Source organism: Crotalus tigris, unplaced genomic scaffold, assembly GCF_016545835.1.
Source record: "Crotalus tigris isolate CLP2741 ecotype Arizona unplaced genomic scaffold, ASM1654583v1 scf7180000017744.3724543626:3957646, whole genome shotgun sequence".
NCBI lineage: Eukaryota > Metazoa > Chordata > Lepidosauria > Squamata > Viperidae > Crotalus > Crotalus tigris.
In genome coordinates, this window is record NW_024096611.1 from 1,854,733 (window position 1) to 1,976,628 (window position 121,896).

A 121,896-nucleotide genomic window follows, 5' to 3' on the forward strand; every position below is an offset into this window, starting at 1 on the left:
CACAGCTCTCTGGAAAGCAGCAAAAGGAATCATTTTTTTTCCTAAATAGTTATATGTCACAACATTTTTGAGACTTTACTTTTATTCTAGGCAATTTTCCCTAAAGGTAATTGCTTTCATCTAACATTTCTTCAACAATCTTATTCACTTTTACAAAAAAAAAAAAGCTTTCCAAGAATTATTTTTCAAGATCCAATACAAAATATATTTTTATTGTAGCTCTTCTCCAAACAAGCTGAAATAAACAGTGTAACACCTGGGGTTCTAAATCAAAATAGTGTGTTGAGGTTTCTGTGTTGTTGTTGTTGTTGTGTGTAATGTATGTGGATGTGTGTTTGTAGCATAGCCAGGTGAGTATTGAAGGAATGAAGTGGGAAGTAGAACAGCTGCATATTTCCCTGTGCCTCGAGCACAGCCACCATGTCCAGGCAAGTACTGAGCAACCTTAATTAACTCTAATTAATAAAAACATAAAAAGTTGCTCTAACCTGAATCCTGGTCATCTAGTTTTACCGTGACTCCTCTCATTATCTATAACTCTTTTAAACAGCAATGAGCCTTAGCAATAGCACAGGAACCCTCAAGGGGCTGGGGAATAGGCTGTAATATCTGGCTATCATCTAACTAACCAGGACCATTTCAACCCCAATAGCAGTGCTATGAGAGCCAATTTGGTGTAGTAATGGCACCAGGCTAGAAACCGGAAGACTGTAAGTTCTACTCCTGCTTAAACATAAAGGCAGCTGGGTGACCTTAGGCTAGTCACTTGCTCTCAGCCCTAGGAAAGAGGCACAGAAACATAGAACGATAGAATCATATGACCGGAGGGATCTCAGAAGTCTTCTAGTCCAATCCCCTGCTCAAGGCAGGAATCTTATACCATTCCAGTCAAATGGTCGTCCAGTCTACTTTTGAAAACCTCCAGTGATGGAGCACCCACAACCCTAGGACGCAAGGTATTCCATTGATTAATTGTTCTTACTGTCAGAAAATTTCTCTTCTAGGTTGGATCTCTCTTTAATAAGCTTCCACACATTACTTTGCATCCTGCTTTCTGGTGCTTTGGAAAATAAGTTAGTCCCCTCTTTTCTGTGACAGTCCCTCAAACACTAGAAGATAGTTATCATGTCCCCACTAATCCTTCTCTTTGATAGGCTAGACATGTCTAGTTCCCTCAACTCTTCATTATACAATTTAGCCTCCAGATCGTTTATCATCTTTGTTGCTCTTTTCTGCATGCTTTCCAGGATCTCAATATTTTTTTTTGTATTGTGGTGACCAGAATTAGATACAATATTCCAGGCATAGTCTCACCAGTGCATAGTAAAACGATACTATCACTTCCCATTTTCTTTTTTTTTTTAAACAAGTTTTATTAGTTTTTTTTCATTTTACAAACAAGTGCTTAAGAATCAGTGTGGTGGCAGGGCAATCAATTGTCCACAAACAAAGTCATACTCATAAAATTCAGATTAAATCATTTAAAAAAACCCTCTCTTTTCCCTCTAGTAATAAATTATATTCAAGTTAATATATTTCAATACAACTAAGCCAATCATAACAATCCTCAATAACCTTTCATCTAAATAGATCCATAAATCCAAATCCTGTGTTGAGCTTTACTATTTCACTTGCTATATTCCATATTTCTAATCTAAATGCATAATTAACACTTCGGGTGTCTCTCCATTACCTTTTTCCTTAACATATTCAATAAACATTTATTAGTATCATTTCTTCTTTTTTCTTATTCTTCTTCCATTATAAAATGGCTATCATTTCTAATAAAAAAAATATTAGTTCAAAAAAGAAAAGAAAAAAAGAAAAGAACAAAAAACAAAAAACAAAGACAAAACAAAAAAGAAGAAAAAAGAAAAATACCTTTCTATTTCTATTATACTTTATAATCTATCAATCAATCCCTCAATATCTGTATCAAATTCCTTTAACCTCCTCCCAAAATTACTATGTCCGAAACACATTAATACATAGACAAACATCTTGTTATTAAATTCAAACCTTTGATTAATTTTTATTCAATATAACATCTTATTTAACTGTCTTAAGCCATAAATCAGTCCATATCTAATAAGCCTTTTAAACCCGTTACATAAAGCCTTAAGTCACACTCTTAAATCTTATTCTAGCTTTCTTTTAGTGCCAGACCGGTTTCCATAACAACGCCTCTATGTCCATAAACAAGTCACTTTTTATGCCTTGTAGTATCCTTTGGATCAAACAGAAAGGTTCCCTTTTCTGTTTTAGAGACCTAGCTCCTTTGTAAGTAATCCCTTGTTGTTTTAAAGAGTCAAGTCTCTACGTTTGAAACTGTTGAATAGAAGGATCAGTTATGTCCATCTTTGTAGATAATAGTTGCTTATCCAAGCTACCATAGTTCTCAGTTCGTTGAGCTTGTCAGTCCATTTCTGTTGGTTTTAAAGTTGTAAGTGGTCTAGTTACAGTCCTTTTTAGTTTCTCGGAGATCTCATCAGCATGTGTATGAAGTAAAGTAGAATCTTCTTTACCCTTAGTTAATCCCGCTTCTGTTGTTTTTTTGGTCTGTAGGATGCTCAGATGAAGTCTGGGAGTCAATTTGTAAATTCAAGTAGGATTTCTGTTTTTTATTTCCATAGTAAACTCTTTTATTTGCAAACATATTTCATCAGTAGCTTCATAAAGTTTTTCCAGTATGAGTTTATAGTCAAGTTGAACATAGGGTTTCTCCATTTCAAAAATAATTAGAAACAGTCTGTAACATTTAGTAGAGGCTGTGTTCAAGGAACATTTAATCAGTATCCACCCCCACCAGTACAGCTGTTAAATTTCTTTGTATTTTTCTTTTCATGGTAATCTGAAGGTCAAAGTCAGTCTCACCATCAGAAAAAAGAGACAGTCGCAATTTTAACTTTTTCCACAAGGTGTCCTCAGTAAAATATAAAATCTTCTCCCAGAGACCAGAAATATCATAAACAAGATCAGAAAACATAGAAAAAAGGAGAATTCTTCAAATGTAGGCTAAGTCCAATAGTAAATTCAATATTAAAAAAATTTCCAAGACCCTAAAGTGAATAAAAAAACAAAAATAGAAAAAAAGTCACTTTAAATTAATTCAATCCAATTAAGCTTCTTTTTCCCACACTCACAAACGCCGCTTTCTTAGAGCAGGGAAATAATTTCAAAAGTGCTTTTTACAAGCACAAAAGAAAAAGGAGAACCAAGAGAGGGAAGGAAAAAAGTCTCACCCAGCTCAGCCATGGTGGTTCCTATGCTTAGATGTTCTTCTGACTTCTGGTTACAGCGGCAAGGTGAACGGCCATTTTACTGACCGGTCTTTCCACCGTCGGCCCAAAGGAGCAATCTCAGGCCATGGAAAAAGCTGCCACTCTCCCACGGATGACGAGGACCTTCTCAGAGGTAGCCACCCCTCCAAGGTGACTTTTCGACCCGATTAAGGGTCTACCGGCAGCAGAGAATCAGCTGGCGAAGAGAACAGTCTGTGGGCACTGCGATCCGGAAACAGAAGTCCTTCCCATTTTCTTGATGCTATTCCTCTGTTGGGTTGGGCAAACCACTTCTGAAAAATCTTGCCAAGAAAATTGCAGGGACTTGTCCAGGCAGTCTCTGAGAATTGGACACAATTAAATGGAAGGGGTGAGGGCGCAAACAGTGTTATGGATAAGACATTTTCTTAAGGGAACCACAGTCTTAACCATTCAGAGCCAAAATATATTGATATCTGCTATCTAGACAGAGATGAGCAAATGAGTGACCCCCATATGTTTGGGCTATAATTCCTTTAGTCTTTTATCATTAACATTTCAATCTGAGATTTATGGAAATACTTACCTTGCCTTCCTGAGTATTTCCATAAGGGATACTCTTTTATCTCTTTTATAGTTTGGACAATTTGTACTCAGAAGACTTTGAAGAATGTCTGTTCTTCAGGACTTCCTTTTATCAGTGGTGTCAAATCTTTTGAAAGTTTTAGGGTTTATCTGGACCAGTATCATCTTTAAGGACAGAAGTAAATGATAAACCATACAAAGGTAAAAATTAAAAAAAAATGCAAAAAAAAGTCCTTAAGGAGAAAAAATGCATCATATTCAGATTTAAAATGTCAGCATATTTAGAAAGTGTAAACATGTATTTCATTTCATGTTATGATTACCTCCAGTTCAAACTCAGTGCAGGCTAACATAGTAATCATCAAGGACTAATCCCATTCTTTTTATGTTTAAAAATGTGTTCTTTCATGCCACAGATCTAGGCACAGTTCCCAGGATATTTTTCTTCCTGGTACAGGCTTTTCAGCCATTCATTCATACAAAGGCCTCAAGTATGATGTATGGGGAAACTATTTCCTTTTTGCAAAACTTTGGACTTCTTCAATTGTCACTTTGATTACTCTATGAGTGATTTACACTTTTCAAAAAACAATGAGAGAACACATTGTAATGTTCTTGTATGACTTGTTCCAATGGGTTATACTGTAAGAATTTTTGTCCATAGATCTTGTTATCTCATTAAGAACCTGCTAAACCTAAGTTTTCTTATTTCAGTGAAAAGCCACTGAATCTAACATGGAATCTATTATGGTAATCAGCTCCAGAATAAAAATTGAAAAATTGTGTTAGATGTCTTCTTAGTTTAACAGCTGAATATTTAAAGAGAAAAGAAATAGGTAACTTTGATGCTTTATGGTACAATGAGATTTTTAAAATAGCTGAGAAATCTGTTTTTTGGTTAAACTTGTTTTCTCAAAATAGTTTACTTTGGATCAACTGAATTCTGCTGTGATTGTTTCTTAATTTTTAAATCAAACTTGATTTAGTTGCCTGGCCTAACTCTTGGCAGTTAATTCAACTTAAACATTAACTGTTTGTAATATTAAATGTTCATATTTACTAAAATATTATTATTATCTCTGAATTTCCATAGGGGCTTTTGAGAACTCAGTAGAGGTTTGTAGGCTGGCAATTCACTTTTACAATAAACTGAAGGAAAGGTAAAATAGATTATTTTTTTGAATCTTGAAATAATAAACTTGAAAGTTTTGCCTTTGTGAAAGAGTGAAAGGTTACCTTAAAGTAGCTGAATGTTTTTAATTTTAAAATAAAGTTAACACAAATTGTTTTTCTTGTATACTGGACATCTTAGATAATATTGAATAAAGGTTGGTTGTAATTACCTAACGGCTGGGAGTACAATTTTAAAATTATAACAACTATGGATTGGGTTTATCCTATTATCACTATATTTTCAGCTGAAATAAAAAGAATTGTTAACATGATTTTAGAACAAACATTACCAGATTATTTCTGCTTGTCTATAACTCTTTTATTTGGGATCTCTCAAGACATTTCAATGAAATATACAACATTGGAAAGACAATCTTTATCTGATTTGGAGCAATATCTTCATCTGTCAACATCTTAATATTTATTTATTTTAACAAAGGGGTAAGGAAGAAAGTTTTTGAGCCATTTTGTTCTATTTCTGAATAGGGCAGATTGGAGCCCATTGGAGAAGATGGTCTTCCAAAAACCTCATATCAGCATAAGAACATTAGCAGTGCCTGCTAGATTGGACCCCCGGCTCATGCAATTCAGTAGTCTGTTCTCACCGTGGTCAATCAATCGCACAAGAAAATCTACTACTTCCATCAGAGGGCCTTCAGAGGCAGTCACATGACTTTCATGAATGGGTCCCGCCATTTTTGAAGACAGTCAAGTTGGTAGCTAGCACCACAAGAAATATATGTCCGTATAGGTTAGAATCAGCACTTTGAATTATTCTTCAAAATATATAGGGAGCCAATGTAGGGCCTCAAACCAATGTAAAGTGTTCATGTCAGCATCTACCCAGCAACACCCAGGCCACTACATGCTGGATCAAGTATGGCTCTTGGGTGATCTTTAGAGGCAGCTGTATGTAGACAGAATCTTTAGAGGAAGCTGTATGTAGACAGAATCTTTAGAGGCAGTTACATGCTACATGCTACATGCTACTAACTACAAATGATAATCTAACAAGAATAAGACTCATTAAAACATGTTGGATGAGGTTATATTCCAACATGATTTTAAAAATTGCAGGTATATGCTAGAAAATAAGGAACTACACCAATCTAGTATATCTTCCTGAGAATAAGTCCCATTTAACAAGATCTGAGTAGCTGTGTACCGGATTGTATTCTAAAACATACACCTATCTACTTATGCAATTCTGCCCTCTAGTGCTTTATTTAATGTATACAAAAAGCAGGGGTTTTTTTTCAGGAAGGTGGTTGAGTTTGGTCGATATTGGCATTTGAAACAATCTTTTAAAACTATGCACACCAATCTCAATCTTGCCAATTTACTGAAGCTTGTTTTCTTTTTATAAAATCTTAAACACATTAAATGTCAACATGCATATTATATGTCACCCAACTAAGTACCCAATCAAACTTGGTTTATCTCAAACATCCATACAGGCTCAGTTAGTTAGTGCTTCAATTGGAAGCCATCAGGGGACCTCAGGGCTGAAGACTAGAGTGGAAAGTAGGAAAATCATAATAGAAGTCAATGGTAACTGGCTTATGCATGTAGACCAGGGGTGTCAAACTGCCTGCCCACGGGCCGGACGCGTCATCGGGAAACCATGCCCACCCCATTGCCGGCAATGGCAAAAAAGCTCCGATACATTGCACGACTTCACATGACGTCGCGAGTTTGACATGTCTCATGTAGACAACTCTACGAACTTGTCCCGAAATAATTGGAACTCAAGTTCAATTCGGACCTGTTCCTTGTTGTTATTGATAAGTTGTTCTTGACTCTTCATGACCCCATGGGCCACAGCACACTAGGCCCTCCTATAGTTCTCCCGGACCCATGTCCACCATGTCACTAGCACTTTCTAACCATCTCATCCTCTGCTGTCCCCTTCCCCTTTTGTCTTCTATCTTTCCCAACACCAGGGTCTTTTTCAATGAGGACCGGTTCCTACTTTATTACAAAAACCAAATGAACATAATTTGTTTTATAATTTTCCCTATTTTTCCAGAATCCTCGACCGAAGATAGACCTTTCTGATTTCAAGCAGTTTGCAACAGGTTGCTCTTGAAAACAGAGGGAAAGAAGATAATCAAACATTTTCATGCAGAGCAACAGCACTTCTCTTCAATCAAATTGTCACTGGAGCTTTACTTTCTATTCACTGTGTTGGAACCCATGATTAACGGGTTCATAACTTATTCAATCAGCTGGTTCATATGATATACTGAATTATAAACTAATTATAGACATTGGATTGTACAATATAGGCAAAATGTGAGTTGCAGTTCGTTGTGGAAGCACGTGAACTTACATGGAAAGTTTGGTTACTGTGTGACAAGTAGAAAAAAGATCTTGGTCTTGTAATGTCAGATAATCTGAGATTTTCAAGCAGTTTTCAAGCAGCCCTTTTCTTTCTTCCTGAACACAGACAACATGTTCACATACAGTTTATCATCCACTCAGTTTATTCTGAATAGATAATACATGGATCCAAGGGCATGGGGAGCAAATATGGTCCTAGGATCCCTGGAGATCCTCCAAGACACTCTCAGGGATTTCAAAAGCAAAACTATTTGCCAGCCTATGTTGAAAAATAAGCAATAAGCTACCACCCACCATGCTCATGAGTTCATTGAAGCCTGGCACGCCACAAGCAATTCCATCAAGAGATACATTGACCTCTAAGCAGCCTACAAACCCCTCAGAATCCAAATCAACCGCACAGCCAACCAGAGACAGCACCGACCCTCAACCAACCCATGCAAGCCCCCCTCCCCCACCAGCAGTTCACCTCCCAATGACCCTGACCTGAGGTAACCTCCCCATCACAAGGCCCATCACAAGACTCACCCACCACAGACCCTCACTTGACACACCCACACCTGAAGCCCTTATAAACAGAAGAACACTGACACTGACACCCTCTGAAGATGTTACCTAGCCTGGTAACGAAACATTCAGAAACCAACCCACAAGCTCGGAGAACGAATCTGCACCCTCAATAAGCAATATTAAAATCCCATCAAACAAATATGAGAAGTTGCAGAGCCAGTGAATGCATCAGTTTTGAATTCTAATATGGTAAGTATCTATAAATATAATCCGTACAAACAAAAGCTATTTTGAGATCCTCCATAGTTTTTAAATATGGGAAGAGATCCTGAGAGAAAATATTTTGAGGATTTTAAGGATTTTGAGGATTTTAAATTCAGTTATTTCCAGTTTTGTACATCAGATGGCAGTAAATGACTGTTTTATAGGATAAAGATTAACCTTGGCTACTATCATTAACTTCCCCAGTAACTGTTAATCATTCTGAATCTTAAGCAATTATCAACTTAATACACCTGATAAGATGGCAATACTTAGATATAGTGAGCTCTATTCTGCATTTATCCAAATAAATGATAATGCAAATAAAAAATTAAAAAACCTGTGTAGATTGCATTGCAGTTCTTGGCCAGGTAGGATGAGTGGTTAGTAATACAAGCGAAGAGAACTTAGAATAGAGCTGGAAGGGACCTTGGAGGTCTTCTAGTCCATCCCCCTGCTCAAGCAGGAGATATCATCTCAGACAAGTGACCGTCCAGTCTCTTCTTAAAAACCTCGAGTGATGGAGCGCCCACGAGTTCTGAAGGCAAGCTGTTCCACTGGTTAATTGTCCTCACTGTTAGGAACTTTCTCCTTAATTCCAGGTTGCTACTCTCTTTGATCGGTTTCCAACCATTGTTTCTTCTCCTGCTCTCTGGTGCTTTGGAGAATAACGTGACCCTCTTCTTTGTGGCAGCCCCTCAAATACTGGAATACTGCTATCATGTCACCCGTTTCTTCTTTTCTTTAGACTAGCCAAACCCAAGCCTTGCAGCCGTTCTTCATATGTTTTAGTCTCCAGGTCTTTGATCATCTTAATTGCTCTTCTCTGAACTTTTTCCAAATTCTCAACATCTTTTTTGTAGTATGGTGACCAAAATTGGTTGCAACTTTGTATTTTTCCCCCAAAGTGGGTATATTTATATATTGTCTTCCTTATCTATGTTTCTTCTTCTAGAAAACACATCTTTTGAAGAAGATGGGGAGATCCTGGAGTCACACTTTGCATCTAGGTATTCTCATTTGTCCAGAATGGCATGGGGTCTTCTGCTTAAGCACAGGGTTGGACTAAAAGACCTCCAAGGTCCTTTCCAACTCTGTTTTCTGTTATTATTATTCTACAACCCTCCCTTTCTATCAACCACATGTATCAACAATTTCATACAGACCTTGCAAAGTATCATGCAACTATATCAGCAAGTATCTCCCTTTCTCACTTCCTCTGAAGTCCCACTATCTCTAGGGTTCCAGATTCAATTTTCTTGCTGAAACATTCCAATCTCTAATGCAAAACTTTATTGAGCACACCATATCGGCATAGATGAATAGAAAACCAGCTCTGGCTTAACTTGGTGCCAAATCAGTATAATAAAAGTATAGAAACTCTCTCCCCCCCCCCCAACAGTGCAGGTCACATTGCCCAATTAAGCTTCAATTACTTATGAGTAAAAGTCTTTAGTTCTCATAAACAATATCTTGCATGACCTTGATTCCCAGACTTCACAGGTCATACCTGCAAATGCACATTCCATTGATCCTTCATCCCGTGTGTCTGTAGGCGAGCCAAGAAACTGAAATGGCTGAAGCATCATGAGGTTTCTTTGAAGCTTGATAGCAGCATTGCAGGCAAACTCTGCCCAGAGCCTGGAATTCATTCTTGACAGGGATTAAGGTTGACTCAGCCTCCCATCCTTCCAAGGGTGGTAAAATGAGGACTCAGAGTGTTGAAGGCAATATACAAATAATGCTGACATTGTAAACTGACCAGAAAGTGCTGTAAAGCACTATGGGGTGGTATATAAGACTAGATGCTATTACTATTGCTATCCTAGTAATCTTAAAGGTGATGTGATTCTGCTTAGAACAGGACTCTACCTCAATTGGTTCTCATCAAAATTCAGTTACGTAGGGCAAGTGGAAAGATTGATCCTAGTTCCCTTCAATGGCTCTGTAAATATGTACAATTTCTAATTGAAACTTCTAAAATAAAATTTATTTTAAGTCAAACTTAGTTCCTGATGAACTTCCTATTTGTCTATAGGTCACTGAACAATTGTAGAGGATGAAATTCATTATTTTCTAACAATGATCAGAAGAAAAATGTACAGGTGATTCAGCTAAAATATGAACACCAGAGCTATATAATTTTGCATCTTAGATGATTCTGAGCGTCGCTCTTTGCAATATTTCCAACTCTCAGGGCTCCAGGGAAGGACTCAAATACCTGTACCGCTAATTCCCTTAGGTGCTCATTTACTCTAACCTGCAATGAATAAATTCTGCAGGCGAAAGAGCTAACGTTTGTTGGCAAAGAGGCCACTGCACTCTAAAATCTTATAATTTTTCCCCCTTTCTGGTCAATAAGAATTTTTTAAAAGCCAGACCCTATACCTCAGTCTGGCTGAGGAATTTTGGGAGTTGAAGTCCACACATCATAAAAGGGCCACGTTTGAAGACCCTGGCTATACCTGTGTACTGCCCAGTCCTACTGTGAGGGAGATGGGCAATTTATAAATTTGATAAATCCATTAAAACTATACATAATATGAAGGATGTCAGAAACATCTTCCTATATCAGCCCAAATGCCTTTCTAGTTCAGCTTTTTATTGCTACAGCAGTGAAGCAATTATCTGTGGAAAGCTCATAAACACGATATCAGCCATTGTACCTGTTGCCCAGCAACTGATTAGAAAAGACAAATTGCTTTTAAAATTGCAAGTGCTGGCATTAAAAGCCAGTGATAGCCTTACCTGTCACTAATTTGGTTCACCCCCCTTGTAAAGCCGAACAAATGTGGCCCTCGCATCCTATGATGCTAAGTTCTTTGCCCTGTGTTGTGTGGCAGATCTTCGGCACTTGTGTTTCTGTAATGTGGCCCATAAAAGACTTACATGGGTAGAGTAAGAACATCATGTGTGAATAAGGCTGACATCTGAGGATGGGATCTTTATTTCTGGGTTTCTAAAACTCATGTGGATGTGCCAAATGGTTTAAGCAATTTATTTTGTTTGCCTCTGAAACCTGACAGGAAGTCTTGCCTTTAGAAGTTTGCCACTGAATTTCAACTATATGGCCTTGAGATACAGGGCCCACACACAGCTACACCTGCACACTATGAAGTCCTTCTTCTTCTCTGTCCTGAATCTTCCATCAAAGGATTTAGAATTCTGAAAAAGGAATGGAAGTTTTTCTCTATCCACTTTTTCCATCTCTGCATTTGGAAGGACTTCTAGCATGTCCTCTATTACTTCCTTTTTTGAAATAAATTCTTACTTTAAAAAAAAAAAGTACCAAAACATATTATTTTTCCAAAGAGGGAAACTGCTTTAACTTTTTGAACAGTATTTTTATCACTCCTAGTTATACAATATATGTTTAAAGTTAAAGCAACTCGATTTCTGCTATAAAAGGTTGTTGACCATGATAGTGAGGGAAAATTGCTTGTTTTCAAACAAGTGTCTCTTTTTTCATGCACAAGGTACACATCACTACTAATTCATTCACTAAGGATGTCACCTAAAATTATTGTTATGGTTCCTGTTCTGCTTTATTACTTAACTCAGTCCATATTGGTTATGATCCTTCCTTAAGACTTGAGGAAGACATTTTTGCTATATTGTAGTCTACAGCTTCTCTACATAAGTGATGCTTCTAGGAATAAAAAGTTTGCTTTACATTAACATTAAGATTTGTGGCCAACTGTGGACATGGGAAAAGGAATCGAAAAGTTAATGAAGTTCTTTTTCTACATATATCTAGGGATGAAATAGTTTTAAAAGATCCCTTGGTTCAACTTGTGGCCTCAAAAGAATGGACTGGTTTTACATTCTGATTTACATAGGTAAATCAAGAATGGGGCCTCTCTGGCCCATTAATTTGATCTACTGCAGAGGTCCCCATCCTCGGGCCACAGACTGGTACCAGTTCATGGCCTATTAGGAACTGGGCTGCACAGATGGAGGTGAGTGGCAGGTGAGCAACCAAAATCCAAACCATCCCTGCCCTGTCCTCATAAAAAAGTTCTATCACAAAAGCGATCTCTGGTCTATAGGATGAAAGAGGGTTGAGTTAACCTTCTCTGAAGCCTTTCTCCTGATTACCACTAGAAGGAGTCAAATTTGCCATGACTGCTGCAGTTCTACTATCATTTGCCTTAAGTAAATTATAGATGTAAGGAACTGTCACATCCCCTGCAATGCAAGATTTTGTAAATATGCATGTAAGTATATGTAGAAACGCATATTTTTTGCTCTCTTGGTTATAAGGATTATCAGGAAATTCACATTTCTATTCTATTCTGTTCTGTTACGTTCCATTCCTACTGTACTCTACTCAATTCTATTTAATCTTATTCACAAACGTGAAGTTAGGTGACATACCTGTAGCAAACAATCACAGCATAGGAAAGGATCATTCTCCTCAAATTCACTTCCCACCATAAGTATTTGACCTAGAACAGTGATGGTGAACCTTTTAGAGACTGAGTGCCCAAACTGCAACCCCAAACCCACTTATGCATCGCCCGGTGCTGGGTGGGTGTGGCCCATTGGGTGGTGAGGCCCATTGGCTGGGCGTGGCTGCAGTGGTAATGGCAGACTGGGTGGGACTAAAAAGTTCAATCAATCAATCAATTCCAACTTTGCAAGATCTTTTTTTTTCCTGCAAGAAGTTGAAATTGACTGATTGAACCTTTTTTTTTTTTTTTTTGCACGCGGCGGCAGAGGCCTAAAGCAAAAAGGTTTTATAAAACCCAGCTGAAGGCCTAGGACTGGGGCAACAGCGCGCGTGCCCACAGAAAGGACTCTGAGTGCCACCTCTGGCACCCGTGTCATAAGCTCGCCACCACTGATCTAGAACATCCAGAACTCGAAGTCAATATAGATGGGAATCTATTTATCTCTTTTTGAGATTTATAATCTTCATCTCCTTTGGGAGTAGAAGGTGAAATATATTTCCTCCTATGTTTTTCTCATATCAACAACTGTGACAGGTACGATAGGCTCAGACAGTGTCTGGCCTTAAGTTATCTGACCCAGGGAACCCTCCCTGGTGTAGAATGTCCTAGAGTCCACCTCCTTCACTTCTGCTGTATACCTACAGCTCCAAAATGTGCAGATGACACAGGTAAAATGAACAGTTTATTAACATTATTTAATAAATAGATATGATAGCTTAATGAATTGGAGAAAAAAGTAGAGAGGAAAATGACATTTTGGTACAACCTAATAGGTTTGTATTATGCTAAAAAAAGGAAAATAATCAGTATGCTGGTTGAACAGATTTAATATAGTAAGTTTTATGTTTTGGAGTTCGCGGCATTGAAGCAAGAGACATGTTATAATCAAGTACTTTTTTATTCATTCCTCAACTCAACTCAACTCAACTCAACCAAGCAGGCGCGCAGGCCTTTTATAGTCTCCCAAACCCAGGCAGTCCAGCCAATAGGGAAGAACCTTTTTTCGCACCTTGCGCATGCACACAAGTCCGGCACCAGCCAGTCTGGTCCCGGGCAGCTTTTCGGTTGTCCAGGACCGTTTGCAACATTTCTGAGCCTGCTATAATGCTTCAGCAGGCCCAGGGCACAACACCCCTCCCCCCTGGATGAAACATGCCACAGAAAGCGCAGTAGCCCAATACAGGTGTCTTGGACAGGATATGTGTTAAACAGAAGTTTCTTTTAGGCAGAGTACTTTATACTAAATCATAATAATAATAAATAAACTTTTAACAAAATAATTACAACCACCACTTTGTGGAACATAATTCTTTGACTAGTAAGGTGGCCTTTGGACTGATAGTAACCTTACATAACCTTTAAGGTATTTAGGTGGGCCTTTGGCCCTTTGTGACCATCGCAGGGTCAGGGAGGGTGCCTGGCCGGACAGCTCGCCTGCCAGTCTAGGCAGACCAGGACTTCTATTTAATGGTGCCTGGCCTACCTGCCCGTCTGGTGGGCTCGATAGACCAGGACTTTGATGCCTTAGAATTCCAGGTGACCCACTCCACTGCTGACTGGCTGGATCCTCTGAATCCAAGCCAGGTTTCCTCGGAGGGGTGGAAATCCCCAAGCCCAATGGTGGAGTGGAATTCTCCAAGTCCACAATGGACTCCTCTTGGAAACATTGTCCCTTGAGCCCACGACCAGCATCGGAAGTGGCCTGCATTGCAGAAGTGCCCCAGTAGTCCCAGTCCCCCAGGTATGTGGCCAAGGTGCCAGAGTCAGGAGCTGCCTCCATGGCAAACCCCCTCTCTTGTGGCTCCGTTTGGAGCCCTTGCTGTATTGTGTGGATACCCCCGGTGAGACTCCCTGTCTGGAGCAATAACTGATGTGCAGAATGACCCCCTTTCTGGAGACTCCCTGTTTGGAGCAATAGCTAAATTCTGAGAATGCCCCCATTCAGTCACTGGACCCTGTGCATTAGCATGTGAGAACTCACTGGAGCTGGGAGACTGAGGCCCAGAATGCAATTGATGGCCCTCCTCCCCCCTGAGAGCAGAGCCAGGAGCAGAAACGTTGTTGGACAACCGCCAGCGCAGTTGGTCAATATGACACCGAAGGACACGTCCATCGCCCAAGGCCACTTCGTATGAGCGTGGCCCTGAGACATTGCATACAACAGCACTGACCCAGAGATGTCCAGGACCATAGTTCCTTGCCCAGACCGGATCGCCCACCTGAAGTCTCTGGGACCCATGGCTGTGATACCTGTGAAGCCACCCTGTCTGGGTGCAGTCTGTCTAACTTCGTGATGAGGCATCGACTCCATTGGAGTTCAGCTGGGCTCTTTCCAGTGGCAGTGCATGATGTGGTGTGGTGTGCAAGAAGAAAATCTGCTAACCTGTGATGCCAGCTACCGTGCGTGATTCTTTTGAGTGCATCTTTGGTGGTGCATACCATCCATTCAGCTTGCCCATTGGTGGAAGGGTAGAAAGGAGCTGACATTGCATGCCGGATCAAGTTGGCCTGTAGGAAAGCCTGGAACTCAAGAGAAGTAAATTGGGGGCCATTGTCAGAGACGAGGACATCAGGAAGGCCATGGGTAGCAAAGATTCCTCTCAGCACCTGGATGGTCCTAGCAGTAGTAGTGGAGGAGACAGGTACAACCTCTAGCCACTTGGAATGGCTATCCACCAGGATAAGGAAGAATTGCCCCTGAAAGGACCCAGCATAATCTAAATGTACCCTTGACCAAGGGGTTTGTGTCTCCTCCCACCTGTGTACAGGGGCCTGAGGCATTTCAGGCCATGACTGTTGGCACACCTGGCACCCATGCACCTGGGCCTCGATTGTTTTATCAAGCCCAGGCCAACAAAGATGGCTGCGTGCAAGCGCTTTCATGCGCACAATGCCCGGATGTCCCTCATGCAGAGAGAACAAGACTCTAGACCTCAGTGAGGCTGGGATAACTACTCTACTACCCCATAACAGGCACCCATTAAATGTAGACAGTTCATGCCTCCTTTGCCAGAAGCTTTGAAACGCAGCATCTGGACATGTGTCTGGCCATCCTGACAACACCAATGTCAGCACGTGTGTAAGCATGTGATCAGTGGCAATTTCTGCAACCACGTCCCTAGCATTGAGGGGAGATTCAGGCATTTCCTGAACAGAGAGAATATTAACAGCAGGTGCAAGATCTACCTCTATTTGTGTGAAAGGTAGCCTACTAAGGCCATCTGCATGGCCCATTTCTTTCCCAGGTTTGTGAATGATCGTGTAGTCATATGCAGATAGAAAAATAGACCACCTCAGCATACGTGGGGATATGATGTGTGGGGTTTGTTTGGTCGTTGTTGCCCAGGACCGTTTGCAACATTTGTGGGCCTGCTGAAATGCTTCAGCAGGCCCAGGATACAACAGTAAGGATGACTAAGAGTAACTATGGAAATGAAAAGATTTCATTTCATTTGTCTGGTGTATGTAAAGCCTAGTAAGTAAGCTTTATTGGTATCCTCTCAGAACAAGAGGAGCATAATTATTTTTTTACATATCAAAGCAGCCTCTCTCAGGGTATAAAGGACAAAGAAAAGAGTCCTTAGAGTTCTTGTGGTGGTTCCTCTTGCAAACAATTTTTAAAAAGCCTGATTTCCATTGTTAGAAATCCAAATCGACTAATATCAATTAACTCCTATTTCTATCAGGGGAAGGAAGGGTAGGGAGGGAGGGAGGGAGGGAGGGAGGGAAGGAAGGAAGGAAGGAAGGAAGGAAGGAAGGAAGGAAGGAAGGAAGGAAGGAAGGAAGGAAGGAAGGAAGGAAGGAAGGGTCATTTAAATCTGATTTGTCTTCAGAAGTGCTTTCAATGATTTGTAAATTATTCCTTGCCATTATTTCTCTTTGCTGGGTTGCCATCTGCTATTAACAGATGGTGTAACTTACAGTAGCAGAATGGCTACAAAATAAAGACACAAAGAAGCAAAACAGTAAAAATTAAGAGGGAACATGAAGGTTTTGGGAAAATAGTTATCTGATTAGTTTTCACAAGAGAAAAACAGAATCTGCACAGAATAATTTAGCTGCTGAACATTTCATACAAAATATTGACAACATCAGTGGAAAAGAAGGCAAATGCAAGGAAAATGTCTTCACTGTGTCTGTGCATTTAAAAGCAACAGCACTTTTGCGGACCCGTTGGTTTTTTAAAAAACATAGCACCTTGACTCCACAAGTATTTGAAATATATGTTCTTTCCACTATCAGCAATTATGATAGGCAGAAATCATGACTATGTGTTTAAAATGGAAAATGTTATTGTATTATAAAGTATTGCTGTTTTGAACAGGTGAGGGAGGGACAAGAAAAAATGTACTACTTGACTGCACATCAAATCTGACTTTGATCAGATATTTATGATAAAATCTTGGGTAAAGCTAAATTTAACCCAGTTGCTGAGAGGATACTTGCATTATCAGATGGCAAAATATGTTAAACTAATCTTTGTGATTAGTTTTGTCCTTAATGCTATTGATTTAGTCCCTGCTTTGGAACAAGTCTGCAAAGTTTTAAAAGCATGGCAATATTAACTGTATTTTATACAATTGGATATTTGATTATCCAATTATCACAAAAAAGTACACATCATTGAGATGTTCCTGTGAAAGTTTTACTGTGTATTAAGTTGCTGGATAGTATGCACTTTTTATGGTTCCCAATGTTTATTTGAGGTTAAAAAAAAATACTTAGAGGGAAGATAAGTAAGCACTGTGATTCATGGAGGAAGCCTCTAATGAAAGAATCTAGATGACATCAGTGTGGAGAGGTTAGAGTAGTAAAGCTGGAAAAATCAGTGGGATGTCATCAAGCAATAAAAACTAAAATGTCAATTCATAAGGCCAAAGTGGACTAAAAAATCTGAAGACGGGTGGAGTACAGCCAGGAAAACTAGAAATGAACTTAGACAACAATCATCACTGGAGTGAAACCAAAAGGCATCTTGGTTCAAGAATAAAGGAACTGTGAGTAGATATCAGAACTCAGAAGAAATTGACATTACAATGTTGGATTTAGAGAGGCTTATACCAATGTAACTATAAGAATGTTCTCACGTCTATTTTCCAAACCAAAACATCTTTAAATGCGATTTGGTGAGGGTATTGCAAATCTTCTATCCAAGATTCCCAGCTGTGCTTATGAGCAAAGAAAGTATGGTTGGCTGGAGCAACCTAGATCCTATTAACATTGGTATAATCAGAGTTCTAAACAACGTGAAGAAATTGTTCGGAAATATGTAACTGGTCAAAATACAGTGCATTTTTCCATGTGTCCAGGAGCAGTGATGGAAAGCTTCTCACCCCATTCTTCACTGATAAGACACAGAAGATCATCCAGACAGTCAGTGTTTCTTCAGTCCAAAACATAATAGTACGACAGTATAATTAGTTTTATCCTGACAATCAAGCTCTAATTTGCTTTAGTAACAGGGTCAACGTGGTATTGTTCTTCCAGCTTGATGTGGGACACATTAAAGAAAGCAACAGTTAGATTTTATGTGGGTGGGGATGATATATGACGGGTCTAGAACCAAGGAAAAATATTATTTTTGACAGATAGGTTGACCTTTGGGCTTATTGGGTAGGCTATATAACTTGACCATAGTACAGATAGTTCAGATATTGAATATTTTAATATTTCTCAAGGACTGGTAGGTTGCAAAACATTCTTTATGAAATGTTGCCTCAAGTTTTTTCCTTCTACCATTCTAAGGTAGTGAAGAGTTGGTGGTTTGCTTGAAGACCTTGGACAACTTAGTGGTACTTTTTTAAGTCCTTTCTTATCTGGGAACTGCAGGTTGTCACCTTACCAAAGTCAACTTTACACAAAGATCTTGTGCAGCTCTTATCTTTTCCTCCCAAATGGATTTTCTGTGCTAAGAAAAAGAATAAGAACATCATGTGATGATAGGGGAGAGGACAGAAAAGCATCTGAACTTCATCTCCTTCCTTAAAATTCCTTGAATGAAGCAGGTACAGTCAAACAATACTGTAAAAGCTTATTTGGAATTCAACAAAATGCTTTGTTATGCTCCAACCCAGTATCGTTGATGGAAGTTTTAATAATGTTAATTATGGGAGTTACTTTGACTAGTCAGGGATGAGTTGTTTCATACATATACTGTGTACACTATACTGTGAATGATTCATTTAACGGGTTGTGTTTTTCCCATAACAAAGGCTGATAGAAATTACAGATAAAAAGGATTTGGCCCTTGCTTCTATGTTTATGACACAGAAATCTGATAATTTAAACATTCAGCTCCATTTGCATCGACTTCTTTATATGAACACTGTAGTCTTCTCTGTCTAGAGAAGATGGAGCTGTTGGCATCTGATAATATAAGCTTCCTAGCTGCCTATTTACACAATAGTTTATCAGACTGCTTAGCATCACAACTATCCTGCCATTTACAGCTGCTTTGTATAAACATAATCCATGTTGAAAAAAAGAAGAAAGGCAAACTGAGACCCAACTGAGCTAAATGGCAGATATTGGCAGATAGCGACAGGATTGGTTATTTTGGACATGTGTTCCATTTGGCCTACCAGCAAACCCACTCTCTATGGATGGGATGGGAGATACTGGTTTATCACTGGTGCTGAATGAAGCTTGTTTCCTGTCTGAATGGTGTGGGTTGGACATGGTGGAGACAAGGAAGAAATACCATCTTCTCCTTTGTCTAGGCAAGAAAATGCATTGGGCTAGTCTTACAACAGGTTCAGCACAAATCTCTCTGTGGGCAATATACAATATTTATTTATTTATGTTTAAAACATTTTTATTGCTGCCCATCTTGAATCAAACCGTGAGAAGCTCACAACCCAAAAATAAACAGTAGAACCAATTGGCCCTACATTTGATTAGTGCAGAACCAATACTTTTTCCAAAAAAGTAAAAGAACTTTAAAATCTTTCTTTCTTTCTTTCTTTCTTTCTTTCTTTCTTTCTTTCTTTCTTTCTTTCTTTCTTTCTTTCTTTTTCCTTCCTTTCTTTTCTTTTTTTCTTTTCTTTTCTTTTCTTTTCTTTCCTTATATACAGTACATACACAGACCATATTTACAAATAATAGAATTATTTGTAATGGAGTGTTTTGAAAATAATTGCAACTGAAAAATCCAATAGATAACATAATTAAAAGATCTGATTTATTTAAACAGATCCAGGAAACCTCAGACCAATCAGTTTAACATCAATACCTGGGAAGATCCTGGAAAAGATAATCAAAAAACAGATCTGCGAACAACTAGAAGCAAACAAAGTTATAACTGGTAGCCAGCACAGGTTTGTTAAAAACAAATCATGACAACAAAACCAATCTTATTTCATTCTTTGATAAAGTGACCAAATTAGTAGACCAGCGAAACTCTGTGGACATAGTATACTTAAATTTCAGTAAGGCATTTGACAAAGTAGACCACGATCTACTGCTTGGTAAGCTAGAAAAGGTGGAATAGACAACATCACCACCAGATGGATTTGCAGCTGGCTGACAAACCCTACTCAAAGAGTAGTTCTCAATGGTACTACATCCACATGGAGAGAAGTAAGCAGTGGGGTACCACAAGGCTCCGTCTTAGGCCCAATATTCTTCAATATCTTCATCAATGACTTAGATGAGGGAATAGAAGGCGAACTCATCAAATCTGCAGGTGACACTAAACTGGCAGGAATAGCCAACACCCCAGAAGACAAGCTCAGGATTCAAAAAGATCTTGACAAACTTGAACAATGGGCCCCATCCAACAAAATAAGTTTTAATGTGGAGAAAAGCAAAGTTTTACATTTAGACAGGAAAAATCAAAGATATAAATACAGATTAGGTGAGATCTGGCTCAAAAACAGTAACTGTGAGAGGGACCTTGGAATCCTAGTGGATGATCACTTGACTATGAGCCAGCAATGTGCAGCAATAGCCAAAAAAGCTAATACAATCCTGGGTTGTATAAACAGAGGCATAGAATCAAGATCATGCAAAGTATTAGTACTGCTTTATAAAAACCTAGTGAGACCACACCTGCAATACTTCAACCAATTTTGGTCACCAAAAAGATGTTGAGAGTCTGGAAAAAATTCAGAGAAGAGCAACGAAGATGATCAAAGGCCTGGAGACTAAAGCATATGAAGAATAACTGCAGGACTTGGGTTTGGCTAGTCTAAAGAAAAGAAGAAACAGGGGTGACATGATAGCATTTGAGGGGCTGCCACAAAGAAGAGGGGGTCACGTTATTCTCCAAAGCGCCAGAGGGCAGGACAAGAAACAATGGCTGGAAACCGATCAAAGAGAGAAGCAACCTAGAATTAAGGAGAAAGTTCCTAACAGTGAGGACAATTAACCAGTGGAACAGCTTGCCTTCAGAAATCATGGGTGCTCCATTACTGGATATTTTTTTTTTATAAACAATTTTTATTATTTTTCCATTTTACACCAACAGAAGCTTAAGAACCAGCATGGAGATATGGTGGTCAATTAGAAAAAGAAAACAATAACATTATATTTATATAATTCATACAATATTTCTTAAAACTTCCCTCTCTATGTAGAAATTATAATTAATTAAATTCAAATAAATTCATTCATTAATATATCTAAATATAAATTTCCTTAATCAATAAAAACGTTCAACCGCTCAATATCAATATAATAATCAAATTAATACAATCCTGTAGTCAATTCATTCTTTAATATGTCACTATATATAAATTAAATGCTTAAATCGAAACCAATGCTCTCTATCTATTTAAATTATTGGAATCTCATTAGTACATTTCTAAAACAGATTTTCATTAAGTATATTGCCAGATATAAATTCCATTAGTCAATAATATTTTACAAAAGCTCCTTATCTATCCCAAAGATCCTGTTTTAAACTTCATTAATTTTTCCAAATATTTGAATTTAAGCTAACCTAATTATTTAACTATTTCAGGGCCCCCAAATTTCTCTTATTTAAACATATTTGCTCCAAAACTAAATTCCTACATTTCTCAACTATATTTCTATTCTTTTTCAATAATTCTCCAATTATTAATTCCATCCTATTCCAAAACAAAAACCACAAATAGGAAAGGAAAAAAAGAAAAACATACACACAAAAAAGAACACATATTCTTGCTATACTTCAATATTAAATTCTAAATCATTTCATAATAGCCTCCCATTTAACACAAACCAAATCCAAGACAATCCAAATCACTATAAAACCTTTACCATCCATAATTATCATCTCAAATTTAATATTTATATCTTATTCTGGGTTTCCTTCTATTCCAAATAGGTTTCCATAGTCGAGTCTCTAGTTCCGCAAATAGCTCTCCCATTATCTCCTGCCACACTGTGCATAGGAGCAAGAGGTCTCCCATTATCCATTTTCTTAGGTTGGTACAAGAGTTATAGTCATTCTGAAAAGCTCATGCCAAAACGTCATTTCCCATCTTTTTCAAGGTTGCATAAACTTTAATTGAAATCCTTTTTTTGATATAGTCCTCTTTAGTCAAGTTTTCCTCTTCTTCCAATAGTTTTTCCTCTCTCAGAAAGTCAAATGGTATCTACAAATCAGCTTGACCTTCCGAAGTAAGCTCCTCCATTTCCATATTATAGGTCATCTGACCATTTATATCAAGGCTTATTCCTGGTATCGATTGCAAATCCAACTGTACATTTGCTTCTTCTGTCTCAGTAAGCTGAGAGCAAGTCTTTTGAATACAAACTACAGTTTCACTTAAAGCTTGTGCTTGACTTTGCCGATGTAAAGAAATCTCCTTTTTACAAGCAATTATCATCTCTGTGTTTTCTAAGTTTTTATCCAAAATATATGTATAAATAGAGTCTGAATGGGTTTCCTCCATTTTTATCATATTTGAAGACATTCCTTTTTGGGGGGAGACTATATTTAAACACAGTCACTCAATATCCATCTCCTCCCAAGTTTCTTAGTCTATTTCCTTTATGCAAATTCCAAGAGAAAAGAAAAAAAATAGCAAGAGCGATACATAGTTTCAGCAGAAGATAACGACGAGTAATCAAAGTTAAACAAATAATCAGTCTTTTCGGAAAACATAAAAAATAAGCAAAGATAATACTCTCCAGATGCATAGCCTCTTAAGTCTCTTTAAAAGAAATTTTTTGGGGGCTCCAAAGTATTCAAAAATAGAATCAGCCATTAAAACAAAAATAGGTTTCATCCTTTTCTTAAGCTTCTCCTCCCCCCATTTAAAACGCAGCTTCAACAAAAAGGGGAATAATTCCAGAAAAAAAAAACTTTTCACAGGAAAAAAAAAGAAAGAAAATAGAGGTAAAAAAAATCTCAACGAATCTTCCACAGTGGGTCTGCTTGCTTAGATGATCTTATGGCTTACGGTTGGTGCAACTAAATGATCGGCCATTTTACTGGCCGATCTTTACCTTATCGGCCCAAAGGAGATAATCAGTGCGCCACTCCTCTGCAACTATCTGAGAAGCCTCCTCAACAGTAGACACTCCTCCCATTACTGGATTTTTTAAGAAGAGACTGGACAGTCACTTGTCTAGATGCTCTTCTCTGAACTTTTTCCAAGGTCTCAACATCTTTTTTGTAGTATGGTGATCAAAATTGGTTGCAGTATTCCAGGTTCTCCTGCCAGAGCAAGGGGATGGACTAGAAGACCTCCAAGGTCCCTTCCAGCTCTATTCTATTCTGTTCTATTCTGTTCTATTCTATGTGGATTTGATTTAAATCACTAGTAAAAAGGCTTGATTTAAATCATAATTTTTAAAGAGCAACTGTCATCTCTGTCCCGCAGTGGCTCCTCTTCTGACCCACTATTGACTCACTGACAGTCCCATTCACTTTAATGGGACGGCTGGTGATGTGATAGTGACACAACAAGATGAAGGACATAGCAGGCAGTAGGTGAGTAGATGCCCACTAACAGGCGCTGCCATGATGGATCCGAAATGATAGGTGCTCTTTAAATGTAAGGACTCATTCTTATTGGTAGTTAGAATCTTTTAATATTATTATTTGCAAACAAAAGGCAGGTTTCCTATTTAGAATAATAAGCTGTCAGGTTAGTAAAACAGTAATATCAGAACCGATTTTAGGTTAATAGGCTAATCACACATAGTTGGAAAACTACTCAAATTCTTTTATTTAATTAAAATACTTAGAGCCCAGTACAGATGTATTTCTCTTCAAACAATCATACAGTTTGCAGTGTACATAGATTTGCAAAACAATGGGATAAAGGAATATTCCTAAACTTTATTTTATGATTTATCTCATGGTTACTGTGAAATTGTGTGGATGCATCAATGCAGTGCATGTTATCTCAGCTTGCAGAGCTTAGATTCATTGAATGTGTTTACCAAAAATGTAAATATTGCAGAATATACAGCCTCATGCTACATAACTAAGCTCCATTTCATGCTAAATAAACTAAATTATTAATGTATCTTAAATAGAAAACTATATTTGATAGATTTTTACTCCAAAAGCATTTTATTAAAATAAATTTGATAAAAATCAAAAAAATCCGATTTGAATAAAAAAATCTGATTTAAATAAAAAAATATTTTTTATTTTTTTTTTAAATTTGATTATTATCCTCCTATTCTATTCTGTTCTGTTCTGTTCTGTTCATATTAAATATAAAATGAACATTGTGTCACTCTAATGGGAAATGCTTTTTTTTAATAATTTTTTTTATTTTCCATTTATCCAGCATAGCTATACAACAAAATTCACTTTACAAAATAAAATAAATTCATAATCATAACCATAACCATAACCATAGGTGCCGCTTGCTCATCCCCTCCAAGCTGCATCCACCCTCTCTAATACCTTCCCTACTTCTCTCCTCCCCTCACTACTCTCTTCCCCTCCCCTTCTCCTCTTACCATCCTACTTCCTCCCTTCACCTTCCTCCCCTCTCATCGCTCTCAAATGCAGGAATACAGCATAGGGGAAATGCCCAAGCAGCACCTCTCCATAAATTACCGTATCTATATTATCCTATTCTACCTATTTACCCACCCACTCACCCACAAGACACGTTTATTATGCACAAATCTTCAGATGAAGCATGATTTCTACATGAAATCACATTGTAGAACTTGGAATTGTTATTTAAATTTTACCAAAGCACTTGACTCACAAAAGGGTCAAGGACAGGTTTTTAGGTTAACAATCTCTCTTTTACCACATTAAAACAATATGATTATTTATTTTACTCCTACTTATGCTCCTATTCAGGAAATTACACCCACAGGAAGAAATCAGCAGGAATCTGAAAAGTCAAACAGCAAATTCCTAATATTATGCTTGCAGTGATAGCTTATTGTTCTTCCTATATCAAGTATGAAATTGTAAATGCTAGGTTGTAAATGCTAAGTTTTATAATGATATTTAGAAAGTTGGGTATTTGGAGCTGGTTGTGTTCTCCTTCCTTCAACCATAAACTGTTGCCATCTGTACTATAGTAGTAAAAAATGGGGAAAAGTCACCATAAGCTGTAGCTCTATGGTGTAGCTGTAGCTCTTGTCATTCAAAATAATGTTATGAAATAATAATGAAATAATGTTTTCTCATCCATCTCAATAGTGATTTCAACTTTTAAGTCTTAGTTCTTATAAAGTTAAAATAGTAGCACCTACTAGCAAGAATATAATAGCAGCTGATGTGAGAAAAAAATATAGAGAGCATGTGTGCATGCGTGCGTGCACGCACACACGCAAAATTAGGAGAAGTAACCTTGAGGCCAATAGGTACAGTACAGAATGCATATGAACAGCCGAAATATATGGCTCAAGAAATATTTTAAAAAAATAAAGCAGCAGCTAGAATCCTGAACAGAGAACATTTCACACAATATGTTCTTCTTCCAGCCCCTTTTCTAAAACTTAAACTTTAAATGAAATTTAATTTTAAAAAGTACAAAATAAACTGTAAAAGAAGCTTGAAATAATTCATTTCCTGAGCTTGCCATATGATACCTAAGGAGGCTGTCCAGGTTTTCCAGGATGAGTGACTCTGCTGCTCACATGGGTGAGATCAAATTGCAAAGGATTGTTCAACACTTTTTGGAAACTCCCTTCTTAACTACAGTCTGATTCACCAATAAGGATGAATAATCCCCCCTGGAATGCTTTCCCAAGTTCTTCCTATACATCTTCATGTAAGGCAGATAAACACAGGGTGCTTCTTTGTTTTGCACTGGCCATTAATTAAACATGCACCCTTGGGTGGAATGGGACTAGATTCCCTGGTATGCTACTTAGAACAACCAGGATACAATCCAGACATTTTGAATCCCATTGCCTTCAATAACAGCATAACCACTGCTTTCTTTGAGTAACTTATATTGCATCCATATACCTAGAGCAGCGGCTCTCATCCTTTTCTATATCCCGCACCCCTAGAACACTTCTAATCTTTTCTCACACCCCTTACAAAAGTTCAAAATAACTGCAACGAATTATGCATATATACTATAATTTTGCAAACCCAAATTTTCGCACCCCCTAAAATATCGTCTCACACACACCCCGTTTGGGAACCCCTGATCTAGAGGTTTAATTCTGTTTTGAATGGGTTGTCTCCCAGAATAATATCAAGAAAAAGAAGAAAAGTAAAGAAACAGCACCCATAGTCAAGATAGCACTATTTGTATGGTGACTGGCTGTAAATATTCTAAGCAAACACTTTAAATTTTGTCTAAAAAAGAAAACCTCTGTCTATAATTAATCTGCAAGTTTATTTATTTATTTTATAGTATTCCTATAACACAGGTCAAAACAACTTTCACTTCTGATTCATAGCGTTCAATTTCCACAATTTTGTAGTAATCATCTCTATTTTCTAAAACTTTAACCCTAACAATTAAGAGACAACTAACTTCTGGAATGAAAAGAGAGACTTACATTACCTATTTTGTGTTCTTTTTAGCCACAGGGCGATGTTTATTCCACTTGTTTCTGGACTGTGTTCACATTTTTCCCTCAAGCTATTTCATGATTGCAGTATAGGATTTCTGGAGGAGTCTGTTGACAGAATATGTATGTATGCCATTTCCTAGCTGTAATTTAGACAACTGAGAATGCAGGGACTGGATCCCCTCAAGAATATTCTAGTGATTTTTTTTCCTCTAAGTTTCTTTGTATTTCCAAAACACAAAGTGGAGAATGTTCTGAATACAGTATTCCCTGGCAGTGAAGAATATGGGGCAATTTCCTGTGTGTCAAATACACTGAATATCAAGATATTTCTGGGTATAGCATATAGATCATAGGTGGCTTGATCACCTACCCCAGTGGTCCCTAACCTTTGTGGCTTGGTGACCCGGGGTGGGAGGAGAGGGGAATTAGGCAGCACGCACACACAAGTGTGTGGGCCTGCAAGCACATGCATGCACACACAGCTCGACTTACGCAAGTGGAGCTGTACGTGCATGTGCAGACACGCTGGCTTGTCACTCACGCAAGTCGAGTTGTGTATGTGTGCACCAGCCCACTGCTCATGCAACCCAGTTGCAAATAGGCCATGGACTGGTAGCAGGCCATGGACTGGGGGTTGGGGACTCCTGACCTACCCTATATATCCATTTTCCCCCATTACAAAGCATATGTGAACAGATGTGAACAGAACTGTCAACTTGGTCTTGGGACAATTGAATTATATAGATCACTGAATGACCTAATTCACACATTACATTAAGCCCTGGTTTAATTAGCAAACTGTTTGTTGACTAAGCATTATTTGACTGGGTTCATGCATCACATGACTTTTCCCAATGTTTTTTCCTCACTCTAACCTATTACCCTGGATCTCTTCCCCCCAAGCCCTAAACAGTCAGGTCCTCTTTAGTCTTTTAAGATCAGCCAAGGTCATCCAGGTGATGTCACCTACTAACCTTGATAGGCCCTTAATTAAAGATGTTTAACATCATTATGCATGGAAATACAGAACCAGAACATTTTATATAAGCAATAGTGCTAAGTAATGATGCTGCAGCAACATACAGGGATATCTAACAAGTGAACCATCAGTTTTCTCAGATACTGCTGGTAAATAGAGAGAGCAATCCTAAAATTGTATAAATGTCAACATCAGGAAAAAAATAAGGCAGCCATTAGCAATAACGATTTCAAAGGGAAAAAAAATAGACATCACACATGCATTCTTTTGCAGATATATCATCCACGCCTGTTTTATAGTCAACGTGTTGCTTTGTCAGCCATGTCTTTTGATGCCTTCACTACTTGATGGTATGGTTGGATAGCATGATGTCATTTTTAGGCATTGCAGTACTTATTCTAAGGCATTTTGTGGGGGTTGATGTTGCCATGGCAACTCAAGTTGCAACTGGAAGTGTGAGGGGGTGGATACAGTTACTACTGTAGCAGTGACACTGACTTTAGGAAAATCTTACAGCGTTTTGTTATGATGAAGAACCAGATACGCTGCCACAGAACCCTTGAAGATGAAGAGCTTCTAGAATTACCAATTCATAGGCATCATGCAGCTATGCTATCTCCCTAGCCTCTTTTTTGCTTTAATAAGAAAAAGCTCACCTATCATATAATCCTATGAAATCACAGATGATTGTAGAAGAAAACTCGTCTTAAAAGCCACACTAAAAAAAATAAATTGCAGGACACTACTAGACTCATAGACTTGTGACGCAAAAAATCATGAAGACGGCAGAAGAGAAGCATGGAACAGATTCACGTATGCTAAAATGTTCTTCTTCTCCAAGTACAAATTTGCTGCCGGACAAGATTATATAGTTATAAAGGCACAATCTGCAATAAAAAGGATGGGTAGACTGGTTGAATGAGAAGACTGTCAAAATTAAAGGACTAGAGAGAAGAACATATGGGGAGAGCCCCTTCTGTTAACTTTTAAAGAGAGAAGCAAAAAAACCCCAAAACATCTGAATTAGGACTGAATATGCTCAGTGGGGAGGAAAAAGAAAGGCCACAGCTGACTGCATCATTGAACAGGAACACTGCACTATGTATTTTATTGCAAGTCCCAAATGTGTAAATGTAATACCTCTGTTATTTTGTTATGCTTTAGAAAAGTTCTTTTGACATCCAGTATGGTACTCATTGCTGGAGTAACTTAAAATAGCAAAGAAGAATAGAAATATAGAGTAGCAGAGAGTGTTTTGAGATAGAGAAGCTTTAGGGCAAAAATAAATAAAATAAAATAGAAACTATACAACATATTTTCATCAATTTCAAAGTGATACAAGTAACAACAGTGGAACTTACCTGGTTTATGGTTACATTCTTCACAATAGCATCTTGTTTTAATTCTTGTTTCCTTAAAATCCTAAATTATAAACATTCCTTTACTTTGACAAAATCACATAATTTTGCAAAAAGTTCATTAACTAACAAAGAAGCACTGAATTGGGGATTCTACTTCACATTTGTGCAAAGGGCAAACAGTTATATGGAATAGGCAGATTACTTCATATATGTGAGACTGGACTTTTCCTACTTGCTCCTCTCTTTTGTATGGAACAATAATAAGGTTTTTTTTCTCCTACAGTCTTCAGGTCTCAACATTATTAGAAATCCCATGGCCGACATTCTTTTGAAATTCAAAGGGGACCGCAAAACTTTAAAATTCTGTGTAAAATAAAATTAAGAGAATATTGTATGAATATTCATTTTAGTAAGATTAATTACTATAATTTTAAGATACTTTATGTTATTCATTTAAACTTAAGAGAGATGATTGTATTGTTATCTCTACACTATAAGAAAGCCAAAGATCATCTTATAAATCTTATAAATTTGTTTGATATCATTTTCGACATTTTCAATTTGTTTTGTTATTCCCTTTCCCTTTTATGTTAGTTTGTATTTTAATCTTTGATGTTGAAATTTAATAAATGTATTACAAAAACAATAAAATTCTAGGCATGAACACAACTTGGAGATCACGGAATATTTCAGGTTCAGCTTTTATCTGATGGCTTCTGGTTATTATCTGAAAGATTAATTCCTTTAGCCTCTCTCTTTTATTAAATCTTAACAGGGACATTCAAATTACTTGACAATGCATATGACTTGTCATGTACTTTTAATGTTCCCTGTAAGGTATTAGATCAAATGCATCTTCTCATTTGACATATGGCAACTAGGAAACAGCAGTCCACTGTTGTCTACTGAGTATTTCTGCATGGAGGTAACTAGGCAGCATGGCTTTGACTGGTTATAAATTTATGGGACTGTCATCTGAACACATATGGCAAAAATTTAATATTGAAGAGGAATTGGGGGGTATATTGTCAGGAAAAAATAATTTATAAAGTTCATTATCAGAGTCAACCAACAGGACTTCAATTTAAGAGAGACTGTTTTGCTTGGTAAATTGTAGTTAAACAGCAAAATGAGGATAATTCCATACAAGAAATGAGGCAACTGAGCATAATTTTATCAAAAATGGAATAAACAAAACTTTTCCCAGTTCACTTTTTTTTTCACACTAAAGCATTTTTTTGTCTCTGTTATTAGAAAGCTGGGCTAGGCACTGTCTCCCCCCCCCCTTTTTTTTTTTTTTGTTTTTTGTTTTTTGTTTTGAGACTGGTGGGGCAAGTTATTTGCCAGGAACAGTTGAATGGCAATCAGGCTAATGGAAACTTCTCTGCATTGGAGATCAGCAATGAAGAAAGCCACTTTTATTAAGTGCCAGTTTTCCCAGATACAATTTTTCCTGTATATATTTCTTATAGTAGGCCTAGGATTTATCAACACAGAAATGGGGTATACTGGAAACATTGTTACAGAGCACATACTTGGACGCTTCACATAAAAGATTATAAAAACTGGGTTTTGTAAGGATCCCTTAATTCAGAGATAGACTTTTGATCTGTAGGACTATTTTTTTTTTTAACCAGTGCACTGAGATTAACCAGAGGTTGATGCAAAATATATTAAAGAATGGGTAGTATTCCAAGAAGTTTTTGTTTCAGCAATATGATTTGGGAGGGTAACTTTCTTTTGGTTTTATAATTAAAAATCAGTTGAGTCAGAAACCATTCGCTGGTCTACTGGTATTCAGAAAAGCTCTAAATACCACTGATTTTCCCCTACCATTATCTACGCCAAAGCTTTGAAAAAGCTAGCCTCTTTCAAGTTACAGTCTATTCCTGGAGTCTAAAATGTGCAATTTTTGGTAGCAATGCCACTGCTTGCTTTTCGAGATCAGCGGGGCAAATAGGCGCTGCTAACCGCATTTAACAACGGAGGTGCTAGGATCTGTCACAAGTAAATGCCGCTTGGGGACAGAAAGCGGCTGCCCTGCGAGGCAATGCCCAAAAAGCGGGGGAAAAAAACGATGAGAGGGAAGCATAGGATTATCGGTCCGAATTCGGCAAGGAGCAAATACACGCAGAAGCAGACGTGGGTGACCCAACACCGGTCGGCACAGCCGGAGGGGGAATCGCCGGGCGAAGCGGGATCCCGGTCGGCTCTCAAAATCTTTATATCCGGCTCCCGCCCGTTCCAAGCAGCCACTTACAACAACTGCTGGCAGGGCGGGAGCGAGAGCGAGAGCTAGTGCGAGTGTGAGTGCGCACGCGCACCCGCGCGGCAGTCCTCTCTTGCTCTTCCCCTTCTCTCGCAAGTTACAATCGTTAGCGGACGGGCACAACAAGAGTGTATTCCTCGTTCTGACTCGTTTACTCTTCAGCCGCACGGTTCGGATTGGTTGGCCGGATCGAAGGCGGAACATAAGCGTCGTCTTTGGAGAAGTATTGGGCAGCAGGCTCAAACTCTGTTCGACGATTGGCCAAGAGGCGGGCAGGGGCTTGATGCGGGGGGAGAAGCCATTGGCTGGAAAGTAGGTTAGTGGTGCGACGTTCAGCGGCAAGCCAGGCGGAAAGTAGGTCAGGTATAGGGGTTGCTTGTGCCGGCCGTCGTTTTTCTTTGGCTACGCTGGCGAGCCGCTTTGAGCGGAGGCCAGGGACTGAGATTCCCCCCCGTCCTTCTAAGCACGGTGAGGACTCGGAGGTGGCGGAGGGCTGCTACCTGCAGTCGGTCTGGCAGGGAAGGATCGGGGCGGCGGCGTTGAAGGAGAGGCGAGGTGGTGGAGGAGATTCCCCTTGGATGCCCGCGCGCGACGAAGGGGATTCCTCTTCTGGAACGTCCCCCCGGCAGGTTGGGGAGGGAGGGAGACTTCTGCCGTGGTGGTTCCCGCGCCGGCTGCATTCCGCTTCGGTCTTCTGCCTGGACAGGTGGGCGGAGGAAGCGAGCGAGCGAGCGCTGGTTTGTAATAGGCACATTGTTTATGGGTTTAGCGGGTGGGTGCCAGCCTACGAACGGGAGAATCGAGGAGGGCATGAGAAAGGGCTTCAAGTTTCAGGGTAAGGCTTCATGTGCGGCGAGCCTTTTTGGGGGGAGGGGGCTGGAGGGCTCCCACTGCCTCCACCTCCCCTTCTTGGGACTGACGGGGGGGAGAGGCATTTCCTCCTTGGGGGTCTCCGGCGGCATTAACGGGGCGCCCACTCAGGAAAGGTTTGGGGAGAGTGGAAGGAAGATCAATCAATACTTCGGATTGAAGGAATTGTCCCTTTTTCCTCTGAGTTATATCGCGGGGCATTTGGTCAGGAGAGATATGGAAGTGAAATTAGATGCTCTTCCTCTCGATTGGAGAGCAGGAAACAGCGTTTATTTACATAGGGTTGTCCTTAAAAAACCTGGAGCCTTGCAGTGGCAAGTTCCGTGCCGTGGGTTTTTTTTTTTTTTTTAATGGGATTTCTTTCAAACAAAAAAATCCGGTCTCCGATGTACCTGGGATGGAACTTGACATCGGGACTTGTCACTCTCCCCCGCCTCCACCCTCCCCTCCCCCTGTTTACTTACTTGCCCCCTTTCCCTCTTTTCTTTATTTGTGGAAACGCGCTTGTTGAAAACTCGGCTTCTAGGAAAGCTGTAATGACCTTTTCGCATTAATGTTTCGGTCTGGAAATTACGGCAAATGTTATGGAGTTAATAATTCTTACGCATGTTAGAGGCAAAACACGCGGAGAGTCGAGGAAAGAGAAAAGATTGAACGGGCCCTGTTTCCCTAGGAAGGAAACCTGTTTACAATATTGAGAGTGAAGTCCTGCTGATTTTCATCTGGACATAACTTTCTGGTAATTGGACATATGAGTCACTTTTCTGGATTCTGATGCTTTGTTTTTTCCTGTGAAAAGAAATGTCAGCTACGTGTTAATGGAGTCTTTTCTGGTTTAGATTTATGAGTAAATCTCATAATGTTCTAATTGATAATATGTTCTGAAGAAGATATTTTAACAGTTTAATGAAGAATGCGTGTATGTTTTACATGTGGTTCTTGCTTTTAGCGCATGCCTATCACAATCACATTTTTAAAAAAACTTGACACAACTTATCACGCAATATTCCATCCCTTCTTTAATGCAGATCTTGAAGCAAATTATATATATTTCATGGTATCACTGAGCATAAAGTTACCTCATTTTAGCCTCATGCTGAAATAAAGACTGAATGAACTTGGTTTAAAAACTAAAGCCCCAAACATGCTGTTAAAATATTTTTTAAAAAAACTTGAGGGCATTAAAAATGGAAAAAAAGAAAATTATTGCATTACTATTTAAGAAATTTCTATCATAACATTAGCCTAACAAATGTATTTTTATGTATTTGGAGGAATTCCGACTGTGCTTAATGAAGATTACTTCCTTATTTAAGCATTGCACTTGAAATATATTGACAGGATGAGCTTTTAAAGGTTAAGATAACATAATAATTTGAAGTCTAATCTTGATGTCTAAATAGTCTGAACTTTGGAGTGTTTGGTGCTCTCTGAGTGTAGTTGCTTGCAGGTGTTTCATACTCAACTAACATCATTAGTAGTTTGGACTTGTTTTTTCCCAGTGTTCTGAAGGACCTGTATCATTTTTTAAAGTGATAATACAGAAACATCCATTTCCTCTTTGTTTGCCATGTATGAAATACTCTTTTTTCTCACATTCTAAGACTGTTCTTGCATTTCTCTCTCTCTCTCTCTCTCTCTCTCTCTCTCTCTCTCTCTCTCCTCCCTCCCTATCTCCACTTTTATGTTAGAGCTCTTTTAGATGAATTTTCTTCCACATACATGAATACTCAAGGCAACTGTAAATAATGTCTTCATTGTGGAGTCTCAGAGGTGCTTTCTAAGCATGCTTGTTTGCTTGCCAACCAGGTAACATCACTGCTAGTGAGTGTTCATATGTTCCCTGTTTATATACAAAAGCTTGTCCTTCCCTGCCGGTAATCATCAATAGATACATAAAGATAAATCACTTTTACACACCATTCAATAATAAGCTAAGAAGGAAATGAAAAGACCAAAACACATCCTCTCCGGCTATCAGCCCCTACCTTAAATAAGTGGGGATTAACACTGGACAAACATCAACCAGGAAACAGTACACTAATCAAGAAATGCCAGGGAGAAAACCATACCCCCATGAATACTGGCAGGCAAGCTATTGCATATAAATAGGGAGCAAACCCCACACTCGCTAGCATTGTGGGACTAGAATATACTTCCAACCAAAGAAGTTCTTTTGATTATTAATATACCATACCCAATAACTTCACTTCTAGGGGCAAAATGTATAATAATATGAGTTTTGGAAACAGACTTCACAAAATACGTCCTTGTCTATCTTGCTCCCCAAGTTGTTCAGACAAAGAATTTTAGCAGGAGCCTCAAATGCAGTTACACCTTAACATGTAGTTAGGAATTCAATTTTATTTATAAGCAAGGTCTTTTCTAAGCAGAAAAATCATATTATTGACAGATATGATATCATGGGTCCATATAATGCAAGGAGCTTGGTGGGATTTCTTTTTAGTGGAACTAATCATGCTGCAATTCAGTTGTTATTGATAGGTTGGTTTATACCATATCAGGAAATCTTTGACCCATTGGGCCATTGTTTCAGAAATATTTCCTTGGCAGATTCTTCAATTATTTCAACAATGGCAGAGGTTCTAATATATTGCCTTCACTAGAGAAGTTCTTTAATTTTTACCATGGAACTATTTAGAGACTGCATCTGCCTTAAAAATAGACCATATTGAACTACATAGCACAGTCAATATTAGAGGCTGACCAGAGGAAATGTTTTATAAAATTTGGCCAATTTCATTTCTGTAAGAGTCATGGGTCCCCGATTTTGGATATGTTCTACAAGTTAGCCCATTTGAGGTATCTTGGTTCAAAACTTGTCCCATGATGTACCATTTTGCTCAGTTAAAGATTAAACACAGCTTTAATATGTAGCATAGTACTAGATGCTAGCTATTAGAGAAGAATGCTATTATTGTAGCTCTTTACACAATTAATTTCCCAGTGAATTTAACTGAAATTTAGTTTTGAATAAAAATGTACACGACTCTGTTGCAGATAATGACCCACAAAATATAGTTTTTAAAATGCCAGGCACATGACAAGCAATTAGTGGGTGGCTGTTTTTTAAAGAGAAACACCCACTCCCCCCAACATATATTTCAAAAGTATTGTAGCTGTACAGCCAAGTGCATTGGTTTCATTACTGTTCTCACTGACAATATCCAGTAAGCACCCAAGCTATGCTTCCACTTCTCACATAATAGGATCCTGAATATGCTTGTTCAGATTAAAAACATTTCATAAAATATTTTAATCTGAATGCTAAGAAAATACAATATTTCTGCAATTAAAACTCTGCTTTAAGACATTTCATCTAGATACTGAATCTCATATGATAATTTTTTTATGCATAGGCTTCTGGTATAAACTCATCATTAGAAATGTACCTGTACTAAAATTAGTGTTAATTACCGTACTTGCAAGGAAGTGTGTTCAAGACTATGTTCAAATAAAAGAAGATAACCTTGATATTATGACTAACATATTATTTATTGTAGTTGTATTACTTCCAAACAACAATTTTAATTAATCTGAGAACCTGTTCAAATTCTGGGTTTATAAGTTAGAATGAAATACAGCAAATAAATATAATGTAATTACTTAAATTATCAAACTTTTAGTATAGCTAAAATTTTATATTGCTTCATAAAATATTCATGATTTGGAATAGGGGTGATTGTTCAAACTATGCACTGAAGTAATCTAGGTTTAAGATTGTTTTGGTCAACTTTTTGTCAATTGTGTGAGAAAGATGGAAGTATGTTGAGCCCAAACTATGACACCTAAGGATTTTTTTAATGAAATACAAAGGGAGTTAGAATACAACTACTGTAATATGTTTCATTAGATATTCTCAAAACTGTTTTTGAGCAGTAACTGCAAGTCCAGAAGGACTCCCAAGTTGCCCACTAGTCAAGAAAGGGGAAGTACAGCCCCATCCAAGTCTACCAATAGTAACATTCCAAACCCTGGGAGTCCAACAGCAACGTAGTCATGTTAGGATAGAGCTGAGGTCTCCTCCATCCAGATCCAAATATCCCCCAGACACTCAGTCAGTACATTGACAAGTTCACCTGTGCAGCTCAGGGTTGTAGTGTAGATCTAAGTATCATCAGTATTCTGATAATACAGAACTTCACATTAGTGCAGGGGTCTCCAACCCCCGGTCTGTGGACCGGTACCGGGCCGCAACATGCCAGCAACTGGTCCACACAAACAAGCAAAGCCCCATCCATGGGATGTAGGCAGCACACAAAACCACGCACCCTCTGGCCCATGGAAAAATCTCTCTCCATGGAACCGGTCCCTGGTACCCAAAAGGTTGGGGACCTCTGCACTAGTGGATGATCTCATCCAGTGGTTTTATGTAGACGTTGAACAGAAGAGGGAAGAAACTTGAAGCGTTCCACATAAGAGGCCACAGGCGTGATCTCTTCACCCCCCACCAACTACTGAGGAAGAATGTGAACCAGTGGAACACAGTGCCTGCCATTTCTAAGCTGTACAGCCAGGTCAGAAGGATACTATGGTCAACAGTATTGAAAGCTTCTGCAAGATCAAGAAGCACTAGGAAGGATGCATCATCCTCATGCTGCTCTGCCAAAAGTCATCAAGTGTGAACACAGCTGTCTTTACTGGATCCTGGCCTAAAATCAGACTGAAATGGTCCAGATAATCTGTTTCCTGCAAGAACCTCTGTAGCCGTCATCCAGCCAGCTTTTCTACTACCTTCCTCAAGAAGGGAAGATTGGAAACTGGCCAATAATTCTCCAACACGGAAGGATCCAGTGATGACCTCTTGAAGAGGGGGTGTATCACTGTTTCCTTCAGGTGTGAGAGGAACATCCCCTCTCTCAAAGAAGTTGAAACCACCATTGTTAGTCATCTCCCAGACCGCTTTAATAACCCAGGAGAGCCAGTGTCTAACAAACAGGTGGCTGAACAAACAGAAAAAAACATATCCACTTTCTTGGTATAACAGAATCAAATTTAGTCCAAATTACATCACAAAATTGTCCCTTGAACTTGCCTAGACAGAATCTAACTCTGAGAGATTTTGTCTGCCAAGTTGCAGGAATATTCCTCAGGGTGGCTTTGCAGATGATTCTATGCATTCCCCACCCCCTGAACAGTTTATCCTAAACAAGGCCATTGGACAGCTATCGGGAGATGCAACAGGATGGAAGAATATCAACTTTTCACTACCCTTATCACCGTGATGTAGGCTCCCACTTCTGTTTGGTCGGATATACTGTTTGACATTCTCAAACAGTACTTCAGGCATCACTTCTAGCATTTCATCTCCTGGAACTCCTCAGAAAATCATGGAGGACCTTTGGATTGATGCACAGAAAGAGGCTGCATAGGAGCAGTCTGATCCAGGGTGTCAGTCACATGCTTATGCCAGGCTGAACCCAAAGTCTGATAAAACCCTAAGCTCCCTCTGGGACCCAAAATGGCCCATCAGTTGCCTGGGGTGGACCAATCTATTAGGTCCTTTCAGGTAACAGAAATGGCAGATTATATATAGTAGTGACTAAGACTACATTTTTTGGTGCCTACTTAAGTACAAATCAATTCTATTTTTGAATACAAATACATCAGATTGCTGAGTGTGATGGGAAGTTTGTCTGTAAATAAATCTCTTTATTTAAATGTAGTTATATATTTTGAAAGTATTTCATCTATTCTGCTAACAACCAGTAGGTTATGGGCTATTATATGAAGAAAATAGCAAAAATGTACTGCATTAGTGACCTTATCCTATTACACAATACTCTATAGAAAACAGTATAAAGTAGCCCCTGGCATAGTTCAGAGTTCTGCTTGGAACTAAAGAGAATACAATATATAAATGGACATATTTGAAAAGATAAAAAAATACTTTCTCCACATTTACAAATGAGAGGAAAAGCTAATAACCTACTGAAGTAAATGGGGGGGGGAAATCAGTAATTTCTCACACCCCCGAATCTGAATATCTGAATATTCTTAGTATGATTAAGCTGTCACTGATGCACATCTCTTTTTTATGTACAGAATTCCAAAAACTAGTTGTTATTTCTCATTGTCAGGAATTCCAGCTGTGCTTCCTTCTTCAGTACTTATCTCTTAAAATATCATTTTAAGTGACTGTCTACAGTGACTGTCATTATATCTTGATTCATTGTAATAGAGAACCTTTAACTGCAGGAGCATTCATGTTGATCATGTATTAATTTGATTTACATAAATGTGTCAACAAAGCTTTTGCCATTACGTTTTTTTTTCCAGTTTACTATTATGACACTCCATGCCATTTCAAAAAGGTGAAATAATATGCAAAGAATAATTTCTGGTTTATTTATATTACACACTTGGAGAAAAAGATTTGCTGAATGAGCAGTTGTATTTTATTGCTTTTATGACTTGACTATAGCCAAGGGGCGGGATTTTTGTTTTTTTTGTTTGTATTGAAACAACAAGCCACTTCCAGTTATCTTTTTTCACATGCAACCTTAATACGTTTTAGGTGCTGTACGTAAACATTATAACCTTTTCAACCTCATGCTATTTGAGAAGCTTGGTATTAAGAATTTCAACAGCCCTAAGATGTTTCCAAGTCAGCTGTACAAGCTGGAACAACTTGTGATATTGGTTTGATGCTATGTTGTAGTGTTCTAGTTGATTTCTAGTGGGAACTATGCCATTATGCTTATCCTGAAGCAAACAATATTATCAATGAATGGCATTAACAATTATAAAGTTCTTGTAATTTCAGTCTCAATTCAGTGAAGCTTATTCATAGACAAAACTTAAATACAATATACATCATACAATTCAGACTATCTACTTGGAAGAAAATCTTCAGATTTCAACCGGAGCTGACCTCAAGTGGATCTTAATGACTTTTTTTGAAGATTACTACAAGTCATCTTATTCCCACTGAGGATAATAGGAACAATGTTTATCCTGGCTTGCAATATAGTAATAAGAAATTTAGTTCCAATTACTTAAAAGGCATCATGTGATAAGGCTGCAGTGGAAGGCTTGCGAAATTCTGGCATTGGAAAATGATAATTATTTAGCTTAAAATGCAGCTTTGAGCTCTTTGAAGGAAAGATCAAACAAAGCACCATATCTAATGTGGCAGAAAAAATAAAGGACTTGCATAAATTTCTCTTCCATGTGTTTTTGGTTCAGGGATTATATTTTTCACAAATTCTCCAGGAATTACTTATTTAATATAAATAAAAACTTCTTTAAAGACAAACATTCAGTGATATTCATTTGATTTATTTTGCTGCAACACTTATATCCTGCCTTAGAGGAAAGTAGATGTGTGGAGTTTGCCCTATTATATTTTTACAACAATATCGTGCACTAGTAAGGATTGAAAGAGGAAGACTGCCTCAAGGTTTTATTTGTGCCCCAAAATAAAATTAGGAATGTGCTTCAATATAATAGTAATGGATAAAAGAGATTTGTATGTATGTATGAATCCTACTGGATTTAGAAAGATGATTTGGGAAACTTTATTAAATGGGCCTAATATATTCTAAATTAAATTCTTTATTATTTATTAAAACATTTAAAACTTACAGCATTTTTTCATATATTGAAGTGTAGTTTGTGTGCTGGAATGCTAAAATAGGTTTGAAATAGTAGAAATAATGATTCATTGGTGGGTTTTTTTGGAAGGACAAGCAGTTGCTATGAGGCACATATGAATTATTATTGCCATTTATTACAGATTATTTGCTATTTTATTGACTACTTGATAAGTATAATCTGTATGCAATTAATGTTGCTTTGCCTCTTAAAAATACCATTCTTGTTATTATCTTCTTATTAGAAAGGAGCAACAAATAAGGCAAATAAAAGAGCAGTTTAAACTGAGCTGAATTCATAGGCTTTGGAACATTTGGGGCAAAATAGTAGATCTATTTTAAAAACGAATCTGGGTAAGAGCCAAGTGGAGATTTTGCTGTTTTTATAAAGAAGCATGTAAATAGGGCAGTTAAAAACAAACAGAAAAAAGGTTCCATTGAGGACCACAGGCTGAGTACGGCCGGTCAGCCAGCTGTGGATCCATCTGGTGGTGATGCTGTCTAACCTGCATTTTCCTATCTTCTCAAGTAGTAGGTTGTAGTATACTTTGTCAAATGCCTTACTGGAGTCTAAGTAAATTATATCCACAGCATTCCTCTGGTCCACTAATTTTGTCACTTGGTCAAAGAATGCAATAAGATTTGTCTGGCATGATCTGTTTTTGACAAACCAGTGTTGGCTTTTAGTAATGACTTTGTTTGCCTGTAGGTGTTCGCTGATTTGTTGTTTGATTATCTTTTCCAGAATCTTCCCAAGTATTGAGGTCAGGCTGATAGGTCTGTAATTTCCTGGGTCCTTCCCCCCCCCCTTTTTTTGAAGATGGGAACTACATCAGCTCTTTTCCAGTCCTCTGGTAGTTCCCCAGTGCTCCAGGATCTTTGAAAAATATAGTTCAGTGGTTCTGAGATCACATCTGCCAGTTCCTTAAGAACCTTGGGGTGTAATCCATCTGGTCCTGGTGATTTGAACTCATCTAGGCTGGACAGGTGTTCACTTACCATTTTCCTGCCTATCTTAACTTGTATTTCTATTTTGTTTTTTATGGCACTATTTTTGATAGGTTGGTCTGTTTTTTCCCTTTGTGTAAAGACAGATGCGAAAAATGAGTTAAATAGTTCTGCTTTCTCCCTGTTGCTTGTCAACTTGCCACTTTCACCTACTAATGGACCAATCGTTTCCTTCACTTTTTTCTTGTTCTTTACATGTTGAAAGAAGCTTTTTTTGTTATTTTTGACGTTGGTTGCAAGCCTCAGTTCATTTTGAACCTTAGCTTTCCTCGCTTTGTCTTTGTGTCCTTTAACCACACCGACATGCATTTAGACTTGTTGATATCTTTCCCAAAGTATGTTATATCATTTTAATATACCAGTGTTTAATGTGCCAGTATTTTGTTTCCAATTAAATGTGACAAGGAGTCAGAATATTCTGAAGGCTTTCAGTTAGAATTAAGTCTATTAGTTGAAGAGTATTGGCCATTGGAGGAATACCCTTGATGAAAATATCTTAGAATATAAAGGACTTAATCTGTCATTCCCAGTTTATTCAGAGAACAATTATTTCCTAGTGAACACACTACTATAATTCAATAATATTTGAAAATATAAAATTGGAATAATGCTGAACCATTGTATTTCCCCACAAGGAAGATGGAGTTTTCCCCAGTTTTGTAAATTGGGAGAAGGGCTATTTTCCTACTTCTGCTGGAAAATGCTGTTGAAAATCGGAGAATGGGTGAAAGATGCAAATAAACAGCTGAAATTGAGATAGAAGAAGAGAGAGAAGCTGCTGTGGTTCTTTCTCTCAAAAGGAAAAGGAGAAGAAAATAAGCTTAACACATTGTCTGAACTGAATTAGAAGTGTTAAACATATTTACCTCAGAGTAAGAGTCCCTAAAATTTAGTAAGACTTAACTAAATCAAATTTACTACAGATTAAGCATACAAAAGTTTCTTGTGTTGCAGTCTAGCACAGAAGTCTCCAACAACTTGTTTCCTTGTTGAAAACAGAAACAGCTTGGTGCTACAAAATTTCTCCCTCAGTTCTTATCAAGTATTTGGAGAAAATTAAAAAACCAGAATATATACTGTGGTCCAGTCCATGGACTTGTTATTGAGCATGTCTGTCTATCATTCAGTCATCTATCCATCTTCTGTCTATCCATTTATTATTTGGGAGTTGGGGGATTCCAGAATTGGTTTCAGTGGAGAATGGTAGTTTTAGATGACAAAGAAGTAAAACTAGAGAGTACACAGGATTTTTGTATGTATTTTTAATCTCTAATCTTCCTTTGGAGAGAAGATTGTCTTAAATTCAAAACTGTCTTCTTTTGGAATTAATAGAGCATGTAATCATCCTTGGCCACTAAATAAGCAGTATTTTCTGCTTCAAATATTTCTATTCTTCCAAATTCGGACTGAATGTAGGAGTTTGTGTTCTTCCCTTCTCAACTGAGTTTCTGAGTATGGACTCGACTGAGTCCATAAATCTGTACTGCTGCACAAAGAAATAAAGATAACCAGAATGAAGCACAACATGAAGAGTCAGAAATATCAGTAAAATATTTTAAGTAAAAAAAAAAACTAATGACAATTCTTACATGTTAAAATATAATTAATAAAATTCAAAATATTCTAAATAATGTATGCCAAAAGATAGAAAAGTAATGAAATGTCTACAGTGGAGGATTATAAAGTTAACTAAATCTGCAGAAATGGAGAAGCTGACCAGTTTGGTCAGGGGAAAAAAAGATAAAGGCTTTTTTGAAAATCTGGAAACCCTATATGGGGATTTTGTTTAAAGAAAAAAAAGACTGAATTGATGGGTTTTGGATTTGGGGATTAAAAAGGGCCAAAGAGGATGAGGAAAGAATAAGATGATAATTATCCAATAGAAGGGTGGCTGGCATAAGTATATGTTTTTATTTCTCTTTTCATTCCTTTTATCTTTCTTATTTTATTTGGATACTTCAATAATTTTACCTTCTCAAAAATTTTTAAATACATATGTGTTGGATTTATGTAGGAAATGTTAAAGTAAAGTTGACATTTACTAATTTTCTTCCAAATGTTTTGCTTGCATCCATCAGTCTACCATCTATGGCTGGAAGTTTACATATATAAATCATAATATAATTTTTCTTCAAAGTTTCTATATGATATGGAAATTTTTTCAAAGAATGTGGAAATTACATGATAGTTTCTCACCGTATACATGCTTGCTTCAATGATTTCTATCAGGGTTTTACTCTCACTGTGGAAGAACGTATTTCTTTCCATCCTGCTTAGTGTCTTTCTTTTGAATTGAATTGTTTTAAAAACAGCTATATTGGGGGGGGGAATCAAGTTTCAAAAACAGGTTTGAAGTAAAAATAATAGCAGTCTGTTTGTATAGTACTTCCCTAAACAATAGTAGTGGAATAGCTGTTATTCATGCTGGCCATGTGCTATATACAGAAGCTAGGAATGGGCCTAAGTGACAAAAATGGCATCTTGTTATTACAATGCAAATATTCTGCCTTTTTTGTATCTGCTTCATAATGTTGTACACATATCCAGGAGGGATGAAGCTTACATTGCAAGGGTTGCTGCTGCTCTCCTCATTTACTCAACAAACTTTGATTGTGTGAAGATTTCTGGCTACACATTTCAATGGTAAATTGGAAATTAGTAGGAGAGATTATCTTTCAATCCTATTTGCTGTTTCCTATTCAGGTAGTCCTCAAGTAATAACCATTGCCATGGTGCTGAGTGAGTGGTACCTACGATGAGTCCTTGAATTCTATCCATCATACCTCCCTCACAGTCATGTGATTGCAGTCGGGGTGCTTCGCAACTGGCACCTACATGATGGTTGCAACATCCTGCAATCATGTGATCGTCATCTGCAACATTCCCAGCCAGCTTCCCACAAGCAAAGTCAATGAAAAAGCCAGAAGAAAAGTTGCAAATTGTTCCTTCTGCTTTTTTCTCCCCAAGGAGCCCTCCTTGAAATTGCGAGGATCTAGTAGTGATCTTTGTAGTGTGTCCTCACACAGTAGCATCTCCTCCCTAGCCTGTATACACTTGCATTGCACTGTAACACACTCAGGTGCTGCCCAGGACTTAATCTTCCAGCTGTTTCCCCATTGATTTTGCTTATGAGAAGATACAGGAAGTTGCAAGTCACAGTCAGTGAAGTCTTTGGTTAATGATCCATAATTTTCACTTAAAGTTGATGGCAACAGGGACTGCCAGGATTGCTGTCACTAAGCGAAACGGTAATGTGACTTCATGCTTGATGACCATATCACTTAGCAACAGAAATTTTAATCCCAATTACTGTGGTTATGCAAGAACTACCTTTAGGATATGATATATGATAGTCCATCGTCATGTATCTGGTTTCTGAACCTTTGCTCTGACCCAGAAATTTTTTTCTTAAAAATTTTCAACTCAGGCAACACTTTCAAGCATATTGAAAACAAAAATCCATATTGTATACAGTTTGTGCAGCTTTTCATCTTCGTGTCGGTGCGTACAGTGAAACCTCTTGCATATATTTCATTGCTGCTGAATTCCTTGTCTGAAAGGCTGTCCTGCAGACATTGCTGGTACAGTATTTAACAAATACTGTTTTTGGGGTTAGTGGGCTTGAGAATTTGGTCTTGTTGGATGCCGATAATGAATGTTCTCGTAGGCAGGAGGAGATGTCTATACATTGCCTGTTGAAATGCTACTACTTAGAAGGGGTCTTGGCAGGCTTTTCATGGTTGTGGTTCTGACCTTGATTTGCTCAATGGGATGTTTATTTTATTTATTTAAAACGCTTATATAGCTGCCCATTTTGAACTGAACCCTGGGCGGCTCCAGTTTTGATGCTTGTGGTGCTTATGATCTGATTTGCTGCATGGTTCTGTGAAAAGAGGCAGTCTCTAAAGAGAAGCTCCAAATCAAGCCACTGGTTGCTTTCTGTGTGGGGAAGGGAGGAGGAAGAAGACAGCTTATATAGATAAATAAAGGGCCAAGACAGCATAAAGTGTCTTGGCCCTTTATTTATCTATTTCTCTCTCAAAAAAATGTAACATTTAAGATGAAGCACTGAAGAGAGAATAGCAGTGTTCTTGTGTGAGAATGTCCTTGGAAGTATCTTGGCAACAAGGTTTGTCACAACATGAAGAAAGTTAAAGGGTGTTTTTGCAGTCTGTTACAGCAGGCAAATGTTGTCTCATTTTCAGAGTATTTTTATAGTGCTTCAATAAACAAGAGGAATAAATCTATTCACAGCATCTCATCTCATTACTGTACAATAAAGCGGACAGCTATTGCCTCCTCATTTAAAATAAATCAGAGCAGAGATTATAAACAATTTATCAAATTACAAATCATGGAAAGAATACTTCTTAAGATTACCTGAAACTGGATTTTGAAAAATGTATGGTTTTCACTTTGAGTGACAATAAAATAATTAAATATTGGTATAGTTTTTCCCTGCAGTAATGACTAGGAATTCTGGGAGTTGTAGGGAAAAAGATTCACATCTCTGATCATTTACGGTGTGGCCTTGGCCAAAGCTCAATGCACTCAATGTATGTCATGGATCGCTTTAGAACAATGGTGGAAAGAAGGAACTTTGGAACTGTGAGAAGGAAATAGGAATAAATTGTTCTTCCTGTTCATTCTTTGAAAATAATTAATTAAAAGATCATCTGTGTTAGGCTTACTTAAGTAGATTGGAGCCCTTTTTTTCTCTCTTGGAACAAAAGATTTGGATCCAATTTAGTATATATAATTACTATATTGGTATATCAAATAAACAAGTGGTAAAGCTTAAGTAAGAATGTCAGGCTTACAGGCTCAATTTGTATTTCTTGGCAGCAATCATACTTATTTTAAAATCCAATATGATAAAATCTAACGAAGGGTTAGAATTAGCTGGTGTTAAAATGTAGTATAAGTAGTGGAGAACAGTGTTAGCAACAAGGCTAGATCATATTTTAATGGAATGTTGTTTAAATTTTGTATCAGTATGTAAATATGGAACGCAGTTAGTTAGCATTGCAAGGTTTTTTGCAATATTCGTATGAAGTTATTGAGCTGCCAGGGTGTGTATGCCTGTAAAATATGCATTATGAAAGGCACGGAATGCTAATCTCTTTAAAACTGATGCCCAAGGTTACCTCTAAAAATAATTCACGTAAGTGTTTTTGGCGTTTAGAAGACCTCCCAGGTAGTAATGGGAAACATTTAATTTGGAAATTTTAGTAATCCCGCCTTTATCTTTTTAAAACCATTCTCAGCAAAATTGGAGGAAGAAAAACAGGGATTTCCTAGCAAAGATTTTATATCTTCTGTTTATCGTTTATTTTTGTTGTGGAGTCACATTTCATTTGGGTGGCCTTATAAATCCATTAAATATAGAAGTATATAAATATCTCGTGTTTGTACAGATCTAAGATAACAAAAATAAATTGATCTGACGCTCTGTGCAATTTTGTTTTGCATTAAAATGAATTGCAGGCAGCATGTATGTATGTATATCAAATATATTGATTTATTATTGTGAGGTATCAAGATACACTATGCATATCAAATACGCTAAACACACTAGAGTATGAGGAAAAAAACAAGCTCTTGAAACCACCCTTTAGGACAGTGTTTCTCAACCTTATGCTGGCTGTGGAATTCTGGGAGTTGAAGTCCACATGCCTTAAAATTGTCGAGGTTGAGAAACACTGCTTTAGGAAAAAGTCATGGATCTGTTGCTTCTCAGTAAGAGTCTGAGCATATCTCTGTTTGCTTGAATATATGCATCTACTTTATGAAACACTTGGGTATCTTGGATTATTTTTGATGGTCCATGGTCAAGAAGAAGGGAATTCCTTTTGCAGCCTGTCCAGAAGAGCAGTCTTTTCTTTGGTGCAGATTAAGGTTGGGAAGCAATAGAAAAGAAAACCTCTTTGTATTAATGGAAGACCTCAGCTCTGTTTATTACACCTTTAATTCCATGCAGTGAGTTATTTCATCTAATGCCAATACCAGCAGAAAAATCTTACAAATACCAGCCTAAAGTTGAGAAAGGTTCTCTTATGCCCAGGCTCTCCTCTGTAATGCAGAACAAAATCTCCTCCATGAATAGGTTTTGTAAGCATGATCCTTCTATTTCTTTTCTTTCTTTTTCTGGCTGTGGAAAGTGCCCAGCTAGAGATTAGTAGTGAGTTGATTTTATTGGCATAGTTTCAAGTCAGCAAAAGAAACCAATATGTAAGCAACTCTTAATTTAACATTGTTCTGTGAAACTGGTATAAAGTGAGAGTTTTAACTGAAGTCTTGTTGTACTTTTGGCCATATGGCTTGCTTTATTTTATGGAGAAATTCCAGTTTGTTTGTTTGTTTAAAGGTCAAAGACTATATCCAGTGATTTGGTGGTAGTAAATTGACAGCATGATATTTGTTTTCTTAGCACAGAGGCACCTTGAAAGTGTTGACGAGCTAGACTTGAGGAAATGAAAGGACAGTTAAGGTAACTGGGTTGCTTTGCCTTTGGCAACAGTAGAACAGCACATCTTTGCAGAGTGTTTCTAGGATTAAAGAGATCAAGCTTACAGGTAAGCAAAGCCACAAACTTAACCACTGCTCTGTCTTTTCTTTCACAAAAAGAGAATGTCTCTTTTTCAGATGTTAGCCGAAACTAATTAAAATTAATTGTATTGCCCCACTTTTTCTCCCTTTAAATTTATTTAGAACTTTAAAAGTTATTTTTTTCCTGTGTTGCTTTCTCTTAGAGTCCAGTGTTGTTGTTTTGTCTTCTTTTATTTCTTAATTAGAGACATCAGATAATTACTCAGTGCATTCCAAGAGCTTCAGGCATCCTTATTAGGAATATGAGCTTGTTATGCTACTTCAACTGTGGTAAATTCATAAGTGTTTCATACCATAATCCTGTTACCCTGGCTTCAGTTTATCAACTGATATTTTTGTTTATATTTATATTTAAGTCAGATTTGACTCTTGGCAACTCCATAGACAAATCCACACTGCTTTCTTAGCAACATTTTTCATATTTTTTTTCTAGGATTCTTCCTAGGGTTAGAGAAAGGGACTGGTCCAATGTCATCCAGCTGGCTTCCATGACTAAAGCAGGATTAGAACACACAATCACCTGGTTTCTAGTCCGGCACCTTTAACCTTGACACTATCCTGGATCACATAATATGATAGAAATAACATCAACAAAAAAATCTTGTGACAGCTAAAATATTGCATAGAAAGAATAACACAGTTCTTACCAGGTTCACCTGTTTGTTTGTTTATTTTTTACAAAGTACATCAGTGTTCAGCATTTGTCCCAAGGGCCTGAGAATTTAACTTAAATGATATATATGCAGTGCTTTTTTTCTAAAAAAAACAAAAGGTGCCGGAACTCACACATGTCACACAACCTGCCTTGCCTACACTACAAGGTTCCATCCCAAAAAGATGCCGGAACTCCGTTCTGGGCATTCTGTGAGAAAAAAAGCCCTGTATATATGTGTTTCCCAAGGTCAGTTATGAACTATGAATGGCGCTTGGGTCAGCCAACTATCTATTGGGATTACAATGTTAAAAATGACAGATCTATCATTAGCAGCTATAATCAAATGTCCATAGTTAGAGCCTTTGGGACATAAATAATCTGTTGTTTGTGAGCTCCCCAAGAGCATATAAGGAAGCATGATGTAGAATGGGACTTCTTCTTAACTGTTCCTTCTAGCGCAGAATTTACCCATTTTTTCCTTTGTTACTCCAAACTGCTTATCAAAAAGTCCTTTTTACCCAATGTAATTAAAACACTTTAAATCAATTTAAATGTTCCTGTTGTGATTGGGTAATGGGTGTATGTGTAGTAATCAAAAGAAAAACCACTTTTACCCAATTTTGTGTAATTTACTCAGGTTTGGGAAGCTTTGTTCTAGCAGGTGAAGAACATTACTTTCCTGTTTGATGCACAGTAATGCTAAGAGGTGAAATAACAAATCAATGGAGCATTAGAATACGAAAGACTAGGTAACTATACAAACAACTGTCTTTTTTGTGATGTAATCCTTCAGTGTTTCCCTCTTAATAATTCTAGGCAATCCAATGGCTGACCAAAGGATGGACATTACCTCCACGATCAGTGATTTTATGTCACCTGGTCCCACTGATTTGATCTCAAGTTCTCTTAACTCTTCAGGAATGGATTGTAACAGGAAAAGGAAAGGAAGTTCTACTGATTACCAGTAAGTGTTTCCAACCCATATCACGCTTCAGCTGTGCCTTGGCTTCGTAATGCACTTCTGTTTTGGCATTTGCACATTTTTCGCAAAATCTATTAGGTCTTCTTCAACCTGTATAAAGTGCCAAAATATCCAAAATATACCAAAGTAAATATGTTTGCTTTGCAAACCTTGTATAAGAAGTCCCAATCTCAAATGTCTGTATTAAAGAACAAAAAAAATATCTGAGACTTTATGTCCGATTCTTGGAGATTGTCTAGACAAGTCCCTGCACTTTTCTGGGCAAGAAGTGGCTTGGAACTGCCTACTTCTTAGATCTGAGAGAAAGTGACTGGCTCAAGATCATCTAGCTGGTTTTGTGCCTAAGATGGGATTAGAACTTTCCTGGTTTCTAGTCTGATGCCTCAACCACTATATCAAACTTCAATGTTGAAAATAGTTAAAAATAAAATTAAAGATATTGTCACTATTCCAGTTTTACAATTTTCACAGTTGGAACAAATGTAGCAAAAGTAAAGTATTTTCATAATGTGTGTGTGTGTGTGTGTGTATACATACATACATACATACAGTATGCCGATAGATATTTTTATTAATAGTATAATGTACAATTTATCTCTTTTCAGACTCGATGGGTTTTCTTTTGAGTAAGTATAATATTGTGTGATGGTGGCGAAATCTTATTATAGAATTGACTATTTAAAAGTACCTCAAATAAGAACAGTGTGAAATAGATTCAGTAGCATTAAATTTTATAATCCTGATACAATACTTTTAAAAAGCAAATACTTGGGAGCATGTACAACAGATAGGGAAAGTTTCAGTTTAAACAAATGTTGGTTGCAGTTGAATGGTTAGCTTTATGCTCCTAATAGTTTCTAAATCATTACCTAGTTTAGAAAATGCTGGACCTGCAATTTGGGGATCACACACATCCCTGTAAGTTGTAATGTAACCTCCAGTGTTTCATTCACATTTGTTTTATAAATCTCTAAGAAATCTCTAGAAAATAAGTTTTTCTCTTTTTCTTATGTTCTGAATAGTTTTCTAAAGATTTAGGATTAAAAAAAGAGGTTAATAAATTATTGTGGATAGGCACCGTTGACAGCAGAACATTTTTCTATGTATTTCATTTCTGTTCTAGATTTCCTTTCAACAGTTTAATCCACATTCTGTTTTCCACAGACATGTAATTTTTAAAAAAAAAACAACAACAAAATTATTGCTTTCTTTACCCCCCCCCCCATTTTCTAACACTTGGGCTAGACCGGGAGTATGCAGACTTTTCCAGATTGAATACCCTAGTTAGTCTTTAAAGCCATATTCCAAATCGTACTTTGAACTGTTGTAGAGGAAATATAATTTAATAAGGAAGGAATTTCAAAGAAACAGGTTTATAAAAACCATTTTTATGTTGTTGGAATCTTGGGGGTTGGTGAGTATCAATGAATTGAAAGGAATAAACAATTCAGCATTTCAAAACAATTTTTATATTTCAGTAATATATTAAAATGATTATTATAATAAATAATAAAATATACGTCAACACCCATCAACACCCTACTCAACTAATAAAAAGACACACACACACCCCAGAACTTTATAAATAATATCCATAAAATAGCCTAAAGCACACATTCTGGTAAGAGAGAAGTTCTCTGAGGATGGGCACCAGCACAAGTCCAGAAGCTCAAAAGACTAAGTCTCTAGTCCCGGTGATCGACCCATACTGGATCCTGCAAAAATATAATGCAGAGGTTTATATAACTAAATCTTTACCCACAGTTGTTATTTGTGCTGCTTAACATCCAGTGTGTGAATATTGACAAGAAAGAAAGATAAACATCTATAGAACCTATTATTCAAACAAAAAAAAAATCATATTGTATATTTCCCAGGGACTAGAAAATTTAATAGCTAATCTTACAAGAATTTTGAAAATTGTTTTCTTCCTGCAATATACAGTACAATATGCACCACATAATAGGTTTCATGTTCTGATAAAGTATGAAATCACGATAGGCATGCCAAAGCTACAGATAAGAGGGAAAATGTCCGCTTCTTGGTTTTCCCTTCTTTTTACTGAGGGAGTAGGGACAGCAAAACCTATCCAAATCTTTCTCATTTTCTTACTGAGTTTTCCCATTTTTAGCCATGCCTTTGATATAAAGGCTTACTGAGTTTTGGACTGTCTGTTTCATCATTTGGACCGGACCAAGATGGTTACTTTGAATTTTTTTTCTTAAAGATGAACTATCAATGGAAAACTTAAATGTTTTACAAATTAGAGAGTAGAATGTACTACACATATAGAACGTATACTATTCATTCTTAATTGAATGAGTGCTATATATTTGTTTAGGCATTAATTCTATTGAGCTAAATGAATCTGCTGCTGCAAATAGTGATGGATGTATGCCTCATTGTTATATTTTTTGAGGGGAAACATAAACCCCCTTGTTTTGATTCATATATACCATCCTTAACAACAATCCAGCACTGATTATTGTTGATGGCAGAAGAAGCATGAAGTATTGCATTGAATTGCATTGCTGCAAAACAAAAGATACTACCCAGATGGAGCCAAAACTAGAGATAACCTTGCTGTTTTTTGGTGGCAACCATCAATATTAATATTTATTTGATTTTCATTGATCTCTTCTGCTAAACATGGTTTTCCATTCTTTTAGTTAATAAAAACAATGCATCAGAGTATTAAACAGTATGGGCAGGTTTAGCTGTTTGGGGAATAAAAGGCTGTCCGTGGCATCTCAACAGTTTATTTCCCAATACAATTTATATATTTACTATATCATAACATTTGATTCCAATGATACGAATGTTTGTGTTTTACCAACATGGTATAAAAAGTTACAGTTTTTACCTCATTTAGTGTCATGTTGATTTTTCTTTTGTTTTGATTTTATAGCGAAGGCATGGATACAGATAAGGATGATCAACATGGAAGGTATTTATTGGTTCATCATTGACAAATTGATTGGATTTTGAAAAAGCTTTTTTTTCCCAAAAAAACTTTTCCAAAAGTATAACGTTTTGATTATTCTGGAGATAAAAGGATGGTTTTGCTCCATGTGGATTATAGTTAGGATCTCTGGGAATCTAGGAATGTTCAAAGGACCAGATTAATAGTACTGGAGTGTCAAATCCCAATAGAATACCCAATGAGAAAGAAATGGTAATGTTGATGAGAGAATATACATAGCGATCCTTTTGAAATTGAAATAACATCAGTGACATTGCATCTAGAGCCACGCATTCAGTGAGGCTTTGAGTATCACTTTCTTTTGATGCCGCCTTTCTCCTGCTGCATTATAAATAGAGAGCTGCTATCAAATCTAACTTCTGTCACTTTGCTTTCCACTAGGTTGGAATATACAGACCAACAAGGCAGAATAAAAAATGCAAGGTATGGTAATAAGAATTTTTATAGTTATCAGTTGCGATAAATGCAGATCTTTTAGATGTATTCCTAAATGGAGTTTCATGCTTGTTTTTTTAATTACAGAGATTTTATATTGATCAGTATTAATTTATATTTTTAGACAATATAAGAATATAGTATTATATTTGAAAAAATATTCTACTTGTATTTACTTATTGGGCACAACAGTCTTCAGTCATCAGCTCTTAAAATAGCTCACATTGGCAATCTGTTTTGCAGATACCTCCCTTAACTGTGTCCAATCATTAGATAGCAGTTTTAAAAGAATTTTTATAATCTGGGAAAAAAAAAGAATTGAATTAACCATGGAAAATAAGTCATAGTTTAAAGTGTGATTTATAAAAATAATGGTGATCACAATTTGCCATGGATTCATTAATGTTCATCTTGCAGTATATAATATCTGCTCCTGATTTGTTGAGAATGCTGTGGGAATCCAGAGTTATTCAAGGTTTATTTTTCACTATGCAATTTGTTTCAGACTTGATCAAACATTTGAGCTCAATGCAATTTATTTATTATTTAAATGCATTAGCTGCTCATCTCCAATGGGCAGCCCATAAATTCAACATTTATGTATAAAAAAACTTCCAAACATTCATAATCATGTCCTACAAATACTATAGATAAGAACTGAATTATAACATTGGGTGCTGAGTATGTCATGATTTTTATTTCATGATTGCTTAGAGAGGCTCACAGTCAGATTGAAAAACGGCGTCGTGATAAGATGAACAGCTTTATTGATGAATTGGCTTCTTTAGTGCCAACATGCAATGCTATGTCCAGAAAGCTAGATAAACTTACTGTTCTGAGAATGGCGGTTCAGCACATGAAGACTTTACGAGGTAAGTTTGGAACAAATGTGTAGATAGAATGATTCCATATATGAGTTTTGGGTACCGAGAAATTTTTGAGTCCTTTTGAATAATCAAATCACTTTGGATGAGTATTTCAGGAACACTTGGAAGCCTGTATACAGTCAAGAGGGCCAGCATTAGCTTTCCCTCTTGTAAAAATCTACTGGGAGAATGGTGGCTTGCCTGAAGATAGCTAAAGAGTGTGTGACTGAGAAAATATTCTTAGCTGCTATTTTCTTTGCGTTTCAGATTAGCTAGTAATAGTTTCCTGTTGGTGAAAGGTACAAAATAAATATGACAGTTGATCATGGTATTATTGAATACACCGATTTCAAACTAAAAATATTAAAATGTAGCTTGGTGATTTATGAAAAACATCAAATTTATTTTAGAGTTTCAAGCAGAGGATACTGAAAATAGCTTTAAGATACTGAGTATAGCTGCATACATGGGAGCTTAACACATGTTCCACATAATATGACAAGATTGTTTACTTAAAATATTTTTCTTTTGCCTTAAGGTGCTACAAATCCATACACTGAAGCAAACTACAAACCTGCTTTTCTCTCAGATGATGAATTAAAGCATCTAATTCTTAGGGTATGTATAAGCTTCAGCTACATGAATGTGTCATAAAGGGTGATGAAAGAGAAGATTTTCTTTTACAGGACACACTGACTGCAGTTTCTTTCAAAGTTACAGGTGGATGCTCTAAACAAAAACCTTGGTCCCCTTTTTATTGGTTGCCTTGTCAGGGCAAATTATTTAGAGTTGATTTTCAAAGAATTTGGGGCGAGCAAAGAATGGATGCAAAAAACACCCCTTAATAGCACTGATGATGTTACCTAGTTTGGGTAATGAAATGTCTGTAAGAAAACAAGCAAGCTCAGAGAGCACCAAGGATCTCTCATTTTAACCTGAGCTACAAATATTCTCCTTTACTGGATGTTAATACAACTTTTCTCCTCTATTCATTAATAAGCCATCTAACAATTTTGATGAGTAGTAGAATAGACACTGCACTTGCCCCAGTTCCAAAACACCTCTTTGGAACCTTTTTCAAAATGTTTGTCAACATTCTCCCTCTGAGTTGGTTTATTGGCTTCAAAGTTAGAATCTCACTTTACTGGAAAATCCATGGTGCTCTTGTTTTAACATATTAATGTTAATACAGTTCAGGTTTTTTTCATCATAAAAAGAGGTTTTTATTATAGCTGTGCAGAGCATCTGAAGAGGTTTTTGTAGAGTGCACAATAGCCATCCTCAAAGGTTAAGGCAGACAAACACACACAGATCATTTTTGAATCCTTGAATTGGCCTAACACTAATAATACATTGATTGTATTTTATAGGTAGTCCTTGACCAGTTGCTTAGTGACTGTTCAAAGTTACAATAGACTTCTCCAAGACTACTAACAAGCTGGATTCAAAGTTCTGATAGCCAGGCTCCCAACCAAGAGTCAAGTGATCACATTTTGGCCATTTGGCAACTATCTCACATTTTTAGCTGTTTGTAGCATCTGATAGTCATGTGACCGTGATTTACATTATTTTTTTTACTGGAAATGGCATTTACCTCCAATTTACAGCAAAAAACAGCCATTGTGCATAATAGATTTGCATAATGACTGCGATGATTCATTCAACAACTTCAACAAAAAAGGTCATAAAATCAGGCTGTCACTATGTTGATTCATTTAACGACCAGCATAACTTACAATCATAATTCCAGGCTCAATTACAGTCATGAATCCAGGATTACTTGTATTTTTGTTTTCATATGACCGGCATTGCTGTCTTTGCTTTCTAAAGCGGTAAGCACCTTTCAGTTTGTAATGGAAGCTTGGTCAGATCTTCCTAATAAGATATTCTTGAGATGATCTCTTGAACTATCGTAATCTTCAGCCAGTCATCCCAGCGACTTTGTTGACTGGTATTGATGGGCCACTGAAATACAGCAAATATGGAAAAGGCTAGATTGGAAAAAGTTCAGTAAATCCCTCAGCAGATCCACAGAGTGCAGACTTTAGAAGTTCATTTGAAGTCACAGTTGCATTGTTGTGCTTTTGTTCTGTGATCCTGGCATATAATGTTTTCCAGAACATGCAGAATGACAGTTTACATTTTAAAATTAAAATGACCCATTTTTTAAAAAAATACTTTTTCCCTCTCTGTAAGCAGATCCTGTCAGCAGTCATAAAATTAAAATCAGGCAATTTGCCTTCTGTGTTTCTTTGCCTTTCCAAACATACTACTCCTGGCAGCTTTTAATAATCTGCAAAGATTTACAACAGAAAGAGGAGGAAGAATGAATTGCCTAATCTTCCTCTTATAAAGATAATAACAAAAATATTTCCCCATAGGAACCTTTAAAAAGACAGAAAAACTATTTTTGCTGTTTTATTTTTAAATCAATATAGTTTAAGGTCACTGGATTATATATTTTTAATTAGATATTTAGTTGTGACATGTGATACTGATTTTTTTGTTTATAGCACTGCTGAGACAGTAAAAAAGTATGCAGATCTGCTTTAGCATTTTATTATGTGTTAATCTTGTTATCTTCAGAGAAAACACAGGGTAATTCAGTTGCACTTAAAGTTATAATTTCAAAAATATGTAAATAAGATATAACAATTGTTTTATATACTATTAGGCAGCAGATGGCTTTCTGTTCGTTGTGGGATGTGACAGAGGGAAGATACTCTTTGTTTCAGAATCTGTCTTCAAAATCCTCAATTATAGTCAGGTATTTTTTTGCCTATTGTATGATTTGAAAGAAAAAAATAGAAGATGAAACAGAAATAAAATATTTATAAATTTGGAGAAATTTTGAAAGTTATAGTTTAGCAACATCTGGAATATTACTCTAAATGTAATGGTGCATACATTTAAATATGTGCGTAAAGAATCATGACCATCTCCATTTTATGGTTGAAAAGACTTTTAGCAAACTTAAGATTGGGTTGTTCTTTGAGGCCCTGAACTAGGATATGAGATGATTCCCTTTGGTTGGTTATTAGTTGGTTGGCTTTTGGGGTTTGTTTGGTTTTGTTTCGTGTTTGGTCAGCTGTCTTTTTCTTGATATATTTTGTTTTCTTTTCATCACTATGGCCCTCAAAATTAAAAGAATTTAAAATCGGATGAATAAATCAGCTTATTCTTGGTATGAAATATATTAAGCAATCATATTTTATTTTCCCACTACTTTGAATATCAAGAAACTTAGTGAACCAATACTTTTCTTTGCTGAAAGCATCGTAGCAGATTATAATGACTTTACTAGTTGTATGTATTTTCTCTTGATAGAATGATCTGATTGGCCAGAGCCTGTTTGATTACCTGCATCCTAAAGATATTGCCAAAGTTAAGGAACAACTCTCTTCTTCAGATACTGCCCCACGGGAAAGGCTCATAGATGCAAAAAGTGAGTACTTGGGCAATTTATCCAACTTTTATTTTTATTTTATTTTGGGATAGTACAGAATAAAATGCTTTACAACAGTAAATAGCTATTTTTTAAAAAGTTGAGATTTTTTTTCTAATTACAAAAGATTGTACATGGTCATGTACATCAATATTATATTATACTAGTTATAGCTTTGGAATGAATATTAGTTATCGGATGTGCAGTTCATCTGGCTGCAACCTCTATCACCCCATTGATCACCAGGATTGACTTGGCTGATTGGACTGTCCCCCTCCTCTCTCACTGCTCCATGTGTGTCCCTCCCACTGTGCCCTTTGGTGAAAGATCCCAGCAATTCAGATAAGAGGAGTTGTCCCACTTTTTCAGTCAAGGCTATTTGAGACCTGTGCTGCCCTGCTAGAACCTTCAGACAAATTTAAGTCCATGTGTAGCAGAACCTAGAATAATAGTTAGTTACGATTCTTCTTACAACTTTTGTAAACTATAGTCCTATACTAATTCTGAAGTTTTCTGTTATTAATATTTATTTATAACTAATTGATTAATTTTTAATGAATTACTTAAATTAATAAAGGTGGGATAAAATTAAATTATATAATTATTAATATTTTAAACTTTATTTTTCTCATAGTTTGTATAGTTTTCTTTTCCTGTATGAGGGAGATTGTATGTATGATATGAAAAGAGTCTGAAAGAGAGAGATGGTCTTTGGTTATACAACTGTTTTGATCTAACTAGAGTTGTGAATTTCTTCATATATTTGACCTCTGTGTATGATTTGTCATCTTCCTTTTTTTTCTTATTCATCTCTCTTATTTCTCTCAAAAAGCAACATATTCCTATGGAAGGGATAAACCACTTCTGCCAGGGCTCCAGCAAGGGGGAAATTACGTAGCTTACTTCTAGATCATTTTCATATCACTCTTATTAATTTTTTTCTTTTTTGGAATAACAACCATGTGTCTCTTCAGTATGCTATTTTAGGAAAATAAGACATACTCTTTCCTTGTATGTCCCATGTTCACCAATCACATATGTGAGCAACAAATATGACTCTAGTTTTATTTATCAATTTGCCTGCAACTTCAGTCTCCTAAATTATTCTAGGTGACTTAAACACTGACGTTAAAAACAGAAATTAAAAACAATAGAGTCAACAAACTGAGAACTAGAATACATTCCACACAGTGGGGACAGGTAGCAAATTCCCAAGGATAAAAAAAGAAAGAAAAGAAACAACAAAAAATGCACTAGGAAGTGGATCGTTTTATTGAACCTCAGGACTCTGCTGAAAGAGATTTCAAGTTCAAAAGTTTGATCACGTGGGAACAGGTGGATTTGAGAAACACTGTTCCATAGGGAAGCACTGCTGCAGTCAAGGAGCATTTTATTGGTCCTACAAGATGACAGTACTCTAGCTTTACTCATAATTTAATGTATTAAAACTGATAGCCATTCAAATATTTCAAGGAAGTTTTAAAGATGTGTTTATTCAATCTTAGCATATCCACTAACTTTCATTTTTCTCAGCAGATGACGTTTCCATAATATTGATAATTTTTATTGCCATTTCAATGCATTATTCATATGAAAGTATATCGCATAGAATTGTGCCCAGTGTTCAGGTAATTTGCAAACTGGGCTCTTAATACAGCCAAAAAAAATCTGTTAAATCTTTTTGGTAATCACATGATACTGCTGATTGAAGAGATAAAGTCCAATCTTGAATCCTTTAAAAATATTTTGCTAATAATCTAGATACCGTAAGTTTCCATTGTATGCTGGTACTCTTTATTCGTACATTAATTTTCTCTTTAATGAAATAAATATAACAACGACAACAACAATAATAATGTTGGAAGTGACCTTGGAGGTCTTCTAGTCTAACCCCCTGCTCAGTCAGGAAACCCTATACCATTTCAGGCTGTCCAGTCTCTTCTTAAGAACTTCCAGTGTTGGAGCATTCAACAGCTTCTGGAGGCAGGTTGTTCCGTTGATTAATTGTTCTCACTGTCAGGAAGTTTCTCCTTAGTTCTAGGTTGCTTCTCTGTTTGGTTAGTTTCCATCCGTTGCTTCTTGTCCTGCCTTCAGGCGCTTTGGAGAATAGCTTGACTCCCTCTTCTTTGTGGCAGCCCCTGAGATATTGGAACACTGCTATCATGTCACCCCTCGTCCTTCTCCTCGTTAAACTAGACATACACAATTCCAGCAACCATTCTTTATATGAATTCCATTTTTGAATTTGAGATCTACTTTTTTCTTTTCTCCTTAGTCTTTCCAATGATCTCCTGTGCAACTTGGAGAATGAACCTCTTCATCCAGTCACTGCATTTATTAGTAGTATGTTGAAGATCACTAGGGCTAGGACAAGGGCCTACAGGTTGTTGGGATTTTTTTTTCTTTCCCATTAAAATGTAACACATAATTCAGAATAAACATAACCGGAGTTTGTAGACTTGAAAAAGAAAGCTCGGATCAGACATACTCAACAGTTTGGAATTAATGCTTTTTCTCTTCATGCAGCTGGACTTCCAGTCAAAACAGATATAACACCTGGGCCATCACGACTGTGTTCTGGAGCAAGACGATCATTTTTTTGTAGGATGAAATGCAACAGACCCTCAGTGAAAGTAGAAGACAAAGACTTTCCTTCCACCTGTTCTAAAAAGAAAGGTATTATAAAGATCTAAATGGCATTAGGTGATACAACATTTGTATACAAAGTAGGATAAAAAGTTACTTTTTACAGTCTCAGGCAATAAATCCAGCAAAATCTAAATTATTTGGTGTTATATAGATAATGGCAATTAACTGTTGTGATTTATGCAAGCCTGCATGTTGAATGAAGGAAAGCAGTTTTCCTTAGTGTCCTAGGAAAACATCTTTCAAATGGTATTTATTTAAGACTAAAATACCAACTTAATAAAATTTTAAAAGCAGAACATAACTATAACTATAATGTTTATTTGAATGGCAGGATAAGTTTTCCTTGCTGATATGGTTTAAAAACACCTTAGGTTTATGAATAGAACTTAAAATTATCTCAGTTTAAATAAATTCACACACTGAATTCAAGAACAGTTATAACATATAGCTTGTTTTTTTTTTAAGTAGAATGTCAATTAAAACACAAAATGCAAAGCAGATGAAATAAAAATAGGATTCAATTTAAAATATATGGAATACAAAACCCATAACTACATCTTCATTATAGAGTATGATGAAGAGAGTTGTCTTCAACAGTCATCTAAAAATATTGCTGTTGGTAGCTCACAAATCATGTAGAGAACACATTCCAAAGTGAAGGCAGTATGCTGAGAATCCCTGATAACAAATAATCAGAATATGACACTCTGTGATTCTGGACACAGTCAAGAAGTCCTCCCCATTCAATTTTAGCAATTGATTTGCTAGGGCAATTGTCAACTATCATGGTTTATTCCTGGCTTCAGAACAATGTAGCATGTCTGTGGCCACCGAATCAAATGTAAGGGCAGTGCTGATTAAAGTTTATTTTGTTTGTATTTTTCTTTCTGGTGCTTTCGAGTTAGTGTTAACTTTTGGGGACTGCCTGAACTAATTCCTGCAATTTTCTTAGCAAGATTTTTTGGAAGTGTTTTACCATTGCTCTCTTCCTAGAGACCCCATCTCTGTCTCCAGTTACTGGTTTATAACACGCAGTTTCTCTTGATTCCAAGCTGTGAATGTATTTGTTTGCATATTTATTTAACCTTATTTTGTTTTGTAGCAGATCGCAAAAGCTTTTGTACTATCCACAGCACAGGATATTTAAAAAGCTGGCCACCAACAAAAATGGGATTAGATGAAGACAATGAGCCTGATAATGAAGGCTGTAACTTAAGTTGTCTTGTTGCAATCGGACGTTTACATCCTCATGTAGTTCCTCAACCATTAAATGGAGAAATCAGGGTTAAACCCACAGAATATGTTTCGCGACATGCAATTGATGGCAAATTTGTATTTGTAGATCAGAGGTAAGAACAGCATTTAATTCTTCCTTTGAGGACAATAATTCTTATTCTTTTGAGATGACCATAGGTGGCTTGTTTGAAGCAACAATAATGTTTGTATGATGGTGAACAAATTGCAAGATACTTCTGCACTTTGATATAAGTGAACAGATTTGTTTACTCTTTGTAACATAAAATGCAAACTTGGAAAAAAATGCTTAAAAATATTGACAATTGGCTAAATAATGACCATGGTAATGTCTGAATGGAAATACTGGCACAATCCACAATCTTTCTTTGCTGTGCTAAAGTGAACTTTGAACTACTTTCCCCTGCCCAACTCCCAATATAGTACAAGAAGCCAAAGTGAGGCTACCATTTCACAGTGCAGCATCAGCTGACACTGGCCTTATTACCGGAGTCATGAGAGGTCTCTGTCTAAGAGATACAAGTATATAGTCCTCAATTAGATTGTAAAAATGCACTTAACAGATTTTAAAAACAGTTCCTTTGATATCTGTTGCTCTATAATTTTCCTGCCTGAGCAGGGGGTTGGACTAGAACACCACCAAAGTCCCTTCCAACTCTTGTTATTCTATATTCTATTCTAATTATGTAGGTGGGAGTAAAAGTTTCTATTAATGAGTTTATTTTACTTTTCCAAAGGGGAAAGTAATTAATCAGAATGCAAGGGGATGGTGAATTTCTTGCATCAGCTATAATTAATTTTCAGCAGTTGTATTAAGCCGAACAACAGCTGTATTAAGCCAGTGCCAGATGTATTCCTTAGAGCATTGGAACTGGTATTTTGTAAACAAAAAAAAATGTTTTTAAATAAAAAATACCGTATGCCAGTATATGCAATCTAACTCTAGATTGGCAGAAACTGAGATTATTTTGAAGAAAGGTATATGTACAGTATATGTACTGGGAGGGAAGATAATTTAAAACTTCACCCTTATTTCAAAGGTCTCCAATAATTAATTACAATAGATTGTTACCAGTCAGGCTGAAATTGTGAGTTCTTTCTCTGAGAACTTCACTTTTCAGTGCAGCCATGGGGAAAAAAGTAGAGAGTTAGATGTTTTGGATTGTCCCAACCAAAATCCAGAAATGCAAAACACAACTGATTTGTATTTATAACTGTTGCATTTCTCATGAAGAAGCTTTTAATGAGAATTTTTTAATTAAACCAACGAAATTCCAGTGTTAAGCCAATCCACAATAAATAAAAGTTTTATTGAGGTAAAGAGAACAAAATAAACATTCTCATACCCAAGGAGTTCCAGTTAAAATCAATGTAGTCAGCCTGGCTAAACCAGTTACAGTACTTGGATCTTGGCATATATTCAGCATTCCCTGCTCAGAGAAAGCTTAAAGATTATTGGCATTTTCTGCTTAGCTATTGCTACACAGACCTTTCTCCCCTAATATCTTTTGAACTTTATTCAACGTTATAGAAGCGGAAGCTACCCTTAGCTTGCTCTAATCAAGCAAAATGCTCTTAGGTCAAATCAGCAACATAGAAAATCTCCCTAATGATTCCTTGTTGAATCATGAAGTTGCAGATTAGTTCTACCAGATAATAATAAAATGGTTATGCGTGGGAAAATGAAAAAAATAATTTTACATAGGCAGGTTGTTCAAGATGGGATCTGCTCTGGGCAATGCTTTTATCATGCTAGCATTATCATAGCTACAGTTGTATAATGGGATATGGCTGTTTTATGTATTTGCTATGGATTTGGTTTATTGTCATAATATAATAAAGATACACCTTAGGATAAATTTCTGATAAATACTAGCTGATGTTTAAAACTCTTTTAAATGTTGCCATAAAATTCTATTTAAAAATGGAACGTATGCTGCTTTCACCCTGAAATGACATAAGCATTGAATATCTGTTCATTTTGGAGCCCTTCTTCTCATAATTCATGTATTCTTCTATAAGAATTCCTTGTACTACGTTGCATTTTTAAATTTATGTATACTGCAGAATTGGTGGGTGAACTCTAGGTTATTAATATTTTGAAATATATAAATCTTATGTGGTAAGAATTTCTCAAAAAAAAAACACCTCCTAATATATCTACATTTACCATGGTGTTCATATGTTTCTATTTGGTGGTGGTATTCTATACCACCAAATAAGAATCTAATATTGTGCAAGTTTATTGAAAGACAAATGTTTATTTTAAATTTATATAATTGTATAAGTAATCTCTTTTTTTTAGGATGACAGCAAGGTTAAAATACTTGGTAACATTGATTGGAATGATCTGAAATATAATTGCTAAAAATTGATATCTAAAGTTTTAGTTACCAAATATTGTTGCCAAAAGAATATTTGCTTATAAAAATGTCCAATATAATGGTAACAAAGAAGACATTGTTACTAATAGCAAAATATAACAGGCAAATTAAAGATGGGGAAACACATTTCATACACACATGTATTTTATACACACAAAAACACACTTTCACATTATGTTGCAGGGATTGTCTTAAGAATTTTAAATAAATTTTGTCAATAACCAAACCCCAATCTACAGTTACATATTTCAATATATTTTAAGTTTTGTACATATTCCATAACATCTGTGTTAGGGAACGTTATCTGTTTGTGTATGTATTTGTATAACTCAGTTTTTAACTGTTTTTTGTGTTCTCTGAAATGCTTCTCATTTTGAGCTATAAACACCATCATTTATATTTATTGCATGTGCTATTAATTATAGAGAAGAATTTGAGTTCTTTATAATTGAACTCCCAATTGGAGTTTTCCTTTCAAAAACAGTGAGACGTTAGATGTATTTGGATGTTTATATTCTGGTTGTAGTCTGATTTTCTTCAGGCATAGCTGTCATAATAATTTATGACTTTATGACAGGATATTACATAACAAATTGAGTATATTAAAGAATGGTTGATTTCCTTATGGACTATAGCATAACAATAGTAGCCTAATTTATGAACATTGTCCAACGGACATTAATTTTTGAAGAAGTCATATCCCAATTTCTGTAGTTTAGAGTCTCTTAAAGATACAAGAAAACAGCAATTTTTTTCTTTCTACTTTTTATACTAATTCCTGCATAATTAATTAGAAACAGTGAAGCATTTCTCTGTTTTAGGGCGACTGCAATTTTGGCATATTTACCACAGGAGCTTCTAGGTACATCATGTTATGAATATTTTCATCAAGATGACATAGGACATCTTGCAGAATGTCATCGACAAGGTAAAATGTTATCTGTAAAGTAGTCAAATGGTTCAGATTTTTTTTCCCCCCCAACTAGAAAAATGAGCTAGGAACCTTGGAAAAAATTAACATGACCATTGTACTTGTACTCCACACAAGGCAATTGTACAAACCTGATTCTTTTTGTCCTTTTTTCAGTTTTACAGTCAAGAGAGAAAATTAGTACTAACTGTTACAAGTTTAAAGTCAAAGATGGATCTTTTATTACACTGAGGAGTTGTTGGTTCAGTTTCATGAACCCTTGGACCAAAGAAGTAGAATATATTGTCTCAACGAACACAGTGGTTTCGTAAGTATTTTTCTTTTCTGGGTGAAAAAAAATATAGTTTACTCTGCCTTCTATGTATTAAGTGTTAGTTTGCTAGATTTGATAAGAATCTACAACAATTTATATGTTGCACAGTAATGAAGCTGACAATAAAAAATAAGTATTTTGCTATGCTAAATAACTAGTAACATAAAATGATGCATTTATGTTTCTTCTGAATCCCCAGTGCTAATATGCTTGATGGTGGAAATACGTCTTTTCCACAACTAGCAGCTTCACCTCACAGCATGGACAGTGTACTCCAAGCAGGGGAAGGTAATTAGAAGACTGTAACAAACTTCTCTGGATTTGTTTTATTGAACTTAGTGCAATTCGTAATGCTTAGTATGTATTTCAAACCTGCAACTGTGTGTTCCTTCTGTATCACACTCAAGAAGCTGAAGAAGTGTCAAGGAGGGGAAAATTTAAAGAGCTAAGAAATGTCAAGAACGTTGAGCAATGGGAGTGACAGCCCAAAGTGATCCCTAATCCAAAAATAAATATAGCACATTATGTGGAATATAAAGCGAAATATCAGGGTGGTGGATGTTTTCCACCAAAAGCCCCATGCTGTCCTTTTTCTTTGGCACATGATGAAATTAAATGCATGGTGGATAGAACCATTATTTTGGATCTATATGATGTATTTATACTCTAGTTGCATTATTTTTTTATAAATAATTCAAGGTGATGAACATACACAAGACTCCTTCCTCCTCCTATTTTCCCCGCACCAACAGCCTTGTGAGGTTGGCACGTCTGAGAGAGAATAACTGGCCCAAAGTCACCAGCTGGTTTTCATGCCTAAGGCAGGATGAGAACTTACAGTCTCCTGGTTTTTAGGGTGGTGCCTTAACCCCTAGACCAGGGGTAGGTAACCTTGGCTCTTTTTTGACTCGCGGACTTCAACTCCCAGAATTCCACGAGTCATAAAAGAGCCAAGGTTGCCTACCCCTGCACTAGACCAAACTTAACTACAAACTTTTGACAGAAGGAAAAACATACATGCTGTCCTTGCCTACATATAAACAGAGATAGAGATTAGCAAGATTTTCTCTCTCTGGATTTCGCATAAATGAAAAAAGAACTTGAAATGTCTCCCTAGCCCAGAATCACTTGTGAATATGCAAAAACCTATTGTAGGAGATTTTTCTCTCTCTAACTGTAACCTTCAACAGTATACTAACAGTAGATAGTGGAAATAGTTCTCTCTACTTCCCTTTCTATGCTAAGATCCTTAAATGGATCAATAATTATTGTTCCTTTAATAATCAAGAAAGCTTCAGTGTAAGAAGCTAGCTAGGAACCCAGAGATGTTTTAAGCATCTGTCCAAGTGGCTGCCTTTGTGTTGTCAAATAGTACTAATATTGTTAGTAGCTCATAAATGTATGTTCCTGTGTTATTGGTTAAGTCTAATACATAGTGATTCAGCTGATTTCCAATAAATGTTTCTCAATCTGACCCAAGATCTGTAGCCTCCCAGGAAGGACTGTCTAAAGTTAGCAGCTTGTTGATATAACAAAAAAAAAGACACTTGAAATTCAAAGCACATTTTTACTAGTAATTATTGATTATCTGCTATTTCAGGCAACTGAGTTATAGTATTCCAAAACCTAGTCTTGGCCATTTTGCACTTACTTATATAAAATGGCTGGGTATGTTTAGATATATACGTTCAGGTTGTATGATGATTTGGAATCAAATGAAGTAGCCTCTGCAACATCATATTGAAAGAGGAACAGAGGTTTCTCCCAAATAAAACCCAGCCATTTGGAGTTGCTGAAGTAATCAAGGAGTATGTTTACCTACTATGTTAGATATATGAGAAGATAGCCAAGAAAATTATGTTTTGAAGGAGATTTTGCAACTGTGGTCAATAAGCTTGCATTTCTCAGTTGTATCTATCTTAACAATAGAGATACTGAAAATTCTTCATCTTCAGTGATTTCCTCCTGTAAGAGGCTTGCAATACCCTATAAACCCATTGTGAAATGCAGTAAGCTTGGCTAGAAAAGCCCATTAAATGACTTTGTATCCCAGGGCAGTCTTTTAAATCCCATGCAGTACGGTTACTTTTTTTACAGGCACTTAACCTCGCATAAGTACACCAGGGGCTACCTACAAAAAGTAGTGGGTAGGATCAACTTAAAAAAAAAAATAAGATTTCAGTTTTTTGCCATTTAAGGAAAATTGAATATCGTTAACATAAGAATTGTAGCAGGAAATAGAAATTACTTCTTTCCAACAGGGAGAAGGACTTTTATCCCTGGAAAAACATCATCTGAGTTTTAAAAGAGATTTGTCTTATGATGATGAAAAAGGTTACACATAAAAATGCATTCAACAGCTTTCAAGAATCAGGATTAATAGAATCAGGCTTTCCATAGGAATGCATGCCAATGACCATGAAATATATTAAAATCACAGTTTAGGCATAAAATACACAGTGCCTTACTTTTCATGTGATGTTAGAACAACTTTACTGCATTGAAATTAATGTTTAGTGAAATAAGATGAGATTGAAAGCAAAGGAAACAAAAAAAGTATAATAGAATTATAACAATTGAAAGGGTATTTGAACTGTACAGGTAATCCTCAACTTACAATTTGTTTAGTGGCCATTTGAAGTTACAGTAGCATTGAAAAGAGTGATTTATGATTGTTTTTCACATTTACGACCATTGCTGCATTCCTGTGATGGTCATGTGATTAAAATTCAAATGCTTGGCAACTGGCATGTATTTATGATGGTTGCAGTGTCCTGGGGTCACGTGATCATCTTTTGCGACCTGATAAATAAAGTCAAAGTGGAAGCCAGATTCACTTAACAGCTGTAGCAGGAAAGTTCGTAAAATGGGGCAAAAGTATGGCCATAAGTCAAGGACTACCTATATTCAGAATAAACGTGTAGATTGCAGGCATATATTAGCTTGTGGTGTCCTTTTTCTTTCACTTTTTATTTAATTGCATTTTCCTTTTTTTTTTTTTTTTTTTTTAAAAATCTTTTTAAGGTGGTCCAAAAAGGGCCCTTCCCACAGTTCCTGGTATTCCAGGTGGAACAAGAGCCGGTGCTGGTAAAATTGGAAGGATGATTGCTGAAGAAATAATGGAGATTCATAGGTAAAGAAAAGCTCATATTTTAAAATTATTAAGTTTCTCAGTTTGTTAGGGAAAGAGTTATTTCATTCCTATTTTTAACATCGTCCTTTCACAGAAACATGGGGTATATATCCAATAAATTGATTTCTAAATAGGCTGGTCATTTGATTGCTTTCAAGGCACAACAAGCATAACTGTTTGTATATGTTTCTTTGTACAGTGAAGTATTTTAGGATGGTTTATCTACAATAAATAAGCAGTAATTGTGAAAGAAGTTTAATAAATCCAATTTTGCAGTTTCCAAGATTATGATGAACAATAGTCAACATATAGCCTTCTAAATCAGAGGTCACCAAACTTTGTCAGTTGGCCGACTGGAGGAAAAGAGAGGAAGAAGCATTTTACATACATGCATGCACGTGCGCACGCAAGGAACCGCAAGCACACACAGAGTGGGCCTAGCGCCTGCGTGATACTCTCTACCCGTGCCCTGTTCTTGCATGGCGCACCTTGTTTCTGTGCCCCGTGGCATGGTGGTGTCTATTTTTGCACCTTGCAGCGCTGCGGTGGCCTGTTTTTCCACTCCACGGTGCGGCGGCACCCATTTTTGTGCCCCTAGCCATGGAGGCAGTGTCCCATTTTCACACCCCAAGGCGCTGCGTCATCGTCACTTTTTTGCACCCTGAAGCATGGCAGTGGCCCATTTTCGTGCCCCAAGGCGCAGTGGTGGCCTCTTTTTGCACCCTGTAGCTAAGGCACTAGCGCAAGTGAGGGGGTGGCCAACAGGTCACAGCCCACTACCAGGCCGAGGCTAACAGGTTGGGGACCCCTGTTCTAAATCATAGTAATCACACAAAGGCAAAATAGACTGAACTTGTGGAAATGTAGTTTGTTTGCCATATCCAGGCATGTACAGTACATAGCAAATTAGAGCCATGTTTCTTAGGAGATAAAAATCAAAAACTTAATCCTAAAACCTGATAAGAATGCTGTGACTATCCCACCATGAACACAATGTGAGGGAGAACCACGTAGTCTAGAAGCTGAGTTTATGATTTACTGGAATATTTTCTAAATATAATGTACTAAAGAGAATTCTGGACTACTGCAACGCGCTCTACATGGGGCTACCCTTGAAAAGTATTCGGAGACTACAATTGGTCCAGAATGCAGCTGCGCGAGTGATAGTGGGTGCTCCTCGGTACACCCATGTTACACCTATCCACCGTGAGCTGCACTGGTTGCCTATTGGTCTCCGGGTCCAATTCAAGGTGTTGGTTATTACCTTTAAAGCCCTATATGGCTCAGGGCCAAGCTATTTGCGAGACCGCCTACTACCTCATAGTTCCCTTCGTCCGGTTAGATCCCACAGGCTGGGCCTTCTTCAGGTCCCGTCGGCCAAGCAGTGCCATTTGGCGGGGCCGCGGAGGAGGGCTTTCTCTGTGATGGCGCCCACGTCTTGGAACCAGCTCCCCCCAGAGATTAGGACCACTTCCACCCTGTTGGTTTTCCGTAAGCTGCTTAAGACCTGGCTTTTCCGGCAGGCCTGGGGTTTATAAAATCTGACCCCTGGATGACTGTTATTGTACTGTTTATTTTGTCATGTTATATGGTGTTTTTATTGTTAACCGCCCGGAGTCCTGCGGGAGTGGGGCGGCTTATAAATTTTAAAAATAAATAAATAAATAAATAAATTCCTTAATTGTGTGCACATAGATAGGGTTTCAGATTATAATTTTGGGGTTGCGATAATAATGTCATCCTAAAAAATGACTTTATTTTTTTGTGCCTTTTGTAATTTGGCTGTCGTTGGTGTAACAGGATACGAGGCTCTTCCCCTTCAAGCTGTGGCTCCAGCCCCTTGAACATGACCAGCACACCTCCCCCTGACACTTCATCACCAGGAGGCAAAAAGGTGAGATGGGAGAATTTTAAATAGTTTTTTTTTTAAAAGCTATATCTTCAGACTTTACCAGATAAATTAATCCAAACCATTATAACAAATCTGTAAAATGAATGTATTGCAGTGTTTGCAATCTGTTGAAATAGATGATAGACTGGCATAGTAATATAATGATTCTAAGGGGGGTTTTTAAAAAGTTGTTTAACAAACTTTTAAATGCAAACACAAATATGAACATATTTTGCCCTACGAATGTATAAATCCATCTATTAAGTTTAAACGTTGAAAGCTTCAGAATTCAAGCTTTAGCAAAAATTTTATTTTCATCATTCAAACGAAACAAAACTGCTTTCATAATACAAAAATTACCTGTACTAATAAATACTTATCATAGAAATAATGTTTCCCTTATTGACCAATACTTCAATAATAGGTAACAAATTCGAGAACCATTAAACTGATTTATAATGACAAATACCCATGTATAAATTTGAAGAGCTTATTAAATATACTTGAGGTAGGATTCTAAGTACATTGTGGTTAATGGTATTCTGGCTCTAAGTAGAAACAGTATAACTATTGATCATGTTACAGTATTTGTTTTGTGGGTATCATTAAAGAAAGCCTCAAGTCTGCGTGGCAGATTTCCAGAAAACTGGAGCTGTGGATCTATCAGTTTCTTATTAAATGTTCAGTGGAACGAGATGTAGATATTTATAGTATACACAGGATGCCTATGAATCAGGGTGCCTAACATTGTAAAAATAAGTTTTTCAATTATTGTTCACTGCTATGTGATTATCAGTATAAAGCTACTTGTATCTTATCATCAGAAATTTACTAATATATCTCAATATATCCCTGCATTAAAGGGGATCTAAAGTAAAAAAAAAGAAGGGCAAAATATAGCAAAGTTTATCGCTTTCCGTCACCTAATTGCATTTTATTTTTTTATTTATATGGTCACCCATTTCACCAAATGTGATTCTGGGCAGTGTACAATAAACAAAAAAACCCATGAAATACAGGGAGTCCTCAACTTATGACTACAATTGACCCCAATATTTCTGTTGCTAAGCATGATACCTGTTAAGTGAGTTTTGCTCCATTTTACAGCCTTTCCTGCCACAGTTGTAAAGTGAATCACTGCAGTTGTTAAATTAGTAACACAGTTCTTAAGGAAATCTGGCTTCCCCATTGATTTTGCTGGTCAGGTCACAAAAGGGGATCACATGACCCTGGGACACTGCAACCGTCATAAATGAGTCAGTTGCCAAGCATCTGAATTTTGATCACAAGGCTATGGAGATGCTGCAGCAGTCGTTAAGTGAAAAATGATCATAAGTCATTTTTTTTCAGTACCATTGTAACTTCGGTCACTACACAAATGGTTGTAAATCAAGGACTACCTGTAGTGCTATAAAAAACAGATAATCATTTGATATTAAATGGCAGTCTTTTAATATCACGATTAAAATGATATCTTAATACATATCCATACAGTTCTTCTGAAACAGAGAGAGAGCAAGGTTTTTCAGCATACTGCTTTTTTTTTTTTTTTACTTTTTATTTTGTGCCTTGAGAGCAACAACTGGCATGTCTTATGACATAGATATCACTCAATGGATTATATAGAATTTTTCAACCAGAATTTCTTGGATTATTTCAAAGTGGGGAGGGATATTAGATATTGAATGTGTCTATTACTCATGCAGATGATTAATGTGGCGAATATCTGTTGCTCAAGTGTGGGATGAGGGTAGAGGTTCGTTCTCTGAGCTTGTGGGTTGGTTTCTGAATGTTTCGTTACCAGGCTAGTTAACATCTTCAGTGGAATTTAGGGAACGTCAGTGTTGGTGTTCTTCTGCTTATAAGGGCTTCATGTGGTCAGTAGGCCTTGTGATGGGAGGGTCATGTCAGGTGAAGGTCTTGTGATGGGTTGGGTGTAGGTCGCATCAAGTGAACGCTTTTTGATGGGGAGGTCACATCAGGTGAAGGTTCTTGGGAGGTGTAGTGCTGGTTGGGGAAGTTGCATGGGTTGATTGAGGTTCGGTGCTTTCGCTGGTTGGTTGTGCAGTTGATTTGATTTCTCAGGGGGTTGTAGGTTGGTTGTAGGTCAATATTTCTATTGATGGAATTGCTTGCAGAGTGCCAGGCCTCAATAAACTTGTGTGTGTGACGGGTGGTAACGTGGCTGATGATTCTTGCATTGCTCCAATTGAATTGGTGCTGTTTGGTGTCAGTGTGGGTAGCGATTAGGTATTTAGGATCGTGGCAATTGACTGCCAGCTGGTGTTTATGGATTCTGGTTTTCAATTGAGGTGATGTTTGTCCCAGTAGACTTGGTTGCAATTGTTACAATTGATTTTGTAAATTACATTGTTTCTTTCATCCTTCTGTATCATGTCTTTGGTTCTGGATAATTCCTGGCAGAGTATGGCTGTGGGTTTGTGGGCTGTTGTTATTTCTGAGGAACTGTATTATGGGGTCGCGGCATTAGAAAGGTTGAGAACCACTGATCTAGAGGGCAGGTAGACTGCCCCTCCTTCAGCCAGTGGAAATCAGGTAGACCAGTCCCATCCTAGTCCTCCAGAGATAGAAGAGACCACTCCCACCATCAGCTGCCAAAGGACGGTCAGCCAGATTAGTGGCAGGAAGTCAGAAGTTGCTGCCACTTGTACTGCTTTTTTGTTCTTGGTCATCCTTCCTTGGTTATGTAAGGCAATATCTCTGAAATGACCAAACAGGTCATGGGTTATCTAATAGTATATAAGAATGTGGTGTAGCCATTACATATAAAGAATTAATCCAGCCTTCCATTTAAAACAATGTAGTCCCGATATGATTCCTACTTCCCAGAAGTTAAAGATAGGGCACACTATCTTATGCAATCACATTTGATTTTGATAAGTGGTGTAATTATCTAGTATCATTTTGTCTATATAGAGCATCATGTGGAATGTAGTGTCATTGCTTTGGATATGTGTAAGGGTAATATTGGTGACAGCATTTTTTTTGAAGTATGATATTACAGTAAGCATGTGCACGTGAAGCTTTGTAACATAATGAATCAGTTTTATTTCTGAACACAAGGTTTGATAAGGGAAATAATCACATGGGATTTTTCACATGGTGAATAGGCTCTTACTAACTATGAAGCATAGAATATAGGTAAGATTCACCAAAATTTGGTTCCCCTGTTAGAAATCTCTAGAATGATTGTGTCAAGAATGAAACTTTGGTAGCTACGTGCGTCTTCATTTCAGCTTGCCATTAGAGTAAGGAGGGGAGGAGTTGCTTTAGAGTGGATTAGATGGAGAAACAAAACCTCTACGATTCCACTGAAGACCGTGAGAGCCTGAAACCTTTCCAAGGACATCACAGCAGGTGTGGAAAGGAAGCGGACAATTCCCATAACAAAATGAAATTATCTATATGGACTACATGAGAGGTTGGGGGTTTGGCTGGGGAAAATATTGTTTAATTCTATAAACTGGTGTCTGGGAACCTCAGAGCTAGTTTGCTTTGACATTACCATGCAATATATTCAATAAATGGTTTCGGAAACGGGATGAACCTGGAGTTTTATTTGGATTCGTAAGCTGGATGTTGACAGTAATTATAGCAGTAATAAACTGCTATTCTGCATAAATAGGACTTCTTTGACATTAAGTTAATGGGTAAACTTACAAAGCAAATTACTGAGGAAGTTGCATGGCTATGTAATGTAGATAAAATTTTATGTATAGAAATATACTGTAATAACCTTTGTTTAAAATCGAATATAAAGCCTTTTATTTTGTTTTCATTTTCTTTCAGATTTTGAATGGTGGAACAGCAGACATTCCTCCTGCCAGTATATTGTCTGGCCAGATACAAGACAATCCAGTCTATCCATATTCTGACAATAACTCTATTCTTGGTAGGCCAATTCATGAAAGATACAAGATTAAAATGAGGAACAGGAGAGTAGAGCCCTTTTATTGTATAGCTAGGTGAAATCCTTAAGGGTGAATCGTGCCATGGAATGAATAGAATTTCGGAAGGGAAGATAGATAAAATTAAAATATGAGCATATTGTAGAATGTAATATTGTATTAATAAAGCCTTGGAGTTTTGGAGGATCATTTTGTTGGAAGATGTTTTTAGTTAGGTCCAACATTATTTCTTAAAATAAATTCTACAATTTTTGGCAGCATACTAGTAATTTTCCAAGTTACTAAAATGTAAGATTAATATCTTAAATATTCTAATTTAGAATATTTTATATTGATATTTTATATTGATTTTTTAAAATAAAAATGTTATTCTACCTCATCCCCCAGAAAAAAACTCTTAAGACATTCTAAACATGAATATTAAATATTAAACTAGCAGTATTTTATCCCAGTGTTAATTATTTATACTATAACGTGGCCAAGTACACAATACCATATGGATGCTTCATTTCATTGTACATTTGACAAGATGTCAAGTCAGCTATCAAATAAGAGAGCTCATAATATGTAATTGCTCTGAATATTGCTCTCAATTATACTGTATACTTTTCAAAGTGTGAAAATTAGCTTAGAAATAGAATTACTGTAACATTGAATTTTTCTATTCTCTTTCCAGGGGAAAACTCGCATATAGGCATTGATATGATAGACAATAACCAAGGATCCAGCAGCCCCAGCAATGATGAGGCAGCGATGGCAGTTATCATGAGCCTTTTGGAAGCAGATGCAGGGCTTGGTGGCCCAGTTGATTTTAGTGACTTACCATGGCCCTTATAGATGCTGTCCATAAGCTTTGACAACGGAATATATCAAAGTGCATTATAGGTGGAATTCTCCAATCTGTGAAGCTTGCTGAATTGATTTGGTGTTTTAATTTGATAAGCCATATCAGAGAACAGTCATACTTCTCCTGTGTGTACTTTCTGACCAAGTGGAGATGAATTTGCAATGGTGTTCCTGTAATTTTTGTTAGCTGTGTATAGCTTGCATTAATTGTATATTTTGAGTATTGTTTTTGTGTTGACTTTTTTTAAAAAAAAATCACTGTGCAAATTAAGCACTAGCATCACTGGTGGGTTTTATATGCAAATGTCATTTCAGCTACATGGTGTTTTTACACTACAGAGAAGGTCCCTCTGTGGATAAAGAATATTTCTTATACTAATATATCAAAATTGTTTCTTGTAAGATCCTTTACTATAAATATTGTTGAAGTGTAATGTATTGGACAGTTAAATATTTTTAAAATAAAATGTTTTCTTTGTTCTAAACTGGAGCTACTTTATAAAATAAGTTCCTACATGAAATTCGTGATGTTAAAAATACCAAGCTTCAGTTGTTTTATGCAACTTGGTTGACTTACCTAATAAGCCAAATCCAGGATGAATATAGTTTTACTATTTGCAATGTAATCTATCATCTGCAATTTGAGTGGGTGTATTTACTGGATCCATAGATTCGTAACCCCATAGGAATATTTGAAATACTTGAATTAGGTAAACTTTAAAAAAGAAAATTTTTCTTCCTTCCTTCCCTCCTTCGACCCAATATATGCAAGAGCTTGGGCCTTGTCTTGCTTGCTTCGCTCCTTTTTCTTCCTACATCAGGCAAAATAAGAGTAAGCCACAGAACAAAGACGCTTAAGTAGTTATGTATGGTGGCATTTGGAAAATGTAGATTGCTCCATGAATCAATTATGGTCTCATTCTTGAAGATAAACTGTCTTACCAAAAACAGAATACGAGAGGCATACATCAAACATGATTGTTTTGGGGTGAGCCCATACTGAAACACAGCATAGTTAATACTCATAGTTATTATAATATTAGTTAATATTCATAGTTCAACAGCTTCCTTATTGAAATGACAGGAGAGTAAAGGGGGTTGAAAGAGACGGGAGAGAGAGACTGTGGACTGTTTGCTGCAGCAGATGGTTTCCCAAATATTGGCTGAGTGATTGCTGATTATTTCCAGAGTGAATGACCACTATGTCTTATTAGAGTCTTGTTCTCGCTTAACCTAGCTGGGGCAGCTCCAGGAGATAGATAAACAACCCAGTTTCCCAAAAACAAGATCAACAAGCAAGGAAAAAGTTTGAGCAGAACAAGTCAAGAGGAAAGCACGGGAAGATCTTTTCTTTTCTATGATAGTAGGTAGTCTTTAGCTAGAAAGATAACTTTTGAGAACTTGCAACCAAAACAAGCCATAGGAAAGATATGTATGTGTTCAGCTAAGAAAGTTGACAGGAAAGGCTCTAAGCCAGGGATCCCCAACCTTTCTGGGTTGGTGGCCCGGAGTGGTGCACGATGCTTGGGCGACCCTAGTGCCTACACAATGCCATGCTAGCGCGAGTGGGGATATTGCGCTTGCAGCGACAATAGGGCCAGTATGATGCCACAATGATAGCACAAGGGGGGTGTGCGCTCGTGCACACGTGCGTTCACTGGCCAGCCATTCACACCACCCAGTGGCCAACAGCCCGCGGCCCGGTAATGGGCCACAGACCACAGGTTGATGATCCCTGCTCTAAGCAACAAGTGAGGGAAGCATCATTGTGACTTGTAAAGAATATGTAGTATTTCTTTTCCTGCCTACACTTATAGTACATTCCTGCAAATGTACTCATTAGAAAAAAAAAGGGGGCTGAAGAAGAAAGTTGTAATACTGGAATGGATTAGAAATAATACAAGTTTCTTGGCTAATAGTCGGAACTCTCCAAGAGGAATTGGAATAAATACCAATCAGTCAGGGAGAGGACCTCTCTGGTACAGGCAAGTACATAGAAGAATGTGATACAAAATAAAATAATCACTGGTTCCAAGCTCTCCTTGGGCAAATCATATCACTGAACATGTATAGAAGAAGACTTTATACAAGCGAAAAAAATTGCTATCAATTTGGCCCAATATTGGGTAAACGTCTTTTACTTTTAATCCTATTTCACATACTTTTTACACATGCTATATTTCTATGACTTCTTTTATACTTATTTTACTTGTTCAGTGTTGAATGTTATATGTCTATAATTTGAATGTGCTTCTGACAAAAAAGTTTTAAAAACCATGAACATTATAAAAAAAAAAAAAACACATTTGGGGCCCCCACAGACTGAAGAAATGTCAGAACTTCCTTAAGAAAGAAGTTATGTCAAATTGATGGGTGCTGCCCAGTTTGCAGCCTGATTGTTTGTCAGAAAGTATAAAAAGAACAAGGGAGTTTAGTGTCTTGTACCCTAGCCCAGAGGTCTCCAACCTTTCTCGGTTGGCAGACTGGTGGAAAAGGGAAGGGAAAGCATTTTGTGTGCGCACACAAACGGCTGCGAGAATGCTCAATGCAAATGGGGCGGTGCTAACGCCCACGCTAACACTTGCTAGCACTGCCCCGTTTTCGCCATGCGGTGCCATTTTTGCAGAGGCAGCGGCGCTAACACAAGCAGGGATATCGGCACACACGCATTGGCCAGCCTGTTCGGCGGCCTGCTGGCCACAAGCCTCAGTAATAAGAATTGGTTAAAGTGAAGGAAACTGGTACCTTGGAGGAAACTGAACACATTGTCCCTTGAATTTGTGATATCCAAAGGAGTTTTGGAGAAGAGTCAGTCTTTCATACTGGACTTCAGAAAAGCAGATTTTGATGAACTCCAATTTTGAATGGAATGTGAAACAAGATACTGAACACAACCATAATCTCCATAAGGAAAAGGAAAAGAACTTTGAGAGACCAGCATGGATCTACGCAGAGCTCTCTCAAATACTGAAAAGGATACATATGGGAGGAAGAAAACAACCTAATTCTAATACAAGGTAGTAGGAACCTTTTAGAAAAGCAAAAAATCAAAAAACACTGAAGCTTGCAAGAGATGATGGGCATCCTCGTCAACTACAAGTTAAATACGTTGGCAATGTGATACAACTTCTAAAACAGCACATACTATCTTGTGGTACATTAATAGGCATAAGGAATCCAGATGATGGGAAATAATTATTCCACTTTCCTTTGTCCTAGCAAGACCCCTTTGGAGTACTGTGGCCAATTCTAGAGAGCAAATTTAAAGAAAGAACAGTGAAAAATTGGAATAAATTCAGAAGAAGCTACTAACACAGTGAAGAGTCTGGGAACCAAGCTCTTTAGGAACCATGCTCTAAGACAGTGGTTCTCAACCTGTGGGTCGGGACCCCATTTGGGGTCGAACGACCATTTCACGGGGGTCGCCAAACAAGGCTGTCCGCCATTTTTTCCCCCTTTTCTTTGGCCACGCCCCTGGCACCTGGTGATGTATAAGTGGTTGGGGGTCACCACAACATGGGGAACTGTATTATGAGGTCGCGGCATTAGAAAGGTTGAGAACCACTGCTCTAAGAGAAATGATTAAAAGATCTGGGCATGTTTAGCCTATAAATAAAACTAGGGATAGATATGGTAATCTTTAAATATATAAAGAGTTGTCATAGAGGAGTGAACTTAATCTACGTTATCATAGAAGACACAACCATAACTAATGGATTATTAAAGCTAATTTTTAATTATGTGCACATGAATGCTATTTTATGTCATTCTGAATACTAATTACCTAATGATTATAAATTACAGGAAATGTGTATCACAGAGCTATGCAACACTTCATCATAGCACCTATGAATGACTCAAAGCAATCACTTCTATTCCCAGGGTTCTATGGTTGCTTTATGGCAGGGGTGTCAAACTCACAACGTCACATGATGTGTAGCAACGTATCGTGACTTTTTTCCCATTGCCGGCAATGGGGTGGATGCGGTTTCAACATGACGCATTCAGCCCGCGAGCCAGCAGTTTGACACTCCTGCTTTAAGGTATTGCAGACATAAACTATATTAATGATGCCCCATGCTCTGTAGCATAGTTTCCAACTTATTTCGGAAATACTTTACAGGCATTATGGAGAGGCACTTAAGTTTCCCATTCATAATTTATGTACACCTCTTAAGCCTCAATTTTTTATTCAAAAGAATATAGTGGTTTTACATTGTGCCAAAATTAGAAAAATTCTGCCAGCAAAATTTATCCTTTATTAAAAACAATAGCCTTGTTCCCGATTAATTTAATCGGTCAATGCAGATGACATTAATATGTTACACAAATATCAAAGGTCAATTGACCCTATCAACCAATCCAAAGTTATTAGTCTAATTCTACAAAATATTTGATGAAGTCAATCCTAGTCAAAAGCAGTCAGATAACCATATCATGAGAATTTCCAAAATCTCATGAATTGCCCTATTTTGCCTTATTTTCCAAAGAAAAGTCCAAAAAATGGGGAATCATAGAAAAAGCAAGCCACTCAATATTAAATAGATGATTTGATTATATTTTCTGTAAAATGTAAACATAGACTGTTAATCAATTTCAGAAGAATGAATAAATTATATTACTGCTAATATTAAAATAATGGAAATTTTATTTGAATGAAAAACTTGTTTACAATCAGTTATTAAGTGAAGAGTGAACAATTTGCATTTTTCTATTCTATGACACATGAAAAACCTCTCAGTAAATAAATATTTCTGTGAACAGATTTAAGATAAGGCATTTTTTTTTAAAGATAAAGCCCATATCAGTTGTTCCGACCCTTCAACATGGCTCACATCAAAACATGAAAAAAAATTCACTGGATAATTCTGAAAAAAGTAGGCTGTTGGATCACAATCCAAAAGTCCCAGTGGCAAGAATGTTGTGCTCATTCGAGAACAAGTTAAGTAACCTATTGCTCCTACTCAGAACTATTTACATTTTGCTGAATAATCTCTGAAAGCAGCACTCTGTTAGAATCAACATTCTGCACCCAGACTATAAAAATGGCTTTGAGAATATTTTTTGTCCACCATTTATAAAGTGCCACTATCAATTTTAAATCTGCATTTTGCCCACTGAGTACCAAAATACTGAAGAAACCATAGCTTCCAAATCCTGCTGTTTTTGACAAAAGAGTTTGAGGCTAATAATAGTCCACCATACAACCAATACCACAAAAGCTACTTACTGGGAAACAAATGCAGGTATGTAACTGAACCTCATGATGTTACATATGTACTCCTACAAACCATAATCAGATCCCACTTTGGTCTTTGTGAAGTCCATACTGCAATATCCTGAAACATTTCATGTTCATTACACAATGGAGAGAAGCTGGAATTGCAGTGCAGTATGAGCTCATTACAGCATCTTCAATTTTTTTTTTATAATAGCATGCTTTTGTTTAACCAGCAGTTTGGATCAGAAGTTTTGATCCTTCAGGATGGTAAGTTCTGTCCTTCAGGATCTGTATCGCTGTTGCTGGGTTGAGGATGAATTGGTAGAATATCTAGCTCATCCACCTGGGGTGTAGGGTGCATCACTACTAGCTGATCCTGGGGAATGTCTGCTGCAGCTGCTGCTAGGTTGGTAATTGATTTACTTTTCACACACTGGAAGTCAACATGGCGACTTTTCCCTTCTTCCTTCTCCCATGACATCCTTATGAACGGTCTTTGGACATAATTATAGATTACCTCTGGTCTCCCACCAGGTCGCTTCTTAACTTTTTCTTTGTATGTGGGATAACCTAAAAAAAAAAAAATACCAATAACGTTTATAATTTTATTTCACTCAGTGCTTGAGAACTCTGAGGTAGAATACAGCATATTATTCAACAAAGTATTTTATTTATTCAGCATATTTAAGGCACTCCATTTTGTAAATTCTTCCGCCACTGTTCACTGCAGTTTTATTGACACTCTTACTTTCAAAACTTTTTGTAATTAGATTCACTTCACAAAAGATAAACGATTCATTCTAAGTTGAAATTTCAAACTATGTTTCTATATAAGAATAAGCCTTAAACTTAAGCAGAACTTCTGTTTACCTGAATAAGACACAGTACTGAAGAAAAGACAACACAGTGACTGCCAAGGCTTATCTCTTTTTTTGAAATCACCATGTTGCAGTATTATGTGGTCCTCATTTAAGAACCATTTGTTCAGTGACTGTTCAATCTTATGACAGCACTAAAATAGGTTACTTACAACTTCTCCTCAAGGTTCTGGCTGTTGCAGCACCCCTGCGTTTATGTGACTGCCATTTGCAATTTTCACTGTCAGCTTCTAATAAGCAAAATCAATGGGGAAGCTGGTAGTCAACCGCAAGTGTTGTTGTTAACAAGGACTACCTGTACTCCCTCTTATTTCACAGTGGTTTTAGATCATAAGTATCTACATCCTAGTTTTTCACTACATGTTGGATTGGTCAACAATATCAAATTATCTTACCTTCTATACCTAATCGAATCTTCTTAAGACCCCTTTCCTTCAGTACTGATTTGGCCACATCTCTGTTCTCAATATACTTGAAGAACCTATATAACTTTGTGCTGTAAATAACTGGGGAGAAAATACACTTCATGAAATAAACTGTGTATAGCCAGTATACAATAATGGTAAAAAAACAACTAATGCATTTTGAAACATTTTAAAACATATTTTAAAAATATGCATATTATTTATATTATCTAAGAATCCATGTTTTAATAGATTGAGGAGTGATCCAACATAGTAATCCAGTCCAATATACCCTCTACACAATGACTACATCGTAACACTCAAAGGGAACAATGTGATTATAAGCCAACTGTACCTACAATTCTCCAAATGACAGATTTGACAGGGCACAGGGAACATTACTCAATGTGTTGAATTGCCATAAAAATTATGTCTACTAAATGATGCATGTCTGCAGAGTGATCTGAGGTAGGGTCAAAGCACATATGGATTTGGAGATGATGCTAGCATGCACAAACTTCTGTGTACTTCTGTTTCATAAAATTATATGCTGAACTAGCTTAAACTATGATATATGAATACTGAAATTTTCATTCTAAAAAAGCTTTTACAATATATTGCCACTTATATTTCTCATTAGGGGCCTGAAGTGAAAAAAAGCAAGGATGTAGTAGAGCAGAAATAAAAAAGTATTGCCCAAGAGGCTCACCTATATCTTTTATGCCTCCCAAATATTACAGTGTAAGTAGGGCCAAACATTAGGCACTTTTTAGTGTAATGAGGGGGGAGGGGAATTAAAGCAGCAAAATGGATACTTAAGCTTGAAGATGCTTAAGGAACCATTCTGAATTCTGAATCCCTCTCCCAGAATAGACCCCAGCATTATTTATTTCTGGAGTCCAAAAATAACCTACCACACCAAGCCTTATGCAGTCTTAAATTTATTCAAAGCTGATCATCCCTGCTCTATGTTGATGTACTGTAGTACATATAAATAGACTAGACTAGAATTCTTTATTGACCAAGTGTGATTAGACTCACAAGGAATCTGTCTCCAGTGCATAAGTTCTCAGTGTACATAAAAACAATGTGATAAATCATGATCATAGTCATCGTAAAAATACATTTATCATAAAACATACGATACAACACTTAGTGATAGTAACAGGATACCAAATAAGCAACCAACATAAATCATACTAGGATACTAAATAAAATAATATAAATCGTTAAGATAGAAGCAACAAAGTTATGGTCATAAGGAGATGGGTAATAGGAAAGATGAGAATAATAATAGTAATACAGCCTTACTAGATAGTTGACAGTGTTGTGGGAATTAGTTGTTTAGCAGAGTAATGGCATGGGGGGGGGGAGAAACTGTCCATGTGTCTAATTGTTCTGGTTTGCAATGTCCTATAGCATCATTTTGAGGGTAGAAGTTGAAACAGTTTATGTCCAGGATGTAAGGGGTCTATAGATATTTTCACAGCCCTCTTTCTGGATACAGGTCCTCAATGGAAGACAGGTTGGTAGCAATTGTTTTTTTTCTGTTCTAATTATCCACTGAAGTCTGCGCCTTGTTTGATTGCAGTGCCAAATCAGACAGTTATAAAGGTGCAGATGAGAGACTCAATAATTCCTCTACAGCAGTGTTTCTCAACCTTGACAATTTTAAGGCATGTGGACTTCAACTCCCAGAATTCCACAGCCAGCGTTGCTGGCTGTGGAATTCTGGGAGTTGAAGTCCACATGCCTTAAAATTGTCAAGGTTGAGAAACACTGGTCTACAGCACTGTATCAGCAGTTCCTTGGGCAGCCTGAGCTTTCTGAGTTGGCACACAAAGAAAATTCTTTGTTGTGCTTTTTTGATGACACTTTTGATGTTAGGTGTCCATTTTAAGTCTTGAAATATTATAGAACCTAGAAACTTGAAAGTCTCTACTGTTAATACTGATCTAGTATTGCAAGAGGTGGTACAATAGGAGGGTTTCTCCTAAAATCTACTATCATTTCTATAGTTTTGAGTGTGTTTAGTTCAAGATTGTTCCGGACGCACCACAAGGCTAATTGTTCAACCTCCCATATGTATGCAGATTCATCGTTGTCTCAAATGACACCAATCACTGTTGTATCATCTGCAAACTTCAGTACTTTAATAGAGGGATCATGAGATACCGTCATTGGTATAGAGAGAGGAGAGAGCACACAATCCTGGGGACCCCATGTGTTATTATACAGGTATCTAATATGATTTTGCCTAGCTTCACCTGCTGCTTCCTGCCGGTTAGAAAACTTATGATTCACTTACAAGTGTGGTCAGGCACGGCTAGCTGATTTAGTTTAGTGAGAAGAATATCTGGAATGATGATTCTGAATGCCGAGCTGAGGTCTACAAAAAGGACTCTTGCATAGGTCTTTGGCGATACAGAAAGCTATGGGATGTAGTGCAGAGCCATATTAACATCATCTGCTGATCTATTTGCTTGGTAGGCAAATTGCAAGGGGTTTAACAGTGGACCTGTGATGGTTTTCAGGTGGGCCAGCACTAGCCTTTCAAAGGGTTTCAACTACGGATGTCAAAGCAACTGGTCTGTAGTCATTCAGTTCCTTGATGGGTTTTTTTTTTTAGCGCTGGGATGATAGTAGAGCATTTGAAGCAAGGAGGAACCTAGCACAACTCTAGTGATTTGTTAATGATGCGGGTGAAGATGAGGGCCAGTTGATTAGCACATGCTTTCAAGCAAAAAGGAATTATCTCATTTGGGCTTGGTACTTTTCCAGACTTTTGTCTGTGAAATAGACCTTGCACATCGTTTTCTATAATCACCAGAGGTGGGGGGGCCCAAAGGGATGAGGTCAGTTGTAGGAAGCTCGGCCGTTGGTGTATCTGAGATGGGGATGGCAGAGATAGGTGACAGTGGTTTCCTCTCAAACCTACAGTAAAACCAGATGTTTCTGTAATTCTGCCCTCTGTATCTGGAATCCTGGGATATGCAAATTGCTATTATCAATTGACTCATTTAGCCAGGTTTCAGTGAAGCAGAGAGCTGCTGAGTTGTAAAAATCAGAGCTGCATCTGTTTAAAAGAATTTTTCATCCATATTAGCGAATGAACTTAAATTAGTCAGAAAGAGTGTAGGAAGAGGATTTTTTATTCCCCTTTTCCTTAGTCTATTCAAAATCCTTGCTCGTTTAACTTTTCTCCGCCTCTGTCATCTCCTTTTGTTTTTCCATTGTTCAGAGAGAGCTACTTTTTTCTGGATGAGAATCTCTTCTGTGTTTATAAAAAAAGGGAGGGGTGTAGTCTCAGAAAGCTGCCCATTAAAAAAACACTGCTTGATGCTTAACAGTTGGTCTCTTGAGTATGAAATCCGAAGTGAATCACAGAGAATAATAATAATTTTAAAAAAAAACAGAACTATCAGAGTATTTCACCGAGGCCACTGTTGGTGGCGCCATTTTGAGGTGACTAATTTGAGGTGATTAATTTAAAAATTAATGATACCATTTATTATATAGAAAAGGGAATGAGATACTTATGTTACTTTTCTTTACAACTCGTGACAAAAATACTTCATTGCAGGTTTACTGAAAAACTGATTGTTGCTTTAAGTTCATGGTATGTTCTTTGGAAATGGTGTGCCACAACCGCCTAACTTAATTAATTAACTAAGCCTAGGTCCCAAAACCAACTTACTTACTTTGAGAATATTCTTCTCCCATTTGAGGTGGGTACTCTTCATCCCAATCAACAACATCATCATCAGTGAGGACTACAATATGACACTCTCTTTCCCCACTCTGAGCACTGGCTACCATCAGTGGCAGTATCATTTCTTCAAGGTAAAATTCAAATTGTTTTCGAGCACCATCATTTGATAATTCATGCATGAGAGCACCTGAAATGAGAGCAATCAAATTCATTACTCTCTGTTCATAAGAATGCTGAGCTGAATGTTAATGAGCCATTATTAATTGCTTCAATAAAAATATTACCTTTGGCACAACAACATGCAACATTACTATTATCTCATAGTTCTCATAATTGCTAAATGATGCTCAAAGATTTTAAATATGTTACCTTGGTATTTCCTAGCTTCTGGGCTTAGAACAGTAATTGCTGATGTTTACAAGGCATCTCTGACTTGCATATGAAGATAAATAAGATGGACCAAAATAATGTAACACAAGAATTAATCAACACATCACAATTATTAGGGTTTTCCAGGCACCTCAAAAACCATGCCTTGCAAATAGTCAGATAGTTTTTTGAGCAGGTAACATACTTTCAGTATTTTTCATTCTTCTAGTAGTAGAAAGTCTCATGCTACACAACCCAAAGAGTTCAAAGGACTGTATTTGTCACCCTTAATATAGCAAACAAAAAGGACTAGTAATTTACCTGCTACATTGAACAAGAATACTGCCATCAATGTTTTATGGGGGGCCTTCGGTTCATATTTCACTTTGCTTTTCTAGAGAAAGCTTAATCTAAAGTTTTAAACTGCCTAACTGTGGAGGATGAATTCCAGTCTGTTTGGAAGTAATTCCTGTTAGATAAATAAAGTTGTCTAAGACTCTCTCCTTATTTACTATCCTTGAGATTTGATTAAGCCAGCTCTGTGCCGAAGCAGCAAATATCGAGTGTAGCAGTTAAATAATGTGGTGTAGCAGTTAAAGTGCTACTCTTGAAACCCGGAGACTCTGAATTCCAGGTCTCACTTAGGCATGAAAATTGGCTGGGAGACTTTGGGCCAGTCTCTCTCTCTTAGCGCAAGTCACCTCACAGGGTGGTGGTGGTTGTTGTGCGGAAAATAGGAGGGAACTAATTAGTACAACTGCTATCTTGAGCTGACAATACGAAAACACACGCACACAAATAATAACTCTGACTCCAATTATACATTACTCATCTAATAATATTAATAGATATAAAGCCTGATCTAAGTAGTGCTCCAATTCTCCCTAGTATTGACAGCACAGACATACAGTAGCACCTGCAGCATATCTTATTCAATTAAAAGTATCCAAAACATAGAAGAGGCATTACTTTGACTGTTTTGAAAGAAAAATATAAAAAAATCCTATACTTGGGACATTTAGGTCTCTGAAAATTTAGAGAAGTTGAGTCGACTGAGCAAGTTCTCCTTCAGCATATACACATTGGAAATACTCCAACCTTTTCATTAATTGAAAAGTTTATACGTAACAGAGTTCAAGCTATGCCTATTTATTAGACTAGAATCCCTTTATTAACAGCTTGGTAGTCTTGATATTATTTATGATTCCTACATGTAGTTTTTAGAGCTACAATGTTCTCTAGAGTTACGATGCAGAGTTTTAGCTCTATGTCCCATAGCTTAGATAGCTTATGTTCAGTGACATTTTTTGTGGTTCTCTAATAAATTTATTAATATTTTTAAATATATTTCATATTGCATCCTCTTTCTATATAATCAGTAGAAATATTTAATGTTAGACATTTGTAATTGTAATGCTAATAATTTTAAATATTTTTTCCATTTTACAATCCAGATATATGGAGTTGTTGGTTATAAGTTGCATTATTATATGCTATATGAGGCTCATCTATGAGTGAAATAAAATTTTATATATAAACCTCCACTTAACAAGTATAACTTCAGTATATATTACTAAACACAATAGTCTGCCAAATCCACAGTCTATTTTATGATATTAAAATTGATAAATGCTCAAATATTACTTAAAATTAGTTTATGGGCAGAAAACAGCATCTTAAAAATATACATATAGGCGGTTAAGAGCAATGTTATACTTACTGAGGTCTCTACATTTGATAGTACTATAATCAAAAGAAATACATAGATAGTCACACGCTTCTCGTAATTCAGGAATAGATATTCCATCAGGACAACGTATCACCCCAGTCTTGTAATAATCCTTAAATTAAAAAAGAAAAAAGAAACTGACATGAGAAAATATTTAATTTGTAGAGAATAACCCTTCATTTTTCTACATCCTTTCATGGTTTTCTGCTGCTGCACACAAATTGGGTACCCAGTGGTGCTGCAGAATGAAGCAATCTCTTTCCTGTCATAGGGAGACTATGATAGAACTAGAAAAGGCTTACCTGAATGCCTCTTCCCAGCATGATGATGAAGAATCCACCAAGGGGTTATTTCAGTCCTCCTGCCCAATCAGACTAAGTTGTCAGAGTTATCACGCCCATCCTTGCCTGGGATCCCCCAGTTTCATCAATGGCAGAGCCAATAACAACAGTTCGACGTGATGACTTTCCAAGAAAGTACAAGGTAAAGCAACTGCCGGACACTGACCTAACTGATCTCTAGAGGGGCAGGCGTGGATTCTTCATTTTCATGCTGAGAAGAGGCGTTCGGGTAAGCCAACGCTCCTTTTCCAGCATGATGATTGAAGAATCCACCAATGGGACTTACCAAAGCCCCCCCAGTCCCTACGGGAGGGATTCAGTTGGGGTCTGTGTCTCCAGTCCTGTCACTACCTGTTATAGTATTTGTCTACCGAAAGAAGCCTCAGGCGAGGCGAATTTGTCTAACCGGTAATGTCTACTGAAAGGGGAAGGCGAGGACCATGTCGTCGCCCTGCAAATATCTTCTATGGATGCTTGTGTTGCCCACGTCACAGATGTAGCAGCACTGCAGGTGGAGTGTGCCATCACATGACTAGGAACTGGCAGAGAAAGCGAAACATATGCTCCTGCTATGCACGCCCTGATCCATCTGCCTATGGTAGAGGTGGATACCTTCTGACCCATGGAAGAGGGTTGAAATGATACAAACAGGGCTTCTGATTTACGAAATGCCGCCGTACACTTGATGTAACAGCGTAAGGCTCTACGTACATCCAATGTGTGCCATTGGCGCTCCAGGTCATGTGACGGACGTGGACAAAAATTTGGAAGGATAACCTCCTGTACTTTATGAAACACAGTATTAATCTTAGGGACAAAGGAAGGATCTAACCGAAGAACCACCCTATCCTCATGAAACGTGCACAGGTCCTTCCTGATAGATAAAAGCAGCCAGCTCCGAGATACATTTGGTGGAGGTGATGGCAATCAGGAAGGAGACCTTGAGTGACAAGTATCGCAAGGAACAGGTTCTAATGGGTTTAAAGGGTGAGGCGGTTAGGGCCTGTAGAACCCGTGGTAGCTCCCAGGAGGGATACCTATGGACCACTGGTGGTCTGCTATTTGTGACTCCTTTGAGGAAGGAGCGGAGCATGGGATGCTGAGACAAGGGTTGAGAACTGTCCCAGGACAGTACCGTGGAAAGGGCCGCTATCTGCCTCCGAATGGTGTTGGATGACAACCCCTTATTAACATCCTCCAGTAAATAGTCTAAGACCCTTGGGATGGTCACATTTGAGAGACTCAGGTTGTTCCTGTCACACCAGTGACAGAAATTCCGCCAAATGTGATCGTAGATGCGGTTAGTCACAGGTCTCCTGGCCGCCTGAATCATGTCAATCACACCTGATGAATATGACTCCTGAGTCAGGGTGTGGCGTTCAAGTGCCAGGCGGCCATTGGGGGTCTGGATGTTGCAGGGACCTCTGCGTTAACTGTATCCGACTCTCGGGAATCCACCACGGATGAGTTGCGGAGAGGCTCACTAGGTCCGCAAACCACGGCCATCTGGGCCAGTGGGGTGCAATGAATATTAGTTCCACCTGTTCCTCTAGGACCTTCCTGATAGCTGCAGGGATCAGAGGAAGAGGAGGGAAGGCCGCCCCCCAGGAGGGGAAACGTGAAAAGAACCTGGGAACTGGGCGTTTTCCAGCGAGGCAAAGAGGTCCACGATTGGATGGCCCAACCTGTCTGTGATCTCCTTGAAGAGATCCGGGTGTAAGCGCCACTCCAAATGGTCCACAATTGACCTGCTGAGAAAGTCTGCCTGCCGGTTCGCCTCTCCCGAGATATGCTTGGCCCTGATGGAAAGCAGGTTCTTCTCTTCCCAGGAGCCCAACTTTCGAGCCTCTGATATGAGGGACTTGGAACGGGTGCCTCCTTGCCAGTTCACACGGGCCTTTGCAGCTACATTGTCCATGAGGACAAGCACATGTTTTCCGCCAATCACCTTGTGGAAGTGTTCGAGAGCCAGATGAATCACCCTGAGCTCCAACCAGTTTATGTTGTGCCTCAGGTCCGAACACGACTACTGGCCCTGGGCTATCTGGATTTGGAGGTGTACACCCCAGCTGAAGAGACTTGCGTCCGTGGTCATAAGAATGAGATGAGGCTCTTTGAAGGGAGTCCCCTTGAGCATGGCTGAAGATGTCCACCAATTGAGAGAACATAGCACCTGACTGGGGACCTGTACCAACTTTTTGGAAGAGCTGGTGTGCAGTCTCTGGTACGGGAGCATGACTCATTGGAGGGTCCGAGCATGTAGTCTGGCCCAAGGCGCTATCACTATGCAAGATATGAGTTTCCCCAGTAGCTGGGAAAGCATAGCTAGCAGTACTACCCGGTCCCTGCGGACTCTGAGGACCAAGTCTCGGATACTTCTCTGATGGTCCTCCGACAAAAACACGTGACAAAAGTCCATGTCTATCACCGTGCCCAGGTGTAAGAGGCGCGTTGAGGGGACTGTCTGGCTCTTCTTGAAGTTGATGGAGAATCCGTGGTCCTGAAGAGTCCTGATCGTGAGGGCCAGATCCGACTGGGCGGTCGTGACAGAAGTTGATTGGATCAGGATGTCGTCTAGGTAGCACTGGACGCATACCAAGGCCAATCTTAAGTGTGCTGCCAGAACCGCCGGGATCTTGTTAAATACCCTGGGAGCAGAGGAGAGGCCGAATGGTAGGGCCCTGTATTGGAAATGGCGGTTGAGATGACAGAACTGCAGGAATTGGCGATGATCCGGGAGGATGGGGATGTGCAGATATGCCTCCATGAGATCAACTGAGGTCATGACATTCCCTCGTCTGATGCCGCCCAAGATGGAATGGAGCATCTGCATCTTGAACTTCCAATACTGTAGATGGAGGTTCAGGGCCTTGAGGTCCAGGATTGCCCTCCATCCCCGATGATTTTGGGACTACGAATAAGATGGAGTAGAACCCCTGTTCTACCTGGTCCGCTGGGACCTCCTCTATGGCCTTGATGCTTAGCAGATGCCGAATTGCGTCTGCCATGAGACCTCTTTTTATTGGGTTTCTCAGGACTGGACAAGAGACAAAATGGTTTATGGGTGTGGATTTGAACTCCAGGGACAGGCCTTCTCTTATGGTGCGCAGAACCCAGGAGTCTGTGGTTCTGTTTTCCCATTGGCGGATGAAAAGGCTGAGTCTGCTGCCAATGGGACAACTCTGACAACTTAGTCTGATTGAGCAGGAGGACTGAAATAACTCATTGGTGGATTCTTCAGTCATAGTGCTGGAGAACAACAATTAAATTCTGAGAGCAATTCAAATTGTTTGGCTAACATTATGTGTAATGAATCTTAGGAAATGTCTCTTCCCTCAGAAATGTTATCAGACAAAGATTTTAATATCTTCATTCTATCTTTCAACTTCAGTCTTCTGTTCCTATACTTACAAATAACATAACTGAGAAGTTTCAGAACTCTGGTGTTTTTCTGGGCACTTAAAAGTCTTTTGAATTAATATATTAGTAATCATAAGCATACTTTATGAAAAATAGTTTGCTCACTATTGTTGGCTTTCCCCAACAATGCACTGCCATATTCCAGAAGAGAGCACATAAATGGTAATCCCAAAAGGAATGGCCAGTATCTTAACTAAACTAACATAAAGAATCCTTTAACATTCAGACAGATTACATGAGTTGTGGGAACAAAGAAGTTTCAAAAATCACAGAGTTACATCTAAATTCTTTATTCCTGAATTTTCCAAGTTTTTATAAAATTGCAGCATGTATTAGTAGTACTTAGTATACCATTTAAATAAATTATAGATGCTCATGATAAACTTTTATAAGAATGACTTTCCATTTTTTTAATTTCATAAATGTGAAAGGGTGGGATGAACCCTTACGAGATCTCACCAGGATAGCACGAAACACAGTGGAACCAATTCCTTCAGCCACTTCATATTCTCCTTTTTCATTGGGCCGTGTGAAGTTATGTTCCCTTCCAGAACCAAACATCCTATATATAGAGAAAAAAAAGCATTTTATTCAAAATCCACACAGAGCACATCAGTATTTGAATTCAATTTGCTAAAACTTTAGAAGGAATTATAGGAAATTCAGAATATGCACTGTTAAGGGATTTGCAGACTTTACAAGAGGTTACATTATGTTCATATATCCAAAGGAAAAAATATTTTGAAATGTTTACTATATTTTTATGCATGCAAAATATGAATTTATTCAAAAACATTAATCTCTGAATTTAAACTTTTAAAATAGAGGTGTTTTGCAACTTTTGGTGATGTTTGTGTGGAACTGGATGAGTAAGCAAAAACATTGATCTCCACATTAGTAGTATTATTAAACAGGCTATTCTTCAGAGCCTTCTGAAGCTGAAACATTATTTTTTTAAAAAAGATCTTCCCTACATTAAAATAGTCAACCGCTCTGTTTTTTTGGAAGATTTGCAATTCATGTTGAACTGACATGTTTCAAAATAGCAGGTTAGCAGAGACTGAACATGCACTACATTAAGCTTCATATCATGTTCATCACCACCCTTTCCACAAACTTTGGCCTTGGCTACTAAAGCTTCTCCAAAGTTGCCTAACTATTATGTTTATCATAAGAGGGAAATAATTAAATAGGTAACGATAACAGCACTGTTACATTTTATTTAAGTTTAAATATAAATTAAATCAGCTGTTTTGTTTAATTACTTCTTGCTTTACCCTTCTCTGCCCCTATTACTTTTTCAATGAGGCTCACAACGTATTCAAGTGTGACCCTTGGTATTAAAAAAAGTCTCTTGCTATAGATAAATATGTTGTCAATGTATGCATCCTCATTATCACATACTCTACTCCAAAATGAATGTGACACCACTGAAAAATTTTACATTAGGTAATTTCAAAATAACAAAAGTATTATTTGAAAAATAATTATTGAGAAAAAAGCCATGAAGTGTCTTATTTCCAGGAAGGATAGACTTGTATAAAAAGAAACCACACAATAGCTAAATTGTACTTCATGAAAAATACAGTATATAGATTAAAGGAGACTAACTGCATCTGAAATGTTACACTCAAGTGTTTGACAGCAATAGCACTAGCAGTTAGACGTATATACTGCTTCACAGTGCTTTACAGCCCTCTCTAAGCGATTTACAAAGTCAGCCTATTGCCCCCCAAAATCTAGCTCCTCATTTTACCAACCACGGAAGGCTGGAAGCCTGAGTCAACCTTGAGACAGTGAGAATCGAAGAGCTGGCAATCAGCAGAATTAGCCTGCAATACTGCATTCTAGCCCCTGCGCCACCATGGCTCTTTGACAGAAGCAGCAAATAGTGAAATCAAAAATATTTCACAATACTAAGACATCTGTTTTTAGCCATGATTTACAGGGATATCTGATGGTACATATGCAATAAAAACCAATACCAACCTGCCCAGCATTGTATTTGGCTGTGCAGTAAAAACTGAAGGATCTACAACAAATCGAGTATTGTCCACTATAAGTGTTACTCTCTCTGAAGTCCTTATGTTCCGTGCGCCCTCTTTTGCATTCTCATACACAAAAACCATTTCTCCAGAATTCTTGCAACTCCCTTCTGAACTTGACTGGCTGCTGTTTCTACTACTGTTTCCTAGACTGCTACAGGAGCCATTTGGAGAAGCTTTCTGAGGACGAGGGCTGCTTGGTCGAGATGAACTATGATCCTTCTCACGTTCTGCAATGGAAAAATAATACAACTATTTAACACTGAGTTGCAGTATCAGAAGACGTTATATCTCAAAAGCATATTTACAATGGCAACAGTTTTTCCACATTAGGCCAAACGTGTTTTTTAATGTTGGTTTGTTGCCAGTAGTAACTCAGGGTACTACCTCAGGATATGTCAGAGAAAAGAGGCAGTCTCCTGGCACTAGCATTAGGTGTGTTTACTGCCTGGAGTTACTTATAAAGTAATAAAGGTAGGACAAAAAAACTAATTAAAAAATAATCCAGCAATGGGATAAGACTTTAAATTATTCTAAAGTTTGATGCGCCATAGACCAGTTTTCCCTAATGGGGTTCTCTCCAGATAGTTTGGATTATGTCACACTCCATCGCAAAAGGCTTGCCAGTATTCAAAACACGTGGAAGAGGATAGATTGAAGAAAAATGCCATACAACCAGTTTCCATGCTTAGGCATCAATACAGCATACCAAAAAGAACATACATGTGTAACACTGTACTCAAACATTTCTGTATTCGAGGGTTAAGTAATTTCCTCAGTAATTTTTACTTTCACACAAATTATAAATATGAAATGGTGAGTTTTATATTTCTGCCATCCTGGAGGTGGTTACTGCATTATTAGATTTCTCCTCCGCTCTCTGGTATACCGTCCACTATCTTAGATATTTCTTTATTTTTAATGTATTTATTCTCTTACCATTTTAATCTTTTATATTGTTACACCACATGGTAAGTTACCCAGAGTCATGAGACATGGGCAGTGAATAAATTTAATAAATAAATATTCCCAATGAGAGTCTTAATAATGTTAATTTTGAAGATTTCACATTTTAGGTCTGTGACACAAAAACCCAAGTGAAAAGATGTTTATGTCTGACAAAGATATTTACTTTCTAAAAAAAACTAGAAAGTAAATAACTAAAACATACCTCCTTGGTGTTGCCTTGTTGGTGAAGTAACATTTCTGATGCACGGAGTGAGCTGGGACTCAAGACGTTCATGGGACGAGTCACGTGATCTATCACTTGACCTTCTTCGCTCTCTTGATCTTTCATGCCCACCACTAGCCCCATGAAGACTCATTGTGCTGCAATCACCCTTAACAAGACGAGATGAAGTACTAGAAGAAAAGTGAACAGGATGAGATAGTATTTAGAATCCTCAAGTAGTCAATATAAAATAGATCTTATATTGTGAATGTTTATTTTGTCAATTTCAGTAGTAATTTGTTTAGAAGAGGCATGTTGCTTGTGGGAAAGTCATATTTATATGGTAAGATTTTCACCTTTTCATGACACCCTGACAACATGTTCATATGGAGTTGGGAAATGCAACAAAATGAGCCAAACCAGAAATGCAATGGATGTCCGGATTGGATGCCTGAAGACTGTCAGGAACTCATGCTGCATCACATCTCAATGATTGCAACATGCTGGGTCATGAGATTGCCTTCTGATTAAGATTCTAAAGTGTGTACAGAAAGTGTTAGTCCATGTGCAAACAGGTGAAAACTGTTTCACAAAATAATAACTCAATTTTAACCAGCGTACTGGCTGCCAATAGGTTTCTGAGGATATTTCAGAAGCTGATTATTACCTATAAGATGATATGTTCCTGGTAGAATCTGTCCTAACATGTGAACTGTGATTGCATGTTGTATCTCTTCAACCCTTATGGAGCTAAGGGGAGAGGGATCAAAAAACTTGTCTTTCCTATGAAACGGCCTGACACTGTCCATATATGAATGGTTCCCTCTTTCTCCAGTCTTTCAAATATTAATTGTTGTCATATATTATTGTTATATATTACCAACCAGGCTTATTATCTTTTAACTATTTTGAGATTTTTTATATTTTACAGATGAATATGAAAGCTACACAAAGTTCTTTGGCTACAGTATTATATACTGTAAATCATGAAATATGCATACATTTATATTATGAAGCATGTCAAGTTTAATTCAAAGTTTGAGATTCATATTTTTTTAAATTCTTCCCTTTTCTATACAAATCTCAAACTGCTCTATTTGAAAAAAATCAAAACTAGATGAATATTTCAAGCTACATAGAACTAACATTTTTATTAGTTGCTTAATATCAAAGTAAAGTGCTAATCAACTAGAACAGGGGTGTCAAACTCGCAATGTCACATGCCGCAACGTATTGTGATTTTTTCCCCCATTGCTGGCAATGGGGTGGGCGTGGTTTCGCCATGACGCATCCAGCCCATGGGCCGGCAGTTTGACATCCTTGAACTAGAACATTAAAATCATATTTGGTCTGGTAACATTCTATCAAACCAACTAAACACAATACGAAGAGTACCTGCAATTGTTCCTCTTATACAGTACTAACAGAATAAAAAAAAACCACCATTCTTGTGACATCCTATGGCCTTCTACAACCAAAGACCCACAGATGTGCATAAAGCCCACAACTGGAAGGCATGAAGACTGGCAAAGCTACTGTAATCCACATACTATGTTTCAAAACTACTGAAATTGGTTACAGTAATATCAAAACAGTCAATACAATTCAGGACCAAAAAAAAAAAAAAAAGCCACTTCTGAGAAAGTGAATGTATTCAAAGAATAGATCCATTTAGAAAAAAATTTAGAATTGCCACATAAAGTGCAGTAGCAGCAGTTTTTATCCTACTGAGCACCTCAATTATACAGAATCCATTAGACCAGGGATGCCAAACTCACAACGTCACATGATGTGTCGCAACATATTGCAACTTTTTCCTCATTGCTGGCAATGGGGTGGGCATGGTTTTGGTGTGACGCATCCGGCCCGTGGGCTGGCAGTTTGACACCCCTGCATTAGACTTTGGGATCAACATCACTACAGTCTCAATTGTCTATAGCAGTGTTTCCCAAACTTGACAATTTTAAGGCATGTGGACTTTAACTCCCAGAATTCCACAGCCAGCGTTGCTGGCTGTGGAATTCTGGGAGTTGAAGTCCTCATGCCTTAAAATTGTCAAGTTTGGGAAACACTGGTCTATAGGTATACAGAACTTAGGATACTGTCCTAGAAAGGAGGAAATGGCAAACCCCATATTCCATCCAAAAGAAATAGAAAGTGGGAAAGCATACTGAAATAACTTGTATTTTATTATTTCTCATCCTTTTCCTTTTGAAGTCATTTTCCAAACCTATAAGCGGCTTAAGAAGAAGTGTTAGTTGATAAAAAATAATAATCTCAAACTCTAAAGCAGGGAATAAAAAGATAACTTTAAAACTCTGCAATTTAGTCATGTGAAATGGAATATTTTTACCAAGTAGACATTTTGCACCTATTTCTAGACATATATGAAATCCATTTGTATCTGTCCACTGATGTAAGAGCTGGTAAGCATTTCCCCCTTTTTATTTGCATCCCTCCATCCACCTAATTAGTTCTAGATACTCTAGCTCTAGCACAGGAAAATGTGATGGAGAAAGAAAAAAATAGGAAACTTCAATTACAGGAGCAAGAATCTGCTTACCACAGCATTAGATGAAACACACCTTTTTTGCTCATTCCAGAAAGGTTTGGCTCAATAGCAATCTTATAAAACCCGCATAATGAAACACAATCTTCTTCAGAAATTTCCGAACACAAGCCAAGTTCATGCATATTAATACTTGGATATATCTACATGCTACAGGAAGCATGCCTCATGACTCAGATAAAATGCTTCCTACCCAAGTGATAAAAACTCTAGTGAGATAGTAATCATGCTACAAAAACTTCCTCAAAAACAATAGTATAAACATTTGTACCCAATGTTCTGTTTTAATGAGAACTAAACTACACCTTCAAACTGAATCTATTTCATGTTTATATTAGAAATTAAATCATCCTGACCTTCTAAAAGTTATAGTGTGTGTGTATGTGTATGTCTGTGTGTGTATGAAAATGCACAGAAAAATTTTACAGAATAACACTAAAACAGTAGCTTTATAATATAAAGTTCAACCAGCTGCATTACTCAACTTTCCCTCCCCATTAGGTTTTGAATTTATCTTGCATAATTCCTTTCTTTTGTCAAATTCCTATTAGTCAACTGCTACTATTGTCTTTATTTTTTTCTTCACTTTTAAAAGATGTAGTGTCTGAAAGTGATTTGTGTTTATGGACACTTCATTCCAAGAAAAAAATACTGCCAAATAAAATTTTGCTTTACTTGAATATTTATATTCAAGTAAATGAGCTATGATTTCCCATTCTCCTCAAATATTTTAGTTCTTACATTTATAACCTTTGAGATATTTATAAAAACATGTTAAATTATATGCCTCGTTTTAGTTTTGTTTATTAAACAGACTATTATGTTAGATTAGATTTCAATTTCTCACTTTGTCCCCTTAGAACAGTGGTTCTCAACCTGTGGGTCGGGACCCCATTTGGGGTCGAATGACCATTTCACGGGGGTCGCCAAACCATGCTGTCTATCATTTTTTTCCCTTTTCCCTAGCTGTCCTACTCCCTCTTATTGGTGGCCACACCCACTTGGGGGTCACCACCACATGGGGAACTGTATTATGGGGTCACGGCATTAGAAAGGTTGAGAATCACTGCCTTAGAAAAACCCATGTTAATTATAAATCCAGGCAGAACACTTTATAAGCCTCTATATAATTATAATACTCTAATATACAGGGATTTGTAGCCCAGACTTCTAAGTTCAACCTACAGAAGTGATGTCCTTGCTCAACTTCTATATAATGTTGTTATAATACAATGTTGCTACTATATAGCAGGCTCTTCAGATTGTTTTTTTTTTGGGGGGGGGGGATAGCTGATCCAAGCTATTTCCATAAAGCAATCTGAAATGTGGCTTGCTGATAATAATTTACTGGTCAGCCAATCACATACAGCAGAAACGTCTTGATAAAATACATGCATACAACTTTAGAGATGCTCTTATGGAGTAGTTCTGTATTATGACACTGTAATTTATTCTTACTATTCCAATCAATAAATTAAGCATCACCAATAACAGCTGAAAAAATGCATAACACCGTTAACAGAAACTAAAAAGTAAACTCTAGAAAGATATGATTTATTTTCATATTGTTGAATAAGATAAGGATGATATGACATAACTTGCATTTTACACTCAGGAACCATCTTTTTACTTCCTTATTAAAGCAACCAGAGTGAACTTGAAACTTTAAATACTACCTTTATAAATTCTTGGCCTAGAAGACCACAAATAGAGAAAAAAAATAATCTAACAAAAACTAAAGAATCATCAAAACTTTAAATACATTATTTCATATATTTTCTATTTTTGCTCAATTCAGCTTCTGCTCAATAATATTTTTATTTATATTATAGCTGCTATTTTAAATCTGTGGTCACACAATCTCTCTTTATCATATAAATATTTTAAGAGATCAATTACACAAAGAACTATTCCCTCTCCTTTATATATTTCCTTCTCAGTTAAGTTCTGAAAACTATATTGGATTGTTAACAGATACGCACCTGCTTTTTGGGTAGAAAAGGGTAGGAACACAAAAACATGGAGAAAATGTTGAAAACAAAGTACAAAAGAAATCTGCTGCTCCTCTCCAGCCTGCAGGTTTAGAAGCCAGTTCAGCATTCTCTGGCATTACTTGCTAAGTTCAGCATATTTGTTATTTCCATTCTCCTCTCAATGCATTATTAGCCTCATTTTCTAGCATCCTCCTTTCTTCTCCATTTCAAGGGTAACACTCTTGTTACAGCTTTTCAGCCCATTAAGTGCTCAGAGAGGTAAGCCCCCAAGATATTATTTCAATTCATTTTCTGTCAGCCACTGACTCAGCCGTGCACAGTGCAGCACTGACGTCTAACCTCAGAGCCTCCAATAAGCTGAATTGATGCTTACCATTTCCTTTTTTGTAAGCTGCCATTGGCTGGCATATTTGATGGATAGTGTGCAGAACGCATAAGGAAAGAGCTGCCTGGTATACTGCCAAGTGCCATCTGTGAAGCTATTTCTAGCCCTACCCGCTTGTCAGATTTTAATAAACTAATAAAGCATCTGAAATGTTTCTTCTGTCACCTATCTTTCATGCCTTATTCTTTAGGCTTTCACTGCAGCAGAAACAGCAGAATTCATTCAGCATATAATAATCTGTTTGGACAGGAATTCACAGCAAAAGATTCTTAATAAAAGTCCTGTGCTATTTGTTTAAAACACAGGAAAGACAAATGCCGTGAGAAATTTATGTCAAGAAATTGCATGTACAAAATAAGCAAGAGATACCGTACTCTTTATTCTAAGCATAATATTTTGTCCCCCAATGTAACATATCAGTTACACTAGTACAGAGAAAAATCTAAGGTTTTAATTTCAAAGAGAAAGTCAGAAGAACAAATATAAAAAGTTTCTGATCTATCCCAGCAAACAAAATTCAGTTTGTGAAAGTCTATGACTTTCAGAATATTGCAATATATTTGCACAATGATAGCTATATATATATATACATACATACATACATACATACATACATACATGTTTGTATCCATAACTTTTACAAAGCTCTGAATTTGGAAGAGATGCTGTGCAATATATAGGGAATACAGCACCCATCTATGACTTATTGAAACAACCATGACTATTTCCCAATTAAACTGTCAAAGCCTTCACAGAGCAACCCCACAACTACTGTCTTACATCTATACCATACTAGTCTATTTTTACACCTACGATCTGTCTGCCTTATTCAGGTCTTAGGATGCAAAGGGGCGTTGGTCTTACCTGAACGCCTTTTCTCAGTACGGAGATGGATAATCCATGGATGGGTTTTCTCTGTCTGCCTGCTCTTGAGACCAAGTAGCCAAAGCTTGACACGCCCCCACTTCCTGTGGAGTCCATTCTTAACTTGGTCTCTGCTCGGAGAAGACTCATTTTGGCGTGGCTCTCAGCTTATCAGGTTAGACAAGAAATCCATTGATTGATTATCCCTTGATAATTGGCTTCCCCTTCCCAAAAAAAAAAAAATATTTTCCACCTATAGGAATTTAACCACAAAATTTTCTGGGGATCAGTCCTGATCTCAAACCTAAAATTAAAAAGGGGATTGGTGGGGAGGGAAATTTCCCCACAGATATCAGCCAGCCCCAGGGCTCTGGGGGGTGAAAAGGGGGGGAAGAAGGCATCAGCAGAGACTACTTGCTGAACCTTTTCCCCAACCACTAAGTTTTCCTTGGGATCATCCCTGATCCTATATTAAAATTGAAAAAGGGGGTGTGGGGGGGGAAAACTCCCCACGGATCCCAGTCAGCCCCAGGGCTCTGGAGGTGGAAAAGGGGGGGGAACAAAGGCATCAGCAGAGACCACTTGCTGAGCTTTTCTCCCCAACCTTCCAAGGGATTTTTTCCTCAAATTGGGGGAAAAAATAACAATCTCCAGGTCCGGATTCAAACTTGAATTCGGATCATCGGAGATTCCCTAGCAGCCCAGGGCAACCGCGGGCGCCATTTTAGTTGCCGTTTTCAGACAACAAAGGCAATCCCTGGCTGGGATTACCTTAAAACGTCACAGCGCGCCAAATTTAAATCCCCGGGCACAAGCAGCTTCTGGGAGGCTGCGGAGCTTATCTTCAGAGGGAAACGAAGCACAGGAAGGGAGTAAGCCAACCAAGAAACGGAGGCTAGAGAACCCTCCTGGGATCTGCAAAGCCCTTTTTCAGGGAGAAACGAGCTGTGGCTGCCATCTCTTGCCAGAGAAAGGCAAACCAAGCTTAAGGAAGCTCTACATCATATCTGGAATCACTGATAGAGGCGGAATAGGAGCACACAACCAGCGCTCCACCCCCGATACACACATATAATAATAGGACAAAATATAATAATAATAAAAATAGATACATAAATTTTAAAAATAATAATAATAATAATTAAAAAAAATTTTTTTTTAAAGCTAAAAATTAAGCGACTGCAGGGCCAACAGGCCTAAAGACAGAACACACAATATTATCATCATCACCATTATTGTTGTTGTTGTTATTATTATTATTATTTTACTATTATTGTTGTTCCTATTATTAGTATAATAGTAATAGTATTAATAAGAATAAATTCCGCTCTAGGTGACCGCCATTTGATACCTGCTGTGTATTAAGTCAGGCCTACAGACCCTTTTGAGGTCGCCACTGATATTTTTTGCCTCCCTTTTCCTTTTTCTACTGGTGCACGTTGCCTGGTCACCTAAGGCCTCCGGGCGGAACCCAAGGAGTGGTTCCAAACGTGCCTTCGGTACCTCCCTCAGCTACCGTGACCTTAGCCCAGAGAGAATATTTTTGTTGTGGTCGGGTGATCAGGGGAACAGTCCTGGTACTTGTTCCAATTTCGCTCCCGCCAATACTTGCCTGCCTGAGCGTCTTCTCAGTTTTTCTGGGACTGCTCAAGCGGAATGGAGGGACCCTCGTTGCCTCAATCCATGAGCACGACCCCTCCACCTCCCAATTACGGCTGCAACACACCTTCTGACCAGAAGGCGGCAGGCAAGTGCAAAGCGAAGACAAAACACTCGCTCAAGAGGCCCTCCAAGTTGGCGGAAAAGCAAGCCAGCCGTAGGCACCAGGCCCTGGAGAAGGAGTTCTCCAGAGCGCAGAGGCAGGCCCAATTGGAATTGGTTCAAATGGCGGCCACCGAGATGGAATTACCATTGGGTCCATCCACATCAACCCAGAGCGCGTGGTCCATTCCAGGAACACCGCAACCACTGGACCCGCCATCTACATCAGCCCAACAAACAACCACGGCGGCAGGCACAACCACTGAGTCCAACTCTCCACCTGCGGTCACCACACCCAAAGGTAATGACATAGGGGACATCTGGGCAGATGGACGGCTAGAGGCCCTATTAACCAAAGTGGTGGACCGAGCCCTAGCACAGCGCTCCGCCCACCACGACCAGGGGCCCTCCATCTCAGCCATGCCACACTCGGAACTCCCCTCAGAGTCCTCAGGCATTCAGGAACCCGTCTCCCCGGCCCAGTCCTCCATGAGTGGTTATTCTTCACCACAAGAGGAGGATCAACCTGGGATCTCTATGTCAGAGGATGAGGAACTTCCCCCTGAGCCCCCCTCAGGGGGATTATTTAATCCCAACCGCTTCCTCACGATACTACGCAAGGCCACAGCCATTGCGGACATGGGGACGGATCAGTTTTCTCAGCCGCAAGCGACACCGGCCACCACATCCAGACCCGTATTCGTAGAAAAGGTGACAACGCAACACCATATACCTTGCCCCGCCATTTTCCTGAAAGGGATCAAGAAGCCATGGGACTCTCCCGCTTCCTTCCCATCAGTGAGTGGTACGGACAAAAAATTATACAGCACTGCCACAGACCTCAATGAGGCCTTAGAAATTCCTAAAGTAGATGAAGCCTGGACCCCCTTGGTCTCCCAGACAGCCATGGCTGGGGACCTAGTGGAGGCCCTTAAGGCAGATGACAAAAAGTGGGAACAAGCCTTTCGCAAAACCCACCAGACAGCGGCATGGGCCATCAAAGCAGCCACCTCGGCCTCCTTTTTTGTCCGGGCCACCCTCATCTGGTTGCAACAACTACAAACCATAGTTCCTATGGAGGACATACGAACACACCAGGACCTGGCTAAGATGGTAGCAGCCACGGAATACGCTGCAGACGCAACGTTCCAATCGGCCATTTTTTCATCCAGATCCATAGCATCCAACATAATTGCCAGGAGAATGCTATGGCTAAAACACTGGCAAGCTGACACCAAGGCTAAGTGGCGGCTAGCGACCGCCCCTTACTCAAGCAACGGTCTGTTTGGGGAGGCCTTGGACCCCTATCTTGTAGAGAACAAAGACAAGCGGAAGGTCATGGCACACTTGAACAAAAGGTCAGACAAACGTACCACACCTTACTTTCGTAGGCAGTCCTTTCGTCAACCGACAACCACGCCTATCAGTCAGGCACCCAAGCCATTCACTCCCAGGCAGAACAAACCGTACGGCCGCCCCTACGACAGACCGGGGTTCCAGCCCAGACAACAAAACCAGTCGAGACGACCCTTTCGTGGAACGGGTCGTCCGTACCGGAAGACAAAATGACTCCTACATAGACCTACCCATTGGAGGAAGACTAGCTCACTTCTTCCACCAGTGGGAGCAGACCTCCACGGACAACTGGGTACTACAAACCATCCAGTCCGGGCTGTCCCTGGAGTTCCTGGTCACACCCCCAGACCGACTCATCAACTGCTCGGTCTCCAGGAACCCCACCAAACGCAAACTCATGCAGGAGGCCATCCAACACCTGTTGGACATTCAAGCAATAGAACCGGTCCCAGCGGAATACAGAGGCAGAGGATTTTACTCCATCCTCTTTGTGGTTCCAAAGACTTCAGGAGGATGGAGGGCAATCCTGGACCTAAAAAACCTCAACCGCTACATCACATACAAAAAATTCAAGATGCAATCCCTTCAGTCCATCCTGGGAAGCATCAGAGAAGGAGACTTCCTGGCATCGATAGACCTCACGGAAGCCTACCTTCACATCCCCATCCACCCAAACCACCGCCGGTTCCTACGTTTCTGTTACGGGGGAAAACACTTCCAATACAGAGCTCTCCCCTTCGGTCTATCTTCGGCACCCAGGGTATTTACCAAGATACTAGCAGCGGTAGCCGCCAAACTGAGAAAAATCCCAATACGCGTCCAATGTTACCTAGACGACATACTAATCCAAGCAACATCCCTACAGACAGCTCAGGCGGACGTAAGGACCGTCATTCGCGTCCTCCAATTACACGGATTCTCAGTAAACTTTCAGAAGAGCCAGACAGTTCCCTCGTCCAGGCTGCTGCATCTGGGGGCCATGATAGACACAACCAACTGTATGGTCTATCTCTCCCAAGACCGGGTGGCCGGCATCAGGGAACTGGCTCGCTGGGTTCACAGGCAACGTTCAGTTCCGATGCTAACACTTTCCCAATTATTGGGCAAGATGGTATCGGCCATAGCCATTGTACCCTGGGCCAGGCTCCACCTACGGGAACTACAGTGGTTTCTGCTCCCGTACCAACGGCAGAACACCAGCGCATCCAACCACCTAGTCAGGGTCACGGCACAAATCCGCAGGGCGCTACGCTGGTGGTGCTCTCGGGCCGTGACCAAGGGGTCACCCTTCAAGGAACCAGTCAGAGTTACCATCACTACAGACGCCAGTCTGTATGGTTGGGGAGCCCATCTGGACTCCCAGTTTGTACAGGGACGTTGGTCCGCCACGGATCTGAGAAACAACATCAACTGGCTAGAACTCAGGGCTATCCACCTAGCCTTGCAACAATTCAAAGACAGAATCAGAGGCCACCACGTTCTAGTCCTAACAGACAACGTAGCAGCCAAGGCGCACATCAATCGGCAGGGGGGGACCAGATCAAAAACCCTGATGACAGAGTCACGACTCCTATTCAGCTGGGTAGAGCCCAATCTGAAGTCACTAAAAGCGGAACACATATCGGGGGTCAACAACCAGCAAGCGGACTTCCTAAGCCGCACCACAGTGGACCCTTCGGAGTGGGGGCTACACCCGAACTTGTTCCTAGACATCTCCCGCAAGTTCGGGTACCCGATCCTCGATCTGTTCGCATCATCAGACAATGCCCAGCTCCCCAGATTTTACTCTCGTTACTTCAACCCGCGAGCAGAGGGGACGGACGCTCTGAGAACTCAGTGGCCTCAGGGTCTGCTTTATGCCTTTCCCCCACTACCACTCATACCGGCGGTCATCCGAAAGCTGATTCAGGAGCGGGCAGAAGTGATCCTAGTAGCACCATATTGGCCACAGAGACCGTGGTTCGCCGACCTGATGAACCTGTCTCAGTCGCCCCCATGGAACATTCCCCCTCATCAAGTGTCCCTACACCAGGGAACCATCAGTCACCCGGAACCCCAATGGTTACAACTGATCGCCTGGCACTTGAGCGCCAGATAATGGCACAGGAACTATTCTCTCCTGGGGCCATTACCATAATTCAAGCTTCACGCCGTCCGGCAACAAACCGCATTTATGACTCCACTTGGAAAAAATGTTGCCTTTGGTGCAGGGAATGGCAGTTTGACTTACACAAACTCTACATCCCTCAGATAGTAGATTACCTCTTGGAGGGACTAGACAGAGGCCTCGCCCCCGCGACCATCCGCAGGCAAGTGGCGGCCTTGTCCACCCTCCTCACCTGCACGGATTCGGTTCCCTTAGCTCACCACCCCAGGATCCGCGCCTTTATCAAGGGCGCCTATAACACCAGACCTCCAGTAATTCACAGGTACCCGTCCTGGGAACTACCGCGAGTCCTTCACGCACTCACTCGGTCACCATTTGAACCATTGGCGACCGTTTCCTTGCGACACCTGTCGCTAAAGGTGGCGTTCCTGATTGCCATCACATCGGCCAGACGAATTTCGGAACTGGCCGCACTGTCAGTCAGAAACGACCTATGCATTTTCCACAAGGACAGGGTGGTCCTTAGGTTAGATCCTGCCTTCATACCGAAGGTGAATTCACTCTTTCACAGGACACAGGAAGTAATTCTCCCAAACTTCTGTCCAAATCCAACACATGACCGGGAGCGGCAGTGGCATACATTGGACGTCCGCAGAGCCTTGCGGCGTTATATAAAGCGTACAGAACCCTTCCGCAAATCGGAGGCCCTATTTGTGTCCTTCCAAGCGGGCACCTTGGGGCGGAAAGTTTCCGCGGGCACCATTGGAAGGTGGATCCGAAGCTGTATCGCAGAAGCTTACAATGTATCATCCCTGCCGCCCCCAAGTCATCTCACAGCCCATTCCACCCGAAGCGCTGCAACTTCGGCGGCATGGGCTACCCAGGCGTCAATCGAGGAAGTTTGCAGGGCCGCGACATGGTCCTCGCCTTCCCCGTTTATACGACACTACAAGATAGACCGCTTTGCATCGGCGGATGCCTCCTTTGGTAGGAGGGTCCTCCAGCAAGTTGTCTCAGAGATCAATCTACCGGCCTTATCTGTTTCCCACCCCTTGGGACAGTGAGGCTTTGGTACGTCCCATCCATGGATTATCCATCTCCTGTACTGGAGAAGGGGCGTTGGTCTTACCTGAACACCTTTTCTCAGTACGGAGATGGATAATCCACACCCACCCCAAGGCCAGCAGGCCGCTAGTAGGGAGCTGAGAGCCAATACCTCGTCAATCATCAGCCAATTCGTCCTCGTTAAGAATGGACTCCACAGGAAGTGGGGGCGTGTCAAGCTTTGGCTACTTGGTCTCAAGAGCAGGCAGACAGAGAAAAGTCTCAAGAGCAGGCAGACAGAGAAAACCCATCCATGGATTATCCATCTCCTGTACTGGAGAATAAAACAGTTCTTTCAAGGAATGCTAAAAAAATGAAGGGACATAGCTCAATATGCAAAAGGCATAAGGCAAATATGGCTGGCAAATTAAAAGGCCACATCTGCTCACATGACAGGGATGGACAGGTTCTACCACCATAGGTTAGGGGCTGCAAATCATCTTTCTCACCTGTCAGCAGGCCACAGGAGACAATCTACTTAATGTCATTTGAAGGCACAGAGCTAGAAGATGTTAAAACAATTTCAGTTAAAGGCTAAGGGAGGAATGGATTCCAAAGCCTCTCACATGAAACTCTACCCATTATCATTTGCATGTTCAAAGAAAAGCATTATCACATTCACTTACTTCTATTATATGTAACTAGATATCCAGAATCCAAATTCAGATTGAAGATTTTTAAAAAATCTAGAAACAGCTACAAATACACAAGGAAACAATAGCAAATGACCTCTCAATCAGGATGAAATTCCGCAGAAAGTTGAAAAATGTGAATCATAAACTAAATGAAAACATTCTGTGTATTTAGCATTCACAAATGCTGAAAATATTTTGAATATATATATAGTTTTATTGAATTGCACCTTCTAGAATACCACCTGCCATACAGGCAGTCCTCATTTAGCAGCCACAATTAAGAGCCAGCAATTTGGTTGTTAAATGAAGTGACTGCAAAGTGAAGCATCATGCTTTTATTATTCTATTTTAGCTTTCCTTTTGCTTTGCAGACCAACAAAGCTCATAAACACAAATAGTGGTTGCAAATTTGTTTTTTCATCACCAACATAACTGCAAAAGGTCTCTAAACAAAGGCAGTCAGATCAGACTTTCTTCAATATAAGCTTGTTCAACCACCACCTTTTCAAGATAAATAGTATCATGTCCGCTCCCAAAGAAAAGAGGACATGAGGTCTACCCCTATTTCTCTTCTGTGCACCTCATTTTGCATAAATGTTACTAGAATCTCTGGAGTGGGACATAAACAGAATTGTGCATGGGAAGAAGAATGGAAACCATTGTTACATGAGCAACTTACAGACATAACACTGCAGCTAGTACTGCAGCCATGAAACCATGTTGTTTCTAGAAAAATAGAAATACATCATGTTGAGATTAAATCTAAGCTTGTTTATACCCATCACAACTCCACAAACTGGGTTAGACTTGCTGGAAATGTTTCCAGCTAGGCTCGGAGCACCAATGAAAAGTTGACTACCATTAGTGGACTCAAGATACCTTGGACCAAAGAAATATTTGACTTCTCTCAATAGCTTCATATATATGTGTTGGAGCTACAGCCACCCTGACAGTTTCTTACCCACTAGTACCAGCTGAAACCACCCAAAAACAGAAGAACTTTTGCAGAAAGGTACCTTCCACCCTTTACCTCAAAGGCAGTCCAGTAGGATAACATGATAGTAAGAAAAACTCCTGGGAGAATCTGGATTGAAAAGAATTTCATAAAGGTCCTTTATACCTGAATCCTCAATGCCTCCCTTTCTGAACAAGAAATACCCACACCAAAAAAGAGAAGTTGGAAATAGGGCAACAATTCTCCAACAAAGCTAGATCAGATTTTCTCTAACATAGGAGTTTCTTTAAATCACCACCTTTTTCAAGACAGGCAGGATCATGTTTTCTCAAAAAGAAGCATTAGCCATCTCTTGGATCCAGCCACTGGCATATCTATTCAAGGCTAGAAGGAACCAGGAAGGGCATTGTGCCTGATCATATGTACCCCTTTCACACTAGAGCAAGGGTAGGCAACCTTGGCTCTTTTATGACTCGGGGACTTCAACTCCCATAATTCCTGAGCCAGCATAACTGGCTCAGGAATTCTGGGAGTTGAAGTCCCCGAATCATAAAAGAGCCAAGGTTGCTTACCCCTGCACTAGAGAGAGCCCTCAAGTTTCCCAAAGTTCAAACTAATCTCAGATAACGTTATAAAATATTATCTCACATATTGTCACATCAAAATCTGTTAAAGAAGCTTCAAGCTTAAAATTAATATAAGCAATTTTATCCTTGAATTATTTGGCAAAAGTGTCACAATTGCCAGTTGAAGCATCAGTTCCACTATTCCTCTAAAGGGAGTAAGCTAATCTAAACAAAACCACTAAAAATTGCAGACACAATAAGGACAGAGAAGTCAGCATGTTTCACCACCCTTAACCAACAATGTATAACATATTACTGTAGAACATGAGCACATACCTGTGGTAAGTCTTATTCATTTCTTGCTAAAAGGCTGGAACTCATGTAAGTTAAAGGAAAAGAGAAGCAACATGAAGCATCAAACATATCCTTCTCTTAATAATGTAACTTTCTATGTGCGGGAAGATAATGTCCCTAATTGGGTAAAGCTGGACTATGTGTATAAACAAGATAGATTATGGGTATTTATTAAATAAATACAAATTGGCATCCTATTAGAGATGGGGTATTGTTGCCTGAATAATTATCACAACCATTTAACTGGTGATCCATTCAATAAAAACTGATAGTGTCTTTGTGTACAGTGGAAGCTGCCTTTGTGGAAATTTTGCAATGATACAACTGCTATAATTATTTGATTAATTAGATTATCAAAATTTTGGGCATGTTGTTTTAGCCAAAACTTATAACAATATTCTATCTTCCAGTTCCACAAATCTATGCACATACAGGTGGTTTTCAAATGAACCATCACATGGAAAAAGACCAGAGACAACCTTTCAGAAACGCAAGTCTATACTAATATACCACTTGAGTTTCTAATATGTTGATCTATAATTGTTTTTACGCATTTTTGAATATCCAGATATATACCAGTAATTAAAATGAAATTCCATTCAATATTGTTAAAAACCTTATTTTAAAAATAATTTAATGATTTATACAAAACATGTTTTTAGTAAATATAATCCAAAATTAATAACATAATCTGATCATTACAAGCAGAGGCTATAAATGGAATACATTGGTTTAAAATTTATTTCTATCTGAATTCACCCAACCCTAAACAAGGCTTTATTTGCATTAACTATAGTTCCATATCAAATGCACTAAGTCATGGTGCAAAAACCATGTTTTTAAAATAAGCTATAATTAGTTCAAAATCAAAGAGCCCATTCTATTTTATTACAGAGAATCTAGCTAGGATTTTGAAAAATCTAAGCAGATACATAAAATTATACTCATTCATCACAACTATTTGACAGAAACCATGTCTGCATGAGAAACATGCCTTGTTCCATTAACAGCCAAATGGCCATATTATTGGTCTTTTCCATTGAAAACAATATCCTTGAAAACATTTCTCAGTGGAGGGTTTTATAGACTCCAAACATGGCAGCTATGTACAAGTATTCTTGTAAAGACTGCCTTTGACACCTGGCACTTCTGACACCATTCTATTTTTTAAAAAAATAAATAAATAAATTAGGAAGGTTGCCATGCTGTTAAGCGAAGCAGCAGATTTTAACATTACCTTTATTTCGTAGAATGCGCTCCTAGATATTTCATAGGCTCAAAAGGCAGTCTTAGAAAATATTAATAGTGAGTTGGTGCTATATAGTGCTTTGTTTCTAAATTTGTCCAACTGCCCAGATGTGTCTCCTGCTTAGATGAAATGCCAGAGTAATCCAATCAAAACTCAGGCATATAGGCCTATTAACAAACAAGCCTAACATAACTTCAAATGTATATATTTTAGATCAGTGGTTCTCAACCTGTGGGTCGGGACCCCATTTGGGGTCGAATGACCATTTCATGGGGGTCGCCAAACCACGCTGTCCGCCATTTTTTCCCCTTTTCCCTAGCTGTCCTACTCCCTTATTGGTGGCCACGCCCACTTGGGGGTCACCACAATATGGGGAACTGTATTATGGGGTCACGGCATTAGAAAGGTTGAGAACCACTGTTTTAGATCAAATAAGGGCAATACCAATAGGTCTACTGATTAAGGGAAATGTATACAAACATAGGGCCAAATATCATGGCTCTGAGAAAGGAGACTGTTTTACTCTTCTCAAACTGCATTTTAATATGTTTTGCAGATGAATAAAAAGACTGTTTTAACTGATTAGATACATATTCTATAAAATACTATTACAATTGATCAAGTGATCATTCAGAGGAGTAGTTCTGGCTATCTAAGAATTAGGAATGCACATTACCAAATAAAACAAAAAAATCAATAATACAAATTAAAGGCAAATAAGGATAAAGCCACATCAGAAATTAGGTGATCTTACCTTAGGCAGCAAATGTCTATTATAGTATTGTAACTAAGATGTTATCAGATATGAATTACTTTTTATTTATTAAATTTATATGATGCCCCTCTTGCTATTAAGCAACTCCGTGTGTGGTTTAAATTTGTACAAAATTACATTAAACATGACCCAAAATAAGATAGAGGTATGAAATAGAATAGGATATTATAGTAGTGCAATGGCCACAAATATCTAAATCATTGACAGACTTCAAAGGAAGTTTTTATTAGTAGCAAATGAACAAAATTATCAGGATTTTTTCTACATGATTACAATGAAATTGTACAACATTTTATAAGTAAATTATAATTCAGAAGACAAAGAATTGCATATTAAAACATGAGTACCCAAGTATTTTAAAAAACAATTTTGTGTATTAGCTCATGAACAGTAATCCTATATATTTTACACTGTACAATTTTAATGATTAATCTGAATCTCTGGAATAGTAAAATAAAAATACTGATTTTTTTTAAAGAATTACTAATTCAAGAAAACCCAGTTTTCCTAAAGAGGAATAAAAAGCTTGTATGTTCATAAGTCAGTTGTACTATGAAAATAAATGACTAATAGGCAACTTTTGTTAGACAATACCAGCCAAAGGACTATTTTTTAATCTAAAAGAGTTATATTAGTTAAAAGCTTTATAAAGATGTAGATGGTGTCAAAAAAACAGATATCTGACTCTCCACTAGGAAGTATTGTCTAATGAAAGAGAGAACATCAGTTTATCTTAACTGGGACTTTGCGAGTATAATAAGAGTCACAAATTATGTAATCCATATTACTATAAAAAATCCAGTACTTTATAATGACATTGTTATTATTCCAGGTTGTCATGTATTTTGTGACCCTTGAGTAACAATTTTAATTCTCTATTAATTTAAATGTTAATATTTTAAATAATATATTTAAAGCATTGCTCAGCACTCTAGTGATTCTACATTAATAGAATTTGAATAGGAGAAGCTTCCAGTCACCGACTTTTAGTATTCCATAACCACTTTTCCAGGGCTACTGGCCTTAAGAATGAAACTGAGGCAATGTGAGAAATTTCCCTTTCATACTATTAATATACAACTTATGAAGGTAAAGATTAAGCATATTGAAAATCTTCTCTCTGGATACCAACTGTTGGTATTAACTCAAAGCAGCCATCCTAACTCCCAAAACAAAATGTTCCCCACATTCACCACCAAAGAGATGTTCACAAAGGCAAACTGTTTTTTTTGTTCGATTCACACTGCAACTATCTAAATACAATGCAGCATTTCCAAGTGTGGAAACAATATAGCATAGTAAGAGCTTTTGGCAAAACATGACATGCCGCCGTCTCCCAAATATGTTTTTTTTAAACAGGATCACCACTTCATTAGCTCTAAAAGCAAGAAAAAGCACAAACGATAGCCCTACACTACAGAATTGCGCAAAACAGAACGAGTGAGGCCATGACAAGGCAATTTTCGCAGAAACTGCCACGCACACAAGCCCACCAAAAGCCCAATGCCGATTACCACATGCGTGGAGGCGAACAGGAAATCTTCATCCTCGGCGTCAAATTACCTATTTTTCTTCCTCGGGAACAGCTTGTTTGCCGCAACGGAAACCACTCACCTCATCTCCCTCTGCCCATCGCCTCCTAGAAAAGCAGTGCCCAGCCTCCAACTGCCATTAGCAATGTCTCCCTCAAAACCATCCCACACACCGTCATCCTTCCCACGCTTGTCTATGTCGCACCCGGTACCTGCCAAGCCGTTCTAGTTAGCACACCAGGACGACACAATTAATTACCCACAAGGCCATCCAACCGGCATCCTCACAGCCCAGCTGGCAACCTACAAAAACTCTCCCAAGTATTACTCCTCCTCCTGAGATCTCCGGTCGAAGAAGCCCTACCTTCACCGTCTGTCCAACCTGTTGGTGTCGACTGCCCTTAAAACTACCAGAAGTCCCCAGATAGGCAGTTTCCAAAACTGGGACAATTGGGCTCTTCTGCTTCTCTAGCGAGCTTCCCATCTAACTGAAACACATACGCACGACACACACGTCCGGGATGTTAGCGAAAGAAAGAAACCCACTGCCAAATATCCTCCTTCGGTTCCCTACCCCACGTCATCAATAAAGCTGACTTAATTTAAAAAAAAAAAAAAACCGACCCCTGTATCACGAGTCCACCACCCAGACACCCCCGGCGTCCATCTTTCAGGGGTCTCGAGTCTCCCTTGCTACTCAAGTCTTCCCTTTTACGGGCAAAAGGACCGAAGGCGACGGCCACCGCCTCGGTCTCCACCCTCAAGGGAGGCTTCCCGAACCCAACATCCCGCCGATTCTTCTTATCAACAGGCAATTAGCGGTGTGCCACCTCCACCCCCACCCCCCAACCGTGCTTCTCCGCCTCACCTGCCGCGCCCGACCGTCGGGGCTCAAACGACTCCCACTCCCTCGGCACCAACTTACAACTAGTACCGCCACAGCTACAAGTACAATGGCTAGGCCCAGCCAACCGTCCGCTCGGCTCCCGCGAGAAGCAGACTCCTCTAGTCTGACGTCCGAACGCTCGCGATAGTTCGACCAGAAAGGGGAAGTCAGTCAGGGGAGAAACCGGATCGAATTTTTCCCCCGGGGAAATCAGCTGATCTCTGCGGGCTCGACAGCCCGCGACTCGGATCAAGTCGCCGGAGGGCGAGTTTGTGGTCGCGCGGCAACGGCCTGTTTCTTCTCGCTGCCCTCGTCCTCACGTTCCTTCCAGGAGCAGCAACAGCAGCGGCGGCGTCCCCTCCTTCTGGCACTTAAACGCAAGGAACCGGTCCTCAAGGACCCCCCCCCCCCGAGCTGTGACTCGGGTTGAACGGCCTGGCCTGCTATTTCAGCGCTGTTCCTTCTCTGGTGGATAAAAGGCACGTTCAGCTCCCCAGCGGTTTAAACCCAAATCGTCATAGCTTCTTCCAAACTAGAATCTATACCAGAGGTAGTTGATAAAATACAACGGTAGAAAAAAAAGGAAACCAATCTGCGCAGTTGTGACATTCAAATTAAAGAACCTGCGGCAGAGGGTGGCTTGGCCATCTTAACGAGGAAAGGAGTCCGCGCTGCCTTTATTGAGAAACTCTCATTCTGTTTAGTGTCTGTTTAGAAAGAAACCACCTCAAGTTCCCTGGACATTGGTTCAGATTACAGGTTATAATCCCGCACTTAATCACTGAATCCATTGAGCTTCTTTGTGGCCGGGCATGGGGATATTAGTGCTTGGCTGGAAAGGAGAGCAAAAATTCAGAAGGCCATTTACCAAGCACGCCTAATATCCGTGTGATAATATGGGTCACTGGGCTAAAGATAGGAAACTACCTAATTTGTTTTGCAGATCCAGATATATTGTGTTATTCCGGTGGAAGAGATTCTATGTAGTTTAGGGTTGAACTATGGAGTCCTTTATTCTCTCTGAGCTTGTGTGCTTGCAAGTATTTCATTATCGGATTAAGTCAGGTCAGTGGGAGTGAGTGTGGGTTTGCTCCCTGTTTAAATACAATAGCTTGCTCTGCCAGTGTTGGTGGGGATGTGCTTTTCTCCTTGGTGGTTACTGGATTAGAATAGTTTTCTGTTTGATTGTTATCAATTGATTGTTAACACAAGACAAACAAATAGAAAACACAAACACACACACCTACTCTGTTAAGGCAAACAGCTGTATATAAACAGAGCAAACCCACATTCATTAGCCCTTATGATGTTAACCTAGTGAGGTAATGTAATGTCTGCAAGTAAGCAACCAAGAGTTTTATATTGTTTAATATTGCTTTCATAAGTTATGTGTAGGTAAGTTGTGTGGTATTTCACATGCCTTTGCAGCTACAATAGTTCCTAGTCCGTAAATCATTTTTAAAAAAAATGGTTTAAAAGACTTGAAATTCATGAACTCTGGTCAGAGTCAGGCATATTAAGAAGGAACTGTTTGCTTCTGTCCTCAATTTTACCCTAATGCTGTTAAAATTTAAAGGAAAACCACAGTAGAGTGCCTCAGGCAACCCTGTTCCAATCTTTAGGTTTCAAGACCAAGCAAAAGAGTTAAACCTCAGTAGTGAACTTATAGAGCAAGGCATCACTCCATTAGATAATTAACAATCTGGGATTGTTTGGGGGTGTTTGCAGCCTGATCCAGAAATTAAATTTCTAGATTCAGATAACATTCTGAACCTTTAAATGAAATGGTTAAAGCATATTTGGTGAATTATATTGAAATATATAATATCCGTGAAATATCCAAGGGCTACAATAGCTATTTTGGGAGCAGCTATCTTGTATTTTTGAAGCTTGTCAGGCTGTCCTTTTTGTTTTGTTTCGTTTTTCAAAATCTACAAAATGATACAAAGCCAAGGGCCCTTATCAGGTTGGAGCTACTACATCGAAACTACAAGGCTTTCTGGACTGTTTCACTAACTACTAGCACACTCATGGAGGACGGAAGAGAGGAGATAGAGTTGCTTTAACCCGTGTCTCTGTATTCAGAGGCTCTAGAAAAATGTTAAATTAACACTTTGTACAAATGAATGTGATGTACAGGTAGTCCTTGACTTATAGCAGTTTGTTTAGTGACCATTCAAAGTTACAATGGCACTAAAAGTTTTTTCACACAACTGTTGCAGCATCCCCATGATCATGTGATCAAAATTCAGTCACTTGGCAACTGACTCATTTATGACAGATTAGTGTCCCAGGGTCATGTGATCACCATTTGTGACCATTTGACAAGCAAAGTCAATGGGGAAGCCAGAGTCACTTAGCCACTGTGTTACTAAACAACTGCAGTGATTCATGTAACTGTGGCAAGAAAGGTGGTAAAATGAGGCAAAACTTATTTATCAACTGTCTCGCTTAGCAACAGAAATGTTGGGCTCAATTGTGGTTCTAATTTGAGACTACCTGTACTCGGGGTTACCTGAGAGCGGGCTTTATACAAACACAGCCACAAACAAGCCAGATAACTCCATTTCAACATTGCGTATTCCATGAACCCAATCCTTCTTTTCAAATAGAAACTGTCTTGTATTCTTCAGTAGAAAATTTGTCCATAAATGTAGTACATTCATAAATTAATATAATTCTGTTTAGAAACAGTTTGGCCAACTTTGAATCTAAATTTGTGATTGAATTTGCAATTCTTAAAGAGAAAGGAAGTACCGTTTTTTTATACACAGATTTTTCCACTGTATTGCTGCTGACCAGTTTCCTTCAGATTAAGCCAGCTACTTTCCTTTACGTCCAGCCATTTGATGTACTTGCCGAAGTAGAAATAAAATATCCGAGAGTGATACTTTATTTTTTAAAGCTTTCAGAGCTCCCTCTAGTGGCGTGAATTGTAAGATATAAGTATTTCTGGTCATTGTGTTTTATACCAGGGCTCCCCAATCCCTGGTCCGTGGACCAGTACCGGGCTGCGGGATGCCAGCAATCGGGCCACACAAACAAGCAAAGCCTCATCCGTGAGATGCAGGCAGCACACAAAATCCCGCACTCTCCAGTCCGTGGAAAAACTTATCTCCACGGAGCCAGTCCCTGGTGCCCAAAAGGTTGGGGACCTCTGTTTTATATTGTACTGGTATCCTTTAATTTACAAACATTCATTCAGTGACTATTCAAAGTTACTATGATGCTGGAAAAAAGTGAGTTATGACTGGTCCACAAAGATACAACCATTGCGGTACTCACCACAGTGAAGTGATCAAAATTAGTGTGCTTGACTGCCCACCCATCCTTACAACCACATGGACTCTCCAGATCCCCTCTATCACGTATCTGCACCATTCTGTGTTCTTTTGACTATCATACATAGCATTTGGCAGCAGAGGGATTGAAATAGAGGCTTGGGACCAGCCAGGTGTTAATGCCCCTAGACCTCTATTTCAGCACCAGCATTGCTGCTGCCACTGAGAAATGCCACCTCAAACCCCAAACCTTGCTACACCTAGCTGACCTATGGCATCATCCTCTTACTGCAAGGCAGTGCTGGCACCATTCTTCAAATTGTCCCTGCCATTCTCCAAATACTAGTGCATCCCATCTGTGCAATGCTTTTGAAAGCCTTTGGAAAGTTTCTGAGGTCTTCGGAAGTATTGCAAGGATGTGGCGTCTGCCTTTTTCCAAAGAGTGTGCTAGACCAGGGGAAGATGGCCTCCCTTGACTGGCAACTGCCTCATAAAGACGCTGGGAAAGCAAGTGGGAGGGAGGTCAGCAGTGGGAGGAAGCAGATGGCAGAGATTAGCTGGGAGTGTGAGATAGTGAGAATCGATGGGTTGGGTAACACTTTTTGGCCAAAGCTTTGCACCATGCTCTTGGCACTTCCCAGAGCACGTCAGCTTTGTGCCACACTTGGCATTTCCTGGGTGTGGCAGCTTTATGCTACATTTTTGGTCCTTTCTGGAGACACAGCAGATTTATGCTGCATGGCTGGGCTGTAAATGGTGAGCCAAGAAGCCCCTCAGCCCTAGCATATTCTTTCTCTTGCCACCTTGTAGTCACACACATACACACAATCATCCCGCACCATCTTTTCCTGGCCTCCATGAGTTTGTGTTGTACTGCAACCCCCCCCCCCAAATAGTGCATTGCCTGTTTGTAGCCTCCCCATCTCCTGCATCAGCTCAACTCCTTACCTGGGGCTCCTTCATTTCCTGCTTAACAACCCATGCTGGAGTTACGATGACAAAAGGGAGTGCTAGGATTGCTGTTGCTAAGAGATATTGTCACATGATCTGTTTTATGACCACCTCCCTTAGCAATGGAAACTCCAGGGCAATTGTGATTATACAAGGACTACCTATGATAGATCTTTCTACAGTTGTGTTTGCATAGCACACCCTACAGTCCACCCCTTGACACATTTAACGGTTTTTTTTTTAGCTCCCTGATGTTCCAATGTTAAACACTCCCACATTAGATCTTTTTTTGCTAAATGCTATAAAGGTTGTTATACATCACTGAATTTGGATAAATGGAGACCAAAATGGCAGCTATTTCAAGTTTGAACAGCATGGTGACTATATTCATATACCATGCATACTCGTGGTTAATATTGTTTCACTGAATCCAATTTTCTAGGTTTGCATACACCAGTGGTCCCCAACCCCTGGGCCGTGAGCTATTTGGAACCGGGCCGCGGAAGCAGTAGGCAAGCCCACTCACATGCGTGTTTATCCCCACTTGTGCAAGCAATGGGTGTGCGTGCACCATTGGTACAAGCGATAGGCATGTATGCACACCACTCATGCAAATGGAGCGGCACCCACTTGTCAATATGTGGAACCATCCCACCCCCCACCCTGCCGGTCTGCAAAGCTGGAAACTCTTACATACATCAAATCATTAAATAACAAGCCATATTTAAAGAGCATCTTAGCCAAATCCTGGATTGTTGGTGCTTCAGTGTGTCAGGCAAATAGCAATATGTTCTTTGTTAGTGAATTCAGCTAAATTATTTCATTGTTTTGTATTAGAAGAAAAATCTATACAAATAATGACAGAAATGCTGAAGAGTTGTGCTTTTTAACTACTACTGTCCAACAGCTTTTGGTCCATTTATTTGATAAGGCATTAGCAAGATACAGTTATAAAGGAACTAAATTGAATTTGTGTAAAGTAGATGTGAACATACAACAAAAGAATAAATAAAAGGTGCATTTTTAAAGTCTTGCTTCCATAAACACACAATATGTCACATCTGAACCCTGTTCCCATGGAATACTACTGAATGCGATGTAGATTTCTGCAGATTCAAGGGTCATTATTACAATTCCTTGTTGTCAGATCAAGTCACTTAAAGTACAATAGAATATTCTGACTCAGTTAAAAACTTTGCCAGAGGCTTTTAAGAAGCCAGAACATCAGTTGCAGATGCAGTAAAATGATTATCAGATTATTCACTTCTAGACTAAAATGGTGAACATATTTTATATTATTTATTATTTATTAACCAACTTTTGCAGAATGTCTGAAATGAAAATCTAAGAGAAAGGAATATAGAGACCATATTGGGTAAATCAATAGAGAGTATAATACTCATATTTTAAAAAGCTAGCCTAGTTCATCTGGAATAAATGCAGTGACTAGTGTGTTTTATGGCTCCTTGTGTGCTTGAGCCCATCCATACCATCTTTATTATCCATACTGTTAGTTCCACTAAATTCTGTGACCAAAAAATTACGTGTAGATTCACAACTTCAAAATAGGTTTCTACATAAATTACCAAAATTTCAGATTCACTTCAGATTCATGTAACTTGAAAGTTCTTTTATAGGGTTGTGCAATTGGTTGTTTGAATGATTAGGGGCTACTATCCAATCATGCCATTGTTGAAATAGCTATATATTGTAAAAGTATGAAGAGATATGCATGTACAACTGCATGTTCCTCCATATCCAAGTGGTGTTTCAGGTTTCAATGTTATGAAATAACATGTTCCCTTGAGATAAAATAGGCATTTGAACCTAACCCTTAAATTATTTTCATTGTGTTAGGATTTTAAAAAATGATTAAGGCATGATTCTCCAAGGACAAGGCCCCAGTTGTTGCTACTGCATATCTTTCTTGCATTGTCATCTTCTGGAAAGTAACCTAAATAGAATTATCAGGATCAATGCATTCCTTTGTTAGTGTGATATGTTAATGTGCTAAATCTGGAAATGAAGCATCCAAATCAATAAAAAAAACATATCACCAGGAAAAGGCCTTTCTCATTTAGCCTTTGGAAACCCCAATAGTTAGTAATGTAGATTACTCAATGTGATCTCACAATTCATCTTGTAAGCTACAGGGACAACTGAAGAAACAGTGTAAGACATGGGATCCACTGACAATAGGCAATGGGAAAAAAATGCACAAAATAAGTACATCCACTTTTCAACAGGTGACATTATGCAGATATCCTCTTAGACATCCTTGTTTTATAAATAATAAATAATAAAATTCCCTAATTGCTCATTACTACTGAATTGGAAAGAAAAGCTATGATACTTTCACTGCAGCTTGGTTTTGAAGGTGGTATCTTTATAACCTTTGTTCCAATCCTTTGGTTTCTTTTGCATCTTCGGCTTCACATGATCAGGACGCAGTCTCCAACTCCTCGCTTCTCGGGGCTTAGTTTCTTCAATAGCCTCAGGTTCATGATGCACAGTTTGCAGTTTCTCAAGGAGCCAGTTTTGCCGGTCTGCTGAATGTAGATGTTCCCCCAAGTCATGCATTATCTGTACTTCACTTACAGACCTCTTCCTGTAATGAAAGAGGAGAGAAGGCAATAACCTCTTGGAGTAGCAAAGAGGCTAGCGCTAGAACTTTAATTCTGCATAGTCACAATAATTGTGATCCAGTGTAATTTAGGGGAGAGGGCATTTGGAAAACTGATAGGTTTGGTGGCAGAAGTGATCTATTCAGATCTTAACAGAATGGAAAAGATTTCTGAGAAAAATCACTCCAAAAATGGCAATTCTGTTATCTCAGCATACTTAAAATGCTAGCTGCTAGAGAGAAATAACAGAAGACAGAATTTTCATTTCTACATGATCTTTCACAGTGTATCCGATGGGTCACTGTGGGACTCTGAATACTATTTATTTATAATATTTATATTATTTCCCATTTCCCATGACCAGTGAACACAAAGCAACGCAGAAACAATAGCAAATAAAAAAGAACAATATATTTTCATGCACAGGGGCAGCACATATAAATACTTTGACCTGAACATAAGTTTAATGAATACTTTGAAGTGGCTTATGGAATATAAAAGGGCAGTCCAGGGTACCTCTAAGGCAGGGGTGTCAAACTCAATTTCATTGAGGGCTGCATCAGTATTGCAGTTGCCCTTGGGGGGGGGGCTGGATGGGTGTGGTGAGAGTGGGTGTGGCCTACTGGATGGGCATGGCCAGCTCTACATTGTTCGCGTCAAGGGTGCCTGTCGGGGCCTGGGCAGGAGTGGGACAGATCTGAGGGTCTCTGGCAGAAGTGGGTGGGACCAGGGCAAGTGCCAAGGCATGGTCCATTTCTTCATTCCTCACAAAGGGTGAGACTTCCCCAGTATGCACCCAGGGGGCGGGGCCAATACGGCAGGGGCTGTTTCCTTGCTGTTTCCAGACGGCCTTGTGGAGCTAAGACTGAATGCGTTTCAGCATAGATGGCCACCACAAAATTGGCTCCCAGCCGGCCTGGACCAGGGCCAAGGCCGTTCCCTCACTGTTTCCAGGATGGCTTCACGGGCCACATGAAACCACTTTGCAGGCCGCATCCGGCCCCCGGGCCTTGTGTTTGACATGTGTGCTCTGAGGGAACCTGTTTAAGAGCTTGGGGGTTCTGATGGAGATACCGTTCTGCTCACCCTACTGTTCCACCTTTTCATAAGAAAGGCATTTTAGCAAAGACATTGGGTGTTAGGACTGGACAAGCAGATTTGATTCTAGCAACATGATGTCCAATGCTACACCTTAAAAGGCTTTAAAGGTGAAAAATAGCACTAACTATACTGCAACTAAACACCAGAGATTAAACTTTGTTTTTGTTGCTCCTCAACATTTGTCACTTTCCCATAAAAGATATAGCTTAGTTATATACTTACATCACAGCTTTTCCATCAGAATTTATGAAGAAACAGACAGCATATAAAATGAATGCAGATTTAGTCATATCCCTGATTGAAGTCATGTTAACTGAAAGAAAAGTCAAAATACATTTTCACAGATTAAAATTATCCTGAATAGTATAATCCAAATCGCAGAAATGATGGGAAAATTATTTATAAAAGGGAATTGTATTTCTTCATGTAATAAGAAGAAAGGAGAGAATTGGGAATTAAATTAATCACAAATATTTATCTAACATTTGCTATGATTTATATTCCCCTGCCTTAGTGTCTCTGTCTTTATAAAAGATAACAATATATGGTGTTTGTATTGCTGCCAATAATTTAGATTGAGTCAGCAAATATAAATGTTTATCCATCATATTCCTTTATCTCCTGCTATATCCACATTAAATAAATATGAAGTGCTTTTAACAGGTTTAATAATTTCCACATCTCATATCACTCCATCCATTTAGATTTGGAAGTCAGCAAGTATGACAAGGACCACAGTTTAGAAAATCATCACTATTTCATTAACTCTTTAATTCCATATTGGACAGTATATGGTTTAAAATTAGAAATCAGGAGATTGTGACCCCCCTCATCCTCCTTTATGCATGGAAGGTGACTGGGTGACTTGGTCTCAATCCATGCCATCCCATAACAGCTATGGAAAAAAATAGGAGGCAGAACATATCTTGAGTTGTTCAGAATAAAGACAAGATATACAGTAAATCTATTAATAATATCACCTATGGAATACTATGTACATACTGTATGTGTGTGTATTTTTTAACAAAATGTTTATAGAAGATTAAAAACTAACAAGAAATAATATAAAAAAGAAAAGAAAAGGCAACAAGAAAGAAAGAACTTGAAGAAAAATAGAAAAGAAACTAAAAAGATGAAGTGGCTTCCAATAGTCTTCACAGCAATTATGTGTACAAATATATTTTAACCTTTTTCTCCAAAGTTACATAATTTTCTTCTTCTTTCTATAATCTATCTTTTCTAATCATCAAAACCATAGATCACAAATTCATTTTTTCATGTTTACACAAAAAGTCCATTAGACTTTTTGTCTAATAATAAAATACTTTGTACAGTTCTGTTGACTATATTTGGAAAAGGATGTAATAGCTGAAAAAAACCCAAAAGAAATAGGCAACCAAAACTATCAGAGAGCTTGAATACCTTCCTCATGAGAAAAGCCTAGAATGTCTTGCCTAGTAAAAAGGAGTTTGAGATGGAATATGAGCAAAGTATGCAAAATCCTGCATGGCAAGCAGAAAGAAGACAAGGATAATTTTGGCTCTCTTTTCTGAAACCATCAGGATCAGAGGTCATCCCTAACCAGAAATAAATTTAAAATTGGCAAAAGAAAGTAC

At 38.3% G+C, this 121,896-nt stretch overlaps 3 protein-coding genes across 12 annotated transcripts; 1 reads left to right on the forward strand and 2 right to left on the reverse strand.

Annotated features, from left to right (window-relative positions):
* Window positions 1–31,464: 31,464 nt before the first annotated feature.
* On the forward strand, window positions 31,465–74,196 carry ARNTL (aryl hydrocarbon receptor nuclear translocator like). Of its 5 annotated transcripts, XM_039340352.1 has the most exons (20): window positions 31,472–31,610; window positions 32,686–32,751; window positions 47,067–47,211; window positions 48,717–48,864; window positions 49,488–49,508; window positions 51,791–51,829; window positions 52,247–52,288; window positions 53,015–53,172; window positions 53,705–53,784; window positions 55,841–55,933; window positions 56,494–56,611; window positions 59,138–59,287; window positions 60,363–60,609; window positions 63,720–63,826; window positions 63,986–64,136; window positions 64,342–64,430; window positions 67,167–67,275; window positions 69,076–69,169; window positions 72,977–73,079; window positions 73,772–73,932. In XM_039340352.1, the coding sequence occupies exons 4-20, from the start codon at window positions 48,725–48,727 to the stop codon at window positions 73,930–73,932; spliced, it is 1,902 nt and encodes a 633-aa protein (XP_039196286.1). In that variant the 5' UTR covers window positions 31,472–31,610; window positions 32,686–32,751; window positions 47,067–47,211; window positions 48,717–48,724. The 5 variants fall into 5 exon arrangements, with proteins under 5 accessions (XP_039196284.1, XP_039196288.1, XP_039196285.1 ...); XM_039340350.1 differs by lacking the exon at window positions 32,686–32,751 and having other exon boundaries at window positions 31,465–31,610; window positions 73,772–74,196; XM_039340354.1 differs by lacking the exon at window positions 32,686–32,751 and having other exon boundaries at window positions 31,465–31,610; window positions 60,366–60,609.
* Window positions 74,197–78,180: 3,984 nt separating this feature from the next.
* On the reverse strand, window positions 78,181–112,601 carry BTBD10 (BTB domain containing 10). Of its 6 annotated transcripts, XM_039340358.1 has the most exons (9): window positions 112,306–112,601; window positions 111,802–111,925; window positions 93,232–93,422; window positions 92,005–92,290; window positions 90,475–90,577; window positions 86,246–86,366; window positions 84,146–84,343; window positions 80,436–80,546; window positions 78,181–79,732 (listed from the first exon to the last, which is right to left on the reverse strand). In XM_039340358.1, exons 3-9 carry the CDS (start codon window positions 93,383–93,385, stop codon window positions 79,422–79,424), a joined length of 1,284 nt encoding a protein of 427 aa, XP_039196292.1. In that variant the 5' UTR covers window positions 93,386–93,422; window positions 111,802–111,925; window positions 112,306–112,601; the 3' UTR covers window positions 78,181–79,421. The 6 variants fall into 6 exon arrangements, with proteins under 6 accessions (XP_039196292.1, XP_039196293.1, XP_039196291.1 ...); XM_039340359.1 differs by lacking the exon at window positions 111,802–111,925 and having other exon boundaries at window positions 112,363–112,601; XM_039340357.1 differs by lacking the exon at window positions 111,802–111,925 and having other exon boundaries at window positions 112,306–112,598.
* A 4,837-nt stretch (window positions 112,602–117,438) lies between these two features.
* Window positions 117,439–121,215, reverse strand: PTH (parathyroid hormone). Its single transcript, XM_039340368.1, has 2 exons — window positions 120,503–121,215; window positions 117,439–119,163 (listed from the first exon to the last, which is right to left on the reverse strand). Exons 1-2 carry the CDS (start codon window positions 120,586–120,588, stop codon window positions 118,911–118,913), a joined length of 339 nt encoding a protein of 112 aa, XP_039196302.1. The 5' UTR covers window positions 120,589–121,215; the 3' UTR covers window positions 117,439–118,910.
* Between the last annotated feature and the right edge of the window lie 681 nt (window positions 121,216–121,896).

Bases quoted from the DNA above. Each gene is read 5' to 3' on its own strand.
- PTH (XM_039340368.1), bottom strand. From the start codon at position 120,588: ATGACTTCAATCAGGGATATGACTAAATCTGCATTCATTTTATATGCT. The intron at 119,164-120,502 runs GTAAGTATATAA...CTTTCATTACAG, and splicing joins TCTGATGGAAAAGCTGTGAT to GAAGAGGTCTGTAAGTGAAG.
- BTBD10 (XM_039340361.1), bottom strand. From the start codon at position 97,910: ATGCCAGAGAATGCTGAACTGGCTTCTAAACCTGCAGGCTGGAGAGGA. The intron at 92,291-93,231 runs GTATGTTTTAGT...TTTCCATTGCAG, and splicing joins AACAAGGCAACACCAAGGAG to AACGTGAGAAGGATCATAGT. The intron at 86,367-90,474 runs GTGAGATCTCGT...TTTTAATTTAAG, and splicing joins CTGTGTTTCGTGCTATCCTG to GATTATTACAAGACTGGGGT.
- ARNTL (XM_039340350.1), top strand. From the start codon at position 48,725: ATGGCTGACCAAAGGATGGACATTACCTCCACGATCAGTGATTTTATG. The intron at 51,830-52,246 runs GTATTTATTGGT...GCTTTCCACTAG, and splicing joins AAGGATGATCAACATGGAAG to GTTGGAATATACAGACCAAC. The intron at 60,610-63,719 runs GTAAGAACAGCA...TCTCTGTTTTAG, and splicing joins TTTGTATTTGTAGATCAGAG to GGCGACTGCAATTTTGGCAT.